This window comes from Rana temporaria, chromosome 1, assembly GCF_905171775.1.
Source record: "Rana temporaria chromosome 1, aRanTem1.1, whole genome shotgun sequence".
NCBI classification, from domain to species: domain Eukaryota; kingdom Metazoa; phylum Chordata; class Amphibia; order Anura; family Ranidae; genus Rana; species Rana temporaria.
The window spans coordinates 106376934-106521112 of NC_053489.1; the positions used below are offsets into that span (position 1 = coordinate 106376934).

General features: G+C 43.9%; 2 protein-coding genes across 2 annotated transcripts; both read right to left on the reverse strand.

The window, feature by feature from the left end:
- Positions 1–14492: 14492 nt before the first annotated feature.
- LOC120930318 (baculoviral IAP repeat-containing protein 1e-like) lies at positions 14493–102937 on the reverse strand. Its single transcript, XM_040341528.1, has 15 exons — positions 102752–102937; positions 96034–96620; positions 89118–89217; positions 82615–82696; positions 80118–80169; positions 66419–66538; positions 62821–62920; positions 58856–58943; positions 50043–50088; positions 47875–49953; positions 45757–45930; positions 40338–40496; positions 28604–28690; positions 25823–25990; positions 14493–15978 (listed from the first exon to the last, which is right to left on the reverse strand). The coding sequence occupies exons 2-15, from the start codon at positions 96611–96613 to the stop codon at positions 15614–15616; spliced, it is 4200 nt and encodes a 1399-aa protein (XP_040197462.1). The 5' UTR covers positions 96614–96620; positions 102752–102937; the 3' UTR covers positions 14493–15613.
- A 5609-nt stretch (positions 102938–108546) lies between these two features.
- On the reverse strand, positions 108547–122042 carry LOC120930330 (avidin-like). Its single transcript, XM_040341532.1, has 4 exons — positions 121931–122042; positions 121534–121732; positions 113438–113555; positions 108547–108765 (listed from the first exon to the last, which is right to left on the reverse strand). Exons 1-4 carry the CDS (start codon positions 121991–121993, stop codon positions 108732–108734), a joined length of 414 nt encoding a protein of 137 aa, XP_040197466.1. The 5' UTR covers positions 121994–122042; the 3' UTR covers positions 108547–108731.
- Positions 122043–144179: the final 22137 nt, after the last annotated feature.

Sequence of the window (144179 nt, forward strand, 5' to 3'; positions counted from 1 at the left end):
TGTTTTGCTTTTGCTCTCACTCTTTTCTCTCTTTTCAGACACCTCTCTCTCCTCCCCCGCGCAGGCAGCACCCGACAGCACACCTTGGTAGCCGTCGCCACGGCGGTCTCCCCACTCGCCCTCCCAGAACCGGATCCAGCTCGACCAACTCCAGATAAGTACAAACCGCGATCTCTCCACCCACAGTATGGCTAAGTTGCTATCCTTAAACGTACACGGGCTTAACTCCAACAGAAAACGTCACCTAGCGCTTAGGGAATTCAGGCAATCAGGGGCGGAGATTATAATGGTGCAGGAGTCGCACTTTCCTAAGGGCGATTCCTTCACGTTTGCATCCAGGTACTTCCCCTTAATATACCAGGCCTTTAGCCCGCGCAAACGGGCAGGGGTCGCAATCTTGATCAAACGGGGCACTCCCTTCACCTGCACAGAATCCTACATTGACCCCCTGGGCCACTTCATCATTCTGAGGGGGACATGGCACTCACGAGACATAACTTTATGCACCCTGTATGCCCCCAACGCACATCAGCACAGATTTCTAAGCCGGGTCCTCACCCGCCTAGCTAGATCCCCCCACGGCCTACTGGTAGTGGGGGGGGACTTTAACCTGCCCCATTCGGCGACCTGGGACCGCCTGGTGGTGAACCCCCGAGCCTCTCAAACGAAAGCCCTGCGGGACTCTAAACTTTTCCGTCAGCTGACGAGGAAACATGCTCTATTCGACGCATGGAGGGCGCTTCACCCAGGGGATCGCCAGTTCACCTTTTATTCATCCCCCCACCATACGCACTCACGTATAGATTACTTTTTAGTCAACAATACTACATTACGTGTCACTGACTCTGCACAGATCCTGCCCATCTCCTGGTCCGACCACGCCCCCATTACCCTGACCCTTGACCTCGACACTCCCACCCGCAGGCCCTATAACTGGCGCCTGAATGACTTTCTCCTGAAACACACCCCCTCCAAAATGGAAATAGACTCCGCCCTGCAACTTTACTTCAGCGAAAATGACACACAGGACGTCTCCACTACCACACTGTGGGCCGCCCATAAGGCGGTAATTAGGGGACGGTGTATGGCCATCTCCTCGGCCCTTAAGAGGAATGCCGAGGCGGCTAGAAAACAGGCGGAAGCGCAGCTCCGGGCCTTAGAGACTCGCCTACAGTCTTCCCCCTCCTTGACGTTACTTAAACGTATCGCCCTGGTACGGTCAACACTCCGGGACCTTGCGATGGGTCGAGTCGAGAAAGCTCTAGTACGCCTCCGCCAGGTATATTATGACAAAGGCAACAAGGCACAGGCGCTACTGGCGAGGAAACTAGCAGACCGTTCGCTCGCATCCACCCCACACCAGGTCCAGGATGGTTCGGGCAATATTATATCACACCCTCAGAGTATTGCGAATGCCTTCGCAGCATTCTACGCCGACCTGTATAACAAGCCAGAAATCCCCCATGACCCACCCCCCCCGACCTGTTAGACAAGATGACACAATACTTAACTCGGGCGGGCATTTCCCGGCTACAACCGGGCGACCTAGCCTCCCTTAACGCTCCCATTACAGGAGAGGAACTGACCGCAGCCATTAAGTCCCTACCCGCCCATAAATCCCCAGGCCCTGACGGGTTTCCATACGAATACTACAAGACCTTCCTCCCCACACTCCTCCCTCACATGACGAAGCTCTTCAACGCCTTCCTACAGCAGACCCCCATCCCGCAGGACATGCAGCGCTCTTACATCACCCTCATCCCCAAACCCGACAAGGACCCCTCACTGTGTGCAAGCTACAGGCCGATAGCCCTGCTGAACTCTGATCTCAAGATCTTCACAAAGGTCCTCTCCCTCCGCCTAAATGTAGTTTTACCATATCTGGTCCATAAAGACCAAGTGGGCTTTGTCCCCCTCCGCCAAGCGGGGGACAACACGAGAAAGGTAATCGACCTAATTGACGTGGCGAGCAGGGAGGGCCCGGAGTCTCTGCTCCTGAGTCTGGACGCAGAAAAGGCGTTTGACCGCCTTGGCTGGCCCTTCATGCTCGCCACGTTAAGGCATATGGGATTTAGGGGACCTTTCCTCCGGGCGGTCCGACACCTCTACACCAATCCGATCTCACAGGTGAAAACGCCCTTTGCCACTTCATCCACCTTCCCCGTTACTAATGGGACCCGTCAGGGGTGCCCCCTCTCCCCCCTCCTCTTTGCTCTCTGCGTCGAGCCCTTAGCAGCGACGATCCGAGGCAACCCGGATATCCGTGGAATCCCAGTAAGGGGGAGGGAATTTAAGATCTCCCTCTTCGCCGATGACATTATCCTGACACTAACGCGCCCCCGCATTTCTCTGCCCAACCTACACAGGGAATTAGAATGCTACGGGGCCCTCTCGGGATACAAGACTAATACGGCCAAGTCCATGGCCATGCCAATCAATATGCCCGAACCAGAGGCCCTACACTTGCAGTCCGTCTTCCCGTACCACTGGGAGCGAACCTCCCTGAAATACCTGGGGGTCCAACTGACCCCAAGCTTTACATCCCTGTACCAAGCCAACTTCCCCCCCCTATACAGTTCAATAAGGGCGCTGATCCACAAATGGAAGTCCCATCAGATATCCCTATTAGGCCGGATAGCGGCAATAAAGATGGTAGTCCTCCCAAAACTACTATACCTCTTCCAGACCCTCCCTATCCCGGTCCCCTGCGCACATCTGCGAGCCCTACAAGCCGACCTCCTCCGGTACGTGTGGAACTACAAACGCCACAGGATCCCACGCTCGGTTATGACGGCGTCACGAACCGAGGGAGGCCTGGCCTTCCCAGACCTGGTCAAATACTACCAGGCTTCGCAGCTCCGGGCAGTGACATCATGGTTCCCCCAGAAGTCTTACAATAGATGGACGGAGGTGGAAAAGATCTGGTTGGCGCCTATACACCCCAACAACCTCCTGTGGAACGCAAATGCGGCAGTGGAGCCCGGACGTTTACTGGGCTCCATGCGGCAGCTTCAAAGTACCTGGAGGAGGTTAGCCCAAGACGGTCGACTTAGGTCCGATAGCTCCCTACTGACCTCTTTCCTCTACAACCCTAAAATACCGACCAGTCTCACCCATCAGATGTCCTGGCCCTGGGCATCGCGAGGCCTATTTCACTTTGGTCATTTAGTAGACCCTAGATCCCGCACCCTACACTCCTTCACTGATCTCCAAGCCAAACATGACATTCCACGGCAAGCTTTTTTCAGCTACCTACAGATCAGGCACTACGCTCAAACAATCGCCCCTCGGCTCCTCTTCTCAAAACCGACCCCATTTGAGCGAATCATCCTCGAGGGCACTGCCCGAAGGGGTCTCATATCAGACATTTACCAAATCCTCAATGAATACCCCGCACAAACCAAAGGTAAACATACATATATGCTCCGATGGGAGAGGGAGCTGGGGGAGGTGCTCTCGGAGGACGAGTGGAGGGCAGTCTGGAGGCAGGCGGCCAAGAGTTCGATCTGCACCCTTTATAAGGAAAATATGTATAAAGTGCTGTTCTTCTGGTACCTGACCCCGGACGTCCTCCACAGGATTTACCCCTCCACTTCTGACCGATGCTGGCGCTGCAGCCAAGCCAAGGGCACACTGTTCCACATCTACTGGACGTGCCCCCTGATTGTCCCATTCTGGACTCAAACGCAAGAGCTCCTATCTCGCCTCCTGGAGGCGCCCATACCCCTCTCCCCGAAGCTGTTCTTGCTGGGCCTATCCCAACCTCGCATAGCTAAGCCCTACAAAAAACTGCTGAGACACATAACCACAGCTGCGAGGTGCTTGATAGCGCTTCATTGGAAGAAACCAATCCCCCCATCACAAGAAGCCCTCTATGCTAGGGTCAAAGATGTAGAACTCATGGAAAAAATGACGGCTAGGATCCAGGATAGGTTGGATGCCCATGATCTGGTCTGGGAGAGGTGGCACGTGGTGGAGGACCCGCCGTGAGTCGACAATAGGCCGCCAAGGTACACTGCTCACCCTGACAATCTTGCCTGCCCCCCCCCTATCCCCCCTGTCCCATCCCCTCTCCCTTTTCCTTCTCGCCTCCCCCCCCCCGCCCTGTCCCCCCCTCCTCACCCCATTCCCTCCTTCTATCCACCCCCCCTCTTTCCCTTTCTCTTCTCTTTCTTTACTCCTTCTTTTAGATCTCCAATTGTGTTACATGTCACTGATAGCAGAAATAGATATGGAGCCACTGTATAAGCCCAGCTAGCTGGAATTTTGTACCTCCTTTCATCTTTTGCACTTGAACTGCTGCTATATTCTGTACTGACATTTTATGAAAATAAACAAAAATTATTATTTGAAAAAAAAAGAAATTGTTCAATGATTAATTTAGCAGCATGACCCATTCCTCATCCCACTGGTAACCACAACTTCTCCAGGTGAATAAGAGAGCCCAAAGCTATGGCTGAGAGGGAATATATATTTTATTATACTTTAGAGGCCTTGGCCTTGACGATGCAGAACACATTTGGCTGGGTGCTGATCTTTGAGCCCCCGTTCACACCCGTGTGGATTTGCTATAACAGAAGTCTATGCAAGTTGCAATGAAATCAGCAAAAAGTATTGCAGAAACCTTTTTCAAAGTCGCTGCGACATGAGTCGCTATTTGAATGGTTCCATTGCCGACAATAGGGTACAACTTGTTATGTGCTTTGGAACTATCAGATCGCATGACAAATTACACTGGTACAAACTGGTGTGAATGGGGGCTATGGCCAGGTTGCAATTTGCTTTTATTCCTTTATGCAATTAATTGTAAATACATGACAAACACAAAGTAGACTCATGACAAATGCATTTCAAGTGCTCTTGTACATTAACCCCAAGGCTGATGTAATGTCTGTAATTCTGTTGCTGGTGAAAATTAACCATTAACTCCTGATAACTAACCATTAACTCGCTGTAAAAAAAATGCTCTGTCACTGGTTGGATGAGTGAGGCATCAATCTCTTGTTTATGGACACACTGCAGAATGTAATAGCCAGATTCAGGTAGATGGGCTCATCTTTGTGCCAGAATAACGCAACGTATATGCGCTACGCCGGCATAAGTCAGAGAGGTAACTACACGATTCACAAAGCACTTTCTCTCAACGTTGCGCCGGCGTAACGTAAATTTTAAGGCGTAAGTGTAAGTGGGTGTGACCTTATGCAAATGATGGCCTGAGCGTGGAGCAGTGGCTTATGCCCGGCGTATCATCAACGGAGCATGCGCAGTGATGTCGACGTATGATCGCTTCCTTGTGCGCATGCTCACAACTACACCGGCCCAACTTCCTGGTATACGCCGGCCTACCGGCTTACGCTGAGCGCATAAATACGCCCAGACATGCGCCCGCCTGATGCAAAATTACATCCTGCTTTTTCCCCCCTGAGCATGGTCATTTTGCTGTGCGATGGCTGCTACAGTAGAGAAGAACAAGAGGAAGAGGAATTTTTCTCCCCAGGAGAAGGCAGTCCTCATCACTGCCATGGAGAGATATGACACCTTCCTCCATGGTGCCCAGAGTCGGGATACTAGCTGCGCCAAGATACAGGTCATCCTGGAGACCATCGCGACTGAGGTTAGTGCCCTTGGCAATGCGACCCGGAGCACCAAGGACATAAATAAAAAGATCAATGATCTGAAGCTCCGTGTGCGGGAGAAGCCGGCCGCCATTAGGAAGCACCAGAGGGGCACGGGTGGCGGACCACCATGCAATGTCAGTTTGATCCCGGAGGAGGAGGTGGTCGCCTGGTGTCTGCAGAGGGAGCAGTTGGAGGGCGTTGAGGGCTATGATTCCCGTGATGATGCCTCGAGGACAGGTAAGTGTTTTATATCCCCTATCCGGTTCGTAGCATGTGAGGGGGTGGAAGGGAACATGTGACAAGTGTGTGGATCCCCCAACATGTGACTGCTTTGTGTCATCCACAGATGTGCAGGAGGGAGTGGGCCCATCTGCTGCCGGTGGCCGTCCCACGACATCGTCCCCGGAACAGCCTCAGCCAGACCCCCTAGATCCAGCGGTGGAGGGGGGTGGCCACACCTCTCCTCTCGAGGAGGTGGTGGAGGAGACGGTGGACCTTGGCCAGATTTGCCTCATTATAGAGGAGTCCACTGTTGGGCCCTCTCACAACTCCCCCCCCCCATCAGGGGAAGCCCCCCTGTCTTAGCCACCAGTAGGGGAACCCCCTCAAGGGGCTCACCCTACAGCCGCTCCCAAGCGTCTTCTGCCCCAAGGAAGGCGACACGGAAGACTAGGGGTGTTCCTCAAAGTGTGCAGGAACAAATTGCCAAGGACCAGGGCCGGCAGACCCGGCATATGGGGGAGATAGCCGTGCACCTGCACCGGGTGGCTGAAAACACAGCCCAGATTTTGGACGCAGTGCAGGATGGCAATGCTAATAGCGCAGCAGTGGTCATCTGCGTTGGGGAGCTGCAGGCCACCACAGCGAACCTAGTGGCAAAGGTTCAGACCCTTACTGGGGCGGTCCAGGCCAACACGGCTGCCATCCAGGAGGAGGGGAGGCAGCGCAACCAGCGGCATAACCTCACCTGCCAGCTGAGGATGCAGGCCCAGACCAACCATTTTCCGAGCCGCATTGCCGTGGCCTTGGAGGGCAGGCAGCCATCACCTGCCAGGAGTGGCACACCCGGGGATGAGCCACCTCCAGATGTACCACCCCCCCACCCCAGGCTCCCCCAGGCAGCTGAGGAGCCAGAGAGGTGCCACCAGGCGCAGCCCCCGTCAGGCCAAATGAGTGTCTTTTTTTGGGGGGGCTCAGGAGTTGAGGTTTTTTTTTGGTTATTTATGCTCAGGATTTGAGTTATTTTTTTTATGCTCAGGTCATGAGCCTTTTTTTTTATTTATGTAAGCACACGGTGAGGAGTGCTGGCTACAGTGTGACTGGTGTGTGAATGGGGGGGTGACACTCCTGCCAGTAAGGGGTGTCACCCTCGGTCGTTAGGGAGAAATTATCCCCACGACCGTGTGAATGTGGTATGAATGGACAGTGACATAATTGGGGCCTTGGCGCGGCGTTGCTGCTCCCAAGTCCTGCATGGTGGACTTGGGCTAATCCAATGTGACGTGGATGTGGTGTGTGTGAGCTAGGGATCACAGTGGTGTGCATGCGTGCATTCTCCTTGTGCCATGATGAATGTGTGTGTTTAACGTGCAAAGATGTCTTCTGTGAGGCATCTCCTGACTGCTGTTCCCTCAGCAGACGGGTAGCCTCATTTAGGGGGGGATTGTGTGGTTCGGGGGTCAGGTCATCACGTAGGTCAATCTCCAGGCTCTTTCTCATGGCGTAGTTGTGCAGCACGCAACATGCACCGATGATCTGGCACACGAAGTTTGGGGAATACAACAGGGTCCCCCCGGACTTATCCAGGCATCGGAAACGGGACTTCAGGAGGCCAAATGTGCGTTCCACCACTGCACGGGTACGTATGTGTGCAGCATTGTAGTTTATCTCTCCTCTGGTTTGGGGATTCCGGTATGGAGTCAGGAGATGGGGTCCAAGTGCATATGCAGAGTCACCTGGAAGGGAAAAGACAGGAGGATGTTAGTCGTGCAAGTGCCCCTCCTGATGTCTGCATCATAGGATCGGACAGTCATGCCTGACACCCATGTCACTCACCAACCAGCCAGCTGTCCCCATACACGTTCTGTTCAAAATCTGTTGGGATGTTGCTTTGACAGTATATGTAGCTGTCATGGCTGGACCCTGGGTGTTTGGCACGGACGTGCCATATGAGGCATTGGGCATCGGCTATCACCTGTACGTTGATGGAATGCCAGTGCTTCCGATTGCGGTATATGTGCTCTGTGGCACGGGGGGCCGTAATGCCACATGTGTGCAATCAATGGCCCCCACGGTGCGTGGGAATCCTGCAATCATGTAGAAATCCTGCATTGCCTTCTGCCGCAGATGCTCATGGGTGGGTCTGATGAAGTGGTGGGACATGCGTCTGAGGATTGCGGGGACAACCTGGTGCACGCATCTGCTCATGGTGGATTGTGACATCCCAGACACGACTCCACTTGTACGCTGAAAAGATCCACTGGCGAGGAAATGCAGTGTTGCCAGTACCTTGACCAGTGGCTGCACTGCATGTGCACGATGTGTCTTGATGGTGATGTCATCATGCAGGGTTGTGGCTAATTCTAGGATGGCATCAGGGCTGAATCTGAAGATGCGATACACCTCTGAATCACCCATGCCAAAGACGTCCATGCGCGTGCGGTATATCCTCTCCCGTGCCCTCCTACGAGTCGGTGGACCCATTAGTAGTGCTAGGACCACGGCTGCCCCTGGCATGTTGGCACACAGATGTGTTCTCCTGCAAGTGTGGTTGCTCAGCTTGCTCAGCTCGTCCGTAACGGTGCTGCTGTAGCTGCTCTCCAGCTGACCTGTTGAGCGTAAATATGCGCCCACGACACTCCGGCGTAGGAAAGTGTAGTTGGTCGGAGGAAGCCTATTTTCAGGCGTATTTCGTTCTGTGGGTACGGTACATAAATACGCCGGCGCATATTTACACTTACGCGGCGTATCTGTAGATACGCCGGCGTAAGTCTTTCTGAATCTGGCTATAAGTCTCCAATGAGAGCAACACCTTACTCATCCAGTCAGTAAGGGAATGACCTACAGAAATAGGTGAGTAATTTGCTTATCTGCAAAATCTTGCAAAGCGATTCTGTTGCTGGCAAGTTGTTGCCAGCATCAGGATCCTAAGTGTAACATGGGTCTTAGAAACCAAGGGGTGTCTTATATCATTTATACAGGGCTGTGGCTATTAGTACATCCATTAAAGTGGAGGTTCACCCGGAAATGTTATTTTTTAACCTTAGATTCATGCTCATTTTGTCTAGGGGAATCGGCTAGTTTTTTTAAAATCGAAGCTGTACTTACCGTTTTAGAGAGCAATCTTCTCTGCCGCTTCATGGGCTGCGGGACTGGGTGTTCCTATTTGATTGACAGTCTTCCGACAGGCTTCCAACAGTCGCATCCATCGCGTCACGATTTTCCGAAAGTAGCCGAACGTTGGTGCGCAGGCGCCGTATAGAGCCGCACCGACGTTCGGCTTCTTTCGGCTACTCGTGACGCGATGGATGCGACCGTCGGAAGCCTGTCGAAAGACTGTCAATCAAATAGGAACACCCAGTCCCGAAGACCATACCCGGAAGCGGCGGAGAAGATCGCTCTCTAAAACGGTAAGTACAGCTTTGATTTTAAAAAAACTAGCCGATTCCCCTAGACAAAATGAGCATCAATCTAAGGTTAACATTTCTTTTTAGGGTGAACTCCCGCTTTAAATACAGTGATGTTGAATTAGGTACCCTGACTAAGCACTTATGCTAAAGTCCATCCGAACCCTCTTAATTTATTACTGTAATGCAATCAGAGTGCGAAGATCTGCAGGATGGGTAAAAAACCCTGTGCTGCCACCTAATAGGAGAGTCAGACCTCGACTCCTCACAAACAAGCTCTCCTGCAATCCAACATGTCTCAGGCCTGGTTCACACCTATGCATTGTTTAGTGCATTTCCAGTTTTGCACACTACAGTCCATTTAACATGGTTTGCTATGGGTCATATTTACATCTGTGTATTTTATGGAACGGGTCAGGGACTGTTTTTGGGTTTTTGGTTCTATAGACTTCAATAGATCAAAACGTGTATTGAAAAATGCAAAATGCACCTGGAGTATGCAAACTGCAACCTGCATAGGTGTGAATCAGGCCTCAATGAACAAAGTCAAATCAATAACACTCACTCCCTGAGCACAGGGAATTGATTAGAGATATATTTAGGCAGAGTTTTAGAGAGCTGCTGGCCACTGCTTGTGTGTGAGAGGGCAGTCTAACTTTCTTAGTTAGACTGCCCTCTTCCGTCGTCTTTGCGGCGCTTTTTGGACACTTGTGGGGCACTTTTAACACTTTTAAATATCTACACACACAAAACATTTTTTTTTACCTTATTTATTCTGATAAATGAAATACTTTCTATTTACATTACTGTCCGGCAAGAAGAGCTGTAGTCTCACTTTCACATGCTTGCAAGGCTTACCTTAGACAATTTGCTGAAAGACTATTATTGTTTACAGAGCTGAATAGCTCAATCTCCAATTCAAGCACAACTGAGTCAGAGTAATGACTTATCCCTACACCATAACAATAACAATATAAAAAAATAAAATACATTTAAAACAAAATCATTAGAGTGCACCTTTAACTAGCTCTCATCCATTTGTATCCTAAAATCACTTTTATTCTTTTGATTAGATTGCTATTTTAAAATGACCCTTTCTATAAAGTGGTATTTTCCGTGTGCGTAATATCCCAATTTATAACATACAAAAAACAACTGTTACTGCCCCTACCTATGACTGATCTTCACAGCAAGGAGCATTGAAAGGGCGGACGTATGTCAACAAACATACAGAATAGCCAAGCTCAACTTACCAACCAATCAGCAACCAACCAAATTCACCTGTCTAACAATGCATTAAAAATAGGGGTTAAGTTGCATGCATTTGCAAATACATGCGTAAGCTGCAGGCCCCGTCAAGGCTCCCTGTGTACTGCAGTCCCAACTCTAAAATTTAAAGTCTCCTCAGTGGAAGCACATGTATGCTGATTGATAAAGGGCAGATGACTGGAGGGAGCCCAACCCTCCTTAAAGAAGCAGGAGCACACTAAACACCCAGCACATGGAAGCAAAGGTGCTAGTGCGTTGCCTGACCACAATGACAACAATACAAAAAACAACTGTCACTGCCCCTACCTATGACTGGTCTTCACAGCAAGAAAAAAAAACAAGGGTTTAGTTGCACGTATTTGCAAATACATGCGTAAGCTGCAGGCCCCGTCAAGGATCCCTGTGTACTGCAGTCCAATTTATAACATAACACAAGGAAGAACTGCACAGGCTACAACGGTTGGTAGGGAGTGACAGTGACACATTGGGGTTGATTTACTAAAACTGGAGAGTGCAAAATCTGGTGCAGCTCGGCATAGAAACCAATCAGCTTCCAGGTTCTTTTGGCAAAGCTTAATTGAACAAGCTGAAGTTAGAAGCTGATTGGCTACCATGCACAACTGCACCAGATTTTAGCACTTTCCAGTTTTTGTAAATCATCCCCATTGGCAGTGAGTGACTTGATTTCCTTTCTGCCTCATCATATACTGTATAGTAAAGATTGTACATCTCCTAATGGATTATTTTGAAAATAATAATGTCATGATTAGCCAATTTGGCACTGCAGAACACAAATCATGTTGTCAACAGTCATGTTGTCTACAGCCAGGGCCGTCTTTACCATAGGGAAAACGGGGGAAGCTGCCCAGGGCCCTGTCACTGTTGGGGGCCCAAAGCAGAGCCGCCCGTTAAGCCCCTGTGCTGCCCACAAATCAGCGCTGAAAATCACACTACTGCTTCCCTTCCCAGTGTTTTAAAATGTACAACACCCCTGGCTTCCCTTTAGGCGTGCACTTCTCCCTTCCTGACACTGGGTGCTGCTTGTATATAAAAGTGAATTAGAATGTGATTTTATAACATCCCCAGTTTGCTCTTCCCGAGGCTGACTTCTTCATGTCCTGCACCTCAAGGTATGTCACTGTTTGCTAATCTATATTGTAAATAGAAGTTTTCTGTAGAGTGTGCCCAAAGTCTTTATAATATTTGATGATTCACTGCAGGTCTGGTCAGTGTTTTAAAAAGTTCCTCTATTTTACACATGGCATGGCATGGGGTCGCTGCACCATCTGTCCATTCTGCTTTAGCACCATGGGACCCCATGCCATGCCATGTGTAAAATAGAGGAACTCTTTAAATCACAGACTAGACCTGCAGTCCAGGCTGAGTAAGACCTCAGAGCACATGGCATTACTGTCTGTATTTAACTGCTTGATGGGCTTATTTTGGGCCTGGCTGGTTCACATGTATGTGTTTTGGTGGCCCACATTTGCGCAGGCACAGCAGCCCATTCATTTGAATGGGCCGCCATGCCTGCGTTTCCTGCAAAGAAAAGCCCATGCCTCATGTAATAGGATGCGCATACGGCACACCTATGCCCATCAAGCACTGAAATACAGCACTGTCTGTCCATTCTGCTGTCTGCTGTGACTTATCTGCAGTTACCGCACTGTCAAACTTGCTGCATTTTTAGACGTTTAGGTCACGCTTTTAAAAACACAGTGCGTTTGTGTGTGCAAGAACTGCAGGTAAGAAGTATGGTGCAAAAGCAGAATGGGTTTCAAGGCAACTGTATTTTTAAAATGCTGAATGCACCTTTTTTCTGCAGGAAAGAAAGGCATGACAGCCCATTCAAATCAATGGGCTGCTGTGCCTGCACAAATGAGGGCCACCACATATGTGAACCAGCCAGGCCCAAAATAAGCTGGAGGGGGGCCCAAAAAAAATGGGTAGGAACACCCAGGCTTCACTAGTTCCACACGGTCTATGTAAATACCTATATTTACCTATACTAGAGGGTCCTACATAAGCAATGGCATCATGAACAGCTGTTGTTTACTACTGGTCACAGTGATCACATGGTACCAGGACTCTGTACCTTTATTGTGCTGCTGCATGCACCCAAGGGTACACACGAGGAGCACTTCTGGGAGGGCGTACTGGCCATTTACACTACTGTACAAAGTTTTAGGCAGGCATGTAAAAATGATAAATTAAGAATGCTTCCAGAAATAGAAGTGTTAGTAGTTAATTTGTTTTATCAATTAGCAAAATGGAAAGCAAATGAACAGAATAAAATGCTTTTAAAACAGCATCAATTACTCAAGGTACACTTGCAAACAGTTTTTGAAGGAACTTGGCAGGTAGGTTGTTCCAAACATCTTGGGAAACTAAGCAAATATCTTCTGTGGATGTAGGCTGCCTCAAATCCTCAACATTCTATCTTAATGTAATTCCCAACAGACTCAATGATGTTGAGGTCAGGGCTCTGTAGGGGCCAAACCATCACGTCCAGGACTCCTTGTTGTTCTTTATGCTGAAGATAGTTCTTAACCTCTTGACCACTGGGCACTTAAACCCCCTTCCTAACCAGACCAATTTTCAGCTTTCGGTGCTCTCACAATTTGAATGACAATAACTCAGTCATACAACATTGTACCCATTTGAAATTTTTGTCCTTTTTTTCACACAAATAGAGCTTTCTTTTGGTGGTTTTTGATCACCTCTGCGTTTTTTATTTTTTGCGCTATAAAAGAAAAACGACAGAAAATTCTGTAAAAAACAAACAAAAAAACTTGTTTCTGTCATATTCGCAGGTTATTTCTCACACACAGCATATGCTTACCACGAATTACACCCCAAAACACATTCTGCTATTCCTCCCGAGTATGGCGATACCCCATGTGTGCGACTTTTACACGGCGTGGCCACATAGAGAGGCCCAACATGCAGGGAGCGCCATCAGGCGTTCTGGAACACCCAGACCAATTCTTACAATTACATAGAACCCCAAAACATTATATATGCAGAGTATTGGGGTATTGCGGAGTATTGGGGTATTGCGGAGTATTGGGGTATTGCGGAGTATTGGGGTATTGCTGGGTATTGGAGTATTGCGGGGTATTGGAGTATTGCGGGGTATTGCAGAGTATTGGGGTATTGCAGAGTATTGGGGTATTGCAGAGTATTGGGGTATTGCAGGGTATTGCAGAGTATGGGGTATTGCAGAGTATGGGGGGTATTGCAGAGTATGGGGGGTATTGCCAGAGTATGGGGGTATTGCCAGAGTATGGGGGGTATTGCCAGAGTATGGGGGGTATTGCCAGAGTATGAGGGGTATTGCCAGAGTATGGGGGGTATTGCCAGAGTATGGGGGGTATTGCCAGAGCATGGGGTATTTGCAGAGTATTGCGCAGGGATAGCTGAGCTGGGATGGATTTGCAGTTGTCCAGCCACAGCAGTGCTGACACCCCGCGCTCCCCCCCCTCTCCTCTCGCACTGTACCGAACGGTACAGAGAGGGGAGGGAGGAACCGGCGTCATCAAATGACGCCGGTTTGTTGACAAGTGATCGCTCCGTCATTTGACGGAGCGATCACGTGGTAAACGGCCGCTATCAGCGGCAATTTACCGTGATCCGTGATGCGCCGGGTCTTCTAGACCCGGCGAGCACAGACACTTCCGCGAGCGCGCCCCAGGGGACGCGCAAACGCGGAAGTGCACGAGGACGTCCCAGGGACGTCCTGTCACAGTAACTCGACCGCGCTGTAGCAGTATTTTTGCTATAGCGCGGTCGGCAAGAGGTTAATGTAATTGGCTGTATGTTTGGGATCATTGTCCTACTGCAGAAGCCTCCCTGATGGCATGACATGATGGATAAATGCCTGCCTATATTTTTCAGCATTGAGGACACCAGAGGCGGCTCTAGGCTTTGTGAGGCCTTAGGCAAATCTGAGCCTTGAGGCGCATTCACATCCATAATGGAAAAAAAATAATTCAAGCGATAAAAATTAACTGTATAAATTGCATATATTAAGAGTTTTACATTTTATGAACTATGAATTCACCATTTATAGAATTTTCTCTAACCATTTCTTTGGGCAAATTAGGCGGCTGCGAGGGCGAGGCCTAAGGCGACCGCCTAATTTGCCTAATTAGAGAGCCGCCTCTGGAGGACACCATTGATCTGGACCAAATCTACAACTCTATTTGCAGAAATATAGGCCCAAACTTGCAAGGAACCTCCACCACGCTTTGCTGTTGTCTGCATACACTCATTATTGTATTCCTTTCCAGTCCTTCGATGAACAAACTTCCTCCTGCTACAGGAAAGTATTTCACATTTTGACTCATCAGTCCAGAGTACCAGCTGCCATTTTTCAAGGTAAGTATAACATGTTTATTTTTTTAAAACTAACCTTTGCAACCCTTTTAAAGGAAATCTAAAGTATTTTTTTTTTTTTTTTTTAGATATGCACGATCAGCTTAATGTATACTGCTATATCAACACATGCATATGATTTTCCAAAAATGTAATTTCTGGTACACTTTTTCATTATATGTGTACCCAGAGAAACCATATTTGTTTGCTCCATATAAACCTTTTATTTCTGTTTACTAAGGCTATACAGAAATTATGATTTGCTCATTTTTCTTTCTCAATGCATTCTGTCTAATTTAACAGAAGAAAAAGACCACATACAGCTAATTGATTTTGTATCAACAGTCTATCATCATAAATGCTAAGCACATTACCTGATACGTAGATAACTGTTAGAGGGAGGATGCAAAGTAAAAGTCTGTATAAGAAAAATAATCAGCAAAATATTGGAAAGAAAGCAAATAAAATATGAAAGTATGTATTGTAAGCTCTAACAAGCAGGGCCCTCTGATTCTTCCTGTATTGAATTGTATTGTAATTTTACTGTCTACCCTACTGTTGTAAAGCGCCGCACAAACTGTCAGCGCTATTTAAATCCTGTATAATAATAATAATATACAAAATTGTATCAAGTTAACAATAATCACTCAAAATGATACTGTCTCACTAAAAATACACTAACATTTTTCCTTAGCTGTCAGCAATTACACAATAAAAGTGCATTTATTTCTCAATGATTGGATGGAATGGTAGCGTTGTTTGCCAAAACAGTGTTAGACTATTTCCATTTGGATGCTCTGACTTCATCTCATTAAGCAGTTCCAGATCTTTTTCATCCAACAGCCATCCAAACATGTCCAATTGTTTCAGGTTATGGAGTTTAGATACACATCGAATTAAGGCAATCAGAGTTATAGGTTCTGTTTTAAATTGTACTTGAATGGGTCTGGAAATGCCAAAATGTTGTAATTTTGGCACATTATCTATAATATTAAAGAAGTCTCCCCATCCAGACTGAGTGATGTCCTGGTTAAGGTTCAGATCCAAAGCTTGCAAATTTGTTACATAGCCATATGCACAGACTTTGCCTGTAAAGAAAGTAATATTATTATAATAGTATTAAAAAGGAATAAGACAAAAAATAGAATTTTTTAATACAGCTTACCTGTAAAATCCTTTTCTTGGGATTACATCACGAGACACAGAGCCTTAATTACTTAATGGGTTATGTAGTCACCACAGGTGATTGGACTCTGGCAAACCCAATTAAAATTGAGTTCCTCCCCTATATAACCCCTCCCAAATGGACAGTACCTCAGTTTTGTAGCAAAGCAATAAGTGGTCCACGTTTAACTCCGAAGAGGGGTGGGAGCTCTGTGTCCCGTGATGTATTCCCAAGAAAAGGATTTTACAGGTAAGCTGTATTAAAAAATCCTATTTTCTTGATCATACATCACGGGACACAGAGCCTTAATTACTTAATGGGATGTCCCATAGCAATACTAAAGTTTAAGGGGAGGGAGACACAGATCAGAATAAGACTGCCATCGAGCCAGAAGATATATACTGCTGCCTGAAGTACACTATGCCCGAAGGCGGCATCCTTGTAACCTCTCACATCTACCTGGTAGAATTTAGTAAATGTATGGACTGAAGACCAAGTAGCAGCCTTACAGATCTGAGCCATGGAGGCCTGGTGATGCACTGCCCATGAAGCATCAACTGCTCTAGTCGAGTGCGCTTTCACCTGAAAAGGAGGAATCACCTTGCAATAGTGGATTTTGACGCTGCCTGGCCCTTCTTTGGGCCTCGTGGCAGAATGAATAGACAATCAGTCTTCCTTTACAGGACCTTTGCAGACCTTTACCGCTCTAACAGAGTCTACAACATCTAGAGAGTGTAGACTCTCTTCCTCCGCAGACTGCTTGCTGAGGATATGGCTACAAGAAAAAACAGCTTCTGTGTCAACAGACTTAGAGAAACCTGGTGTAAAGGTTCAAAAGGTAGCTTCTTCAAACAGATAATACCAAATTCAAATCCCATGGGCACACGGGAGACTTAAGCGGTGGATTTAAACGCAGTGCTGTGACCTTGGTGGCTGATATCACAATGCTAGTTAATAAATGCCTTGCAATTGGCCTTATGCCTATTCAATTGAAACATGCCATCATTTCACCGCTGTTGAAGAAAGCAGGCTTAGATCCTGCCGACCTAAATAATTTTAGACCGATAACCTCGATACCATTCCTTGCCAAGATCCTCGGGCGTGTGGTCTTCGATCAGCTACAACATCATATGGAAATAAACAATCTTTTCCACGACACCCAATCGGGATTTAGGCCGGGTCGAGGCACAGACGTATGTGCGTTAGCCATGCGTGAAAGACTCCTTATGATTAAGGACGCTGGAGGATCAGCCGCATTGGTGTTACTAGACCTCTCGGCGGCGTTCAAAACGATCGACCACGACATCTTGACGAATCGCATGGAATTTCTGTTCGGAATAAAAGGCAAAGTGCTGAACTGGCTAAAGTCCTTTCTCTCAAAGCGCACACACGTAGTTCGCTTAAGAGATTATAGATCTCTCCCTCGCCATCTACATTGTGGAGTTCCTCAAGGCAGTGCCATCTCACCACTGGCCTTTAACTGTTACATGCGGCCATTGCCAGACATTATACTGAAATATGGCTTGGAGGCTCAAATATACGCAGATGACACACAAATACTGGTAGATATGGCTAGTGGTACTGATATGCAATTGAAACTCCAACTTTGTTTAGCTGAAATACATCAATGGATGCTTTCTAGTAGACTTGGTATTAACACTGCTAGGAACGAAGTTCTTTTAATTGGAAAAATTACACCTATATCACCAATCTCTAACTGGCCCATATCATTTGGCACTAATCCAACGCCTGCCAAAAAGATTAAGAACTTAGGGGTCTGGTTCGACTCGGAATTCATATTTATACCACATGTCTTAAATATTGTGAAAAATGCAAGCTACTATCTATATTTCCTTCGGAAGCTGAAAAATCTGTTTACCGAAGTGAATCGGAAAAAACTTGTACAAGCATTCATACTTTCTAGGTTGGATTACTCAAATGTTTTCTTATTAAATCTCCCAAAGAAATGGATTGCTAAGTTTAAGTTAGTTCAAAACCATGCCTCTCACCTGATCAAAGGACTAAATCACAGAGAACATGTTACAAGCTCCCTTCGAGAGCTTCACTGGCTACCCATTGCCAAAAGGGCTGAATTCAAGGCCCTCTGCCTTGTTTTTAAGGCGTATTGGAGTCAAGGTCCAATCTATTTATCGAGTATAGTTTCCCACTATACCCCAAAAAGATCTTTACGGTCAGCGAATCAAAACCGCCTTATGCCGAAACCATATAATTTTGCGACAGCTGGTGGAAAAACTCTCCAAGTCTTTGGTGTATTCCTATGGAAGAATCTTCCTGAGAGTATGCGGAAAATTAACTCGCCAACTCATTTTCGCAAGATACTGAAGACTCACTTACTTTCCAATGTATATGAATAAGGAACATGTGCTATTTACTACTAACCAGCTCATCAGCCTGCCCTAACTTGTTGCTGCCTATTTAAATGAGGACTGGTATTCTGCTTCTTCAACTTTTCTTTTTTTATTTCATTTTTTTCCCTCTGTTTAGATGATCCTCCTTATGTTATTTCAGTTGTTATTTATTACTAATCTATTCTGTATGTGATATCTGCTATGCTTATTTTTTTTCGATTATCAGTATATGTATTTGGTCTGTCTAGCGCTGAGGCACAGTTCTTGAACTGTATTTGGCGCTTAACAAATAATAAAAATCAATCAATCAATCAAGCAGTGCACCCTGAAAAAATAAGAGGCAAGCGAAAAAAATACAGACAAGGCCGAGATTTGTCCCTTGATAGTGCTCAAGGCCAACTTCATATTTAAGCCCAACTGAAGAAAGGCAAGAATCCTATTAATGGCAAACTTCCTAGGATGCCACTTTCTGGGTTCACACCAGGAAACATATGCCTTCCAGATTCTGTAGTAGATGAGCCTGGAGGCCGGCTTCCTAGCATTAACCAGAGTGGATAGGACTGGCCCTGAGAGCCCACGTTTCCTCAGAACTTGGGTCTCAATAGCCAAACCGTCAAATTTAGACTTTGTAAAGCAGGATGGAATATTGGACCCTACGATAGTAGGTCTGGGCATAATGGGAGAACCCAAGGTCTTCCTACTGCCATCCTTACAATTTCTGCGTACCAGGGTCTCCTGGGCCAAGCAGGGCAACCAAAATCACATGCTTTCCTTCCTTCTTGACTCTCTGAAGGAATCGTAGGAGGAGCGGAACTGGAGGGAACTCATAAATCAGGGAATACTGATCCCATGAGATTGTCAGGGCATCTGACCCTTGAGCACAGGGATCTCTTGTTCTTGACACAAAGCTGTCCAGCTTTGCGTTGAACCTGGAAGCAAACAGGTCCACATCTGGGGATCCCCATTTCTGACATATGATTTGAAACATGTCGGGGTGTAAAGACCATTCTCCTGGAAAAAAATCTGCTTGCTAATTTTCTACCCCTGGAATGAAGATAGGCGAGGAATATGCCTTTCTGCCCAGGCCAGGATGTGATTCACCTCTTTTTGGGCATCCAGACTTCTGGTGCCTCCTTGGTGATTGATATAGGCCACGGCCGTAGCATTGTCGGACTGAACTCGAACAGGCCAACCTTGCAGTCTGTAAGACCAAACTTTGAGGGCTAAATGAATTCCCCGAATCTCCAGAATGTTGATGGGTACTGGGTAGGAGCTTTTCGGCCCCAGACCACTTCCCCTGGGCAGATGCTTCTTTTAGAACTGCCCCACAGCCCAGAAGGCTGGTGTCTGTGGTCACCACTTTCCAGGTAACTGGAGTGAAGGATTTTTCTTCTGACAGATTTTGGGGGAGCAACCACCAATTGAGGCTCTGGCGAACCCCTGGAGATAAGATCATAGGAAGATCCAGGGCCTGAACATCTTCGTTCCAAGCTGACAGAATTCCGCCCTGTAACAGTCTTGAGTGGAACTGGGCGTAAGGGACAGCCTCAAATGAGGCTACCATCTTTCCCAATAATCTCATACATAGACGGATGGAAGGCCTTCTTTTTTCGCCTTTACTACTCGGACCAAGTCTCCTATGGCATTTGCCTTTGGCTTGGGAAGTAATACCTTGCTTAGGGATGTGTCTATAATCATGTCCAAGTACTCTAGCCTTTTTTTGAGACTGCAAGGAAGATTTCTCCAGATTGAGGACCCAGCCTAGGTACTATAAATACTGACATACACCAATGGCTGCAACTGCAGGTTGTACTACAGCCCCAGCCATGGAAGAGGAGGCTTTTAATAGGGACTCCAGCTTTTTATCAGTTGGATCCCTAAAACCCTGCGTGGTGTCTATAGGACAGGTCAGGTTTTTGTTTGCACAGGAAATAGCTGCATCAATAGCAGGTACCCCCATTTCTTAGTGAAACATTCCTCCATCGGATAAAGGAGGGAAAACTGCCTAGGAGGAGAAAACTGTTGATCTGGGTGAACACAGTCATCATACATCAGTTTATCCAGCTAAGGATTTACTGGGAAGGCGCATGCAGCCTGCAGGGATTTCCAAGATCCCAAAGAGGAAACAGAGTGCCTAGAAGCTTCACCAGGAGGCATCTCTGCATAATATTGCACCTGCATCTTTAACAACTGAGAGGTAGCAGGAAACCTCTCATCCTCTGAGTCCACAGACTGCACATGATCCTCATCTCCAGAGACAGACTTCTCACCCTCAGGCTCATCTCATAAGAGAGCCAGAGCAGATGAAGGGGATCTACCCCGTTTTTCTGCTATCTTTCAAGGAGGTTGCGACAATATTAGCAATCCTTCCTTCTAAGCCATCCAAAGCAACTTTTAAAGTGTCCTCAGTGACATATACAGGAGCTGCCATAGGAGAAGCTGCAAAACCAGACAGGGGCTCATCCTGTGAGGTTGCTATCAGGCTGACAGAGGGGTAAACTGCAGGCAAGCTCAGGATCCTTAGCCGTATGCAAGGATTTTCTGGTGCCCCTTTTACTAGCCCTTGACCCTCTTCTCGGGGACATAGTCCTTACTGCAATGCAAAGGTACTATCCACAAAATAAATGCAATCACTGTTGTGCTATGGTCTTGCAATACACAAAATATCAGCTCACTGCACAACCCAATGCCGAGTAGGAGTCTTAGGTTTGCCTGGTTCAATCCACAGGGATGTTTACAGCCCACAGCTCTGTGTCCATGCCGCTTACAGAAGGCTCTGGCGTGCTAGGCTTTTGAACCAGCCTCTTGGTGCCTGCAGGTGTCCCTCGTTGCTCACGGTGCACTAGCAACCACTTGGCCCTCCCCCTATCCATGTCTCATTTGGACAGCAAAAGCGCACTCCTGGTGCAAGCACGCACGCGCCGCTGTCATGGCGGCGCGCCAGGAGATGAGGAAGAGGGGGGAGAGATTGATGGGGGGCATCATTATGGACCCCTGTATGCGTATTATGGCAGAGCCTGCAGCGGAAGGAGATGAGTGGTGTTTAAATTTAACCGACTTCACTGAGCTTGTATCCTGGATGGCTATGTAAGAAAACACCAGGTTTGTACTTACTCCCGCCAGTGGTGAGAACCAGGAAAGATATCCTACTCATAGAAGATAATATACAAATAAAATGATCCTCTTCTTACGTTATCCACACCGCAGGAAAGCTACTAAAAGTAGTTCTAGCTTTCACCCATCACGGCGGGCAAGTTGTGCCAACCTTCAGGTTTATCAATGGTTCTATTAGAGAAAACCCAATACCTTGACATGTAGAAGACTCTGCCAGAAACTTTTTGTGCCACAGATGTATTAGTACACCAAAGTCTGGATCCCAGAGCCCAGACCTCCACAGAGAGACATTACAGGTAAACCTTGTTTCTTCTTTACACAAGGCCCGGTTACCAATCATCTTAGGCTTTTGATATTGGCCCGATGAAAGGAACCGGTTATAGCTCCTAGGTCTCCGCAGCCAGACCATTAAAAGAGCATTTTTCTTCTTAGCACATGTTGAACGTGACCAACCACCTTTAACACTGGTGAAAAAACAAACTGAGGTACTCTCCATTTGGGAGGGGTTATATAGGGGAGAAACTCCAATTTAATTGGGTTTACCAGTGTCCAATCACCTGTGGTGACTACATAACCCATTACAAATTAATGTCTGGTATGGATTTTAAGGAGAACCCGTGATGTATGATCAAGATATAAGAAAAGTGAATACAATGCACAAAGCAACATGTTTCAAGAGACATACATTTAATAGTGCTGGTTTCTTTATTTTAGTCACACAAGGTTCAGTCTTTTCTACAATCAATTTTACTTATTATTTTAGCATAAAATATACTTAGTATATTTAAAGTGATATTAAAGGCACATTTTTTTTATTTTTTAAATAACAAAAATGTCATACTTACCTTCTCTGTGCAATGAATTTACACAAAGCAACCCTAAACCTCCAATTCTAGGGTCCCCCGCTGGCGCTCCTGGCTCCTCCACCTGTTCAGTGCCCCCAATAGCAAGCAGATTGCTATTGGGCCACTCGTGCGTGCTCGCTCTCGGGTTCCGCTGGCTGTGTGAATGACAGTAGGAGGAGCTAGCAGTCCTGCTGGAGGGTACATCCAGGGAAAAATAGAGCAGGAAGGTGGCTGTTTGTATTGGAACACCAGGGGTTAAGACTTCACGACTAAAGAATGTCCTGAAAATCTGGGTAGAAGCTACTACCAATGCAGGAGGTCCCAGTCTGAAGTGCAGAGTGTCAGTTCTAGTTTAAAGACCCTAGTTTGTATTACCTTATAAGTAGAATTTGGAGTCTGCATTTTTGGTTGTTATTGGCTACCCTGTGCCCTTATCCCTAACTATCTGAGTTTATGGTCCTATTAAACTCTGTTAAACTTCCAAACATGTCTTCCAACCCACCAAGAGTCAATAATTCTGATCTGGTGGTCCCCAACTGCTTTTAGGAGATAAGGGGGTAGTATATGTGTATCAAAAGTAAAGTAATCAAAGCTGGTCATTAGGGACAAGCCGAACACCCCCCCCCCCCCCAGTTTGGTTTGCACCAGAACTTGCGAACACAAGTTAAGGGAAACCCCTCACCAAAATAAATAAATAAATTGTACGGGGGTCTCCCCAAAATCTATACCAGGCCACAGATCCCACCCCCCTATGTGAATGGGTATCAGGTACATTGTACCCCTACTCATTCACCAAAAAAAGTAAAAATGACAAGAGAAAGTCTGGTACAAATCCTTTATTAAAAAATACAAACATTTAAATGTCCCGCGATGTAACTCCATCGTCAATCACGCTGCCTGAAGGACCAAAGAAGAAAAGGGCAACACAGAGGGGACAGAGGAATGGCGGTGGATGTAGTATACTTGGATTTTGCAAAAGCGTTCGATACAGTTCCCCACACATGGCTCATGTGTAAGGTAAAGTCTACAGGCTTAAAAACATCAGTTTGTAAATGGATTGAAGAGGAGATTAAGGGGGGATATGATCAACATGAACAAATATATAAGGGGTTCATATAGTGAACTTGGCGTTGAGTTATTCACTTTACGGTCAACACTGGTGACAAGGGGGCACTCTTTACGTCTAGAGGAAAAGAGATTTCATCTCCAAATACAGAAAGGTTTCTTTACAGTAAGAGCAGTGAAAATGTGGAATAGACTCCCTCCAGGGGTGGTTCTGACCTTCTCAGTAGATTGCTTTAAGAAAGGTCTGGATTCTTTCCCAAATGTACATAATATAACTGGGTACTAATATTTATAGGTAAAGTTGATCCAGGGAATATCCGATTGCCTCTCAGGGGATCAGGAAGGATTTTTTTCCCCTGATGTAGCAAATTGGAGCATGCTCTGATGCGGTTTTTCGCCTTCGACCGCGTACACACGGTCGGTCCAAACCGATGAAAGCGGCCTGAAGTCCAGTTTCATCGGTCCAAACCGACCGTGTGCACGGCCCATCGGTCTGTTGTCCTTCGGACAAAAATGAGAGAACTTGCTTTAAAATCGAACCGATGGACGGCTGACCATCGGTCAAAATCGATGGTTAGTACACAAAAGCATCGGTTTAAAACCCGCGCACGCTCAGAATCAAGTCGACGCATGCTTGGAAGCATTGAACTTATTTTTTTTCAGCAAGTTGTGTGTTTTACATCACCGCATTCTGACCCGATCGGTTTTTGAACTGATGGTGTGTACGCACATCAGACCATCAGTCTGCTTCAGCGGTGAACCGATGAAAACGGTCCGTCTGACCATTCTAATCGGATGGATCGACCGTGTGTACGCGGCCATCCTCTGGATCAACTGTGGGTATAAAATTGGGTATATGGGATTGTATGATATTTTTTATTTTATTTACTTTATGATTGAACTAGATGGACTTGTGTCTTTTTTCAATCTGACTAACTATGTAATTATGTAACAACTCCGCCTGCATGGGAGGCTCCCGCCGATTGCAGGGTTTTCGCTTTGACAGCTGTTATATAACTAAGGGCGGGGCTACTCAGTGACATAAACAGGTGACCCCACCCCCTCTGATGCCACGCCCTCAGCTATATAACAGCTGTCAAAGCGAAAAGTCTGCAGTCGGGGGGAGCCTCCCATAGAAGCGGAGCTGTTGCTTTTTTTTTCTTTTTTCCGGTAAGTCGGGCGGCGTGATTGGCGATGGAGTTACATTGTGGGACATTTTTTTTTTCTTTTAATAAACGATTTGTCCCAAACTGTCTCATGTCATATTTACATTTTTGGAGACTTTTTTAGGTGAATTAGTAGGGGTACAATGTATCCGATACCCATTCACTTAGGGGGGGGCTGGGATCTGGGGGGCTGGGATCTTCCCTCAGGCCCCCCACAACAGGCAGGGGTTGTGGGGACGAGGCCCTTGTCCCCCTCAACATGGGGACAAGGTGCTTTGGGGGGAACTCAAAGCATCTCCCCATGTTGAGGGCATGTGGCCTGGTATGGTTCAGGAGGGGGTGCGCTCTCTCGCCCCCCCTTTTCCTGAGGCCTGCCAGGTTGCGTGCTCGGATAAGGGTCTAGTATAGATTATGGGGGGCCCTACGTCTTTTTTTATTTTGGCACGGGGTTCTCCTTACAATCCATACCAGACCTGAAGGGCCTGGTATTGATTTTAGGGGGGCTCCCACACCATAATTTTTACATTTTTGGTGAGGGGTTCCCCTTAATATTCATACCAGACCCAAAGGGCCTGGTAATGGATTGGGGTTTTTTCAATGAATTTTATGTATATTGTCGAAATCCAACAATACATTACAGCCGCAAACCGTTTTAAATGACATCTTTTCCTTTAGAAATGTCATTTTGCTGTGGTACTATTCTAAACATGGGAAAGATGCACTACTTTATAGGCAGACTAAGGACACCACACCCCCCCCCCCCATGAATGATATTTAAAGAAATATTTTATTTTTATTGTTTCACTTTAAGCATTATTAAAATCACTGCTCCTGAAAAAACTGCTCCTGAATAAACTTTTTTTTGCATTAATACATGATCCCTGGGGCAGGACCCAGGTCTACAAACACTTTTTATGGCAATTACATGCATATAAGCCTTAAAGATTAGCACTTTTTGTTTTTCATGTTAGTGTCCCAAAGACTTTAATGGCGTTCCGCGGCTTTCGAATTTCCTTCGAACGCTGCACAATGTTCGCTGTTCGCCGAACGGGCGAACACCCGATGTTCGAGTCAAACTTACGTTCAACTCAAACATCTGGCTCATCCTTCGGGCATATCTGTATGTACAAATACGTATGCATATGTATGAACAAATACAGTCATTTTGTTGTACGCTTCAAATAGTTATTTGTCAACTGTGCACCTACCAAGCTCTAGCAGGCTGCTGTCCGTCAGTGGTCTGTGGTTAATGCACAGCTTCCTGAGGTTGGGCATATGCTTCAGTTGCTGTATGAAACAGGACACTGTTTGTCTTGCTGCAGTTCCTCTTGGGAAAATGAATTCTTCAAGCTTCTCTAGAGATGCTAAAGCTTTGGCTGGGATAAAATATTTAGGAAAATGTAAATAATTCTTTGTATTCCCTTATTAAAGCCCATCTTCAGACAATACTTTAGTTTTGGGGTGGGGAAGGGGAACCTCTGTTTTCACTGCTTTCAGTTTCTCCTTCAGGGAGATCTTCTACTTCATCCAAACACACACACACACGAATAGGAAATTATGAGAACATTATCCAATACGATAAAAATAGTAGAACAGATAAAGGTTAGAACCTTGGCCACTGGGAAAACCCTCCCCTCACTTTCTGTCTTGGTGACATTGACCAAGAAGTAAAAGGAAAATGTCTATTTAGGGACACAGACAGCAAAAAATATCAGACAGATCTGCTATCCAAAACTAGCAAAAAAATGTGTCTGGAGTTAGTCTCTGACAAAATAAAATTCCACGGAAGAGTCTGTCCCACTGTGACAAAACATATAAGCCTAATTTTTACTACTACTTTTCCCAAAGCACAAAAGTCTATAGGGTACCATTATCTCTTAGGCCGCGTACACACGGTCGGTCCAAACCGATGAAAACGGCCTTAAGTCCAGTTTCATCGGTCAAATCCGACTGTGTATACGGCCCATCGGTCCGTTATCCTTCGGTCCAAAATTTTAAAACATGCTTTAAAATCGAACCAATAGACCGCTGCCCGATCGGTCCAAACCGATGGTTAGTACAGAAAGCATCGGTTCAAAACCCGCGCATGCTCAGAATCAAGTCGACGCATGCTTGGAAACATTAAACTTCGTTTTATTCAGCACGTCGTGTGTTTGACGTCACCGCGTTCTGACCCGATCGGTTTTTGGAACGATGGTGTGTACGCACATCAGACCATCAGGCCACTTCAGCGGTGAACCGATGGAAATGGCCCGTTGGACCATTCTCATCGGTTTGGAACGACCGTGTGTACGCGGCCTTAGAGTAGTGGTCTCCAAACTGCGGCCCTTTTCTTGTCTTTATCTAACCCTTGAGGCATGATTTCTGCCACTGACACCAACAATGGGGCATAATTTCTTGCCACTTAACCACTTCCAGCCCAGGCCTATTCTGGCATTCCTTTTCTTGCTAGAAAATCACTCAGAACCCCCAAACATTATACTGTATATATATTTTTTAGCAGAGACCCTAGGGAATTTTTTTAATTTTTTTGTGCCACATGGTATTTGTGTAGCAGTTTTTCAAACCTAATTTTTTTGGGGGAAAAAAAACACTTTCTTGAAAAAAAAAAAAGGTAACCCAATTTTATTGTATAATGTGAAAGATGATGTTACGTTTTAAAATTGCGCACACTTGCGGAATGGCGCCAAACTTTGGTACTTAAAAATCTACACTTAATTTATTTTTTTTGGTTACCAGTTTAGAATTACAGAAGAGGTCTTGTGCTAGAAATATTGGGCCAGATTCACGTAGAATCGCGGCGGCGTAACGTATCCTAGATACGTTACACCGCCGCAATTTTTCATCGCAAGTGCCTGATTCACCAAGCACTTGCGATGAAAACTACGCCGGCGGCCTCCGGCGCAAGGCGGGCCAATTTAAATGGGCATGTGCCATTTAAATTAGGCGCGCTCCCGCGCCGGACCTACTGCGCATGCTCAGTTTCTTAACTCCCGCCGCGCTTTGCGCGCCATGAAGTAATTTTTTTGAACGGCGACGCGCGTAGCGTACTTCCGTATTCCCGGACGGCTTACGCAAACAACGTTAATATTTGAATTTCGACGTGGGAGCGACGGCCATACTTTAAACAGCAATACGCTTGCTGACTAAAGTTAGGGCACCAAAAAAAACGACGAACTTTGCGACGGGAAACTAGACTAGCGGCAACGTAGCGAACACGAAAAACCGTTGTGGATCCGCCGTAACTCCTAATTTGCATACCCGACGCTGTTTTACGACGCAAACTCCCCCTAGCGGCGGCCGCGGTACTGCATCCTAACATCCGACAGTGTAAAACAATTACACCTGTCGGATCTTAGGGATATCTATGCGTAACTGATTCTATGAATCAGTCGCATAGATAGAAACAGAGATACGACGGCGTATCAGGAGAAACGCCGTCGTATCTCATTTGTGAATCTGGCCCATTGCTCTTGCTCTAACGTTTGTGGCGATATCTCACATATGGGCACTATTTCTTCCCCTAATACCATAGATGGGGCATTGTTTACTTCAGCCCGCCCCCCCTAAAGAAAACTGACCCTTTGTTTAGAAAATTTGGAGACCCCTGTCTTAGAGCACAGGAAGCAATCTAAAGTTTTAGAACAGAAAATCTTCCAGTGTTTTTTGTTTTTCTATGCAAAACCTAAAACAAAGTGATCATTCATTTTTTATCATCATAGGATCTTTGTTTTATTAATTTGTAAATGTGTATTATTAATTGCACAAAGGAACAGTGTAGTGAATGTATTCATGTGTATAAATAGGATAACAATCTTTAATCACTCATTAGAGACATCTGCAGAAAACCGTTCCAATTCTGCTCCAGTGGTAATAATCGTGTAATGCTAAATAATGTGATCCTGTACATGAGCACTATAGAAAGGGGAAAGGAATATCAATTATTATCTATTAAAAGTATAAATGAATTGTATGCATAATTGTAATACCAAATGTTTCTGATGCTTCAACGTCCACTGAATATTGATCGTCAACTTCCAGAATTTTCAGATTTTTAAGAGAGGGTAATACAGAAGCTGAAAAAATACAATAAAGACAGAAAGAAAAATGGAAGTTATATTGTGAAGTTAATGATCAATATATCATATCAGATGATACTCAGTGCCATGTTTACAAACGCAAATGGCTAGAGATATAAGATTAAAGTACACTTGGGTGAAATTCTGTGGAGTTTCTTAAGAATAAACTCGAGGAAAAGGAAATATCCTCCCTTTCTATGGGACTACCTGTAATGGCAAGGATTGACTGCTTGTTATTTCTAGCGGTCCAGGTAAAGCACTTTTACTTACCTGATCATCCACTCCTACAGGCTCCTCTGCCCAGCTAGGCCCATCCCTGCAGCCTCTTCTCCCCAATGGTTCAGCTCTCTAAGATCCAGAATGCAGAGACCATAGCCTTGAATTGGACATAAAGATGCAGAGGGACAGTTCACTGTTGGTGTATACTGAAGCACTGCTTGACAGGGGAGTGGATGATCAGGTAAGCAAAAAATTTTTTCATATACCCTAGACAGAAGCAGTTAACCCTTGCAGCAAGGACACAGCCCTGCTGCAAGGGAGGTCTTTAAGCTTTAAGTAGGGTGAAGTCTTTTTTTCAGTTGTTCTCATGTACTGCACTGTTGGAACTATTGCTGAAATACAGTATATAACTATATCATACTATTAAAGCTGGGAAGACCAATAATGGTCCTTCCTCTGTATTATTCATAACCAGCCCCCAATTAACACATATGGGCCTATAAAATAAAAGGGCATAATTATATATATATATATATATATATATATATATATATATATATATATATATATATATATATATATATATATATACAGTGCTTTGTGAAAGTATTCGGCCCCCTTGAACTTTGCGACCTTTTGCCACATTTCAGGCTTCAAACATGAAGATATAAAATTGTAATTTTTTTTGAATAATCAACTACAAGTGGGACACAATCATGAAGTGGAACGAAATTTATTGGATATTTCAAACTTTTTTAACAAATAAAAAACTGAAAAATTGGGTGTGCAAAATTATTCAGCCCCCTTAAGTTAATACTTTGTAGCGCCACCTTTTGCTGCGATTACAGCTGTAAGTCGCTTGGGGTATGTCTCTATCAGTTTTGCACATCGAGAGACTGAAATTTTTGCCCATTCCTCCTTGCAAAACCGCTCGAGCTCAGTGAGGTTGGATGGAGAGCGTTTGTGAACAGCTGTTTTCAGTTCTTTCCACAGATTCTCGATTGGATTTAGGTCTGGACTTTGACTTGGCCATTCTAACACCTGGATATGTTTATTTGTAAACCATTCCATTGTAGATTTTGCTTTATGTTTTGGATCATTGTCTTGTTGGAAGACAAATCTCCGTCCCAGTCTCAGGTCTTTTGCAGACTCCATCAGGTTTTCTTCCAGAATGGTCCTGTATTTGGCTCCATCCATCTTCCCTGTCCCTGCTGAAGAAAAGCAGGCCCAAACCATGATGCTGCCACCACCATGTTTGACAGTGGGGATGGTGTGTTCAGGGTGATGAGCTGTGTTGCTTTTACGCCAAACATAACGTTTTGCATTGTTGCCAAAAAGTTCGATTTTGGTTTCATCTGACCAGAGCACCTTCTTCCACATGTTTGGTGTGTCTCCCAGGTGGCTTGTGGCAAACTTTAAAGGACACTTTTTATGGATATCTTTAAGAAATGGCTTTCTTCTTGCCACTCTTCCATAAAGGCCAGTATACGACTGATTGTTGTCCTATGGACAGAGTCTCCCACCTCAGCTGTAGATCTCTGCAGTTCATCCAGAGTGATCATGGGCCTCTTGGCTGCATCTCTGATCAGTCTTCTCCTTGTATGAGCTGAAAGTTTAGAGGGACGGCCAGGTCTTTGTAGATTTGCAGTGGTCTGATACTCCTTCCATTTCAATATTATCGCTTGCACAGTGCTCCTTGGGATGTTTAAAGCTTGGGAAATCTTTTTGTATCCAAATCCAGCTTTAAACTTCTCCACAACAGTATCTCGGACCTGCCTGGTGTGTTCCTTGTTCTTCATGATGCTCTCTGCGCTTTAAGCGGACCTCTGAGACTATCACAGTGCATGTGCATTTATACAGAGACTTGGTGGATTCTATTGATCATCATTAGTCATTTAGGTCAACATTGGATCATTCAGAGATCCTCACTGAACTTCTGGAGTGAGTTTGCTGCACTGAAAGTAAAAGGGCTGAATCATTTTGCACGATCAATTTTTTAGTTTTTTATTTGTTAAAAAAGTTTGAAATATCCAATAAATTTCGTTCCACTTCATGATTGTGTCCCACTTGTTGTTGATTCTTCAAAAAAAATTATAGTTTTATATCTTTATGTTTGAAGCCTGAAATGTGGCAAAAGGTCACAAAGTTCAAGGGGGCTGAATACTTTCGCAAGGCACTGTATATATACACAGTCAGGTACATGAATATTGGGACATCAACACAATTCTAATCTTTTTAGCTCTATACACCTTCACAATGGATTTGAAATGAAACAAAGATGTGCTTTAACTGCAGACTTTCAGCTTTAATTTGAGGATATTTACATCCAAATCAGGTGAACGGTGTAGGAATTACATCAGTTTGTATATGTGCCTCCCACTTTTTAAGGGACCAAAAGTAATGGGACAGATTAACAATCATAAATCAAACTTTCACTTATTAATACTTGGTTGCAAATCCTTTGCAGTCAATTACAGCCTGAAGTCTGGAACGCATAGACATCACCAGGCGCTGGGTTTCATCCCTGGTGATGCTCTGCCAGGCCTCTACTGCAACTGTCTTCAGTTCCTGTTGTTCTTAAGGCATTTTCCCTTCAGTTTTGTCTTCAGCAAGTGAAATGCTGATTCAGGTCAGGTGATTGACTTGGCCATTGCATAACATTCCACTTATTTCCCTTAAATAACTCTTTGGTTGCTTTCGCAGTATGCTTCGGGTCATTGTCCATCTGCACTGTGAAGCGCCGTCCAATGAGTTCTGAAGCATTTGGCTGAATATGAGCAGATAATAATATTGCCCAAAACACTTCAGAATTCATCCTGCTGCTTTTGTCAGCAGTCACATCATCAATAAATACAAGAGAACCAGTTCCATTGGCAGCCATACATGCCCACACCATGACACTACCAACATCATGCTTCACTGATGAGGTGGTATGCTTTGGATTATGAGCAGTTCCTTTCCTTCTCCATACTCTTCTCTTCCATCACTCTCGTACAAGTTGATCTTGGTCTCATCTGTCCATAGGATGTTGTTCCAGAACTGTGAAGGCTTTTTTAGATGTTGTTTGGCAAACTCTAATCTGGCCTTTCTGTTTTTGAGGCTCACCAATGGTTTACATCTTGTGGAGAACCCTCTGTATTCACTCTGATGAAGTCTCCTCTTGATTGTTGACTTTGACACACATACACCTACCTCCTGGAGAGTGTTCTTGATCTGGCCAACTGTTTTTTCTTCACCAGAAAAATAATTCTTCGGTCATCCACCACAGTTGTTTTCCGGGCCTTTTGGTGTTGCTGAGCTCACTGATGCGTTTTTTTCTTTTTAAGGATGTTCCAAACAGTTGATTTGGCTACATCTAATGTTTTTGCTATCTCTTTGATGGGTTTGTTTTGTTTTTTCAGCCTAATGATGGCTTGCTTCACTGATAGTGACAGCTCTTTGGATCTCATATTGAGAGTTGACAGCAACAGATTCAAAATGCAAATAGCACACTTGAAATGAACTCTGGACCTTTTATCTGCTCCTTGTAAATGGGATAATGAGGGAATAACACACATCTGGTCATGAAACACCCGAGCAGCCAATTGTCCCATTAATTTGGTCCCTTAAAATGTGGGAGGCACATATACAAACTGTTGTAATTCCTACACCGTTCACCTGATTTGGATGTACCGTATTTATCGGCGTATACCGCGCACTATTTTGCCCTGAAAACCAGGGCAAAATCGTGGGTGCGCGGTATACGCCGATACCCGCTTTCCCGCGCTGAATTTGAATACTGCGCCGGCATATACCGAGCGCAGTACACTCTTGTATCTTCGGGCAGTTTCGGCGCCTCTCACGTTGACGTCCTGGATGTACAGGACGTCGCCACGAGAGTAGCCGAGCCTGCCCGACGATACACGAGTGTACTGTGCTCGGTATATGTCGGCGCAGTATTCAAACTCAGCGCGGGAAATGAGCGGGGAGGACGCCACAGAAGGACGCCGGACCCAACGAAGAGGACACCCGAAGCCGCAGACGGACGCCGGACCCGACAAGGCCACCAATGGATGCCGCGGAAGACACCAAAACTGTAAGTACAAAAAATCTCAAGTTTAGGGGTGCGCGCTATACGCGGGAGCGCGCTATACCCCGGTAAATACCCTAAAATTAAAGCTGAAAGTCTGCAGTTAAAGCACATCTTGTTCGTTTCATTTCAAATCCATTGTGGTGGTGTATAGAGCCAAAAAGATTAGAATTGTGTAGATGTCCCAATTTTTATGGACCTGACTGTATATACAGTGTTACAGTGTGTATATATATATATATATATACACACACACACACACACACACAGTGCTCAGCATAAATGAGTACATCCCAACAGATTTGTCAGAAAACCTTTACTTTTTTTTCAGAATCAACATTTTCTATGGGACACTACACTACAAAATACTCCCACAAATGCGGGCCATTGATTGCAACCAAGATTTGTTAATTTGCACACACAAGAAAGTATTTTTCCTGACAAAAAAAATAACTACACTCCGATGAAAGTCTTAGAAGCAAAGCTAAATTTAGACAACAAAATCCTAATTAACCACTTGACAACTGGGCACTTAAACACCCTTAATAACCAGACCAATTTTCAGCTTTTGGTGCTCTCACGTTTTGAATGACAATAACTCAGTCATACAACATTGTAACCAAATGAAATTTTTGTCCTTTTTTTCCCACAAATAGAGCTTTCTTTTGGTGGTATTTGATCACCTCTGCGGTTTTTATTTTTTTCGCTATTAATGAAAAAAGAACGAAAATTTTGTAAAAAAATGAATTTTTCTTCATTTCTATCATATCATTTTGTAAAAAAGTAATTTTTCCTCATACATTTGGCCTAAAATGCATACTGCTACATATTTTTGGTAAAAAAAAAAAAAAAATTGGATATTATTTAGTCTGGGTGAAAGTTATAGGGTCTACAAGCTATGGTACCAATTTCTGAAAATTGAACAATTTGATCACACCTGAAGTACTGACAGCTTCTCTCATTTCTTGAGACCCTAACAAGCCAATAAAGTACAAATACCCCCCAAATGACCCCTTTTTGGAAAGTAGACATTCCAAGGTAGTTAGTAAGAGTCATAGTTAGTTTTTTGAAGTTGTCATTTGTTCCCACAATTCTTTGCAAAATTAAGATTTTTTTTTTTTTTTTTTTTTCATACCAATATTGTCATTATAACAGGTTATTTCTCTCACATGGCATGTATATTCCACAAATGACACCCCAAAATATATTCTGCTGCTCCTCCTGAGTATGGCGATACCACATGCGTGAGACTTTTACACAGCGTGGCCACATACAGAGGCCCAACACCGAAGTAGCAACTTCAAGCATTCTAGGAGCATAAATTACACATCTAATCTCTCACCCACCTATTACACTTTTGAAGGCCCTGGAGCACCAGGACAATGGAAACGCCCACAAAGTGACCCCATTTTGGAAAGCTAACACCCCAACGTATAATCTATGAGGCATAATGAGTCTTTTGAACAGTTCATTTTTTTCCAGATGTTCTTGGAAAATGTGGAAAAAAATAAAAACGCATTTTTTTTTACAGAAAGTTGTCCATTTATAGGATATTTCCAACACATAGCATGTACATAGAAAAAATTACACCCCAAAATATATTCTGCTGCTCCTCCTGAGTATGGCGATACCACATGTGTGAGACTTTTACACAGCGTGGCCACATACAGAGGCCCAACACCGAAGTAGCAACTTCAAGCATTCTAGGAGCATAAATTACACATCTAATCTCTCAACCACCTATTACAATTTTGAAGGCCCTGGAGCACCAGGACAATAGAAACGCCCACAAAGTGACCCCATTTTGGAAAGCTAACACCCCAACGTATAATCTATGAGGCATAATGAGTCTTTTGAACAGTTCATTTTTTTCCAGATGTTCTTGGAAAATGTGGAAAAAAATAAAAACGCATTTTTTTTTACAGAAAGTTGTCCATTTATAGGATATTTCCAACACATAGCATGTACATAGAAAAAATTACACCCCAAAATATATTCTGCTGCTCCTCCTGAGTATGGCGATACCACATGTGTGAGACTTTTACACAGCGTGGCCACATACAGAGGCCCAACATCCAAGAAGCACCATCAGGTGTTCTAGGGACATAAATTACACATCCAATTTCCTTACAATCTATCACATTTTTGAAGGGCCTTCATATTTCTAACACAGCATGTACATACCAAGAATTACACCCTAAAATACATTCTGCTGAGTAATGGGTAAAAAAAAAAGAAGATTACCTGTGGTTTTAGTAGTGCAATTGTCCACAGAAGGAGAGCCCCGATCCAGGCAGCAGGCAGGGACGTGGTCACTGGTCAGCGACAGTGAATGGAATTGTCCAGGCAGCAGGCAGCAGGCAGGAATATTGTCCATAGTCAGTACAGTGCCAGCAGTGGCAAAATATTTGTCCTGGTAGGAACATGGTCCAAGTAGCGGGCCATGGGTAGGGGAATGGGGACAGGGGTAGAGGCTTCTCCCACCCAAATCTCTTTGAAGCCTCCGGGCAACCAGACCCTAATCCGGGAATGAGAAAACTAAAAAATTAGTTTTTTCATCCAGAAAAACAATTCTGGAGCCCCTCACATATGTGAGACCCCTGTGTTCCCACTAGTATAGCAGGGTAAAAGATCAATCCAAGGGGCAGGCAAAAAACGTGGTCAAACAGTCCAGGGTCAGTTCCAGAGCAGGCAGAGGTAGGTACAGTTTAGGGTTAGGCAAAAGAGTGGTCGTATAACAAGCCAGGGTCAGTTCCAGAGAAGGCAGAGGTATGTTTAGGGTTAGGCAAAAGAGTGGTCGTATAACAGGCCATGGTCGGTTCCGGAGAAGGCAGAAGTATGTTTAGGGTTAGGCAAAAGAGTGGTTGTATAACAGGCCATGGTCGGTTCCGGAGAAGGCAGAGGTATGAGTGCAGTGGCATAAGGGGTGTGGGGGGGAAATTACAGGAAATTAGAATTGCGTTTACCATACGTCCCTAATAATGAAGAAACGTATGGTAACGGCGGAAACATGTTCCAATACAGAGGCCTGGTTGGGAAGGACAATCGGGACAGTAATATGTGGTGTCTTTTCGAATTCCTCTTCTGGAGCACACCCGGCACCTCTTCTGATGTCTGTTGCCTCCTGTTTCACGGGAGGGGGTTTGCTCAGGAAAGTGACGCTCGTGCAGTCTGCTCACAGAATCAGAGCGAATATTTTCCGGTGGGTTTTCAGGGTACAAAAGGGCGGTGATGACTTCTTCATGATAGTCCAGATATGATACGGGGTTCTCGGATGATTTTTTGTAAATTACATAGGAATTGTAGAAGGCCAAACTAAAAAAATAAATGGACACTTTCTTATACCAGTGGCGGGATTTTCTTGTGGGCAGGTAGGGTTCTAACATCTGGTCATTGAAGTCCACTCCCCCCATGAACAAATTATAGTCATATATGCATTTTGGTTTTTGGATTGGGCCGGTTCTTTTGGGGACTTCCACGTAGGTGTCATTGTGGATTGATGAAAGCATGTGGACGTTCCGTTTGTCCCTCCACCTGACAGCCAATATCTCCTGGTTCCTCAATGCTGCAGACTCCCCTCGTCTGAGCTTTTGATCCACCAGTTTTTGCGGGAAGCCTTTCCTGTTGGGTCTTATTGTGCCACATGCTGGGGTATTCTGAAGGTAAAGACAGCGAAACAGGGGCAAGCTGGTGTAGAAATTATCCACATAAAGGTGGTATCCCTTTCCAAAGAGTGGATACATCAGATCCCAGACCACTTTTCCGCTGACTCCCATATACTCTGGACATTCAGGGGGATGCAGTTGGGAGTCCTTTCCTTCATACACCATGAATGAGTAGAGGTACCCTGTGGCTCTGTCGCAAAGCTTGTACATTTTGACCCCATATCGGGCCCTTTTGCTGGGGATGAACTGCTTGATGCCCAGCCTGCCTGAGAATTTGACAAGGGACTCGTCCACAGATATGTTCTGGTCAGGGGTATATAATTGGGGAAATTGTTGAGCGAAAAAATTTAGAAGTGGCCGAATTTTATATAGCTTGTCAAAAGCAGGGTCATTTCGGGGAGGGCACTGGGCGTTGTCGTTAAAGTGGAGGAACCGCATAATTATTAAATATCGGGATCTTGGCATAAGGGAGGAGAAGAGTGGCATGTGGTGAATGGGTTTGGTGGACCAGTAGGAGTACAATTGTTTTTTTTTTGAAAGTGCCATAGTAAAGGTTAGGCCTAAGAACATTTTAAATTCGTCCACGGTTAGCTCTCTCCACTCAAAGGGGCGGGCATATCTGGAACCAGGGTTACTTCTTACGTACTGTTGTGCGTAGAGATTGCACTGGGCCACAATGGAGGAAAGGAAATCTTCGGTGAAAACTAAATTAAAAAAATTTATCATAGAAAAGTTTTCTGTGTTCACCTGGACACCTGGCTGGGCAGTGAAGGGGGGGATATTTGCTGCTCCGGAATTGGGGGGAAGCCACAGGGGGTTTTGAAGGCCATAGGGAAGGCTGGCATGGCCCCTATCCCTTTGGGGCTGAGATGACACCCTACTGGTGCCTGGGCTTTGTTGCAGTGGCACATCGCTTGAGGTGGACCGCACAGCTCTTGAGGTGGACGGCACAGCTCTTGAGGTGGACGGCACAGCTCTTGAGGTGGACGGCACAGCTCTTGGGGTGGACGGCACAGCGCTTGGGGTTGACGGCACAGCGCTTGGGGTGGACGGCACATCGCTTGGGGTGGTAGGCACAGCGCTTGAGGTGGACGGCCCTGCGCGTCTGGGAGTAGGCCGCTTCTCCACGCCAGCACCCCTTTTTTTCCTGGGCACATGTTCTTCTTCAGACTCTGAATCGGACCCACTGTCTATAACGGGTTCATAGGCCGAATCAGAATCGGACAGAGACTCCTCGCTGCTCTCATCGCTCATGGCAAGTAGAAGATGTACGGCCTGCTCGCCGGTAAAGAATTTTTTTGCCATACTGGTGGCTGGTGAGGCTGTACTGCAGAGTACTGTGGTGGCACTGGTGGAGACAGGTGGCACAGGCGGCACTTATGTGCACTGTAGTGGCACGGGTGTGGCTCTGGTGGGCACAGGCGGCACAGGTGGCTCTGGTGGGCACAGGTGGCTCTGGTGTGCACCGATTAGCAGCACTGGTGGACACAGGCAGCACCGGTGGGCACAGGCAGCACTGGTGGGCACAGGCGGCACTGGAGGGCACAGGTGGCCGTGGTGGCACAGGCGGCACAGGCGGCACTGGTGGGCGCAGACGGCACTGGTGGGCGCAGACGGCACTGGCGGGCGCAGACGGCACTGGCGGGCGCAGGCGGCACTGGTGGGCGCAGGCGGCACTGGTGGGCACAGGTGGCACTGGTGGGCACAGGCGGCACTGGTACGGCACTGTTGTGGCAATATTATAGGACTCTGGTGACTGGTGCGGCTCTGGTGACACTGGTGCGGCTCTGGTGACACTGGTGCGGCACAGATGTGGCACTACTGGGCACAGATGTGGCACTGTTAGGCACAGATGTGGCACTGTTGGGCACAGATTGGGCACTTTAGGCACAGATTGGGCACTTTAGGGCACAGATTGGGCACTTTAGGGCACAGATTGGGCACTTTAGGGCACTTTAGGGCACAGATTGGGCACTGATGTGACACTATGGGCAATAGAAAACTCACAGTTTATCTCCTCTTCTCTCCCGCTGATACTGTGTGAGGAGAGAGGAGAGGAGGTAAACTTTCCCTGACCTCCTGTGTTTACATTGTGATCGCGCCATCATTGGACGGCGCGATCACAAGGTAAATGACCGTTGTTGCTGGTCATTTACTTGGATCTGTGTAGCGCCGGGTCTCATAGAAATTTCTTTGTGCACGCCCGAGGCGGCGCGCATTGCTGCTTCTGCGGGGCGCCGTTTCAGAACGGCGACCCCCAGTTAAGCAACCACCTTGCCGCCGTTTCCAGACGGCGGCTGGTGGCGAAGTGGTTAAGAAGAATTCAACTACAGGTGAGTCTAATTATTCATTAAGCAGACAGTTGATTATAAAAGGGCGTTACTTAACAAATAAAACCCCTCCCATAAAAGCCTGTAGCAGGATAAAAGTGCCAGTAAAAAAAGTCTCAGATCGGCTCAGGTCAACACTGTGCATGCGCAATTCTGGAAATCCCTTAGCCGATCCAATCCTGCATTAACCCTGCATTCGGCAGGCAGCAGGCCAGGCACACTGGCAGTACCACTGTGACAGTCAGAGGCAGAGCTCAAGGCCGGCCCAGGCAGAGCCCCCTCGCCCCTGCCCCCTGCCCTACAACTACCCCCCAGCCCCACCTGTGAATGCTTGCTAATGCTATGTAAAGTTTTGGTTGCTGGCTGGGGCAGATTAGGACACTACTGAAGTGAGAGGGAGGTGGGGTCATGATAAGAAGGGGGGAAAAGAAGGACACTACTGGGTGGGGCAGTTAATTTACGGGCAACTTTTAAAAAAAATTACATCCATTTTAATAGGGACAGAGCCTCACTCTGCTACAATATATATATATATATATATATATATATATATATATATATATATATATATATATATATATATATATATATATATATATATATATATATACATATATATATATATAAACACATATACAAATTACAAAATTATACTTTAGAGAGACAATGATATGGGACATGGAAAATAAACATTATAACATATCAGAACCAATCCTCAGTGAATATGATTTTGGTAAAGAGTGATTGGCTGATCTGGGTTACTGCAAAACATTATTACTCTTCGCAGCAGTGGTGGCCCATCCATTAGTGGTGCATGGACGCCGCCCCCCACATCCATGCATCCGGCTCCCTAATCTACATTCGGGGTGCCAGATGCATGGATTCCAATAGGGGAGCAGTGTTTTTTTTTAAGCACGTGATTAGAGCCAGAGGCTCTAATAGGCTTCAAAATAGGGTGGGCTCGGAGCGCAGAGCACTGCGCTCCGAGCACACCCAGTTGTGTGAGAATAGCGAATGAATATTCGCTATTCTCACACTGATCCTCCTCCTGGCCAATCAGGAAGCGGGTTGTGAGACTGGTCACTTGATTGGCTGAAAGGACAGGCAATCCTATTGGACGCTTAGGCAGAGGAGAAGCCTTATTGCAGAGGAAGAGGAGATGCCCCCCCATCGCCCATCGCAGCGCTGCCTGCCAGGAACCTAGATGTGGTAAGTGCTGGATGACCGAGCACGAGACCCCCGGGGGGTGATTACTTGCTGCCCCCCCCCCCAAAAAAACACCAGCCACCACTGTGTTTTATGAAATGTATGCACATAAAAATTATACAATATTACTACTAGACAATAAATCATTGACTCACCCAAATGGATTAGTTCCCCGCTTAACATTGGTTTCTTAATACAGAGAGTTTCCATTTTTGTATTCTGACATAAAGAAGTGATAACCTTCTTAAACTCAGGACAATGATTACATTGTATTGTGAAAGAGTTCAGATTGGGAAAGTGGTCAATCATCTTTGCTGCAAAGTAAGGTATACACTCATTGTGATTAAAATTACAGCAATGACACATACCAATGCATACATATACTGTACCAACAAATACACTAGGGGCCAGATTCACGTACAGCGGCTTATCTTTGAGCGGGCGTAGCACATCTCATATGCGATACGCCGGCGTAACATAGAGAGGCAAGACCAGTATTCACAATGCACTTGCTCCCTAAGTTACGGCGGCGTAGCATAAATGGGCTGGCGCAAGTCCGCCTAATTCAAATTAGGAAGGTAGTGGGCGTGTTGTATTAAAATTAACCGTGACCCCATGTAAATGAATGGCCGAACGAATGGCACATGCGCGCGCATGCTCAGAATCACTTTACATATACTCCCTAAGATACGATGGCTCAATGCGTACGACGTGAACGTAACCTACGCCCAGCCCCATTCACGTACGACTTACGTAAACGACGTAAAATACGACGGCTGTTCCGACGTCCATACCCTAACATGACTTACCCCTGCTTTAGGTGGGATAACTTTACGCCGGATGTACGCCTTACGTAAACGGTGTTGCTTACTGTGACGGGCCCAAGTACGTTCGTGAATCGGCGTATCTAGGTCATTTACATATTCGACGCGTAAATCAATGGAAGCGCCCCTAGCGGCCAGCGTAAATATGCACCCAAGATACGACGGCGTAGGAGACTTACGTCGGTCGGATCAAGCCAAAATTCAAGCGTATCTTGTTTCAAGAATAAGGCGTATAGATACGACGGCGCATCCTAGAACCTACGCGGCGTATCAGAAGATACGTCGGCATAAGTCGTACGTGAATCTGGCCCATACTTTTTAGTAAAATGTATGTGGGGAAAAAGGGCCCATCCATTTATTGAATTTCAATGTTTAGTTCTCGCCTACTCCTACTCCTGATCTTGAAGTTTGGAAAAAATACTTTTTGAAGAATCCCACTTGCATATTCACCATGAAACAGTGGGGTTCTAATTGTGTGGGTAAATGACAGAACCAATTATAGCACCACATACCTTGAATGAATATTCAAACGAAATGGGATTTTTAAGGGTGCTGAGCTTTTTACACTCATACATTAAACGTCAACATTTTATTGATTCACAATGTTAAAAACCATATGAATAAAATATATACACATTTCATCTGGATTTATACCTACTATTGTAAATTGCAGCACACTATAACTGTTATGGCATAGACTTTGTGACAGATATTATGATATACAGTCTGTGTAAGGCTGGGTATTGTTCCCTGCTCTAGGGATTAGGTGCCCCCACATGACCATTCAGAATTTTACACATTGTGTAGTACTGAAATGAATGACATGTGCACTGCCAAAAAATTCGTTTTTTTCGTTTGTTTTTTTTTTTTTTTTTCGTAAATTCGTAAATTCAGGAAATTCGAAAAATTCGTTTTCCCCGTTTTTGTTTCATTAGTTTTTATAGTTTTTTCGTAAATTTCGGGAAAAAAATCGTTTTTTGCTTTTTTCGTAAATTCGGGAAATTTTCGGATTTCCGAAAAAGCAAAAAACGAATTAAATGAAAAAAAAAACGAATGAAATGAAAAAAGCGAATGAAACGCATTTCGAATTTTTCAATTTTCGAAATTTCGTATTTCGAATTTTTCAGTTTTCGAATTTTTGAATTTTCGAATTTTTCAGTTTTCGAATTTTTCAATTTTTGAATTTCGAATTTTTCAATTTTCGAATTTCTCAAATTTCGAAATTTCAAATTTCGAATTTTTCAATTTTCGAAATTTCGATTTTCGAATTTTTCAATTTTTCAATTGTTTAATTTTCCAATTTTCGTATTTTCTAAGTTTCGTATATCGAATTTTTCAGTTTTCGAATTTTCGAATTTTTCAATTTTTGAAATTTCGATTTTCAAATTTTTCAAATTTCGAAATACGAAAATTCTGAAATACGAAAATATTCGTAAATACGAAAATTCTGAAATACGAAAATATTCGTCAATACGAAAATTCTGAAATACGAAATTTCAAATTTTCGAAAATTGAAAAATTCGAAATTCGAAATTTCGAAAAATTCGAAAATTGAAAAATTCGAAATTTTTCAATTTTCGAAATTTTTCAACTTTCGAATGTTTCTATTTTCGAATTTTTCAATTTTCGAAATTTCGATTTTCGAATTTCGAACTTCGATTTTTTCAATTTTCATTGAAATTGAAAAATTCGAAAATTGAAAAAATCGAAGTTGGAAAATAATTTTTTTTTCAATTTTCTAATTTTTCAATTTTCGAATTTCGAATTTTTCAATTTTCGAATTTTCCCATTTCGAATTTTTGAAATTCGTAAATACGAAAAATCGAAAATTCGAAATTCGGAAATTGAAAAATTCGAAATTTGAAACATTTTTCAATTTTCGAAAATTCTAAATTTGAAAAATTCTAAATTTGAAAAATTCTAAATTTGAAAAATTCCAAATCTGAAAAATTCGAAAATTGAAAAATTCGAAACTTGAAAAATTCGAAACTTGAAAAATTGAAAAATTCGAAAATGGAAAAATTCGAAAATGGAAAAATTCAAAAATTCGGAATTTCGAAATTTTTTCGTATTTCCGAATTTCCGAAAATCCGAATTTCTGAAATTTGTAAAAAAAAACGGAAATACGTAAATTCGTAAATACGAATTTTCGTAAATTCGTAAATTCAAAATTTTAACGAATTTCCGAATTTTCGTAAAAAAACTAATTAGAAACAAAACGAATTGCACATGGCTAATTCCCAACCCCGGTTATTATTTATCAATTAATTTGATTTAAAATACTCACACAATAGGGGCCAGATTCTCGTCCAGCGGCGTATCTCTGCGGTGGCGTAACGTATCCGATTTACGTTACGCTCCCACAACTTAGACGGGCAAGTGCTGTATTCTCAAAGCACTTGCTCCGTAAGTTGCGGCGGCGTAGCATAAATCGGCTGGCGTAAGCCCGCCTAATTCAAATTTGGATCAGGGGGGCGTGTTTTATGTAAATGTACTGTGACCCGACGTGATTGATGTTTTTCCCGAACGGCGCATGCGCCGTCCGTGGAATTTGCCAGTGTGCATTGCTCCAAAGTACGCCGCAAGGACGTCATTGGTTTCGACGTGAACGTAAATGACATCCAGCCACATTCATGGACGACTTACGCAAACGACGTAACTTTTTCAAATTTCGACGCGGGAACGACGGCCATACTTAACATTGTTACGCGGCACTTATGCCACCATAAAGCAGGGGCAACTATACGCCGGGAAAAGCCTAACGTAAACGGCATAACTTTACTGCGTCGGCCGGGCGTACGTTCGGGAATTCGCGTATCTAGCTAATTTGCATACTCAACGCGGAATTCGACGAAAGCGCCACCTAGCGGCCAGAGTAAATATGCAGTTACGATCCGACGGTGTAACACAGTTACGCCAGTTGGATCTACGGGAAATCTATGCGTAACTGATTCTAAGAATCAGGCGCATAGATACGACCGCGCAACGCAGAGATACGACGGCGTATCTGGAGATACGCCATCGTATCTCTTCTGAGAATCTGGGCCTATATCTTTAACTATTATAGTTTGGTCCCGTTTTACCTCTTGTGGTCACACAGAACCCCACTCTGATACCGAACGGACAAGCCCATTTTTGATTAATGATAAGTGTAAAAGGTAAGCATGAAAATGGCCTAGCATAGAGGATAATTGAATATGTGAATGCATTACATGTCACTTTATGGTCACTATACCAGTTGATTGATATTTTATTTTCTGATATAGTCTTTAGATCATTAGCGGCTATCAGAAATCCCTGAGGAAGCCCCAGTGGGCGAAACATGTTTGGGGTCTACTCTACCATATCCCCGTACTAATGAGCATATCATCGACCATGTAACAAATGTGTGTAGGAAGGTACCATGGGATATATAGTTCTAAGGAAATTAAAAGTGAACGAAAGGAATGAGAGACGAGGAGAAGCTGCAAAGCATGCAGGGAATCCAGGAAGTTGTTAAAAAAGATTACTGACAGATAGGCAGCACTCTGTACATGAAAGACATTTTTTCAAGTTAACTTAGTAAGGATTATGAAAAATAACTACTGTTTGTGTTGCAAAATTAGAGGTCAATAAATACTCCTTACCTTAGAAATCAATTGAGAAATGCTGCCTATCATTGGTGGTAAGAGGAGAAGGGCTCCAACTAAAGCCCCTTTATTGTGGATCGGATGAGGTCCACCTCTCAGTTTTTACAGGTGGACATCATCAGATGATCCATGTATCCCTACGGACCAGCAGGTGTCCTTTTAAACCAGCCTAACTTCAATCCAATATGGTTCGCTTAAAAAAAAAAGAAAACAGACAGAGATTCGACCCTTGCATCTTGGCAGATCGAAGAAGAGGGCAAACAGGTGTAAACAGATAGCAGAGTCCATTTACACCCAGCGACTACCTATAGAGCAGAGTGGGTTCTGTCCATCTGCGCTCTGCAGAAACTGAGTGGACATGGACCTGTCATCCGCTTGCTCTGTTCTGATCAGCAGGGGATCAGCGGACAGATCCCATGCTGATCAAAACAGAGTCCACCCTGTGTGAAAGGGGCCTTACATTGGCAGTCAGTAGGAAGAATAATGCCTATTACATTGGCAATTTGTAATAGGCAGGAAGAATGTCCCTTACATTGGTGGTCTTTGGAAAGAATGTCTCTGAGGCCTCGTTCACAAGACCGAGAAACTCGACGGGAAACTCGACAAGCCAATTTTCTCCATTCCCGTCAAGGAAATAGAGAACTTGCTCTGTTTTTGGCTCGTCAAGTTTCCCGACAGTTTCCTCAACGAAAATGTACACACGACCGGTTTCCTTGGCAAAAAAATATCTCCCAGCAAGTTTCTTGCTGGTTTTTGCCGAGGAACTCGGTCGTGTGTACGAGGCCTTACATTGAGGGGCCAGTTGGAGGAATACCACTCTTACATACTGCTAAAAGATTATTGGTGTCAGTAGCTGTTTATATAAAAGATGAATGGAGAGGCTTCACTGGTGCCAGGCCCTGAGGCCTGGGACCTTCAGATGAGATGTGACTCTTCTGCAACTTTTGGAGCAATTTTAAGGTTCCAGGTAGCTGTGGTTGAGAAAGGTTGTTCAATGCATTTACTGGTACTTAATGCTGTCATTATTTGTATTCTTATTATCAGGCATCAGAAGCTATAATACATTTACTGTCAATAGGAGATATAGGAGAATAAAATACTAATCATGACATTTTACACACCCAGTTGTTCACACTGCGTTTCCATATTCTCATTCTTGAATACAAGTTTTTCAATTCTTTGAAGGCTTTTAAACTCATCTGGCAAAACCCCAATGATGTCCCATTTACCAGTTGGGCATTCCACCTCTAGTTCCTTCAGCTCTTTAAAATTGTGAATGTTTAAAAGGATGTACTCTGTAGAAGATAAAACCAAGAGCTACAGTGACCAAATCAAGAGCTACATCTAAGTGACTAAATCAACAGAGCTAAACACAGTTAAATTGTGTAAATTACTTTACTGCAAAGAATTTGTCACAACAGTTTCCTAGTTCAGACACCTAAGCCACACAATGCAGAATATACCATTCTAACCATCTGCTTCTCTCCACTGCTGTTATAGAGCATAGTCAAGATTATGATTTAAAGAATAACTAAAGGCACATTTTATTTTTTCATTTTGGATAGAGTGGAGAGTTATTAAAACCCTTGTCAGTTTTTATTGCCGCCTGCACTCCTGTTAAGGAGTAGGGTTGCCACATTTTTGTCAAGCCAAACCCAAACACTTTAGTGGCCTGGGACACCTTTGGGTGCCCCAAGGAGCGTAGTAATGCAGTGTGCATAGCCTACTGCAGCGAACAGTGGGTGCTGTCAAATTTCTCTTGCTGACATCATTGCCCTCCCCCCCCCCCCCAGTGATGCCGAACCTGCCCCCCCCCTAGTGATGCCAAACCTGCCCCCAGACAGCCACCCGCAGCCCCGGGAGAACAACAAATGTGTGTGACTGTCTTGTTTATACGGGGAGCCACAGCCCAGTCTGAATAATGTGTCTGCCTGAAACCCAGACACATGATTCAAAACCCAAATTGTCCGGGTGAATCCTGGACAGGTGGCAACCCTAGTCAGGAGATCCTATTGGATGCATAGCGCTTTGGTGGAAGAGGAGACACACGGCGGTCGAAGCCGCTGGAGGAGCGGACACCGAAGCTGCTGCTCTAGGAGAGGAGGAGAGGACATCGTAAGTGCTGGACCGCCCCGGGGGGGTGTGTTTTAGTGCCATGCCACACCGCCGGGGGAGTGTTCTTTGTTTGCCGCCCCCCCCCCCTAAAAGAAGAACCCACCAGCCGCCTAGAAGGAGCTTCACCCTCTCTATTTGTCCTGTTTACCATTATAATTGAAAATGAAAGTAAAAGAAAAATCCCAAATTTGGGGTTGCCCCAGAAAAGTAATATTGGGGAAATCTTAGGCCTCGTACACACCACCGGATCTATCCGCTGGGATTGATCCGCGGATCATTTCCAGCGGACAAATACGGTCGTCTGTACGACCTAGCGGATATTTATCCGCGGAGATTTCTCGGCCGGATCGATTTCAAGCGGATATAAATTTCTTAGCATGCTAAGAATTTTATCCGCTTGAATCGGGTCCAGCGGATTGATCCGGTGGTCTGTACAGACTCACCGGATCAATCTGTCCGCTCCCCTCCCTCGCATGCGTCGTAATGATTCGACGCATGTGTGGAAGTACTTACATTACGGCGTCGCGCACGTCGCCGCGTCATCATCGCGGCGACGGTGCGACACGTCACCGCGGATGAATTCCACGCGGATTTTGATCCGATGGTGAGTACAAGCCCCTCGTGTGTACGGGGCCTTACAAGGGGGGGCACTAGTTCTGGTGACCTGGGGGTCCCCATAAATCCCCTTAATTTGCAGGGATTTCCTCTCACTTCCTGTTTGGCTATGAGACAGGAAGTGAAGGGAATTCTCTGCAATGGGACACAGATAGTGAAAAAAAAACTGACTGGAGTTATAACCCTCCATTGATCTATCCAAAATTAAAAGAAAATGTTTTATTTATAGTCCTGCTTTAATATTGAAGAGGTTTGAAGAACTAAAGGTAAAAGGTTTTACACACAGTTTCCTTACTGGTGCTAGTGATCTGTAGAGACCACATTGTGACTTTAAGAAGAAAGCCAACCTTACTTTGTTTATAGTTAGATGTGGCCAAGCTATCTTATATCATATTTATTACTATTAATATTATGATTATTATTTTGACATTAGTTTAGCATTAAAGGCTTTTATAATGTTGAATTGCTTACTTTATATCCGTCATCTAAGTATGTACTTTGCTGTTTACCTGGTGGTGGCATTTCATTTATTTGCAGGATTTCCAGTGAAGTCAAATGTATAAATAGTTCTTCTTCCTCTCTGGAAAACTCGGTAGCCTTTAGACTTAATTTCATAATGGAAGCCTTGTACAGGTCAATAACAGGCCAGATAAAATTCAGAAATCCTGTGAAGTTAGATAAGTCTAATTCAATGCGATTAGCTAGATTGCAGAAGACCATGATGTTACCTAGGATGTTTTCATCCTCCATGGCACCACCCATAGCTTTAATTCTTAGCACAGAAATTTTGTGTTGATCAGGGTCAAAACCAAGTTTGGACAGATCCGGAACCTTTAAACTATTAATATATTTAAACTCTGGCTTAGTCAGAATATCTGAAGTATAGCGGAATGCATTGGAATAGTCTTCCTCAACTGTCGGCACAGTCCAAATAGATTTAAATCCTTCGGAATTCCAGAACGCAGGGATTGCATTGTTCATACCATGAGGTAAATGTATCTCCAGACTCTTCATTAACATCAGTCCTTCAGGATATTTGTGCAGGAATTTCAGCAGCCAAAGGTCTGCTTGTTTCAAAATTGCAATGTCTTTGTCTTTGATAAAATGCAAAATAATGGGAGCACAGTCATCCAAATATTTGCTTTTATTGGCTATGTCAATAGCAAACTCAAGCAACATCCTGACTACAAAATGCTGGGAAAGCTCTGGCTTGATGCTGAGAATAGAATCCACGATGCCCACATCTAGAAAATAATGGAAATTTGTAGCCCTTTCATGTGCAAATGCTTTTGGATTACTCATCAAGCTGAAAAGATGAGAGATGATTGATGTAGCTGTTTTAGGAGAATACATGCATGAGTACTTCAAGAAAGAATGATAGCGATTCTGAACACCTAAGAAAGTGTTAATTTTCTGCAGATAAAATAAGCCCCTTTTATTTTCTGCAACATCTTCTGACTGCAGAAGTTCGTTCATCTTCCTACCAGCTAAGTACTCCTGGAATAAGGGATGGAAGAATTTGAAGATGGGCTTAAGTCTTTGTGACGTGAACCTACTCAATAGGCCAAACCTAAGTGCATCCTCGCTTTGTACACCAGCTTTATCTAGATTCTCCTGAGTGAATTCAAAGCGTGATTGGAAGATACCGTCAAGTGCAAGCTGTCCACAAGACAACACCGCAGCTTCTATTTTGTCTTTTTCTGTGCTGTATTTTAAGATTTTGTGCATCAAGTAAGTTGTACAAATAAAAAAGTCCTGTGATTTGTTTTCAGCAACGTTTTGTACCCAAAAAACACAAAGAGCAAAAGCAAATAGAGGAGTTGTTAAAGCTGCCTGGAGCATAGCAGATTCAGGTTGCAGCAAGTAAAAGCCAAAGGTTTCCAAAAATGTTGTATTATGGGAGAAAAGCTGTTTCAAAATGTATGATGAACTAAAGAGAGGGAAGTCCTGAATACTTAGTATGTTCTTTGCATATTGTCGCACCTTGCATGAAGCACTGGTACTCACTGTGACTGCTAGAGTCGTTCTGTTCCAGGGGTTGTTTGTTATAAGTTCTTCTATGGCTCTAGACGCAGAGTCAACTAAGCTATAATCATCCAGCAGGAACAGCACCTTTTCTTTTAACTGCTGTATAATTTCTCCCAGAGACTCCTCCGTAAGAGATGCAGCGGATCCCTTCAGTTGCTGGCAGATGATGTCACACAGGGATTGATGCTCCTGAGTGGAGGATACAGAAATATAAAACACAAGGTTGAACCTGTTGAGTATAGGACACTTTCCTGAGGCCCAAAGTATGGCAATCTTCTTAAGCAGTGCCGTTTTCCCACTGCCAGCTTCTCCTTCTATCATAGTGATTTCCCCCAGCTCTGACAGGACATCTGGTAATGTAAGCTGCCTCAATGGGCGATTTCTAGTGTCCTTCAACAGTACGGAGATATCAGCAAAGAGTGACCTAAGATCTACTGAAATATGAGAGAATTCTGGAAATGGTAACATGTTGCTGAAGGTAGAATTATTATAGACATCGGTCAGACACCGCCTTAATTCCCTTTTTTTGTCAGGACAATGTACATTGGGGGTTTTTACACCTGGCAATACAAAAAGGTATAAATATAATATAGATCATTTGTACAAACCCATTACAGTTCAACAGCTTAATACTAAAATACAGACTTACAGCTCTCTATGTTGTGAAGCTCTTTCTTGTCCACATCCCGATGTGGCTGGAGAGGAAAGATAATCATGAACCAATTTTAAATAAGTTGTCACGTGGCTCAGTCTGTGTAATACAAATGGTACTGAGCACTGGTGTTGTATAGCAAAAGTAATATATGAATGTGAGTGTGTAAAAGCAAGGAGAAAACTGATTAGACATTTTTGAAAGAGTAACATTTTAGTCTACTTTTATGGAGTAAGAGGGTGTTCTTTCAAAGTATCTATATATATAAAACTCAACGTGTGTGTGTGTGTATGTATGTATGTATGTTCCAGCATCACGTCCAAGCGGCTAAAGATATTAACATGAAACTTGGCAAACATGTTACTTATATGTCAGCAACAAACATAGGACAGGTGGTTTAACCCTTAACCACCCCCATTTGCCATGGTCGGGGTTTTTCTTTAAAGTCCCATTCAACTCTATGGGAAATACATGTTACTTCATGTTCCAGCATCACGTCCAAACGGCTAAAGATATTAACATGAAACTTGGCACACATGTTACTTATATGTCAGCAACAAACATAGGATAGGTGGTTTAACCCTTACCCACCCCCATTTGCCATGGTCGGGGTTTTCCTTTAAAGTCCCATTCAACTCTATGGGAAATACATGTTACTTCATAACTTCCAAACGGCTGTAGATATTTCGATAACACTTGGTCACATGTTACTTATATGTCCACTTAAACTATAGGATAGTTAATTTATCCCTTAACTACCCCCATTTGTGAGGGTCGGGGTTTTTGTTTAAAGTCCCATGCAAATCAATGGGAAATGTATGTTCCCACATAACTTCTGTACGCCTGGAGATATTTCAATAATACCTGGTACACATATTACTTATATGCCAAATAAAAATATATGACAGTTAAATTAACCCTTACCTACACCCTTATATAAAAGATGGGTATATTTATATTACTATGATTTTCCTCCCCAAAAGGTTAAGATAGGAAGACCGGGCAACGCCGGGTATTCAGCTAGTTGTAATATAAATATGCAGAGTGATCAATTGTGCCCTGTACACACAAGCGGAATTTCGACAGAATTCCGCTCAAGCTAGGCTTGCATACACATGGTCACACAAAAGTTTTCTGAACGTTCGAGCGTTAAGAACGTGGTGATGTACAACAATACGACGAGGCAAGAAAAAGAAGTTCAATGCTTCCGAGCATGCGTCAAATTGTTTCCTGAAAATGCGTGGTTTTTTTCCCGTCAGAATTCCATACAGACGAATGGATTTTCCGATAGGATTTTTTTTTCGATGTAAAAATTGAGAACCTGCTCTCTATCTAAGTCCGTCAGAAATTACAATGGAAAAGGTCCGATGGGGCATATACACGGTCGGAATATCCGATGAAAAGCTCCCATCTTCCTTTTTCCATCAGAAATTCGGACCGTGTGTACGCGGCATTAGTATCTATGTGTGAATTAGTTGTTCAGATTTCCATATAAAGAGTCTAATACAGGACAATTGGAGAGTATTTATTGGGCCAGCTTAATCAAGACTTTTATTTCAGATAGGGGTAGAATCTGATAGCTTCTTATGTAGTATGGGAATTCCAGAGGTGAGATCTCATCACCTGAGTTCCTGACTCTTCTCTCTCTGTGATGGTGGCCAGCATAAGTTTAAAAGTGTATCTAAACCCAAAAATGAAAATGTATAGCAGCTTACCAGTCCTTAAAGTGGTTGTAAACTTAGTTATTGATTTGATTTGTTTTTTGAGCTTAGTTAGGTGCCAAATGCCCACTGTAAAGTGAGCGTCTACCACTTGTACCTACAGGTAAGACTATAATAAGGCATACCAGTAGGTACTGTAATTATCTCCTAAACCTGCACGGTTTAGGAGATATTTACCATATACGCTTGTGCCAACGTCATCGAGTGGCTCGTTTCTTCAGCAGCAGTGCCGTGACCAGTGGCTCCTGCACGTTAGTGCGGGAGTAACATCTTTGCAGAGCCAATCACAGTTGACTGAGCCCGCGAACCTGGAAATTACTCCAGGAGACATGTCGCCGGTTACAGCGGTGTGTGGGGTCACTGCAATAGCTTTGATCTAAGATAAGTACCGTATTTTTCGGACCATAAGACGCACTCCCCCCCCCCCAAATGTATGGGGAAAAAAGTCCCTGCGTCTTCTAGTCCGAATATTGAATGGACAGCCCCCCCCCTTTAACATACCGGGGATAGCAGACATGCAGGCATCCAGCCGTCACCATCAGCGGGCGCACGGCGGCATAGTCGGGTTGTTTAACGGCGGCATGTCGGCATGGGAAGCGGGCTACGGAGAAGAAGCCCCAGGCAGCATTGCGCCATGTCCAGTGCACAGAGCTACGCCAACACGACGTCACTACGTATTGCTCCGTGCACTTAGTGCTCTCCTGAGTCAGCTGACCCCTGAGTCAGCTGACCATAATAGTGTAACATCATTGGTTGCTCCCTCACAAGCGTCTGGACAGCATCTGGACAGCATGTAGCATACAGAATACAGCATACGATACAGTACAATAGTAGTGCCATTTAAAAAAAAAGGAATTTACAGTAACTGAATACTGGTACACCATTTGGGTCAGAATCTTTTTTTTCTAATTTTTCTCCTCTAAAATCTAGGAGCGTCTTATGGTCAGGTGCCTCTTATGGTCCGAAAAATACGATATTTCATAATGAGCTAGTATGTAATGCATGCTAGCTCATTATGCCTTTGTCTTACAGGGTGTTTTTTTGTTGTTTTTTTCAGGTTTACAACCACTTTAAATGTGGTGACCGCTTTATTTTTTCAGTCTTTTTTTTGCTTTATATCACCTGTTTATCCTGCCAGTAACACACTTCCTATCCTAAGGGTAACAATGCTTAGTCAAAGTATCTACGGAGAAGCAATGTTGTTCGCCTAAGCTGTTCATGCATAACATTGTTTGATAATTCCGTTCAATGCTGTTTAACCACTTGTCGACCGGGCCATATGATGGCTACACCACGGTCGGATAACTCTGGGAGGGCATACTATGACGTCCTCCAAGTTTTGCCCTCCCACGCGAGAATGACCTGGCGGGTCATGGAACGGGGTAAAGGGCCAATGACAGCGGCCCTTTACCACGTGATAGCCCTGTCCAATGACAAAGCGATTGCATGTAAACAGACCGGAGCATTTCCAGTTCAGCTCCTCTCCTTGCACCGGTCCGTGCCCAGCCATGCTCATTCGTGCCCAGCCATGCTCATCCGTGTCCAGTCATGCTCATCTGTCCCCAGCCATGCTCATCCGTTTCCAGTCATGCTCATCTGTCCCCAGCCATGCTCATCCGTGCTCAGCCATGCTCATCCATACCAATCCATGCCCATCCATGCTCATCCATGCCCATCCATGCCCAGCCATGCTCAGCAATGCTCATCCATGCCCAGCTATTCCCAGTCATGCTCATTTATCCCCATCCATGCCCAGCCATGATCATTCGTGCCAATCCATGCCCATCTATGCTCAGTCATGGCTAATATATGCCCATCCATTCCTCATTACTGCTCATCCATGCCACATCAGTGCTCATTTGTGCCACACCCATGCCACATCAGTGCTCATCCATGCAACATCAGTGCTCATCTGTGCCACATTCATGCCACATCCGTACTCATCCATGCCACTACAGTGCGCATCAGTGCCATTACAGTGCCCATCAGTTTCTCACAAAAGTGTAATAGGTAGTCAAATTAGATGTGTAATTTATGCTCCTAGAACACCTTATGGTGCTCCCTACATATTGGACCCCTGTATGTGGCCAGGCTCTGTAAAAGTCTCACACATGTGGTATCGCCATACTCAGGACGAGTAGCAGAATATATTTTGGGGTGTAATTTTTTCTATGTACGTGCTATGTGTTAGAAATATCTTATAGATGGACCACTTTGTGTTAAAATAAATGCGTTTTCATTTTCTTTCCACATTTTCCAAAAACTTGTGGGAAAAAATGACATGTTCAAAAGACTCATTATGCCTCGTAGATTATGTGTTGGGGTGTTTGTTTTACAAAATGGGATACTTTTTTGGGTGTTTCCATTGTCCTGGTGCTCCAGGGCTTTCAAAAGTGTAAGAAGAAGTTAGGAAATTATATATGTCATTTATGTCCATAAAACGCCTGACGGTGCACCCTGTATGTTGGACCTCTGTAGGTGGCCAGGCTGTGAAAAATTCTCACACATGTGGTATCGCTCTACTCAGGAGGAGTAGCAGAATGTATTTCAGGGTGTAATTTGTGGTATGCATATGCTATGTGTGAGAAATAACTTCTTGTTATGAAAATTTTGTGAAAAAAAGAAAATAAAATCTTAATTTTGCAAAGATTTTTGGGGAAAAAATTACAACTTAAAAAAACTCACCATGCCTCTTACTAAAGACATTGGCCCAGATTCAGGTAGCAATTGCGCCTGCGTAACCATAGGGCTCTTATGCCACGCAGATTTTAGGCTGCATTCTTGCGATGACCGCTAGGCAGCGCTCCCATTGTGGTCAGCATATAGTATGCAAATTGCATACTTACGCCGATTTACAATGTTGCGCGCCCCCTGCGTACGCAAGTTACGTCGGTTGCGTACGGCATCTTTAGCGTAAGGCTGCCCATGCTAAAAGCAGGGGCAGCCAATGCTAAAGGATACCCGGCGTTCCCGCGTCGCGACGTTCGAATTTTACGTCGTTTGCGTAAGTGAATCGTGAATGGCGCTGGACGCCATTCACGTTCACTTTGAAGCAAATGACGTCCTTGCGACGTCATTTGCCGCAATGCACGTCGGGAAAGTTTCCCGACGGAGCATGCGCTGTACGCTCGGCGCGGGAGCGCTCCTAATTTAAATGATTCCCGCCCCCGGCGGGATCATTTACATTGCGCGCGCTTACGCCGGGCAATTTTTCCGGCGCGCCCTCACAATTTACGGAGATACTGCTCCGTGAATCGAGGGCAGCGCAAATTATTTGCGGGGGCGTAGGGCAAAATCGTTGCCCTGTGCCTCCGCAAATAATGCGCAAATCGTACCTGAATCTGGGCCATTGGAATGTCTACTTTCCAAAAATGTGTCTTTTGGGGGGGATTTGTACTTTCCTGGCTTGTTAGGGTCTCAAGAAATGAGATAGACCGTCGGTACATCAGGTGTGATCAGGTGTGATTAATTTTCAGTGATTTTCAACCATAGTCAGCAGAATAGGATTTTCTTCCGTCCGCAAATGTGGATCTTTGCGGAGGCGGACAATTACGGGTGTCAGCGGATGGTCATCCGCTGACACCCGCAATCACATAGGGACCAATGTATGTCCCGTTTTCATCCGCAACGGATGGATGAAAATGCAGACATACGGTCCGTACGTGTGAAAGGCACCTAAAACTTTGACAAAGACCAAATAATATCCACTGATTTTGGTTATTTTTACCAAAGATATGTAGCAGTATAAATTTCGGCCAAAATGTATGAAGAAAAATTACTAATTTGCAAAATTTTATAACTGAAATGAAGAAAAATTTCTTTTTTTATTTACAAAATTTGCAGGGATGATAAATGGAAAAATGGAAAGGAACTGCGCTAAAATTCCATAAAAAAAAGAGAGAGTGAAAAAAAGGGAAAAGGACCTACGACCCAATGACAGCCTATTCACTCTGAGAGCTGCGATTAACAAGTAAACAAGAAATACAAGAAAAAAGGTGTGAGAAAAATATAAATTGCGCTAAATCTAGATATAAGAACCTTTGAAAGCACAAAACAGTGCAACAATTCACAGGCGATTTTTAATTGCATTTCTGTAAGTGCATTACTAATTTTAAAATAAATTTGTTTACTCATTTAATACACTATGTGGAGCCTTTATCATTGTTTTTACATGGTGGACATTGTTGTCGGTGAAATCACTTGTAAATGAGACCCAATTGGATCAAATACGTCTGAACTACGGGACTAGGAGTGATTGACCTTTATATGCTGTTCATGATCCCCTGTAATAAGGGATCATGGAGATCTGGTAAGGAGCCAGTCCATAGCCTGGTGGAGGATTTATCACTGTTTCCTTTGGACACGTTTTACTACATGACATTTGGCACAATCCACGGGTGTTTTGATAAGACTTTCGTTAATAACTTATGGACTTTTATTGTCACAGTTTATAATTTTCCATATAACTTATATTAATTTATATTTTATATTTTTTATTTGATTTCCAGCTTTTGTTTATATGTTTTTTTTTTTTGATTGAAATGTATATATTACTTTTGCTGGTATCATTATAGCGCGGTTTATTAACACTGAGGGGTGTTGAGATGGCCACATAGCGCCCTCTAGTGGCTACCAATCCCCATTATTTTTGTAGCAGTGAGCTATATATAACATTATATATCACTTGCTTTTAGTGATGATAAATACCACCAAAATAAAGCTTTATTTGTGTGAAAAAAGGACAACATTTTTATATGGGTACAATGTAGCATGACTGAGTAATTGTCATTCAAAGTGTGAGGGCACTGAAAGCTGAAAATTGGCCTGCTTAGGAAGGGGGTTTGAGTGCCCATTGGGAAAGTGGTTAAAGCACACTGAATTTTTGGCATGATCAGCATTAGATATACTTTAAGAGGCAGTGGCTGGAGCAGTTGGTTCCTTCCAGGAGGGCATAACGTGGGGGCACCATTTTGTGCGAGATTTGCAATTATGTGTCCTGCTGCAGGGGGAAATGGATGGTTCCACACACCTAGTATATGGGATTTTCTATATGGCCAATACTGCACTTATATTATTGGGGGTAGACTGAACTATATTTTTGATTGCTTATATACATTTTTTGATCCTAGCTGGCTTATGCATGATCTAAAAGGGGCACATATCTCATATCACTATTTGGATTAAAAACAAAAATAATTTGAACATTCCTTCCTCTTTGGGCAGGAGGTTTGGTTGGACCTCACACACCTCAATTTTCCATGGCGATGAGTCCTTTTATTGATTGACATTACAAATTATATACATTTTTGATTGTCAATATACATTTTTTAGTGTCTTTTAAGCATCTTTTTTGAATATATAACTCATATTTGTATAGGTGTTGTGCCATTTGAGACCATTGAGGCCTTTCTAAGGACTTTGTTCATGTAGTAACTGCAGTGTACACCGCATGGCCCCCGCATGGTTAGTACCTTAGTCATACAGTAACAACCAGCACAAATGCATCTATCGCCCATGTTGATTTTTTCCTATTATTGCTTTGAATTTCCCTTAGGGTGGTACAGATGTGTGGCCTCCTGTAAGCCCCAGATTGCTCACGCCTTCTAATTTGTGGACGGAGTGACCACCATCCACATACTGTAAGGTAATTGCATTTTGCATAAAGATATACATTCAGTTATTTGGTACTATTGCTATTGTTTGTTGCTTTACATTCAGTGAAGCCTTATATTATACTTAAAATGTTATATATCTAACAAGGTACTGTGTAATATTCTAACGCTATGATCCCCTGATGAAGACTGTAATCTCTGTAATTGAAACGCGTTGGTGTTTCTTCTGGCAGAAGTATTGTTTAGAAATTCATTTGTATAGTGTGGTTACACGCCTGCATTCCCCTGCTTTCCTACTGAAAAAAAGCCCTTCTTATACTGTATGTGGTAGCTGCCTTTGTTTTATTTTTCATTTTTTTTCTTTATTTTCCCCTTGTAAACCTGTGATAACACGCTTCCTTCCTAAGGTAGCTATGCTCACTCTGAACTGTATCTATAGAGGGAACTTTCTCCTGATTTGGACTACAAATAGGTCTTCTATTTATCTCTATTATGCAGAGGTGGATTAATAGTTTACAGAAGACAGAAAGGTAAGAATGTGTGCTTTCAGTTAAAGGAGTTGTAAATAAAAAAAAAATGTTTTCTGAAATGACTGTTTACAGGGTATAGAGACATAATAGTTAACTGATTCCTTTTAAAAACTATTAAAAATAGATACAAATCAATCATATAATGTACCTGTAGTTTCTAGTTTCGTTTTTGCATGTTGTTTCCTGCTTCTCTGCTGTACAGAGCCACAGAGCTAATACAGGGCAGTGATGGTTTGGAAAACAAAACTAGAAACTAGACACACAGTAATCACACCTCCTTGAAGTTAGTGACCACAGAGAGAAAGCTCCCGGCACTGTGGTAATCAGGAAGCAGACAACCAGGAAGTGTGGAGATCAGAGAAGATTTACAGCAACTTGAGAGCAAAAACGGACAATGAGGACATGAAAACAGCACTGCATTAAGGTAAAGGAAGCTATTAAGATAAAAAAAAAATCCTTTACAAACCCTTTAAGCTTACAGGAAGTGAAAAAGACACTGCTTATTTGTCAAGATCAAAATTTAATTTGTACTTGATGAAAATGCTTTTAGCCTGAAAAAATAAAAATAATGCAGCTACCACCTCTAAGGACTGATAAATTGCAGTATATTACATTTCTGTTCTTGGGTTTAGATATTGTTTAATTCTTCTTCATCCTCTCTACAAAACTGTGCTGTGGTGTATGCACCACAGATATCACCCTTCTTCTGAAAAATATTGTCAACTTCACATACCCATCAATTAACAAACTGTATATTAAATCACAACAAACTACTTTTGTTTAAAGATACAGATTATCTAAAAAAAAAAAAAAAAAAGGTTAATGAGGAATAAAAAAAAAAAAGAAGAAGCATCATGCATAGGTGTCAAATGTTTATTTGGATATAATTGATAATGTAAAAAAATCGTATAATAATAATGTAAAATAACAAAAAATATAATATTTACCTGATCTACTAGTAGTTGGTTCTCTTTAAGACTGATATTCTCTGTATTTTCAACTCTTATTTCCAACATTCTCTTCAAAAATGTGCAACTTAAAGAAAAAGAAAAAAAAAAAAGATTAACAGCTAATGAGATAATTAAAAAAAATAAGGGCATACTCACACCAAATGCAGTGGGGTTGGATTGGGCGGCTATTCCAGCACAGTCCCCCTGCCTGGACAAGGCAAAATGCCTTGTCTCCTATTTGCTCGGGTCACACCAATGTGTTGCAGTGATTTGCAGACACAGTGCACTGACAGATGTACTGCATGCACTACTTTTTATCAGCACAGCGTGGTGAGAAGCAACATATTGTGGTATTCAAGTGAGTGGTCCTACAAGATTTGAAGGACCTCAAGGTTAAGCAAGAGGAAGAACCAAAATATATAAAGAGTGTCATTCGCAAATTGAATAAGAGGAAAGATCTGGTCATCCGACCAGCAGACAAAGATGGCGGTATTGTGGTTCTTGCCAAAGCACAATATAATGAAAGTATAATGAAAGTATGAATCAACTGCTACATGATGAAAGTACATATAATCGACTACTGGGCAACCCAATGTTCAAATGTAGGAAAGCACTTGAACAAATAGTCCACCTGGGCTTGAAAAGGAATATACTCAACAGAAAGAAGCAAAATTCCTAACACCAGAATCATGTCGCACACCAATTTTATATTCGCTACCGAAGATGCTCAAAAATAAAGTTAACCCTCTCCCAGGCTAATAGTTATTGGAATAGATTCCATTACAGCCAGAATGGGACAGTATATTAATAATTATCTACAGCCAGCAGTACAAAAAAACCACATGCGTACTTGAGGGGTACCAAGCACATACTACAGATTATAGAAGATTTACCAAAAGAAGAAGGACCTTGGATTATTGCCACGGCTGACGTTTCCTCATTGTATACTATAATTTCCCACCACCAAGCACGCAAAGCTGTGAAATGGGGATTAAGAAAAAATACAGAAACTGGCTTTACAATATCCCAAAGGGCCAACTGGTGCGCCTGAGGTGGCCCAGGCCTTTGCAGTGGGGAAGCACGGAAAGAGTCCCCGCCAGCTTGCGCTACACTGTTAGTGTAACGCAAGCTGCTTTTAATTTTGACTGTCCTATTTCTGGACCGCAAACCTTCCTCACTGTGCTATATGTTTTCTGCTGCACCATTGGCATGGTTATATCTTCTTAGCCCGCTCCATAAAATTACCAGAAATTTGTGCTTAAAGTAGAATTAGAACTTTTTTTCCATTTTGCATAGAGTAAGGGAGGGTTATAGCCCCTGTCAGTTTATTTTTTACCACCCCCGTCCATTGCAGAGATTTCCCTTCACTACCTGCCCCATAGCCAAACAGGAAGTGAGAGAAAATCGATACAAATGAAGGGAATCCATTGCCCCCCCCCCCCCCCAGGCCCTAAGAACTAGTGTCCCCACTCAAAAATGTCAGGGCGGGTCGTAAACAGAAAGGTGTGTGGCCTTGACAGGAAGGGGTGGGTCATATTTAAATTAGGAGGTGCACGAGTTTAGTCAGGCCTAGGGCAGCACAACATCTAAATACACTACTGACTGTACCCATAAAGATGTGTTTATGGCTTAAGCTGAGAATATGGGACAGACATTCACCAAGAAAGGCTATGAGAACCAGTATATTAAAGAAAAAATATCAGAAGTAGCAGAAATGAACTGTAACAAACTAATCAAAGACAAGAAAAAACAAGAGTCATTAACAGATACAACACCAACTATTCTGGATTACAGTATTCAACATAAAAGAATAGAGAAAATCATAAAGCTACATTTGTGTATATTACTGGCTGATAGATATCTGCAAGGAGTATTCCCTAATCTCCCCAAATTCATGTACAGAAGAGCCCCCACAATCTGCGATAAAATTGTGAAGAGCATTCCAGATCCACCAAGTAGAGGTCTCACATTTTTCACAGGAACAGGTTTCTTTCTGTGTACACGGTGCTTTGCGTGCACTAAAACAAAACGCCCAAATAAGAAGAAACTGAGTTTTACCTCCACTAGTACAGGAAACACCTACGAAGTAAAAGACTTCATATGCTGCAACACGGAAGGGGCAGTGTATGCTTTAAAATGCAGCCGTGAACTGCAATACATAGGGCAAACCAAAAGACCTATAAAGATTTGCATTAAAGAACATGTACAGAACATTAAAAAAAGATTTGATATGCATAGTGTACAGTATCTAAACACTTCACCACAACACTGCAGTGTTAGCACAGTGGTATAGTGGTTAGCACTTTCACCTAACAGCAAAAGTGTTGCTGGTTCAAATCCCAACCATGACACTACCTGCATGGAGTTTGCATATTCTCCCTGTCCCTGCATGGGTTTCTCTGGTTTCCTCCCACACTCCAAAGACATGCTGGTAGAGTAATTGGCTGTATGAATGTAAGTTCAATTGTAAACAGGCTCCTTGGGAGCAGGGACTGATGTGAATTACAATGTATATGTAAAGCACTGCATAAATTGATGGTGCTATGCAAGTACCTGAAATATATACCAGTAAGTTAATGTATGTGTTCCGAACTTAAACCTATGGTGTATAAACTGGAAAACTGTTGTTGGCTTTACATGAACTTATGGTCTATAAACTGGAAAACTGTTGTTGGCTTTACTTGAACCTATGGTCTATAAACTGGAAAACTGTTGTTGGCTTTACTTGAACCTATGGTATATAAACTGGAAAACTGTTGCTGGCTTTACTTGAACCTATGGTATATAAACTGGAAAACTGCTGTTGGCTTTACATGAACTTATGCTCTATAAACTGAAAACAATTTAGTTTGCTTTACATAAAACGGAAAAGTTGAAAACATGAAAAGTCTAATGAGTCGGACAATTCAGCACAATATTTTTTACAGTGTAGAAGTTCGATTTTTAGATTACATTTATGCAAACTTGGCTGTTGTAATGCTAGATACTAAGTAAAACATGGAATGACAATTTGCAGCTACCGTGTTTCCCCAAAAATAAGACCTACCCCGAAAAAAGACCTACCCCGATTTTCAGGAAGGGCTGCAATATAAGCCCTACCCCGAAAATAAGCCCTAGTTTAGAGTGCTGGGGAAATACTAGAGTCCACTATATTACACTATTTTATAGTGTAGTTGTGCCAAATACCTTTTGGTATAGCGCTGACCTCCCTGTGCTCTCAGCTGTACTCGTGCTGCTCTCCTCTTCCCCTCTCCTCCCAGCGGGGGATCTCGGGCCCCCCTCTCTCTGCATTCCTTAGAGCTGGGAAGAGGCTTTTGGTGGGAAACGGAATCACCGAGCAGCGCTCAGCTGATGTCATGCTGATCTGCTCTTCTGAAAGCTGTCAGGGGGAATCTCGGGCCCCACTCACTCTGCATTCCTTGGAGCTGGGATAAGGGCTCCGGTGGGCAACGAAATTGCCAAGCAGCGCTCAGCTGATGTTACGCCCATCTGCTCTTCTGAAAGCTGTCAGGGGGAATCTCGGACCCCCCTCCCTCTGCATTCCTTAGAGCTCTGGTGGGGAACAGAATCGCTGAACAGCGATCAGCTGATGTCGGGCTGCTCTGCCCTTCTGCAAGCTGTCAGCGAGGGATCTCGGGCCCCCCTCCCTCTGCAGTGCTTGAAGAGGGGAAGAGAGCTTCAAAGGGTTACAGATGCGCCCAGCACTAGAAGAAGGTATGTGGCACAATTGAATTTCAGACATACACATTATGCAATATGCGGTGCTGTAAATTTTAGGAATTTCCACAGGGGATTTCTGACAGGCAGGGGGGAGAGAAGACAGCATATAAGACCTACCCTGAAAATAAGCCCTAGTGTGTTTTTGGCTGGCAAAATTAATATAAGACCCGGGCTCATTTTCGGGGAAACACGGTAGGTATTTTTTAATGAATAATTCAGGTTTCATAACACTTTATACTTACTCAGAGCTATGTTTTACATGTTCAGTCATTGGGTCTTCCCCAGGTTGAAATGAATGAATGCAGATACCACATGTGTAGCACCTCACTGCATCTCCTTTTCCTAAAATAATATAGATAGATCGCTTGGGTTTATAATTTATTTCACAATTATTTATGATGTACTTGATTTGAATATTATTATTTTTATTCTATTTTTCCTTCTATTAACCACTTAAGGACCGCCTCCTGCAGATATACGTCGGCAAAATGGCACGGCTGGGCACAAGCACATACCTGTATGTCCTTTTTAAGTGCCCAGCCGTGACCCGGTCCGAAGCTCCGTGACCGCGGCCGCGTGCCCAGTTGCCGCCGGAGTCCCGCGATCGGTCCCCAGAGCTGAAGAACGGGGAGAGGTGGGTGTAAACACAGCTTCCCTGTTCTTCACAGTGGCAGCTTCATTGATCGTGTGTTCCCTAATATAGGGAAACACGATCAATGACGTCACACGTTCAGCCCCGCCCCCTACAGTTAGAAAAACATATGAGGTCACACATAACCCCTACAGTGCCCCCTAGTGGTTAACTCCCAAACTGCAATTGTCATTTTCACAGTAAACAATACATTTTTATATAATTGTTTGCTGTGAAAATGACATGATGGTCCCAAAAATGTGTCAAAATTGTCCGATGTGTCCGCCATAATATCGCAGTCATGAAGAAAATTGCTGATGATGCTCTGGGACAATTCACCATTTTATAGAAAGATGAAAAGGATATACACTTTTCCTTTTGCCAGACTCCCCTTATTAAACATCATGGTACTTCACTGCTATGCTATGCAGCATCACTGTTTTGCCAGACCACCCTCGCATTTTATTAATATTCTTCCTCACAATTAGGCTTCATTTCCACTGGCGTTTTTACAGCCACTGTTGTTAGCCTTTTTACAGCTTAAAAACGCCTGTCCATGTTTATTTTGTGAGCTGGAGCTCAAAAACGCCGCGGTAGCGTTTTTGAGCGTTTGTGCGCGTTTTTGAGCGTTTTTTTAATGTCTGGCGTTTTTACAGCTCTATTGCTGGAGCCACAGAACGCCCTGGTCCCGCGTTTTTTTTACAGCTCAAAAACGCCTATGCCATTTGTAGCTCAAAAACGCCTATGTGGGCATGATGCCATAGAATAACATGGACAGGCGTTTTTAAGCTGTAAAAAACGCTCAGAAAAGTGGCTGTAAAAACGCCAGTGGAAATGAAGCCTAAAGTGCAACTACCTAAGGATATCAATAAAATCCTAGATCAATTTTGCCAGCCTTTATACCTTGGAGGAACTGTTTAAATGAATTTAAGGGCCTCAAACCTTTAGGCTTGGTTCACACTAGCCGACTCCACAGTCATGTGATTTTCTGTGCAACTTTGGAGTCCGACTTTGATTTGACTTTGAAAGGACTTTTACTAAAGTCACATCAAAGTCATGTCAAAGTAGTCCAGGAACCATTTCTGAAGTCACAGAAACTTCAGTAGCATCAATTGGAACTTCTCTCATAAAGATACATGGCATTATACATGTCCTGCAACTTTGGGTCTCACAAGTCGGATCCTAAGTTGCAGGAGTGTGAACCGAGCCTCATCTATAGTTCATATAGTAGTGTATTTGACACCTAAATTTGATTCTTTTAAGCACACCCCCCCCCCCCCCTACTACACAAAAAACTTTCAGGATTAATCATTAAATTGAACAAATATTCATAATATCCACAAAGGAAATGCAGACAGTGAAAGTTGCTGTATTCCTTTACAGCAGTGGTCAGTGGTAAAATGGCACATTACATTGGTGGTTACTAGTATAAAAGTGTGCTTTTACATTGGATAGCATAGAAAAAATACCTTTACAATAGTGGTCAGTAGGATAGGTGCCCCCTTACATTGGTGGTTAGTGGGAGAGACGACTATAGACTATTATGGTAAGTAGAGGGTATGCCTTGTTATCCTGCTCAAGGAACCCCTAGCAACCACTGCAGGAACCCCAGGGTTCCAGAGAACCCTGGATGAGAAAGACTTTAGCTATTAAGCTATTGGATGGCAATCTTTGCTGGTACCTTTAATGCAGCAATTGTATAGAAATACTTCTAAAGCCTCGTACACACGATCGGATATCTGATGGAATCTAATCCGATGGATTTTTTCGTTGGATATCCGATGAAGCTGACTTTCATCAGTCTTGCCTACACACTATCAGTCAAAAATCCGACCGTGCCAAAACGTGGTGACGTAAAACACTACGACGTGCTGAGAAAAACGAAGTTCAATGCTTCCAAGCATGCGTCGACTTGATTCTGAGCATGCGTGGATTTTTGACCGATTGACTTCCACACAAACAATCGTTTTTTTCTATCGGTTTTTTATCCATAGGAAAAATTTAAAACATGTTCTATTTTTTTTCACTGATGGAAAACAAACCGATGGGGCCCACACACGATCGGTTTGTCCAATGAAAACAGTCCATCGGTCTGAGAGAAATAAAGCCTAACAGGGGTTCTAACCCTTACCTCTACTCAAAATGACAAAAAAAATATTTTGTCTTATCCCACACGATTGTTTTTCGGCTTGTAAAAAAACGACGTTTTTAAAAATGTAATTTAAAATGATCGTGTGTGGGCTTCACAGCATTTTTCGGGTTCTGAAAAACAACAAAAAATTTTTTCCAACATGCTCCATTTTTTAACGATGTTTTAAACTATGTCGTTTTTCGGGTTGTAAAAAATTATCGTGTGTGGGTTTAAACGACATGAAAAACCCGCTCATGCTCAGAAGTAAGTTATGAGTCAGGAGCGCTCGTTCTGGTAAAACTAGCGTTCGGAATGGAGATAGCACATTCATCACGCTGTAACAGACTGAAAAGTGCAAATCGTCTTTTACTAACGCAAAATCAGCTAAAGCAGCACAAAGGGTGGCACCATCCGCATGGAACTTCCCCTTTATAGTGCCGTCGCATGTGTGTGGGCAACGTAGTTTTTAATGATGAAGTTGAAAAAAAATATGTTTTTTCTAGAGGCTGAAAAACGTCGTTTTTTACAAGCCGAAAAATGATCGTGTGTACGCAGCATTAGGGTTCATTTTAAGTTAAATTCCCCAAATGCTTGTAAGAACAGGTAGTATACTGTTAAATATATGCGGCCTGGCTTTGAAAAATAGCACACAAAAAAAAGAGTTCCTTAGCAACGTTTCCGCAACAGTTTAGGAGGGCAGAGATCCCCTGCTTTAGAAGGTGCGCAATATTGTGCCCATTAAAGACAAGTGAGACAAAGGCTCCATTTTGTGTTTGGCCCTGGCACATGGGGCTCTGCATTATGGGCATTTATTCCTGGATGTCCCAGGTTGCATACTGCCCTAAACAGAAGTACCACTAGATGCACCACCCAGGCCTGTCCAGCTACAGCAGCTGTCAGACTCTCATAGAATTTCACAGGATGCCAGCAGCAGGGCCAGACAACACATTTGTGCCCTCCACCTGTGGCTAAACGCTGGAGCCCCATGCAATGGGGGTAAATGCCCAGTGAGCATGGGGATTAACACATGAACTGACAAAGGAAGAAAAACAAAATGGCACTCAAAAATTAGCTTTACCTGTATAGAAAAATCCCCATCTGGCAAGTGAAGCAGGATCTACATTGGCATTTGCAGGCCACTTTTTAAACGACTCCAGACGAACATTCTCATTTTCAAAGACATTCAGGTTGGCAGCACCTGGCAAACAAATATTTACTGTTGTGATATTAATGTAATTACCATCTCTAACAAGTCACCAGCAAACATGGAATTTACCCAGCTCTGAAGGTTACAATTCAATATGCGTCGTATGCGTTTAGAGATGTATGACCCAAACTCAGAAATTCTATGTTCAGGGCACACATCTATGAACGCATACGACCTTAAACATATTTCAGCCTATCATTGATTTTGACAGAACTGTTGCTAGCAGGCTGTACACCTGTGCCTCCTGGGTGCTGAAATACACCGTTTTTTTTACACTATACGAGCAAAGGGGCCCGTGTGCATGAGCCCTAAACAGTAGCAGGCAGAAGTAGTTAATACCCTGAGCTTAGGAAAAACCTGGAGTATACAGAAAAAAAAATTGTATTCAGCCCCCCCCCCAATACTTTGTAGAACCACCTTTCAATGCCATTACAGCTGCAGGTCTTTTTGAGTATGTCTTTACCAGCTTTGCACATCTATAGAGTGACATTTTTGCCTATTTTTCTTTGCAAAATAGCTCAAGCTCTGTCAGATTAGATGGAGAGCATCTTAGAACAGCAATTTTCAAGTCTTGCCACAGATTCTCAATTGGATTTAGGTCTGGACTTTGACTGGGCCATTCTAACACATGAATATGCGTTGATCTAAACCATTCCATTGTAGCTCTGGCTGTATGTTTAGGGTTGTTGTCCTGATGGAAGGTGAACCCCATCCCCAGCCTCAAGTCTTTTGCAGACTCGAACATGTTTTCTTCTAAGATTGGCCTGTATTTGGCTTCATCCATCATTCCATGAACACTGACCAGCTTCCTGCTGGAGAAAAATCACCCCCACAACATGATGCTGCCACCACCATGTTTCACGGTGGGGATGGTGTGTTCAGGGTGATGTGCAGTGTTAGTTTTCTGCCACACAAATCGTTTTGCTTTTTTTTTTTTTTTTTTAATTTTCATTCTTTATTTGTCTTTTTTTACCTTATACATATTTGATTATTTAAACAAATCTTTCATATCAAAAAAGTTCCAAGAACCAACATCATTTCTTATTTGTTACTTAATCTTAGTGTACGATACAACTACTATAAAAGTTAAGAATATACATTAATTATCTTATTTGTATGAAGGGAAAGGGAAACACCATCCAGTAGAAAGGGAGAAAAAGAAAAGAAAAAAAAGAAAAAAAGAGAGAAAAAGATAAAATGCTCAGATCATCCCCATTACAGGGAACTGTTCTTATACCTGTTCACGGTGTGGTTGGTACCTAATATTTTGTTCTTAACTTTATATACCTGGGCCCTCCCCCCATTTTTCTCTCTCCTCTGGTGAGGTTTCAAAGCCGGCCCCACCTTTCCTAAATGACACATGTGTGGCTTTATTTTTAAGAGTTATTTTATTTCTACCTCCTCCCAGTTATAATTCTTACCCACTAGAGGGGCAGGTCTTTCTCTTCCAACCAAGGTCTCCACATCTCCTCAAACTCCTTAAGGTTACCTCTTTTTGTATAGACTGCTCTTTCTTTACATATCGTCTCATTTACTGCTCCCACCCATTCCCTTATTGTTGGAGGTGTTGTCGCCTGCCATCTTAACATTATTAATTTCCTTGCTTGGAACAGACATCTCAGTAATACCACTGTGGTGCTTTTCTTCTCGTTCCGTTCCCTTCTATATCCCAGTACACATAGTGTGGCCTCTGCCTCCAGAGGTACACCAAATGTCTCCCCTATGACATCTACTATTCCTTCCCAATAGCGAAACAATTTCGGGCATCGCCACACCATGTGTACTAGGTCTCCAGTCCCCTGGCATCTAGGGCATTTGTCATCAGTTCTTCTCCCAAAGTTGAACAGACGTTTAGGTGTATAGTAGGCTCGATTCACCAGCATCAAATGGGAGACCTTCTGTGGGGGTGAGACCGAAACTTTTGGCCCCATCTCCAAAACCCTCCGCCATTGATCCTGTGTCAATTCCCCCAGATCCTCCTCCCATTTCTCTTTTGTTTTTAGGAGATGCCGGCCCATATTAGCCTTTTTACTCATCTGTTTGTATAATTCCGAGATGAGTCCCTTAGTTGGTCCTACCTTGCCTAGTTCTTGGAGAAGGGGCATTTCACACCACACTAGCGTTTGTGTCCTAAACTGGGCCTCAAGGGCATGCCCCACCTGTATATAAGTGAAAAATGAATATTGAGGTATCTTGAATTCCTCTCTTAAATCCTGAAATTTCCTATATTTATCCTCTTTATATAGTTGTTTCAACCTTTTAATACCGTTTATTTCCCATGCTCTGACCTTTCCTATCTGGAGGACTTCCTTCAGTTTGTTGTTATTCCACAGTGGGGAGAGTTCAGAAAACCCGGTATAGCCCATTAATTTTTTAACCGATTTCCATATTTTGGTTATCATTTTTGTTGTTGGATTCCTATATCTAAAGGAGTCAGCCTCTAGTGCTTCAAAGATAGTGTCGTGAGAGACCCCATTCATCATTATCATCCCGTTAGGGGTACCTCCTCCTGGGATATTACCTCCCCCTATTTGTTGCAGTTGTGCAGAAAAATAATAGATCTCGGGTTGGGGCACTGCAAGTCCTCCCTCCCCCACCGGGAGCTGCAGTGTGCGAAGACGTATCCTAGCCTGTCCCCCTTTCCAAATTAACTCCCTAAAGAGAGATTCAATTTTATTGAACCATTTTTTACCAATCCATATTGGGGAATTGTGCATTATGTATAAAAGTTGTGGTTGCCAAATCATTTTGATTAAACTACACCTACCTGCCACTGATAGATGGAGACGTTTCCAAATATAAATTTTTTGTTTGAACTTAGCAAGTAGGGGGATGAGATTTTTATAAATGTATTGATTAGGGTTTTTCGTCACCAATATCCCCAGGTATCTCATTGTATCCACCACTGTTAACTGTGGCAGTCCTCGTATCGCCGTTTCTCCACGTGGATCTATCGGCAGTAGCTCGGACTTCCCCCAGTTTATTTCTAGTCCCGAAAAACTCCCAAACTCCTCCACCAAGCTCATTGCTTTTGTCAGAGATTGTTCCGTGTCTCCCAGGAAGAGCAGGATATCGTCGGCATAAAGCGCAATTTTTTCTTCTCCCGTCATTCTCTGGAATCCGGATATCTCAATATTTGACCTAATAGCGATTGCCAGAGGTTCCATCGCAAGGGCGAAGAGCAGGGGTGACAAAGGGCACCCCTGTCTCGTCCCCCTCTCGAGGACAATTTTTTTTGAGATTTCATTATTTATTTTTAACTTAGCACTAGGATTATCATAAAGCATTTTTATCCACCCTGAAAAAATCGGTCCGAACCCAAATTTATCCAGCACCTTCCACATATACCCCCATTCTACGCTGTCGAAGGCTTTGGTCACATCCAGTGACAATACGGCCCTTGCTCCCTCATTCTGTGTTGGGGTTTGTAAGTTTAGAAATGTCCTCCTGATGTTCATACTGGTAGATCTATTAGCTATAAACCCCGTCTGGTCTGGGTGAATTAATTTTGAAATAACCCTGTTAAGCCTTGCTGCCAAGACCTTTGCTATAATTTTAGCGTCAGAGCACAGAAGGGATATAGGTCTATATGCCACAGGGTCCAGTGGATCTTTCCCATCTTTTGGTATAATTATAACCGTTGCTTCCAGCATTGAAGCAGGGAGTTTACCTTCTACCACCGCTCCATTTAATGTTTTTATAAGCTCGGGTAACAATATATCTCCATAATATTTATACATTTCTGCTGGGAGCCCATCTGGTCCTGGCGACTTTTGGTTCGCCATACCTGCTACTGCCAACTGTAACTCCCCCAGTGTTATTGGGTTTTCTAGTTCTTCCCTTTCTAATTGGGTTATAAGCGGGATTTCTAGTCTCTCCAGGAAGTCCTCCATTTCTTTCTCCATTCCCCTCTTTTGTGTAGTGTACAATTTTTGATAGTATGCCCAAAAAATCTGCACTATCTCTGAGGTGTCCGAAGTTATCGCGCCACTTGTTAATCTGATGGACCGGACGCCAGAGGAGGAAGAGTTAGATTTTACCACCTGCGCCAGCATCCTTCCAACACCTTCCCCTTCTGCAAATGAGGATTGTCGCAAAAATAGTCGTCTGGTCTCTACTTCCCTTGTAATTACGGATTTATACGCTTGTTGTTTTTCAAGCCATATTTTCTTTCCCTTCGGCGTTGGGTCCCCCACATAGTTATTTTCTGCCTCTAATACCTCTCTACGGGATTTTTCCTCCGCCTCTCTTGCTTTTTTATTAAATTTTGCTATCTGCTGAATCAGGACACCTCGAAGGTACGCCTTCAGGGTGTCCCATAATATCCCAGTGCCCGTGGTGCCTTCATTGATATCTACAAATTCCTTCAGTTTGGGCAGAACTTCATCCGACTTCTTTATTAACTCACACCAGTGTGCATTAATTTTCCAATCTCTCTGAATTTTTTGTCCACCTTGATTTAGGGTAAGAACCATAGGAGAATGATCAGACACTCCTCTTGGCAAATATATTACTTTTCCCACTATCTGTAGTGCTAAATAATTCCCCAGGGCCATATCAATCCTGGAGAGTGTAGAGTGCGTACTTGAGTAACAAGAATATTGTTGAATCCCCGGATTCCTCACTCTCCACAAGTCTAACAGACCAACCTCTTCCAGAAATTGACCCAGGTGGCTATTTTTCATGAGGTCTAGGACCAACGGTATGGGAAACCTATCCACTCTTCGGTCCAAGACCTCATTGAAATCTCCTACCACCAACACCGGTATCTCTTCCTTCCCCATTATAAATTCATTTAATCTGAGCATAATATCAATCCTAAAGGGCGGGGGGACATATATATTTGCTATTATATACATTTTGTTATTTATTATACAATGCAGAAAAATAAATCGACCATATTCGTCTATGCTGACTTGTCTGCAGGAAAATCCCACTCCAGCTCTCACCAGAATACTCACTCCTCTAGAATATGTAGAGTGCACTGAGTGGTACTGGGTAGGGTATTTTTTACTCTGTAGTAGGTAACTTGTATTTTTCATTAGATGGGTTTCCTGCAGACACATCAGCCCTATTCCATGTTTTTCCAGCGTGGCAAAGACTGCAGCCCTTTTTGCTGCAGTTCCCAAGCCTCTAACATTCCATGAGCTTAAGTTTAACATTTTACTTTACATATAGCAACCGAGGATATACCACAGGAGAACAGAGGCATCCATCCCAAAACATAATTTATATAGCTATTCATTACCCTAATTATCTTTGTGTATAAATAGTCCTTACTAATTTTACCGTGTCTATTAGAACTTGTGAACTAACATCCCCCAAAAATGTATGTGCTATTTTAGTGTTGTTTCCATGTAGGTTTTCAAACTTTATTTTCCCATACAAAAATTTATACCCCTTGTGAAATGCTTTGCCATTTTCCCCTTTTCTCATTCCTTTGTGCATTATCATTACCTTCTATACTTTTCTTTGGTTCGTGTTTTATATATATTTTACTTATTGCAGTGAACATTTTTTCCCTGTGTATCATGTACTTATCTTCCCTTCCCCTCCCACCCTTCCTCCCTCCCCTCCCCCTCCCTCCCTTCCCTCCCTCCCCCCCCCCCTCCGCACCTACCCAGGTGTTCCCCTAAGGGGTTTCCTATGGCCGTTTCCCATATCATCCTTTCCTCTCTTAACCCACCTTCATTCACTCCCCCCTTCCCCCCCCCCTCCCCACTTCTCCCACCCCTCCTCATTCACAATCCTCCCTTCTCTATTCAACTCTTGACCAATTCCTCTCATTCGTTTAAGTGTGCACCCTTCCTCCCACCTCCCCCCCCCCCTATCCGTGCGAGTTACAAATTAAACCCCTTACTCCTAGCTTCCCCCTCCCTCCTTTAATTGCGTTTCCATCCATAGTGCTGCATCTTCAGGTTTATCAAAAAATAATGTCATTCCCAGCGCAACCACCCGTAGCCGCGCTGGGTATAATAAAGCATATGGAAGTTTAACCCTCTGCATTTTCCGTTTAACCTCCAGAAACCCCGCCCTCCTCTTCTGTAACTGGGGAGAAAAATCAGGGTAAAATGAAACTTTAGAGCCTTCAAAAAAAACCTCTCCCATTTCTCTACTCTTTCTCAATAGGGACTCTTTATCTCGGTAATTCAAAAATTTTAGTAGCATTGATCTTGGACGCCCCCCGGTGGGGGAGGCTTAAAGGGGACTCTATGTGCTCTTTCTATTGTAAAAGCTTGTGAGAAGCTTTCTCTACCAAATAGTTTTACAAACCAGTTTTCCAAAAATTCTATTGGTCTAGCCCCCTCACATTTCTCCGGTAGCCCCACCAGCCTAACATTGTCCCTCCGGAGTCTATTTTCTATTTCATCCATTTTTTCTTCTAATGTCTCCACTTGGGACTTCATGTTCTTAACATCTTGTTTGAGAGGGTGCATTTCATCTTCCATTTGTGAGATCCTCCCCTCTGCTTCTGATATCCTTTCATTAGTTTTCCTTAATTCCTGTCCCACTGAGACCAGTTCTTCCTTGACACTTTTCATTTGGTCACACAGTTCTCCCAGTGCCTTTTTACATTCATTCACCACTAGGAATACGTCTTTTATTGTGGGAGTATCTTCTGACCTGGGGGTTACTTTTGGATCCATAACTATGGGCGCTGCGCTCTTATTAACTGAAGTTTTACTTGCCACTGCCGCTGTTTGGCCTTGGCTTCGTCTCTCTGTGTTTATTTTGGCAGAGGCCTGGGATATTGAGCCATTTTTAATGGGGGTCTGCTCTGATGAAAGAACATATTTTTCTAATTTGGCTGCTGCTACAGCAGCTACCCCCACCTTGTCTTTTGCTGACCTTAATGCTTGCGGCCCAGACATTATAGAGAGAAAAAAACTTCTGTTTTTTCCCTTTCTTCCCTTTCCTTTAAAGAAGAGAAAGAACAAACAAAAAAGAAAAACAAAATGAATTGACCATTAATGGTCAATCTCCAGCTGATCCTAATCCTGATGAGCAATATATAGTCACATTGAGACCAGTGGTAGATAATAGATCAATAACTCTGTATTTCAAATGTGTAATGAAGAAGTCCCTTTTATCCTCGATACAATATGCAGTATGCGTGCTCTCACTTTACTACACTTTACTTCCTTGTGCAGCTGAATTCGTTTAAATTTAGGATTATAATCTGTCCATACATCAATGCACATCACCGCATAGTACAGCACCATTAATTCATTTAAAGCCAGCGAAAGTCCAGCAACTCATGTAGAGCCTCCATAGATAGCAGTAGAGCTAATTAATGGCGCAGTATTTAATTGTTTGGAAGTGCTAGACAACAAGTCCAAAAGCAGGATGTCACACCAACTGTGTGCCAGGGGTCATAAGTAGTAAGTGATCAATAGCCCTGCTTCACGAGTGTAAAGTGGAAAAGTCTCAGTTTTCCTCAATGCAGTGTACAATGTATATACTCTCACTTCACTTTACTTCATTTTACTTCACTGAGCAGTTACTTCATTAGGCGTATAGCCCAACCATGTCTCAATGCACAGTACAGCACAGCACTATTGGTACATTTGGCATATATCCAGTCCAGACAGCATGCGACAGTACAGGTCCATTCAAGGCACAATGTAATCCATACGTCACTGTTTGTGCAAGATTTTACTCACTTTTATGCTGTTTTTGCAGGGTTTCCCCACTGCTTCTCCTCCTTTAAACAGGGCTGTGAGGCTTTTAATGTAGCGATACAGGGGGGGGAGTGAGTCCTCCTTATTAACCCGTTTCAGCACTGCAGTGTAAGGCAGACCCAATGCACATCACAGCACAGTACAGCACCATTAATTCATTTAAAACCAGCGAAAGTCCAGCAACTCATGTAGAGCCTCCATAGATAGCAGTAAAGCTGATCAATGGCGCAGTATTTAATTGTTTGGAAGTGCTAGACAGCAAGTCCAAAAACAGGATGTCACACCGGCTGTGTGCCAGGGGCCATAAATAGTAAATGATCAATAGCCCTGCTTCACGAGTGTAAAGTGGAGAAGTCTCAGTTTTCCTCAATGCAGTGTAAAATGTATATACTCTCCCTTCACTTTACTTCATTTTACTTCACTGAGCAGTTACTTCATTAGGCATATAGCCAAACCATGTCTCAATGCACAGCACAGCACAGCACTATTGGTACATTTGGCATATATCCAGTCCAGACAGCATACCACAGTACAGGTCCGTTCAAAGCACAATGTAATCCATACGTCACTGTTTGTGCAAGATTTTACTCACTTTTATGCTGTTTTTGCAGAATTTCCCCGCTGCTTCTCCTCCTTTAAACAGGGCTGTGAGGCTTTTAATGTAACAATACAGGGGGGGAGTAAGTCCTCCTTATTAACCCGGTTAGCACTGCAGAGTAAGGCAGACCCCCTGGCTATCTCCCGTGTCTCCCCGAGCCTCCAGCAGCCAGGAAACGCCGATCCACGCTGGGACTGACACGGCCGATCACATGGGCTGGTCAGCTGACCACCGTCGTCCAATCACGCGACCGGCTCATCTGCTGCAGTTACGTCTCCACCCCGGGTCTCCTCCGCTCTCTCCCCGGCTCCAGAGGCTCCCCAGACGGGACGAGTGAAGCAAGCGGGTAAGCAAAAGCCCCCCCCGCAGGGCACAGGACTTCAAAAGCTCCCGACCAGCTGTGCAGGTAAACCGCCTCTGTCAAAAAGGCTATGGTGTAGATACAACGTTGTAGCAAAAAAAAAAAAAATAAGTTCAGCAGGTAAAGGGACCAGACTCCAGCTATTCAGGCAATTTAAGCAGCGCTTCCAGCATGGCCATTTCATATGCCTGTAGGGGGGGAGAGATACATGGGAGGTTTAGGCACACACCTCTCCGCTTCTCACATCTCTGCCTCGCTCACTCTCCACACTCCTCGCTCCACACACCTACATCCGGCCACACCCCTCCCAATCGTTTTGCTTTTAAGCCAAAATTTTCAATTTTGGTCTCATTTGACCACCTGCTTCCATATGTTTGCTGTATCCCCCACATAGATTCTTGCAAACTGCAAATGAGCCTTCTTATGGCTTTCTTTCAACAATGGCTTTCTTTTTGCAACTCTTCGATAAAGGCCAGATTTGTGGAGTGCGCTACTAATAGTTGTCCTGTGGACAGATACTCCCACCTAAGCTGTGGATCTCTGCAGCTACTTCAGCACTACCATGGGCCTCTTGACTGCTTGTCTGATTAATGCTCTGTCAATGCTTGTCACTTTAGGTGGATGGCCATGTCTTGGTAGGTTTGCAGTTGCACCATACTCTTTCCATTTTCCGATGATGGTTTGCACAGAGCTCCATGAGATGTTTAAAGCTTGAGATATTTTTTTTTTATACCCTAGCCCTGCTTTAAACTTCTCCACAACTTTATCCCAGACCTGTCTGGTGTGTTCCCTGGACTTCATGATGCTGTTTGTTCACAATGGTTCCCCAACAGACCTCTGAGGGATTCACAGAACAGCTGTGTTTATACTGAGATTAAATTGCACACAGGTGGACTCTATTTACTAATTAGGTGACTTCTGAAAGCAATTGGTTCCACTAGATTTTATTTTGGATATCAGAGTAAAGGGGGCTGAATATAAATGCACATCACACTTTTCAGATATTTATTTGTAAAAATGTTGAAAACCATTAACCTCCCTGGCGGTATGATTCTGTCTGAAAAAACATGCTGAAAGCGGTACAATTATTTGCAAGGAAATTTGGTGTTTTATACTGTAGGCCTGTGATTTTTAGGAATAACTCACTTAAATCTGACCAAACAAGAATCTAATAGGCATCCCGGGTATGGCCCCATACACACGAGAGGATTTATCCGCAGATACGGTCCAGCGGACCGTATCCGCGGATAAATCCTCTCAAAGATTTCAGAGGATTTCTATGCGATGGCGTGTACACACCATCGCATTGAAATCCGCGCTGAAATCCTCTGCCGATGACGTGTCGCGCCGTCGCCGCTATTATGACGCGGCGACGGGCGCGACGCTGTCATATAAGGAATTCCACGCATGCGTCAAGTCATTACGACGCGTGCGGGGAATCCCTTTAGACGGATGGATCCGGTAAGTCTGTACAGACGAGCGGATCCATCCGTTGGAATGGATTCCAGCAGATGGATTTGTTGAGCATGTCAGCAAATATCCATCTGCTGGAAATCCATCCCAGGGGAGATTTATCTGCGGATAAATATCCCACGGAGTGTACACACCATAGAATCTATCCGCTGAAACCCGTTTGCACGGATTTATCTGCGGATAGATTCTATGGTGTGTATGGGGCCTATGACATTTTTTTTAAAACAACATTTTAAATTATAATATAATAAATAATTATAAATAATTATAGCAAGTAATAATATAATTAAAATAAAAATTATTCAATAATGTAATCAACTCAAAATCACTGAAATTTGCTCAGTTGCAGAATTGTCGCTGTCATTATTTTTTTTTTTTATGACGAATTTCCCCGCAAATCGCTATCGCACAATTCTGCAAATGATTATAATTTATTATCGCTGTTTTCTAGCTGATCTAAAACCATTTTTGACATAAAAAGACACTTTTGGTTGCTATGGACAATCTACAGTTTTCAGGCAGAAAAAAAAATGACATGCATGACACTGGGCAGACCACTAGGGACAAGGGGGTGTGTTTTTTTTACATACAGTACTGTAATCTATAAGATTACAGTATACTGTATGTATAGTGTTTGTTTACTTTTTTGAATTTGGTGCCGATCTCCGCTCCCGTGCGTCGTAACGTCGCAGGGAACGGAGATCGGCGGCACAGGAGGACGCTGTGTGAATCGAGCGAGGTCCCGCTCGCTCACACAGCGTGGTGACATCGCTGGATCCAGGAGAAGGTAAGTCAGCGCACGCTGCAGGCTCTGCATGTCTACCCCGAGCGTGACTCGGGGTTACCGATTTTGGTAGAAAAAAATCAACCCCGAGTCACGCTCGGGGATACCGCCAGGGGGGTTAATCATTTTCCTTCCACTTCACAATTATGTGCCACTTTGTGTTGGCCTATGACATATAATTTCCATTTTTGGTTGTTACATGACAAAATGTGGAAAATTTAAAAGGGGTGTGAATACTTTTTCAAGGCATTGTATATATTAGAAATCAAATCAGCCGATGCAGAATATTGACAATTCTAAAGGAAGAATGGCAAATAGTTGATGTATCAGTTGTCTAAGTGCCAACTTTATTTTGTAAAAACACACAGGTCTACAGCCAAGGTGTTGACACATTTTATAACAGCCACTTGGCTGCAAGGTTCCCTTTCTGTTGATACCCACAATTATCATTGGTGCCACCTTTAAAAAAAAATATTTTTTCAACTTAGATAGATTCTATGGCCTCAAATTAAATCCTGACCTTTATAAATGTGCTCTACAGAGCAATGCAATCATCTTTGTCAGCACACAGACATATCCCTGGTAGTTCACTGCTGATTCACCACTAATCATTAGTTAATGTGCAGTGCCCTGCCCTAGGCTGGATACATTTAGGGCCATATTCTTAAACGAGATACGACGGCGTATCTCCAGATACGTATCTAAGTTGCGCGGTCGTATCTATGCGCCTGATTCTTAGAATCAGTTACGCATAGATTTCCCATAGATCCGACTGGCGTAACTGTGTTACACTGTCGTATCGTAAATGCATATTTACGCTGGCCAATAGGTGGCGCTTCAGTCGAATTCCGTGTCGAGTATGCAAATTAGCTAGATACGCGAATTCCCGAACGTACGCCCGGCCGACGCAGTAAAGTTACGCCGTTTGCGTTAGGCTTTTCCCGGCGTATAGTTACCCCTGCTATATGGTGGCATAAGTGCGGCGTACCAATGTTAAGTATGGCCGTCGTTCCCGCGTTGAATTTTGAAAAAGTTACGTCGTTTGCGTAAGTCGTCTGTGAATGGGGCTGGACGTCATTTACGTTCACGTCGAAACCAATGACGTCCTTGCGGCGTACTTTGGAGCAATGCACACTGGGAAATTCCACGGACGGCGCATGCGCCGTTCGGGAAAAACGTCAATCACGTCGGGTCACAGTACATTTACATAAAACACGTCCCCCCTGATCCAAATTTGAATTAGGCGGGCTTACGCCGGCCGATTTACGCTACGCTGCCGCAACTTACGGAGCAAGTGCTTTGAGAATACAGCACTTGCCCGTCTAAGTTGCGGAGGCGTAACGTAAATCAGGTACGTTACGCCGCCGCAAAGATACGCGTTTCTATGTGAATCTAGCCCTTAGTTTTTGACTCTGCTGTACTCAGTGGAGCAGCAATGTATTTTTCAGGTCTGGTCAGGTCTATCCCTAAACCTGGAAGTCGATTGCTTTTATAAATAGAGCAGAAGGAGAGATCTCTGGGCTATGAAAATGTATCTGACCTCAGCCAATCCCTGGGAGGAGGTGCCCAGAATATGGCTGAGGAGAAGATAAATGTTTGGAGCTGCCTTGTACTGGGGCCTCTGGCCTAGGAGGCAGCCTATGTTACTGAAGTGCTGTTGGTGCTAGACCCCAGCATGTGCTGGAGAAACCTGAGTTGAAAGGCATTTTCTGGAGGACACTACCTTGAAAGCTGGCCTGGAGAAGGACCCCTTTTAACTGAAGAGCTCCAGGTGTGCTTGTGCCTTGAGGGTTGGATGCCATGGGTAGCTACAAGAACTGTGACTGCTTTTGCACAGTCTCAGACAGACTGGCTGTCCACTCTACCTACAGAAATACTTAAAGGGGTTGTAAAGGTACAATTTTTTCCCCCCTAAATAGCTTCCTTTACCTCAGTGCAGTCCTCCTTCACTTACCTCATGCTTCGATTTTGCTTTTAAATGTCCTTATTTCTTCTGAGAAATCCTCACTTCCTGTTCTTCTGTCTGTAACTCCACACAGTAATGCGAGGCTTTCTCCCTGGTGTGGAGTGTCATTCTCGCCCCTTCCCTTGGACTACAGGAGAGTCAGGACGCTCTCTACGTTGCAGATAGAGAAAGGAGCTGTGTGTTATTGGGCGTCCTGACTCTAGTAGTCCAAGGCAGGGGGCGAGCATGACACTCCACACCAGGGAGAAAGCCTTTCATTACTGTGTGGAGTTACAGACAGAAGAACAGGAAGTAAGGATTTCTCAGATGAAATAAGGACATTTAAAAGCAAAATCGAAGGATGAGGTAAGTAAAGGAGGACTGCACTAAGGTAAAGGAAGCTATTTAGGGAAAAAAAAATTGTACCCTTACAACCCCTTTAATGGCTGCTGCTGAAAGATTTTTGCTTGCAAATCTGTCCTCCTGTATCTGCTTTTTTTTGTATCCTGCACACTCGCCACTCTCTTCTGTTCAAGTACTGCAAACAAAACTAGACTGAGCTTTTGTTTGTCGGTGTGATCTGGAGCTGGTATCTAAGCCTTGCAGCCTCTGGACAGGTAAGCGATCCCTAAGTTATTACCAGCAGCCCCTCTGGGGGTGAGCATTACAAATACATATCAAAATTCCATATAAAAACAGTCTGTTTAAAATGTATACAGTGACTTACATGGTTGGATGGGCAGAGTCCAATCAATGTTATTGGAAATAAAATCTTTTCCCTGTAATGAAAAAACAAATGGTTTGAACAACAACAATTAACTAGTAAGCTTTACAGACAAAAATGTATATACTGTATATTTACTAGACTGCAAACATAAAACCACAGCCCTTAAAGTGTTACTAAACAGAACTTGGAAATGCAGTGCTGATTGGCTCTGTGCTGATCACATGCACCCCCCCCCCCCCAAAAAAAAACACACAAAACTGAGCATGTAAAGAGTGCCTCCTAGGGCTCTGTACTATCAGCAGATGGATTGCGGACTGTGAAGGAAGGGGAGGATCAGAGAAAACAGGATAGAACAGCCTTTTTACACAATGCAGAGAATTAACCAATTAGGTTCCACAGTGAGAATAACAAGCATGCTTTACTGCATATACACACTGATTTTACTGTTGTGAGTTTAGTAACACTTTAAACGGTTAGCTTACATTTACAAAAACAAACTGCCTATACAGGTAATTGGTGCCTGTAGATAAAAACAAACTGTGCAGCTTTGACTAAGGATAATTGGATAATACACTTGCTATAGGCGTAGGACATTTCTGTACCTTCTAAAGCCTGACTGAAGAACTCCCAGAGATGGCATCATCCCATCCTGCCTTGTTGCTAAGAAATTTCTAAGATACGCTCAGCCATTACTGCTTATTCCCACCATCACAGGAGTAAGCTCTCTATCCCCCACATGTGTGGTTCACTATTTCCTTAATCGCAGAATCGCTGAGCCAAAGACGCAACTAGAATTTTCATCCATCCCAGGGCCCTTTCCATCAATCCCAGGGCACTTCCCCCCGAGCCCAAGGCCCTTCATACTGATCCTGGGGCCCTTTGTTATGGTTCTGCAGTGGGACCCTTTTACATGTTCTACAGCTGGCGCCCTTTCTGCTGTCTTGGGGCCCCCTTATGGTGGCGGAATTCCAGGGCTCAGTCACAAATGCAACCTTTGCGACCCTGGTAGTTCCATCACGGACCCTACTATTACTAGGGGGGGATTTTGAAGGATGAAAGGAGCTACTCAGGAAGATGTAAGGGGGCACACTGCAACATATAAGGCATATACTAAAATAGTACCTTCAGCGTGCACCCCTACATCCTCTTCCAGAGTGCCCCCTTAGTGCCTTTAGATTGCCCCTATAGTGCCTCCAGAGAGCTCCCTTACATCCTTCAAGGTGCCCCCCTTAGTGCCTCCTTACATCCTCCAGAGTGCCCCCCTAGTGCCCTTTACAGTGCTCTCTGGAACTACTATCTCAGTACCCCTTTACATCCTCCAGTAGTGCCTGTCAAGCCCCATACACACTATCAGTTTTCCTGCAGGATTTTCTCTTCAGGTTTACCAAAACCATGTAGTGCAAGGGCCTGCCTGATTGCATACAAATTGAAACTCTTGAGGTTTTACCTCATATTAGATGGTTTTGGTAAACCTGAAGAGAAAACTGTCAGGAAAACTGATAGTGTGTATGGGGCTTTACAGTGCACTCTAGTACTACTATGTTAATACCCCTTTAGATCCTTTAGTGCTCCTTTAAATCCTCTTCCAGAGCTCAAAAAGAGAATCTGGAATTTGTGCTGTCAGTAATGTTAGTGGCTATATAGGCACTCACCAGTCACCTCCTTTTCCCAGTTTCATTGTAGGCTTTGGGTGTAAGGGAGGCAAGCAAGTGGAGAGTCTGAGTACAGCGGACCACCCACAACCCGCAAGAGGCTGGGCTGGCGGTAAAACACTTTAAAATATGTCCTTGACAGTGTTTTGGAGCTTGGCATGTGCAGGTCTGAATTTAGCCGATTAGTGTACTGCTGAGCTTCGTCTCATTCGGTATGGAGTGTAAAAGGCACTAAACTAAGGCCAAGCCCGGCTGTTCTCTAATCGTCTGCTTCAGGAACTGTGCATGAGCAGTTCAAAGCTGCTGACACAGACGTTTTTACAGGTACCTTACTCCTGTCTACGGATAGGATAAAAGTGCCTGTTAACACTGCCCTAGACACATGGGCATCTTGGGCCTCCCTCCACAGTAGCAGAAAGCTGGGGCCCAGTCACAAGTGCAGCCTTTGCAACTCTGGTAGTTCTGCCACTGCGCTGAGCACAGAGCTACTGTGATGGGGGAAAGACTGCATGCAAGGGTCTTTGAATCAGCTCGGAATGTCGCAATGTTCTAGCACCAAGGCACAATGGGATGATGCCATCTCTGGGAATTTTTTGACCAGTCTTTGGGAGATATGTAAATAGCCTACACCAATAGCGTGGCAATTTTTTACTTTGATCAAGCTGCACATCTTACCTGCCTAGGCAGTTTTATGGTTAAGGTGAACCCTTTTGCAGCTTTTCCTCTATTCATCACTACGAAAGAAATCTCATTTGACAGCAATAACTATTTTACACCGGTACATGAATATACAGCCATATTAGAGTTCAAGATCTGACTCATTAACCAAAACCATATCTACTTACTCTAATTCCTTTAAATCCACTGTAGGAATCAATGTATTCTGTAATTTCTTTGTGAGTTTTCATTCTTTTTAGAAAAGCACACCTGTGACAGTAACCAAAATATAATGTAAGTACAAAAATATTCTTTCAGCATTGTACTGACAAGGTCAAACTTATTTTCCCCTAGAAAAAGATATATTGTATATGCAAAAGGGAGGGGCTTGATGTGTAGATATATTCCAACTTTTTTATGTTTTGGATATAGTAAGGAGGGGTTACTATGCGTTAGGGCCCCTAATCTGCACGCGGGGATTCTAATAGGGTTTTTTTTTTTTTTAAGCACAGGATTAGAGCCAGAGGCTCTAATAGGCTTCAAAAAAGGGGTGGGCTTGGGGCGCAGAGCACTGCAACGGAGCCCACCCAGTTGTGTGACACTAGCGAATATCAGTCAGTCCTCCCGGTCAATCAGGAAGCGGGTCCTGTGACCCATTTCCCGATTGGCCAAAAGTTGAAGCAATCCCATTGGCCTAGGAGGAGGAGGAAGGAGACGCACAGCTGTCTTGATGCACAGAAGATGAAGGGAAAGCCTAACCAACCCACCAGCCACCACTGGATCCATCCATAGTTGGGAATGGCAGCCCCTGATGACAGCTCACTGCACACAACACGATAATTGGTGACAGCCCGGCTCCCTTCAACGGACGGAGGGAGAATACGGAAGCTGGGACACAAAGGAGACAGAGAGAGGAAGCCACGGCCGGTGGGTGCAATCCAACATGTCAGTCTGGGGGCAGCACAGGGTAAGTGAGCCGAAGACCAGGGGGGCTGGCGTGTAGTTTTGGCACACGGTGCGGGCTGGAGGGCTGGAGTGACCCCACGACTGATGGAGCACCAGCCACCAATGGTTAGAATGTATCAGGGTGCTATTTGTCCTGATGATTGTAGTCACTAAGGCCCAGATTCTCGTATCTCGGCATAAAACTGCGGCGGCGTAACGTATGTCATTTACGTTACGCCGCCGCAAGTTTTACAGGCAAGTGCTTTATTCACAAAGAACTTGCCTGTAAAGTTGCGGCGGCATAGCGTAAATCCCCCGGCGCAAGCCCGCCTAATTCAAATGAGCCGGGTAGGGGGCGTGGATCATTTAAATTAGGCGTGTTCCCGCGCCGAACGTACTGCGCATGCGCCGTCCCTAAAATTTCCCTACGTGCATTGCGCTAAATGACGTCGCAAGGACGTCATTGGTTTCGACGTGAACGTAAATGGCGTCCAGCCCCATTTACGGACGACTTACGCAAACAACATACATTTTTAAATTTCGACGCGGGAACGACGGCCATACTTAATTGGTTGCCCCTCATATAGCAGGGGCAACTTTACGCGTCGCAAATCTAACGTAAACGTCGTACCTTCACTGCGTTTACCGCGCGTACGTTCGGGAATTCGCGTATTTTGCTAATTTGCATACTCGACCGGGAAAACGACGGAGGCGACTCCTGGCGGCGGAAAAAAAAAATTGCATTTAAGATCCGACAGCGTAAGAGCCTTACGCCTGTCGGATCTAATGGTTATCAATGCGTAACTGATTCTAAGAATCAGTCGCATAGATACGACGGCCCAGATTAGGACTTACGACGGCGCACATTGCGTTGCGCCGTGGTAAGCCCTTTGAGAATCTGAGCCTAAGAGTGAAAGTATATACATAATTTTCCAGTTGCAGAACAGAAACAGAGGTGACATCTTTTAATAGGGAGACCTGTCCCAGTGCCAATTGTCTAAGAAGGGAATTCCCCTAATTTTGCAGAGATTTCGTCCCACTTCTTGTAGCGTCTCTGGGAGAAGAAGTAATGGGAAATCCCAATAGGACACAAACAGAAAAAAATTAGAGAGTGCTTTTTACCATTTCCACTTCCTACTCCAAAACAGAGAAAAGTGTGGCTAACTATGCACTTAAAGCGGGGGTTCACCCTATATAAAAAAAAAATTATTTTTTTTTCCTCTAGCATTAAATTCGGCATAGTAGCGCGAGCTACAGTATGCCTGTCTGTATTTTTTTATCCCGGTACTCACTGTGCTATTGTACATTGAGGATTGGGCGTTCCTATGGAGAGAGAAGGTGATTGACGGCTGGCCCTGGCACGTCACGCTTCTCAGGAAATAGCCGAAATAGGCTTGGCTCTTCACGGCGCCTGCGCATAGCCTGTGCGCAGGCGCCGTGAAGAGCCGAGACCTACTCCGGCTGTCTTCGGGGAGCGTGACGTGCCAGAGCCGGCCGTCAATCATCCTCCCTCTCCATAGGCACGCCCATTCCCCGCGGGAGTCGGAATCTTGAATGTACAATAGCACTGTGAGTATGGACATAAAAAAATACAGACAGGCATACTGTAGCTCGCGCTACTATGCCGAATGTAATGCTGCACTGTTGTTAAGGAGGGTGAACCACCGCTTTAAAGCGGTATTAAACCCAAAAGCAAACATTTATTATGTTACAGCTTACCAATTCTTAGATGTGATGGTCTGTTGTTTTTCACAGCACAAACTCTCCAGCAGAATGTATGTTAACATGGATAAGACAAACCACTTAAAGTAAAAGTAAAGTTGATTTGTAAACAAATGGCTGACAGGCAGGGTATTTATAACAGAAGAGACCCTATTGGTCTCTTTTGCTATAAATGCATCCTTCTGCCTGTCAGCTGTCATGTTCACTGAGCTGCGAATGTGCAACTTAGCAAACATTAACGACCCGATCCATAACGATGTAACTCGCAGGAATGCGCAGGAGTGATGTCATCGTGGCTTGGAAGACCCGGCAAAGATGAAAGCACCGGGGGCGCACCAGATTGATCCCGCCGCATCGCTGGAGGACACCAAATGACAGGTAGGTATGCCATAATGTACTAATATGCTGTGCATACTAGCACATTATGGCATAACCGACCTGGGGGGGCCCTGAAAAGACAAATTTTATAGCCGACTTTACTTTTGCTTTAACAATAGCAGGGGTGATTAAAATGATCAGCTTTTATGTATTCATTCAAAACCTTTATCCTAGAAAGAAAAAAGTTAGTTAATTTGAAAATTTCGGAAATTCGAAAATTTCGGAAATTTGAACATTTCGGAAATTCGAACATTTCGGAAATCAGTAATTCAGAATTTCGAAAAATCGGAAGTTCCAAAATCGGAAAATTTGGATTATTGCATTTACGAATCTACGAATTCTCGAATTTCCAAATTTCCAAATTTTTAATTTCCGAATTCCGGATTTCGAATTTCCCAAATTTTCGAAAAAAGGTAAAAAACAAATGAAATGAAAACAAACTAATTTTTCGCCAGTGCACGTGTCTACTGATTATAAAGGGGTGAGCTGGAGTTTGGCTTCAATTTGTTAGTGGCTCTAAATCTACTACCTTTAAAACCCCCAATGACAATGCTGCTGTTTGCTGTGCTTCCTGTTCTCATTCCTCCAGAGTTGTATTTCACTAATACAGAAGATGTGGTACAGGGCAGATCACCAGGTGAAAACAGAGGGGAAAAAGCCAAAGAAAAGAAAACTGCAGCCACCATATCTAAGGATTGGTAAGCTAAAATATATAACATTTTTGGTTTTGGGTTTAATACCGCTTTAAAGTAGAACTAAAGGCAAAACTTTTTTTTGTAAATTATTATTTTTTTATATGAAAATTACATTGCATAAATAAGTACAACTGGCATAAATTCATATTATGGACACAAATATAGTGTGTTGGTGAGATAAACTTGTATAACCAATAAGTTGAGTGCAATGAAATATCAACTAAAGAGGCATTCAATCGGCTGTTTTAGGGTGTCAATACTTGCAACAATCATATTTGTTTTCTAAACATGTACCCTTGTATCTTTATATCCCTAGGCGTAAAAGTGGGAACAAATAATAGTGGATGAGAAAAAGAGGAAAACAATTAGATAACAGGTGTTGTGATATACTGTATACAGAATGACAAGAAAGGGAATAGAAAAGTGGGAACAGAAAGGAAAACTAGGACAGGAAGGGGTGGAGAAAGGGAGAGTAGGATTGATGAAGAACAGTTACCAATTCAACCACCTGTCTAATAATTCTGATTGAAGATCAATAGTACCACGTTTTTTGATATTTTTTGTCTCAACCATATAACAGGTCTCTGAGATTTTAGATAGCCATAGTTGAATGGGATGGGGTGACTCCTGTCTCCAGAGAAATGGAGCACACACTCTGGAAGTATTTACCAGGTGAATCAATAAAGACTGGCCTAGCCAATGCACCTGCACTTTTTTATTTTTAGCTATTTATTTTCTCTCCACGTGTGCTACCTGCAATGCATGTATTTTCCTTCTTCACTTAGATTGTAGGGTGTGGGTTTTTAGGTCTACTCTGAAGTCTAGGGGGAGGATGTGTGGCCATTAGCTTCCTTCCTCCTCTGCCTTGGTAGGGTCTCTTTTTGGGAGAGCCCTTCACGTAGTACTCGCTGCGTTGGTCGGCTTCAAATGATAATTTTTCTAGATGGACCTGAATGTACCTTACCTCTGTCATGTGCCTTTTCCACCCTGTGTAGGTTTTGACTCAACCAGGCCTGCAACCTGTTGTTCCTCTCCTGGAGACTTTGCCTAGCCGTGCTCTCCCACTGTCCTCTCTTGCTCACATGCCACCTGTCCAGGACACCTCCGTGTGTCATGAGAAGGGTCCTATCCGCACCTGAGACCCAGGCAAAAAGTCATCACCCCCCCCCCCGCAGATTGGGGAGCTGTCAGGGACGTACTGTTCGCTCCACTCGGCGCGCGCCTACGCGCATGCGCCAACCACGGACCTTGCACGCAGCTATGCAGCCGTTGCGCGCTCCTTCGCGCATGCGTCAAAACGTACCTAACCAGCCCAGCAAGCCTATAAAAGACACTGTGGTGATGCTGCACCTCGCGGTGTGATCTGCATCTGTTCCCTGAGCTCCTGTTGCTGTTTGAAAGCATTCTGTTCCAAGTGTATGACCCGGCTTCCTGACTCTGCTTCCTGCTCCAATCCTGACTCCGGCTTGTTGACCTTGCTCTGTTCCCTGCTTAAATACCCGTTGCCAAGACCCGGCCTGTACTCTGACTACTCTTCTGCCTATTGCTTCTGCTATGACTCCAAGTGTATGACCCGGCCTGCCTGACTCCGCTCACCTGCACCTGTTACGCTGCTAACCTGCATCCACGCCTCTGCCAACCTGCATCCACGCCTCTGCCAACCTGCATCCACGCCTCTGCTAACTTGCATCCACGACTCTGCTGACCTGCAACCACCAAGTCTGCAAACCTGCATCATCTGCTTCCTGTCTCTCGGTTCCCATCTCACCAGCAGCAACAACCAGAACAGGCACCTGTACCCCACCGCGCTCCTACCATCACTGTCCCCATTCCAGTGGTCTCCGAGCCGGGGTTGTACGGGAGGTCTCCCTCCACGCGTCAGGCTCACACCCAGGTACGTAACAGGAGCTCTCTCTAAGGCCTGACAGCCTAGCACTCTATATCCTGCTTCTTCACACTCCTCCCACAGCTGGACTGACCCCAGGTATTTAAGGAGGCCTGCCCCCTGCCAATCAAAGTTGGGGATTGGTCAGGCCTCCCTAGAATACCCCAGACAGCTCCACCTCTATTCTCCTCCTTCCTTTCTAGAAGGCACTAGAATATTCTAAAAAGATGTGGGAAGTCCCAGTGATACTGCCTGTGAGTCACTAGCTCTACCCTGACTCACTCTCAACTCAGATAAAAAAAAACAGGCCTAGCTATTAGCTAGGCCTGCCTAAATTTGCCTACTCTGCCAAAAAAAATATTTACATCATCTAGCAACCTAGAGGGTGCTACATTAGAGATTGATTAGAAAAGAATGTTCAGGTAAGGTTGAGCAATGAAGTGGACCCACAGCCCAAATGGTAAAGAGAATAGGAAGAAATCCCCCTTGATGGGACTTTAATGGGCCAACTTAGTTGTTAATAATACCAATATGGAAAATTGGAGTCAAAGAAGTATAGAAGTATATAAAATGAATACAATTTTTATTGGACAATGGGTAAAAAAGAACAGATGATATATGATACGAGTGATATCAGTTATCAGTATTGTTTTTTCTACATGTGTCTCCAATATTCAATATTGACATACAGATTTGCCTTTATACTTTTGCACCTTTATCTGCACTGTTTTTTAATATTTTTTTATTAGGTTTTTGTTATAGCACATGAATTTGTAGATAATAATCACCCAAATTTTAGGTGTACCCTTTTAAAAGGGTCCCGGTACATTAATTTTTACTAGATTAGCGTTGCACTTATTTTTAAATGCCAGTCACAGTGTCGGCATACACTGGCCAGTATACAGCATGGTGAAAAGACCTAGCATGGTCATGTGACCTCTTTTTTCTCTCTGGTGTTTAGGTAGAAAACATCAGAGAGATGTCAATTCTAAGGACAGAGAGTTGTAAAAAAAGACAGTTAAAATATAAAAATATAGATTGCTGCAAACTGGTGCTCCCAACTCACTCAGGGAACCACTTGGCATGTTCCTTCCAGGGATCATCATTTTCTTGCCAGTTGCCAAGACAGCCACCGCAACTGAAACACTGTACTGCGTCTCTTCTACCTGGAAGGCACAGCAAAGAAATTAATATTAACCATGATAATAACACACTATATTAATTACAGGTGGTTGTAGGTAAAACCATAATACAGACATAATGCAAAATCAGGTAGAATATATACAGTGTTTCCCTGAAAATAAGCCCGGGGCTTATATTAATTTTGGCAACAAAAGACACAGTAGGGCTTATTTTCGGGGTAGGTCTTACCATGTAATGTGCTGTCTTCTCTCCCCCTCTCTCTCCCTGCCTGACAGTAATCCCCAGTGTGAACCAAGTTAAAATGCTTGTAAAATCCTATAATCCACTCTATTACAATAGTTTATAATGTACAATGTGTGTTTCTGTAATATAATTGTGCTAAATACCTACGTTATAGAGCCGCTTTGCACTTCTGTGACCCACTGGAGCTCTCTTCCCCGCAATTATGTTACAGAAACAAACACATTAGACATTATATATTACTGTAATAGAGTGGATTATAGGTTTTTACAAGCATTTTAAACTAGAGCTCATTTTTGGGGTAGGGCTTATATTGCAGCCCTCCTGGAAAATAACGATAGGTCTTATTTTCGGGATAGGTCTTATTTTCGTGGAAACACGGTAAGTACATATAACGGAGTTCAGAGAAAGTACATTTGAACCTCACAAGACTCCTCTATATGTATCACATAAAAAATCATTCATCTAAGAAATATTTCTTCTACAGACAAATAGCCGGATTCATAGAGACTTAAGACGGCGTATCAGTAGATACGCCGTCGTAAGTCCGAATGAGCGCCGTCGTATCTTTAAGCGTATTCTCAAACTGAGATACGCTTCACTGTTGCTAAGATACGACCGACGTAAGTCTCCTACGCCGTCGTATCTTAGCTGCATATTTACGATGGCCGCTAGGGCCAGCGTAAATAGAATATGTAAATGAGCAAGATACACCTATTCATGAACATACGTACGCCCGTCGCAGTAAGCTACGCCGTTTACGTAAGGCGTTTTTCAGGCGTAAAGACAACCGCCAAAAAGATGGCACAGCCCATGCAAGGTATGGACGTCGGAAGTGCCGTAGAATTTTATGCGTTTGCTTAAGCCGTACGTGAATGGGGCTGAGCGTAGGTGACGTTCACGTCAAAAGCATTGAGTATTTCCGACGTGATTCTGAGCATGCGCGCGCATGCGCCGTACAAACAGCCTTCATTTACATGGGGTCACGGTTAATTTAAATGTAGCCCGCCCACTACATACCTACTTTGAATTAGGCGGGGTACGCCGACCCATTTGCGCTACGCCAACGTAACTTAGAGAGCAAGTGCTTTGTAAATACAGTACTTGCCTCACTATGTTACGTCAGCCTAGTGCAAATGGGATGCGCTACGCCGGCCAAAAGATACGCCGCGATACGTGAATCTGGCTAATAGTAGTTTCCAAGATTAGATCTGCAGTATATTACCTAAATATTTGATATATATATATTAGGGCTGCGGAAATTAACGATTAATTGTTCGATTAATCGTTAATTTATTTGATCGACTAAAATAATTTTGATCGACGATCCGCGGAGTGAGCTCCGCGGTCTCGCCCATAGGAAAGACCGCGGCTTCGGCCTAGCTCCGGAGCCGTGGCCATCTTGGTCCACCCGGCGGCAGCCAAGCAGCGGCGCGTTGACGTCATCATCACCCGCCCGCCTGCTTGTATTATCTTCCCTTGCGCACGTGTCCATCAGCTACTCTGCGGACGGGTCTGTAGGTAAGAGAGGACAACAACCATCCTTTATATTAAAGCATGGGGGCATATGTGTATGTAAAGCATGGGGGCATATGTGTATGTAAAGCATGGGGGCATATGTGTATGTAAAGCATGGGGGCAAATGTGTATGTAAAGCATGGGGGCAAATGTGTATGTAAAGCATGGGGGCAAATGTGTATGTAAAGCACGGGGGCAGATGTGTATATTCTTGCAGTATGGGGGCAGATGTGTATATTAAAGCATGGGGGCAGATGTGTATATTAAAGCATGGGGGCAGATGTGTATATTAAAGCATGGGGGCAGATGTGTATATTAAAGCATGCTTGAATATACACATCTGCCCCCATGCTACTGTAATGTACACATCTGCCCCCATGCTGCTGTAATGTACACATCTGCCCCCATGCTGCTGTAATGTACACATCTGCCCCCATGCTGCTGTAATGTACACATCTGCCCCCATGCTGCTGTAATGTACACATGGGGGCAGATGTGTATATTCTTGCAGTATGGGGGCAGATGTGTATATTACAGCATGGGGCAAATGTGTATAATCTTACAGCATTGGGGCAAATGTGTATATTCTTGCGTTAATTAATCGAAATTAGTCGATTAATCGATTAAAAAAAAACGATTAATCGAACACAAAAATTTTAATCAGTAACAGCCCTAATATATATTTTTGAGCCCAATCTTAAAAATGACATTAAATGATTTATCAATTATTACTGATCTGCATTATTTCATGAAGAGAACTTTGGAGGTAATTAGCTCTCCAGGAAAACAAATTCCCAATTTCACAAAATCCGCTCAAAGGGGGGAAAAAAAAAAAAAAACACAAAACAGGGAACATCACATTGCCTTCAAACTATAATGGTGACACTATCCTACTCTGCATTATTTTTTGTCTTTAATATCTGCCTTGATTTTAGATTTAACAGTCATTCAGATTTGTCAAAACAATTACTGTGAAGATGCCTTTCTTATTTTGCCTTCTCTGGTTCTTCCTTTTCTTCAGCACCAATTTGTTAGTCACATTTAAACTCTTCCATCTAATATACCCTATTTCAGACCCAGTGGTCTTATCACTGGATCCCTGTGGATCTTTATACAACGCAGGCAGATCATAGCTTATGGGCAGGGCCAGCCAGGTGCGGTACATAACTTAAATTGTCACTGCAGCCTGCCTTAGTACTACACTCAAGAGCCCTCCGCCCGGATGGAAGCAGACAGTGGCCTGGCTCTTGGGAGAGGATATGCAGATATTACCATGAGCCAGAGAAGATCAGGTGGGAGAGTAAGGAGTTTGATGATGCTGGATGTCCTCCGAAAAAATGCCCTGGGCTGGAGCATACACACGATCGTTTTTCACGACCCTTTTTAAAAATAGAATTTTCTCGTCATGAAAACCGTTGTGTGTACGCGGCATAAGGCTGGAGTCCAGCTTTAAATCAAAAAAGCTAACTGCGAATTTGAAAATGTGAATGATTAAAAATAGTATGTTAGTTTTATATTTGTATCATTATATAAATGCGTCTGTCATACATTTAATACATTACACAATATTATATATAATTACTTATTATGTTGATCATTTTCACTTTTTTGTATTAAAATGCATTTAACAAAAGAATTTTTGAAAATAAAATGTTTGCCAGCTAGGATTTCTCATTGTGGTTAGCCAATCTTGAGGTTAACATTTCCCACACTGTGCAGCCAGACAGGAGACACGTAGTTCTGGATTAAGCAACTCATCTTCCTCTTTCATTTTGATGCTTTCAGCTTCCTCATTGGGCAGATAATCTTCACTTCTGCCAGAGAGACAGAAAGGTATCCAGCAACAACACTCTTCCTTGCTAACACCATGGTAAAGTTATATTACACCCTCAGCATATTTTAGCTTAATGCATTGAGCATAATAAAATGAACACTCCTCAGTAAACTGCTTGTTAAAAAAAAAATCAGTTCTGCTAGCTCCTGATGTCTCAGTGCTGCTTCCCTTTACTTCTGGTCTTTACAAGAAAGAGATAACACCCATCCCCCCACCTCTTACATTTGGAAACTACTGGTCAATAATAGTTCGCCCCTTTACAAGGATACCTATGTCAACAGAGACTGCCCCCCAAAAAATATGACAAGATCTGGTCCAAATGGTTAGCGGAGCCATCAACGGCTTCTAACACGACCACAGTTTGATGTGCCTTGTTTTAATGCTATTGTCTGGATAACTGCTACCTTAGTACCAATTCAGTTTTAACTGTTTTATGAACGGGTGTTGATGATTATATTACCTATCGGCTCAAGGGAGCCATGCCTTATTTTCCATTGATGTGAATCTCCTAAGTTGCCAACGTTTACATTTCATCATATAGCATATTTTACATCCCCTGCGAGGGTCACATGCAGTGGTGGCTGGTGCTCAATTTTTTTTGGGGGGCGCAAACAAAAAAAAAAAACAATTGCAGCCTTTCTGTGCCCATCAAACACAGCTACGGTGCCAATCAATTGCAACCATTGTGCCCATCAAAGGCAGCCACTGTGCCCATCAAATGCAGCACTGTGCCCATCAAATGCAGCCACTGTGCCCATCAAATGCAGCCACTGTGCCATCAATTGATGCCACTGTGCCATCAATTGTCACCACTGTGCCATCAATTGTCACCACTGTGCCATTCCATCAAATGCAGCCACTGTGCCATGCCATCAAACGCAGCCACTGTGCCATCAATTGTTACCACTGTGCCATCAATCGTTACCACTGTGCCATCAATTGTCACCACTGTGCCTAGCAATTGTCACCACTATGCCATGGCATCAAACGCAGCCACTGTGCCATCAATTGTCACCACTGTGCCATCAATTGTCGCCACTGTGCCCAGCAATTGTAGTCACTGTGCCCATCAATTGTCGCCACTGTGCCCATCAATTGTCGCCACTGTGCCCATTAATAAAATGCCCCCCCGGCACTTACCTTTCTGGGGTCAGCCATCCTGCTTCTACCGTCCCTCGATGTCTTCTCCTGCCCTTGATGACACTTCAGCCATTCAGGTTACTGGTAACCAGATCCGGTGAACCTGATTGGCTGAGACGCCTGTCAGTCTTATCCAAGGAACGCACCCCCCGTGCGTCCCTTGGATAAGCATCTGGAAGCTGGAGGGCTGTAATCGGAAAGCCTATCAGAGCCGCTGCCACTTCCACAGCCAACCAGCTGCCGTTATTCAGATGGCCGGCGCTCGCCAGGGGGCCGGCCATCTGAATAGTCGGCGGCAGAGGCAATACATAGATTCATGCAATGCATGAATCTATGTATTGTATACAGTGGTAGTGCGAGAGCGAGAGGGGGCGGCGCTCCGGCGCCCTCTATGGACGCACCGCCACTGGTCACATGGCTACTAATGATTTGTTTGTGACTTTAAAACCATTGAACAGATTTAAAAAAAGAGTTAACAGTGGACAGTGCAATCTCCAGTCACTCTGTTAGCTTGGAGAAAGCAGGTGGGGAAGAGGGAGTAGCAGGGGAGCAGCTTGACATCCTAGGTTACAGGTGTGTAGGTTTCTATTAATGCACACAGTGTAGGGAGACTCAACTCTAGTCCTTACATGCGAGGATGGCTCAATATAGAACTTGGATGAAAGGTTTAGCACTGGGAAACTCTTTTTGAAAGATAAAAACTATATAGTTCAGAGCAAAATGAGGGACAAATGAGGCGGAAAGAGGGATATTGCCCCAAAACAGGGACAGTCCCTCAAAATCAAGGACAGTTGGGAGCTATGTGTGCCCGCGGGTCAGGCGAACATGATATTTACTGGCCACCCGTGATTTCCTAGTTCAGAGGCAGAACAGGGATCTGCCAGTGTAAACAAGCAGATCCCCGTTCTGACAGGAGACATGACAGAGATCTTCTGTTCCCAGTGATCGGGATCAGTGATCTCTATCATGTTCCAGTAAGCCCACCGCCCCCTACAGTTAGAACACACCTAGGAAACACACTTAACCCTTTGATCGCCCCCTAGTGTTAACCCCTTCCCTAACAGTGTAATTTTAACATTGACCAGTGCATTTTTATAGCACGGATCAATGTAATAATGTCACTGGTCTCCAAAAAGTATGAAGACAAAGATTTTTGGGACTTTATACGAGACCATGACTATACAGTGCACATCCCTAAATAGTTGCAGAAAAATGGCAAAGGGGGCAGGGAAGGGGCAAGGAAAGGGAAGTGGGACTTTATATGAAACAATACACTGGGGCAGGATGAGTCAATCAATAAGGTAAACACAACATTTAATAGTAGCATCATTGGGTATAATACATAAAATTACATTCATAGTGCATCCATAAATCAATACCAGGTATGGTATAAAATGATTGGTAAATCATATCAAACATGGTAAAAACTAGTTGCATAAAGTGCATAGTAGCCCATGATTCTCATAGATGTCAGTAGTGTACCCAAATGTTGAACATATTAAGATAATACATTGGAATAACATTGATTAATGCTATTGATTAACATGTTAACATTGATTAACTCCAAAAAGTGTCATTTGGGTCAGATTTTGTCCACCGCAATGTCACAGTCCCACCATTACTAGGAAAACAATAAAAAAAATATATCCCATAGTGCAAACCAATCATGGGCCGCAGTGGCAATGAATAGATTCATGCTATGCATGAATCTATCCATTACCATATAGGGGGGTGGCATGAGAGAGGGGGTGGCACCTGGGCGCCCCTAATAAACGGGCTGCCCCGGACTTTTTTCGCCTTTCTCTGAATAATCTGTGGGTATAGGATTGGGTATATGGGATTGTATGATTTTTTTTTCTCTTTAATTGATTGAACTAGATGGACTAGTGTCTGTTTTCAACCTGAATAACTATTTAACTATGTATATATGAAACCCTGTTAAATGGAATGTAGTGCATTTCAAAAACTGAAAACGCAGTGAAAAACACATAGGTGTGAACCAGGCCTAAGTGATTAAATTAGCTGCTGAAAGTGCTTAAAAAAATTAGGGTTTAATATTACTTTAATATTTTAACAAACACTTGTCATTAGTGCATCATTTACTTACCAGTAAAGATGAATCCAGCACTAACAAGCTGATCTGGTTGAATCGTGGCATAGGAAGGCCAATTTGTGAAGGACTTGTGTCGGGCTTCCTCGGTTGCGTATGCTCCTGGAGACACATGATCAAGATCTGGGGGTTGAACACGGACCTCGAACATAGAAATATTACCCACATCGTCTCCTTTCATGAAAGGACAAGTTGGGCTTTCTATAACATGCAGTCTCTTTGGTGGATATGTCAAAGGTCTTTTGTTGATAACAACCCCACAGCAAAAGCACTGAAGACTATTACTGACTCCAGTATGATATAATCCAGCATTGGCCATTTCTGATGGTGACCACCATGAAAACTTCTCAAAATTGGAATCTCTAAAAGCTTGGAATGATTTTAATCTCCTGGCTTCACTCCTCATTTCTGTTTTTTTACTTGTTCCCAGCTGCTTACGTATGGCAGCATTTTGTTCTGCGAAATCACTGGTAAATTTTTCCCAGTCAAAATTAAAAACTGAATTCAATATAGACTTTATTGGGTGAGGCTGATTTTCTTTCTCCTTTTTGCCATCGTTATGGTCTTCAGAAGCCATTTCCTTCCTAAAATTCAATTTTACAAAAGAAAGTTAAGTAACATCCATAAATTTTGAAGGTTTTTGAATCAGAATTTTCTTTCATTGAAGCCTAATGCCTCGTACACGCGATCAGTTTTTCCGACAGGAAAACCGTGTTTTTTTTTTCAGTAGGAAAACGTCTCAAAATTGTCTTGCATACACACGGCCACTGAAATCTTGGCTGAAATTCCAAACGTCAAGAACGCGGTGATGTACAACACGTACGACGAACCAAGATCAATGAAGTTCAATAGGCAGTTTGGCTCTTCTGCTTGATTCTGAGCATGCGTGTTTTTTTTTGCGCAACGTAATTAAATACAGACGAATGCGATTTGCGATAGGAATTTTTCCTGTCACGAAAATTGAGATCCTGCTCTCAATCTTTTCTTGGCAGGAAAACTGACAGAAAGGTGTGATGGAGCATACACACAGTCGGTTTTCCTGACAAAAACCTCACATCGCACTTTTCCTATCAGGAAAACTGATCGTGTGTACGAGGCATTAGGTTAGCCATTTAAATTAAGATCTCTTTAATTCAAGAAAGAGAAAACACTTGATTCCCTGTCTATTCTAAACAGCATAGATGGAGGAATTTCCCTTGTCAGCTACTGTATTCAGACTGTCTAAATACCAGGAAAGTGACCACATATGATTAGATGCAATCGCTGTTCAACCAACACAACTTTACAACCGTCGCCTTCGATATTTTAATCAAAGCTTATCAATCTTATTTGTGCCGAGTCTGACAGGGCCACTAACAGCTTGAGATTCAAGCCCTGTATGCCCAGTTTGTATATAGCATGGAAGAGTTTTTAATTCTCTGCGTGATTCCATTAGGAAGATTTGCACTTAATTCCTGTCTCTAATGCCGCATACACACGATCATTTTTCGGCATGAAAAAAACCCGAAGTTTTTCGGCATGTAAAAAAAACTTCTTCTACATTAAAACGACGTTGCCCACACACCATTGTTTTTAAAAAATGCTCTAGCAAAGCGCGGTGACGTACGACACGTACAACGGCACTTTAAAGGGGAAGTTCCATGCGGATGATGCCACCCTTGGGGCTTTAGCTGATTCCGTGTTAGTAAAAGACGATTTGCGTTTTTCTGTCTGTTACAGCGTGATGAATGTGCTTACTCCATTATGAACGGTAGTTTTACCAGAACGAGCGTTCCCGTCTCATAACTTGTGAGCTTCTGAGCATGCGCAGGTTTTTAACGTTGTTTTAGCCCACACACGATAATTTTTTACAGCCCGAAAAACGACATGGTTTAAAACGTCGTTAAAAAATGCAGCATGTTCGAAAAAAAAATTGTCGTTTTTCAGAAGCGGAAAAATGATGTGAAGCTCACACACCATCATTTTAAATGACATTTTTTTAAAACAACGTTTTTTTCATGCCGAAAAATTATCGTGTGTACGCCGCATTAGACACCAGGACAAGAAATGGGGAAAGTAGTTGTCGCCAGGACAGAAAGGCACAGATGGCAATAATAATAAAAATGTGTTCTTATCTGTGTCCCTGTTAAAAAAAAAAAAAAAATCTTATGCTTCTTGCTCTGTTCTTAATAGCTAGAAATAGCAGTTCCTAATCATTCCCCACTCAATCCAAAACAAAATAAGAGGTTTTGGCTGGAGCTGGGCTTTAGTTGCACGCTGTGACCAACTTAAAAAATTGCAGGTAAAAGTTATTTCAAATGCGTATTATTTGTTTCCATAAAGGATTTTTACTTTATTTGGGCCTTTGAATTTTTTTTTACATTTTGACCACTACAGAAAAATTAAATTCCCTAGCTTAGCCTCCCTTCCTCCTCGCATATCCTAGCCCACTCCTCTCCTGGGAGTGTCCAATTACAGCCTGTACTGGCCTGTGGAACTGTCCCAGGGCCAAGCACCAGCACACTAATCCCAGCACCTGGATCCAGCCCTTTCACAAGGTGTCTAGTGGAGTAATCTCCTTCCTGGCAGTAGGTTAGGGTTGCCACCCATCCAGGACAGTTCGGGTTTGAATTATGTGTGCGGGTTTCAGTCAGCCTGAATTATTCCAATTATTATTACTCAATTATTTAGACCGACTGTGGCTCCCCAAGTAACTGAGATAGTCACACACAAATCTGTTGCCATCCGGGAGCTGCGGGCAGCTGTCTGGTGGAAGGTTCAGCATCACTGGGAGGCCAGACGAAGATGTCAGCAAGTGGCCACACCCACTGTTTACCACCACGTGCTATACGCGCTGCATTCTTCTTTCCTTGGCGCACCCAAGGATGTTCCGGGTCTTTTATAACTCTTTAGTGTATAGGGATCTCCAAACTATGGTCCTCCAGCTGTTGTGGAACTACACTTCCCATGAGGTATTGTAAAACTCTGACATTCACAGACATGACTAGGCATGATGAGAATTGTAGTTCCTAAACAACTGGAGGGCCATAGTTTGGAGACCCCCCCTTGCCCTATGCCGCTAAAGTGTTTGGGTTTGGCTTGAAGAAAAGGTGGCAACCCTACAGTTGATGCATAGTCCCAGCAAACGGAGGAGGTGGAGCTAGAACAGTGGAGCAGGACGTTTACTACAGTGCACATTAATCAGCAGGTTTTTACCCCCCCACTGACAACCAATGTCTTCCTCTCAACCCACACTGACTGACACCCAATCTCTCAGCCCCCCCAAACAAACCAACACAAGCAATTGATCTTTCCCACTGGCTGTGAATGCCAAGCATTTTCTTCCTCCAAGTGATTAAATATTTTTTTCCCCATTTACCACGGAAACTGTACAGTGCATCCTGAAAGTATTCACAGCGCTTTACTTTTTCCTAATTTTGTTATGTTACAGCCCTATTGCAAAATTGATTAAACTCATTATTTTCCTCAAAATTCTACAAACAATACCCCATAATGACAACGGGAAAAAAGATTGTTTGAAATCTTTGCAAATTTATTCAAAATAAAAAATGAAAACAATCACATGTACATAATTATTCACAGCATTTGCAGGCACAGATCTGGGGAAGGGTAAAGAAACATTTTTGTAGCATTGAAGATTCCATCATCCATAAGTGCAAGAAGTTTGGAACCACCAGGACTCTTCTTAGAGCTGGCCGTCTGGCCAAACTGAGCTATCAGGGGAGAAGGGCCTTAGTCAGGAAGGTGACCAAGAACCCAATGGACAGAGCTCCAGCATTTCTCTGTGGAGAGAGGAGAACCTTTCAGAAGAACAACCATCTCTGCAGCACTCCACCAATGTGGCCTGTATAGTATTGGGGCCAGATGAAAGAAACTTCTCAGTAAACATTGACAGCCCACCTGGGGTTTGCCAAAAAGGCACCTGAAGGTCTCTCAGACAACAAGAAACAAATTTCTCTGTTCTGATGAAACAAAGATTGAACTCTATGACCTGAATGGCAAGCATCTTATCTGGAGGAAACCAGGCACCGCTCATCATCTGGCCAATACCATCCCTACAGTGAAGCATGGTGGTGGCAGCATCATGCTGTTGGAATGTTTTTCACTGGCAGGAACTGAGAGACTAGTCAGGATCGAGGGAAAGATGAATGCACCAATGTACAGAGACATCTTGATGAAAACCTGCTCCAGAGCAATTGCTCCAATTACTCTAAGCACAGCCAAGATCACAAAGGAGTGGCTACGGCACAACTCTGTGACTGTTCCTGAGTGGCCCAGCCAGAACTTGATTGTACATCTCTGAAAAGATCTGAAAATGTCTGTGCACCGACACTCCCCATCCAACCTGATGGAGCTTGAGAGGTCCTGCAAAGAAGAATGGGAGAAACTGCTCAAAAATAGGTGTGCCAACCTTGTAGCATCATACTCAAAAAGACTTGGGGCTGTAATTGGTGCCAAAGGTGCTTCAACAAAGTTTTGAGCAAAGGTTGTGAATACTTATGTACATGTTATTTTTTTTTTTTTATAAATTTGCAAAGATTTCAAACAAACTTCTTTCACGTTGCCATTATGGGGTATTGTTTTTAGAATTTTGAGGAAATAAATAAAATGTATCAATTTTGGAATAAGGCTGTAAAAAAAAAAAAATGTGAATAAAGTGAAGCGCTGTGAATACTTTATGAATGCACTGTACAATTATGCTCTCCACTGACACAGGACATTCTCTTATGGACATTGGAGGCAGGCAATTTCCCCCCACTGACTGCATTTATTCTATTGACCACCAACACTATTATATAGTCCTTACCAAAGTGTTATCTCAAAAGTTGCTTGTTAACCTCCCTGGCGGTATGATTCTGTCTGAAATTACGTACCAAAAGCGGTACAATTATTTTGCATGGAAATTTCTCGTTTTATACTGTAGGCCTCTAATTTTTAGGAATAACTCACTTAAATCTGACCAAACAAGAGTCTTGTAGGCATCCCGAGTATGATTTTTTTTTAAAAACAAAATTATAAATTATAATATAATAAATAATTATAAATAATTATAAAAAATAATAATATAATTGTAATAAAAATTATTCAATAATGTAATCAACTCAAAATCACTGAAATTTGCTCAGTTGCAGAATTGTCGCTGTCATTACTTTTATTTTTTTATGACGAATTTCCCCACAAATCGCTATCGCACAATTCTGCAAGTGATTATAATATATTATCACTGTTTTCTAGCTGATCTAAAACCATTTTTGACATAAAGGGACACTTTTGGACAATCTACAGTTTTCAGGCAGAAAGAACAGTTTTTATTATATAAAAGTACATGTAGGACACTGGGCAGACCACTAGGGACAGGGGGGGGGTGTATTTTTTACATACAGTACTGTAATCTATAAGATTACAGTATACTGTGTGTATTGTGTTTGTTTACTTTTTTGAATTTGGCGCCGTTCTCCGCCCCCGTGCGTCGTAACGTCGCAGGGAACGGAGATCTGCGGCACACAGGGTGACTGTGAATCGAGCGAGGAGGACCCGCTCGCTCACACAGTGGGGTGGCATCGCAGGATCCAGGGACAAGGTGAGTAACTTGTCTGTGGATGCTGCGAGGTAAGCCGCTCCGCTGCACACTCTGCACATCCACCCCGAGCGTGACTCGGGGATACCGTTATTAGCATAAACAATCCACCCCGAGTCACGCTCGGGTTTACCGCTAAGGGGGTTAATGTATATTTTACAACTATTTAATTAAGATCTTCTTCAAAGTGGTTGTAAACCCTTTACAACAACTTTTTGCTACAGGTAAGCCTATGTGGCAGAACTCGATGTCACTATCTGTTTTGGAAGGGACTGTGGGCTGATCTCCTGCCCACAGACTATGGCACAGACTGAAAGACTTGGGGACAAGCTGACATTGAGATAATGTAATGCTACATCCCTTCTTCCCCATCCCCCCCCTCTTGTTGCTGTGTTTAAATGTGTTGGTTCATGGCACATAGACAATGGTCTGGATCCTGCCAGTCCCCCTGCTTTCTTATTTCAAACTGACTATGCTAGGCATGAGAGCACATTCATCTCAACGTGGTCAGTTTTCTGCCTGCTTGTCCTCCAAATAGTTAGACTTGTGCTGCCACACCCACCTGTCCAAGCCCCTTATTCAGCTGAGAACAGAGGTCATGTGATCACATATAAAAATAAAAAAAAAAGAAAGAAAAGTATTTATAATTTTTTTTTAATATATATACACACAGACAAATTGTAATCTATTTTAAACTGAATGGCTTTTTTGCTTAGTTATATGTGTGTCTGTGCATAAGCACTACTCTTATGGCAGAGCCAGTAAGAGGGAGATTTTTCCTATCTTCCCACTGGCAAACAAAGCGATAGCGCTAATGTACATGGGTTGATTAGGGTGTGCCCAGACACACCCAGCACACGACGTGCGCACGCCTATGGGTACAGTCTTGTCTGGTTACAATAGTAGAATCAAAGTGGGGAAAACCACTGCTCAACAACCTGTTTGTACTGCCCTCTGGCCACAGCCTGCTATAAGAGAACTGCCTTGATTCTGTGTACAAAGCAATCCCATAAAATACTGGAAGATTGAGAAAGTCACATTTAAATCAATGTCGAATTTAAATAATTGCCACATTTAAATCAATGTCACATTTCAATTATGAAAATGTAACAAAAAAATACTAAAATGTGTACTTACTGAAATGCACAATGGTGTTTGCTCTCTCAGGCTACAAATGTGGCTTTTATTGCAGGAAGAAAAGTCACTAATGACTTGTGTATATCACGTGAAGAAAAGTGAAATATAACCCACTGTGTGCTTCCTCAAAATATGCAGCATGATTTTTTTCTTCCGTAGACGCCCAACAAGAAAGGATGTAAACCTCCAGGGAGGAAACTAACGTAAAAATATGAATGCGTTAGCTACAAAGTTCATCCTTTATATTTACATTGGATTGTGAAAGAGTGGAATGTTTGTCTTGTTTGCAGACTTATAGGAAGGACAAAGTGAAAATGGTTCTCTTTGAAATCAGTAAGCCACGTGTACGGACATTCGGACAATATGTGCAAAGTTTACATAACTCACCAAGTAGAAGGATCCTTGTCAAAAAGTAACAACTATTTTCCCAGCCAAAGAGATCTGAAATCCACAGTCATATGGCTGCAAATCTCACCCTGACTTTAAAGGAGAAGTATGAGGAAAGTTTGTTTGGCTGTACTACGAGTATTTTGTCACATCCAGTTTCGCCAGGATGTAAACAAGCCATTATTGGCTTGGGAAGGCATTGGATCAAACAGTTCTTGGTTTGACCTGATGCTTTTAGGGGGAATGTGCAGATCTGGGTTCTAATAGACCCCATATATCTCATTAAAGAGTACCTGTCACTGCCAATGCTATCACAATGGATGTTGTTCATGCCTTTGCTATCATCAATTTAGCTGCAGTAAAGAGGTGCAGAGCCAGCTAGCGCTCTGAGCGCAACAGTTCTGCGATCGGGTTACAAAGAAGAGCTTCGTATGGGTCCTTTTTGAGGTCAGTATGGAGTATGTAATGCCCTGCTCCCAAATGACTGGGCGCTTTTTTAAATTTAGTGGGTGTCTGAGCCGATATTGTGGCTCAGACTGTATGATTTATTCTAAATTAGCCTCTGTCCTGGCTGTGCCTGATAGCATTTTTCCACTGTTGTCTGTAGGTGGCGATACCCCCACAGGCCGGTGTTGGAACAAGGGCAAGCCATAGGTCATTGAGTATCTTTCCTCGGGAACAGCCCAGTTGGAGTGGTGCCCCGCTGTGCATGCCGGCAAGGGATACTTAAGGGGCAGAAGCCATACTTTGGGGCCCTTCGCCTCGTGGCCCTCCTGGCACGAGGTATGTGTTGTGTGATTTCCAGCCACGGGACCACGTTGGCCCGAGGCTGCATCTCTACTAGTAGGCCCAGTTATGCTGACTGGGGCCTACGAATCCAGAGGGATCCCAAGCTGTCTATCTAAGTGAAGGAAGCTACACTTAATGAAGGAAACCAGGGGAGGACCTGCCCTGGAGGAGACCAAGCGGAAGGCCTATGTCTCGGGATAGGCCTGGTGACCTTATTAAGGAGGGATCCATGACTCAAGTTGTCCTACAGTTCGCCTGGTTGGCTTAAAGCTTCTTTAACTGTAAGGCTGGAAGTTCGGGTATTACATCCTGTGGCAGAGGATTCCGGACTGTTCAATTTGTTCTCAATCAGTCTGTGGCAGAGACTGTTATCGAACTGGTTCGTGTATCATTCCGGCTGCTAGGCCGGGTGAGAGGGGTCTATTCGGGTGAGCAATACCCACTCAAGAGTGGAGTGGTGAATGACATTGGAGTTTAGGGGTTTTTCCCCAGTGATCTGTACCGTGTACCTGAACCTTCCACTTCTCCCTTCATCCTTCTACCTTCTTCACAAGTTCAAGAGCAAAAGAATAACACCTGACAGTTTGAGGTTTTACATCTTGTGTGGACATTGGAGTTCTTTCAGACTTTCTTCCCCTAGATGACAAATGTTGAGGTAACGTGCAGGCCCAAAAACAAACCAGCAGCTTCTTCGGGGAGTGCTACAAGTGTATTATGGGCCAGATTCTCAAAAGAGATACGACGGCGTATCTCCGTGTCTGGCCGGTCGTATCTATGCGCCTGATTCTTAGAATCAGTTACGCATAGATTTCTATTAGATCCGACCGGCGTAAGTCTCTTACGCCGTCGAATCGTAACTGCATATTTACGCTGGCCGCTAGGGGCGTGTACACTGATTTACACGTCGAAATATGTAAATCAGCTAGATACGCGAATTCACGAACGTACGCCTGGCCGACGCAGTACAGATACGCTGTTTACGTTAGGCTTTTCCCGGCGTAAAGTTACCCCTGCTATATGGTGGTGCAAGTGCGGCATACCAATGTTAAGTATGGCCCTCGTTCCCCCGACGAAATTTGAAAATTTTACATCGTTTGCGTAACTCGTCCGTGAATGGGGCTGGACGTAATTTACGTTCACGTCTAAACCAATACGTCCTTGCGGTGTATTAGGAGCAATGCACACTGGGAGATTCACTCACGTCGGGTCGCAGAACATTTACATAAAACACGCCCCCCTGTTCCAAATTTGAATTAAGTGGGCTTACACCGGCCTATTTACGCTACGCCGCCGCAACTTACGGAGCAAGTGCTTTGAGAATACAGCACTTGCCCGTCTAAGTTGCAGAGGTGTAACGTAAATCGGATAAAGATAAAGATAAAGATACGCCGCTGTACGAGAATCTGGCCCTATATGAGTAACTGAAGCAAGTACCGGAGCAGTATTCTCACCGAACGTGCATGGTGGAGAATCTGGAAACTTCAGGCGGTGATCAAGTCAGGGACCCAATTGGCAGAGGTGGCACTTGCAGAGCAGCCGTGTGTGTCAAGCCAGGGAACGAGCTGGTTAGCTTGAAAAGTATCCAGAGTGCCAAGCTTGGGACCCAGCAGGGAAACGTGGGTGACGCTTCAGGGAGATACCACCGCAAAAGTCTGGGGGAGCTCACAGTATTCTGAGTCAGTGAATCAGAGTCCAGTGAGAGACTTGGAGGGGCTAAAGGACTACAAGTAGAAGCTGAGTGAACTGTTGAACTTTGTGTTAGGAACTGTTAAGTACGTGCAGGAGACAGCAATCCTGCACGTGCAGACGTGGCACCTTGCTGGGGCCTTTCCCTGTATGGCTGTCCTCCTATTGAAGTCTCGGAGTCTGCCAATTGAAATTGCCACTACTTAAGGGTGTCCTGGCCCTAGCCCCCTTTCCCTTCAAAATCTAAAAAGCACTGTTAAAAGAAATAAAACCTCTTTTGCATGCAAGAAGTATATGGCACTCAATGACTTTCACCATCTTTGCACCCACTATGCCTCAAAACCCACTACATATTGAAGCATGTCAGCTGTCTTTGACCTTGAAGGTCCTCATTAGGCTGGAAGAGGTTAAAGACAGAGGGGTGACTGTGGACGTGATATATTTGGATTTTGCAAAAGCGTTCGATACAGTTCCGCACACACGGCTCATGTGTAAGGTAAGGTCTACAGGATTGGATATATCAGTTTGTAAATGGATAGAAAACTGGCTGAAAGACAGAATTCAGAGAGTCGTGGTTAATGATTCTTACTCTGAATGGTCCAATGTTATCAGTGGTGTACCCCAAGGTTCAGTGCTGGGACCCTTACTTTTCAATATATTTATAAATGATATTGGGTCTGAGATCAAAAGTAACATTTCTGTGTTTGCAGATGACACCAAGCTATGCAGTGGAATAACGTCCTTGCAGGATGTCGCCAATTTACAAGCCGACCTCAATGCTCTGTCTAATTGGGCGACTGAGTGGCAGATGAGGTTTAATGTTGATAAATGTAAAGTTATGCACTTAGGGAATAAGAATATGCATGCATCATACATGCTAGGGGGAGTACAACTGGGGGGATCTGTAGTGGAGAAGGATCTGGGGGTTTTAGTTGATCATAAGCTCAATAATGGCATGCAATGCCAAGCTGCGGTTTCCAAAGCAAGCAAAGTCCTTTCTTGTATTAAGAGAGGTATGGACTCCAGAGACAGAGATATAATTTTGCCCCTGTACAAATCATTAGTAAGACCTCATCTGGAATATGCAGTTCAGTTTTGGGCACCAGTTCTCAAAAAGGATATCAGGGAACTGGAGAAAGTGCAGAGAAGGGCAACCAAACTGATAAGAGGCATGGAGGAGCTCAGCTATGAGGAAAGATTAGAAGAACTAAATCTATTCACTCTTGAGAAGAGGAGAATTAGGGGGGATATGATCAACATGTACAAATATATAAGAGGTCCATACAGTGTACTTGGTGTTGAGTTATTCACTTTACGGTCAACACTGAGGACAAGGGGGCACTCTTTACGTCTAGAGGAAAAGAGATTTCACCTCCAAATACGGAAAGGTTTTTTCACAGTAAGAGCTGTGAAAATGTGGAAGAGACTCCCTCCAGAGGTGGTTATGGCCAGCTCAGTAGATTGCTTTAAGAAAGGCCTGGATTCTTTCCTAAATGTACATAAAATAACTGAGCACTAAGATTTGTAGGTAAAGTTGATCCAGGGTAAATCCGATTGCCTCTCGGGGGATCAGGAGGGAATTTTTTCCCCTGCTGTAGCAAATTGGATCATGCTCTGCTGGGGTTTTTTGCCTTGCTCTGGATCAACTGTGGGTATGGAGTTGGGTGTATGGGATTGTACTGTGTTTTTTTTTTTTGTTTGTTTATTTTTTTGTGGTTGAACTGGATGAACTTGTGTCTTTTTTCAACCTGACTAACTATGTAACTATGTAACTTTGATATATATTGTATATATATAAAAATGTTAGCCTGTTTAATAATCGGCTTTCGCAAAAACAAGTTCATGCTTTTCTAACAACATTTCCAGGCTTGCAAACAAAGGCATTTTCTATAGTGGCAAACACTAATGTTATCCTTGTCATCTGGAGATTGGGATGATATTTTGATATTTCATTCGTCAGTATCTTCGGCTGTCAAAAACAAGCTCATTAAACTCTACATTATCCACCAAGCATATCTAAAACCAACTCCCCTACGCATAACGTATTGGTTATCCCATACAAACTGTGCATGCTGTCAACAACCCCAAATAGACTTTATCCATTGGATATGGTCCTGTAATCAATTTTTGGTCCCAAGTGATAGACTTACGGTAATATCCTCCCTGATCACCATGTCCATCCCCTGCTCCTCTAAAATGTGCCTGTTTGGTGTCCTAGGTTAGGAGCTTTTTATGACCTATAAGGTGAGAGCTTAAGGATGGATGCAACCAGCTTCCCCTAGTCTACATCAATGGATCCTTTTGGTTGACCAAATAATTCCAAATGAAAAATGTAATCTATACTAATAGAAACTGTTTGGACACATTTAAAAAAGTGTGGAATTTTTGGAGGGACTCAGACCTGACTTCTTTGGACAATGCTTCCTCTTGGCACATACAGGGTATATTGAAGCGGTTGTAAACCGATGGACTTTAGTTGTTTTTTTTACACCCTGCAAGGTAAAGGCGTAATGTGCTAGTATGCATTGCATACTAGCACATTATGTTAAACTTACCTTAAAACTAAGTCTTCCCGCACCGAGATCTCAGAGCTGCAGCATGCTCCCATCTTCGCATTTCTTGCTTCCAGGTTCGTGGACTCCGGCTCTGTGACTGGCCATAGCCGCGATGATGTCATTCCTGCGCATGCACGCGAGAGCCGCCGATTACGGCACAGGGCTCAGAAGGAATGACAGACCGTTCCTTCAGAGCGCATGCGCCAGTGGAGTTACTGGGTGCATGTAATATAAATATCTCCTAAACGGAGCACGTTTGGGAGATATTTATACTACCTACAGGTAAGTCTTATTATCGGCTTACCTATTGGTAAAAGTAATGTGTGGAACTCTACTTCCACATTAATAGTATTTGAATGACAACAAATGAGACGCTGGTTGTGTTACTGTTCATCATTTAATTATAATTACCATACAGATAATGTCTGTGTATGTATACATGTATTTTCCTGTGTGCTGTTACTTTGTCTGGAAAAAAGATTTTATTTCAATATTCGTTTTGAAGTCAAAAGCAGTAAATAGTTTGTTTATCTTCACCAACATCATTTGATCCAAGGCAGGCATTATGGTATCTGGTAAAAGACATTAAAGCCAACTCTAAAAGAGAAAAAAGGAGAAAATGTTTTGGTTACATGCAGCTATTTACTATGCACCAACATATTGTAGAGCCTATTTTAGAAGAATGGTGATGAAGTACAAAGTGGTAAACTTTCCACTTTTCCTCAGTGTAAGATGAATGCCGATTGGTTGCTGTTTCAAAATATTGTCAATTGCTTGCCATTTTCAGCTTCTCCTCATTAAATAAATAAACTTGTAAAACAGGGAAGAATTGAAGGATAAGTACACCTCTGGTTCCATGTTGCATGTTACTAATGTGTTACTATTAAGCAGCCCACCTCACCCCCACCCATGACAGCAGCGGGGGTTCCTCCGCCTGTAACCGCTGTCACTTTAAAAAAAATGGTGTGGCTGTGCAGGGCTCCGTCCCCAAGGCTGTGTCATTCATTCACAGGGATCTTTGAATGAGAAAAACTACAAGTCCCATCTGCCACTGTGGCAGATGGACTTGTAGTTTCAACGAACTGCAAGCGCACTGATCAGCATGCGCACAGTTCATTCATTCTTCCTCTAGCTTCGTGCCTGTATGGATATACGGGCACAAAGCTGGAGACAGACTGTGTTGGCTGGTGTATTGCCCTGCAGGCTGTGAAAAATAAATTCACTTTTTTTACCTGCAAAAACATGTGTATTTATGTGAACCTTTAAGCACATCTACAAATTTGGTTTACCATGAGTGGGACAAAAAAGTTCAATGATTTTGTTGCACTGTCCTTTTTTCTGTATTAAGCAACTCTGGGGCAGATCCACAAAGAAATTACGCCGGCGTACCTATTGATACGCCGGCGTAATTTGAAAATTCCCACGTCGTATCTTTGTTTTGAATCCTCAAAACAAGATACAACAGTATCTCGGCTAGATCCGACAGGCGTACGTCTTAGTACGCCGTCGGATCTAAGCTGCAATTTTTCGGCGGCCGCTAGGTGGCGTTTCCGTCGAATTCCGCGTCGAGTATGCAAATTAGCTATTTACGGCAATCCACGAACGTACGTCCGGCCGGCGCATTTTTTTACGTCGTTTGCGTTCGGCTTTTTCCGGCGTATAGTTAAAGCTGCTATTATGAGGCGTACTCAATGTTAAAGGGTCAGTAAAGGAAAAAATGTTTTTGCTGAAATGACTGTTTACAGGGTATACAGACATAAAAGTTAACTGATTCCTTTTAAAAATGATTAAAAATAGATAAAAATCAATCATATAATGTGCCTCTAGTTTCACTTTCGGTTTTAAACTGGTTTCATGTTTCTGTGAAGTAGAGAGAGACACAGAACAAAAACAAACAACTCCAGGGCAGTGTTTTGTTTTTAAAATTAATCTGATTGGTTCTGAGGAGTTTTAGACACACAGCTTAGACCACAGTGAGAAGCTCCCAGTACCATGGTTATAAGGAGCCAGACAACCAGGAAGTGTGGAGATCACAGCAGAATTACAGCTACTTCAAAGCAAAAACGAGCAATGAGGACATGAAACCAGTACTGCAGTAAGGTAAAGGAAGCTATTTAGCTAAAAAAAAAAATCCTTTAGTGACCCTTTAAGTATGGCCGCCGTTCCCGCGTACAATTTTGAATTTTTTACGTCGTTTGCGTAGGTCGTTCGCGAATAGGAATTTGCGTAGAATGAGGTCACCGTCGCAAGCATTGGCTGGTTCTGCTTTAATTTCGAGCATGCGCACTGGGATACCCCCACGGACGGCGCATGCACAGTACAAGAAGAAACGTTGTTTACATCGGGTCGCAACGTATTTACATAAAACACGCCCCCATTACTTCCATTTGAATTCCGCGCCCTTACGCCGCCAGAGATACACTACGCCGCCGTAACTTACGGCGCAAATTCTTTCAGGATTCGAAAAAAAAAAAAAGATACGTTACGGCGGCGTAGCGTATTTTAGATGCGCCCGGCACAAAGGTACGAGGATCTGCCCCTCTGTTTCGAAACCAGAAACCCCTGAAAAGCAGGGGGTTAATACTTCTCCTGCTGCCCACACTACTAAACACTATTCTGATGAAAATACATTGTCCCCTAATCTCTGCAGAAACCATCACTACCAGTAGTATCTCTCTCCTGTGCCCCCCTCTACACTTATTAGCTATTTTTGAGGACCCCTAAGTCACTACTGTGTCCTGTAGTGGAAAAATGTTCACGGGCAGTGGGAGAGGTATGTATCTACCCCTTCATTATAAGTGCTATGTTGTACGCTACATATTCCTGACCCCTGCACTGTTATGGCTAACCGGAGTGTTTATTGACGCAATAGATGCTGGTTGCTAAGTAGTACTGTACATACTCTGGGCCATTGCACCCGTTGAATGCTACATATGCTAGGCATGTTACAATCCTGACTTTTTTAAGGTAGACCTAGACAGTCACTCAAGCCAACTGTTATTTGACTAGATCAGGCAATGGTCTCGTGTCCTTGGAACCCACATATGATGACTTTTGGACGGAACAATCAATTGTTTAGCTCAGAAAATGTGCTACTTTCCCAATTATAAGCATTACCGATGGGTCCAGTGCTGCTACCCCTTCACTCTCCTTAGAAAAATTGATTTCTCTAGCGTTCAAAAGGTCAGTCACCAGTCATGGATAAGCGCACGGTCTATGTTATCTCAAGGACAATGCTTTAGCAGTGCAGCCCTCCTTAGACAGGGGAATGCAACTAAGAATTGCAAAATAACACACAGGGGGCACAACAAACGCCTACTGTGTTACCCGAGTTTTAATAAAGTAAACCAAACAGCCAAATAGAAATAAATACTCACAAACAACAGATTTTCATGTTTGGGAGACACATCCCCTTCCCTAAAGCTCAGAAGAAGGGGATGCGTCCCTGAAACGTGTCAGCCTGCCAACATCGCCAATTGCTCGGTCATCCGTTGCCACATTGATTTACCATCAGAGAGTGTCATGCGCTTTGCATCCGTTTGTGTTTATTTGGCTGTTTGGTTTCCTTTAATAAACCTTGGGTAATGCACTAGGCATTTGCACCCCCTGTGTGTTCTTTTGCACCTCCACTCTCTTTCCCTATGCACTCAACATAGCAACAAACATGAAGCTCAGCTGAGTCAAGCTGTCCTATTAGTGTGCCAAAAGCAGCATTTGAGGAAGGTCAGATCATACATGATGTCTATGGGCCCTTTCACTGTTCATGAGTCTATGGGGTAGATCCACAAAGAAAGTACGCCGGCGTATCTATTGATACGCCGGCGTAATTTCAAAATTCCCGCGTCGTATCTTTGTTTTGAATCCTCAAAACAAGATACAACGGCATCTGGGTTAGATCCGACATGCGTACGTCTTCGTACGCCTTCGGATCTTAGATGCAATTTTTCGACGTCCGCTAGGTGGCGTTCCCGTCGTAATCCGCGTTGAGTATGCAAATTAGCTATTTCCGACAATCCACGAACGTATGAGCGGCTGTCGCATTTTTTTACGTCGTTTCCGTTCGGCTTTTTCCAGCGTATAGTTAAAGCTGCTATCTGGTGGCGTACTCAATGTTAAGTATGGCCGTCGTTCCCGCGTATAATTTTGAAAATTTTACGTCGTTTGCGTAAGTCGTCCGTGAGTGGGACTGGACGCCATTTACGTACACGTCGAAAACAATGAAGTCCTTGCGACGTCATTTGGAGCAATGCACACTGGGAGTTTTGACGGACGGGGCATGCGCAGTTCGTTCGGCATGGGGATGCGCTTCATTTAAATGAAACACGCCCCCTACCTGCCCAATTTGAATTCCGCGCCCTTACGCCACGAGAGATACACTACGCCGCCGTAACTTACGGCGCAAATTCTTTCAGGATTCAAAGGAAAGAAAAGTAAGTTAGAGCGGCGTAGCGTATCTCACATACGCTGCGCCCACGCAGATGTATGTGGATCTGCCCCTATATGTTGAATTTTCCCAGGTGGCTATTGCTCACCTAAATTTCAGCTGGCATCATGGGTGTCTGCAGAGAGTATACATGTGTGTGCTACAAACGTGAATGTCTGGGTAGTTATTAGCCGGTAGAGACATAATCTTTGGCAGCCAATACATTATGCCTTTTTGTGATCAACCAGAAGGTTGCTGTGGTGTTGTATTGTGAGAACGGACAGAATACAATCATCACTATTGTCAGCTATAGCCAGCGGCATTGATCTTTCGAGAAAAACCCGATTGGGTGGTTGTACACATGTCGAGCGATAGATTGTCTTGTGTACAACCAGTCTGCCATATATGGATCAAAATTCAGCTGGTCCCTGCGGAACTAGACAATTTTTGATCCATGTATAGCTTGCTTTACAGTCCAATTGTCCCCTAACTTCATTCTGATGTTACTTGCTAGCTGAGCCCTATATTTGTTAATTCCAGAGCTCAGCTTTAAAGCCTAGGTTTAGGAAGTTTTTTTGTTGTTTAATCAGCACAAGGGATAGAACTTGCATTTAATCTGAGGTGTCCCTTATGTTGGCTATCATAGTTGAAATCCTCTGTCCTCTGCCCCCATTATACCCCTCAACTGTAATCTTCTGGTGCTGAGTTTCTGCAATACTGAGTGTTGTTGACATCCAAGATCTCCTCCCAAACAGTTGGTCAAAGGTAAAGTTTTGATAAAAAGGCAAAATCCCTTTAAATTGGTCTCTAATTTTCAACAGTGAGTCTTCTAGGTGTATACAGTACCTTGTTTGCATCCAGTTATGTTTAGCATCTGAGCTCTCTTCTCTAAGTAACCAGGTAGTTTGTAGAACCTGTCCTGTCTCATTTCTGAAACATTGGCCCGTGAATACTGTGATAACGTCTGTAAAAAAAAAAGCCATCTGGTTAATATCAGCGGCCTACACATTACCATATGCCCTAGTAGGGCCCTATTATCATTCTCTATTATTCTTTTACCTATTAGGAGTTATTAGCAGAATTATTCTATGACCCTTTAGGGGTTAATACTAGTGATCTATGAATTACTTTGTAACCTTATTCTAATACCCATCTGAGGTTCATATTAGTGGTTTATGAATTAATCTATGATGAAGTAGGGGTTCATATCAGAAAACTATAAATCACTCTGTAACCTTTTAGGGTTTAATATCGATCAATATTAATGGCTAATAATTCATAGGAGATCTATAAATTAGTATTTGACCTATTAGAAGCTTTATGTCAGAAGTCTATGACCTTTTTCGATTTAATATGAATTGCCATATAACCTATTAGGGTTATTATCAGATGTCTATGAATTACTCTAGGACCTATTGGAGTTAAACATGAGGAGGCAGATCCACAAAAGCACTAGGCCGGCGTATCTATTTATACGCCGGCGTAATTTTAAATTTTGCGCGTCGTATCCACAAAACAAGATACGACGGCATCTTGGGTCGATCTAAGTTCTAAGCTGCAATTTTTCGGCGGCCGCTAGGTGCCGTTTCCGTCGAAATCCGCATTGAGTATGCAAATTAGCTAGTTACGGCGATCCACGAACGTACGTCCGGCCGGCGCATTGTTTTTACGTCGTTTGCGTTCGGCTTTTTCCGGCGTATAGTTAAAGCTACTGTTATGAGGCGTACTCAATGTTAAGTATGACGTCACCGTCGTAAGCATTGGCTTGTTCCGGTTAAATTTCGAGCATGCGCACTGGGATTCCTCCAGGGACGGCTCATGCGCAGTTAAAAAAAAAACGTTGTTTACGTCGGGTCACAACGTATTTACATAAAACACGCCCCCATTACATCCATTTGAATCCTGCGCCCTTACGCCGCCAAAGATACACTACGTCGCCATAACTTACGGCGCAAATTCTTTGAGGATTTGAAATAAAAAAAAAGTTACGGCGGCGTAGTGTATCTTAGATACGCTGCGCCCGGCGTACAGATGCGCCACTGTTCGTGAATCTGCCCCGAGAAGTTTATGAATTACACTATTAGGTCTAAAATACACCATAGTATGATTGCAAAAGATTGTGTGTTTTGCTGTTCCCTTATAATGAAACCAGCAAGGGACAAGAATTTTTACACGTGAAAATGCCTGTGTAGGAAAAAAGAAAAACATTTCAAATCAGAACTTTGTTCAGCAGAACCGGGTGTATACCCACGTGTTTTTTTTTTCTTTTTTTCTTTTTTTACACCCACATGACAGCAAATATATGTATCTTGTTTTGATAGTTATAATTATTTTACAGAGGCTTCAAAATTGCCAGTTTGTCCAAGACATTCTGGCTTTGAGTGGAGTCATTTGATTGCCACACTGATTTCTTATATCTTTCAGGTACCCAAGAAGAGAGATTTCTGTACCCAAATTATTGACTTTGCCTACCTGTTATGGCCAAAAAGTCTCTTCCTTGGTCAGGCCCATACTGGGCCAAAAATAGGCTTGGGCATTTTAGGCCAATAGGCCAGAGAGCACAGAGAGGAAGTCATAGAGAATGGGGTGGATCGGAGAGCAACAGGGAGCAGGAGAATACAGCAGGGGAGGTGGACAGCACAGGGGAGAAGATGGAGCGCACAGGGCGAGAGAGCAAAGGAGAGGTGGATAATATGGGGGAAGCTGAGAACACGCAGTAGGGTGGAGAACACAAGGGAGGGGGAGGGCAGACAGCACAGGAGGTGGAGAGCACCGAGGGAAGGACAGCGCAGAGGAGAGGCAGAGAACACTTGGGGGGCAGAGAGCACAGGGGGAAAAGCGGAGAGCGCGGGGTAGGGCAAAAAGCATTGGGGGGGGGAGGTTGGAGAGTACTGGGAGGGTGGAGAGCACAGGGAAGAGGTGGAGAACACAGGGGGAAGCAGATAACCCTGAATGGGGCAGAAAGAACGGGGGGCCAGAGAGCAGAGGAGGAGGGCTGGAGAGCATAGGGGGATGTCAGAGAGCACTGGGGGGGTTGGAAAGCACTAGGGGGCTGGAGAGCACAGGCTGGAAGGCATATAGCACATGGGGAGGCGGAGAGCACTGGGTGGGCCAGAAGACATTGGGGGGCTGGAGAGCAAAGGGGTAGAGAGCACTGGAGGGGCTGGAGAGCACAGGAGATAGGCGGGAGAGCACGGGAGATGGGAGGCTGAAGAGCACAGGCAGATGGCGGAGAGCACGGGGGGTGGAGAGCACATGAGGGGGGTGGGAGGAGTCAGAGAGCACTGGGGAGAGGGCAGCAGAAAGAAGCTGGATAGGAGGAGCGGCTGCATATAGAAAAATCATCTCTTCGTTTAATTTTGTGGCTGTTTGACGAGGTAATTTTTTTATACTAATAAAGATTTTTAATTTTGTATTTTTCTGCACTAAATCAGTTTATAACCATGATCACTTTCTTATCATTGTGGTTTTGTCTCCACATGTAATAAATAAAAACCTTACAGGTTCTAATGGTACTCTACTCTAGGCAAAAGAAAGTTTAAGTACACTTTACATTGCTTAATTTGTTATAACTTAGTTTACATAAAAAGTGAGATTGCAGAGGTTATCACATAATTTCAGATTCTCAGAACAGAAAATATCCCATCTTGCTGTAAAGACCGGGACACTTTCACCTAAATACCTGACAATGTTATTAACTTTTTTAACTTTCTAACATTTTTGTTTTAAGTTTATTTAACATCAAAATAGATTTTTAGGGATTGTTCTAACCCTGTGTTTAGTAGAGACATATTTGACCTCTAATGTAATCACTTACTAAACTTGTAAGCTAAAATGATGTTAGAGAAGAATTATGTTGTGTTCAGTAATGGCATTTTGGTTACCTACTGTATATAGGCCACACAATGTTCAAGTTAATGCCTAAGTTTAGGAAAAATATGTTTTAAAAAAAAAACAGCACAAGGGACATTTCCTAAATTTTTCTTGCGTGTTTCCTGTGCTGTTGACGGCTGTAATAATGCAAATCCAAAATCCTCTACCCCCTTCCCATACCCAGAAGACATAATCTTCCAGTGCTGCACGGCTACCATCGCCACCAGACCTATGACAGGCACCAGGGCCGGAGTGGGACTCATTTTCAGCCCTGGAGTTTCATGCCTTAGACCAGCCCACTTTAGTTCACGACTATTAAAATAGTGTAATTAAAACCTCAAAATATAAGTTTGCAATGGCGCACTGTTCTCTACAGCCTGTAGAGACTGAGTACAGACCCCCACTCCCTCAGTCCAAACCCCTCTCCACCAAGTAAAAAAACCCTTCCCTCAGTACAGACGCCCCATTCCCTCAGTACAGAGCCCCCTTCCCTCAGTACAGAGCCCCCTTCCCTCAGTACAGACCCCCCTTCCCTCAGTACAGAGCCCCCATCCCTCAGTACAGAGCCCCATTCCCTCAGTACAGACACCCCATTCCCTCAGTACAGAGCCCCCTTTCCTCAGTACAGAGCCCCCTTCCCTCAGTACAGAGCCCCCATCCCTCAGTACAGAGCCCCCATTCCCTCAGTACAGAGCCCCCATTCCCTCAGTACAGAGCCCCCATTCCCTCAGTACAGAGCCCCCATTCCCTCAGTACAGAGCCCCCATTCCCTCAGTACAGAGCCCCCTTCCCTCAGTACAGACACCCCATTCCCTCAGTACAGAGCCCCCTTCCCTCAGTACAGACACCCCATTCCCTCAGTACAGAGCCCCCTTTCCTCAGTACAGAGCCCCCTTTCCTCAGTACAGAGCCCCCATCCCTCAGTACAGAGCCCCCTTTCCTCAGTACAGAGCCCCCATCCCTCAGTACAGTACAGTACAGACCCCATTCCTTCAGTACAGACCCCCATTCCCTCAGTACAGACCACACTCCCTCACTATAGACCCCCCTCTCCACTAAGTACAGTCACCCCCTTCAGTATAGACCCCCCCTCCCCCAGTCCATACTCCCCCTACACTAAGTACAGTCACCCCCTTCAGTATAGACCCCCCCTCCCCCAGTCTATACCCCCCCTTACACTAAGTACAGTCACCCCCTTCAGTATAGACCCCCCTCCCCCAGTCCATACCCCCCCTACACTAAGCACAGTCACCCCCTTCAGTATAGACCCCCCCTCCCCCAGTCTATACCCCCCCTTACACTAAGTACAGTCACCCCCTTCAGTATAGACCCCCCTCCCCCAGTCTATACCCCCCCTTACACCAAGTACAGTCACCCCCTTCCGTGTAGACCCCCCTCCCCCAGTCTATACCCCCCCTTACACTAAGTAAAGTCACCCCCTTCAGTATAGACCCCCCCTCCCCCAGTCTATACCCCCCCTTACACTAAGTACAGTCACCCCCTTCAGTATAGACCCCCTCCCCCAGTCCATACCCCCCCTTACACTAAGTACAGTCACCCCCTTCAGTATAGACCCCCCCTCCCCCAGTCCATACCCCCCTTACACTAAGTACAGTCACCCCCTTCAGTATAGACCCCCCTCCCCCTTACACTAAGTACAGTCTCCCCGGCCAGCCCAGAAACCCTACACTAAGTACAGTACAGACACCCCTCCTTCACTCAGTCCACACTTTGTGCCCCTCCTCCATCTAGGAAAGAGTACATTAAAGACCATATCTCGGCATACACAGCAGTGTATTACCTCTGTGTAAAAAGCCAAGGAGGGGAGGACCCACCTATTACACCACACCTCGGCTCGGCTCAGGCTGGCGATAGACACCACCTCGCAATCTGTCACCCTTCCCTTCCCTCCCCCTACCTGTTCCAGCACTCACATCCGTTCCGGGCGCCAGTCGGCAGCTGGAGGGGAGACGAGGGGAGCGTGCAGCCGCGCCGCCCGCGCGGGGACAGTGACATCATCATGTCTGTGAGCTGTGACTGGCTCAGCAGGGAGCCAATCACCAGCTGTTTAATGCGGGCGTCGGTCGCTCCCTCCCCCTGGCCAAGTACGCCCCGTATGTAGCGCAAGTCCCACGCTATAGTAGGCCGCCGCGCCGGGGGCTAAATTTATAAGGGAGCCAGAAGGCGGCCGCGGAAGCTAATATAAATAAAAGGACGGATCGAACCGGCCCATAACCCGACCAGCCCACCGGGAATTATCCCGGTTCTCCCGATTAGCCAATCCGGGCCTGACAGGCACTCATCAAGGATGCCGACTATGCCCGCTTTTTCCATTCCCCTTTTCCATTCATAGAAGGTGTACTAAATTTTTCATGAAAATCGCTCTATGAATGGAGGAGGTGAACTTCTCATTTATCAGCATGTCCTCCATTCTCATTCATGGAAGGTGTAATACGGCTTCTATGAATGAGGGGAAGAAAGGGCGGGCACAGTTTGCACTTGGCAGTCTTTATTAACCCCTGTAGCACCAGAAGATAACCACTGCGGGGTATGACAAAGGTGCAAAGGATTTAAGATTTTGACTATTACAGCCGGCACCAGCACAAGGGACACTTTAGATTAACCACTTACCCACCAGGCGAATTTCAGCACTCCTCTCCTACATGTAAAAATCATAATTTTTGCTAGAAAATTACTCAGAACCTCTAGAGAATAAAATGGTCGGTCATTGCAACTTTTTTAGTTACACAGTATTTGCACAACAATTTTTCGAACGCAATTTTTTTGGAAAAAAATATTTCATGAATAAAAAAAACAGTAAAGTTAGCCCAATTTGTTTTGTATAATGTGAAAGATGATGTTACGCCGAGTAAATAGACACCTCACATGTCACGCTTAAAAATTGCGCACACAGTTACAGAGGCGGTCTAGTGCTAGAATTGTTGCTCCTGCTTTAACATTCGCAGTGATGCCTTACATATGTGGTTTGAACGTTGTTTACATATGCAGGTGCGACCTACTTGTGCGTTCACTTCTGCGTGCGAGACTGCGGGGATGCTTTAATCTTTATTTCTTTTTTATTGTTTTATTTCTTTTTATTTTATGTTTAACACTTTCCCTTAAAAAAATAAAATAAAATTGGATCACCAGAATGTCATGACGGCCAGCAGTCGGCAAGTGGGTAAATGAAGGTAACATCCCTTGTGCTGATTTTTTTTTTTTTTTTACATTTTTTCTTAAAATTATACTTAAAGGGGTTGGAAAGGTTTGTTTTTTCTTTTCTAAATAGGTTCCTTTAAGCAAGTACATTGTTGGTTCACATACATTTTACTTCGATTTCCCTTCTAAAAAAAAAATTTCTTTGAATTTCTCACTTTCTGTTCCTCCTCAGTAAGCTTGCCCCCCATCATCCGACCTGTTCTGGCTGGGGGTTAGTCAGCGTGCTCGCCCCCTCCCTTGAGACTACATCCCTGCGGGGAGACGCTGTAAACGTTCACAGCGCCTCCCCTCGGATGATGGGGGCAAGCTTACTGAGGAGGAACAGGATGTGAGAATTTCAAACAAGGAAAAAAAACATTTAGAAGGGAAATGGAAGGAAAAGGTAAGTGAACCAACAATGCACTAGCTTAAAGGAACCTATTTAGAAAATAAAAAACAAACCTTTACAACCCCTTTAAGGGAGGCTAGTTCACACCACATTCCAGTGCTTTTTTTTTTCTGCATCTAAAACAGGTTACATGATTTCCATGGCATAGTTCACACCAGTGCTTTCAGTTCCAGTGTATTCCGGTTCCAGAAAAAAAAGCACTGGATCCCAGTACAGTGGGAAAAAAAATCATCTGGAATACATCCGGAAACTCATCAAAATACAACAACAACGCACTGGAACACATCAAAAATGTGTTAAGAACGCACATACAGAAACGCATCCGGTATGGATAAGGAGGACATTTTTGTGGTGTGAACTGCCAATAACACTGATAAAGCTAAAAAATTATGTTACTTTAGTAAATTATTGACATTACAGTATACAGTCTACAGAATTTAAAGCGGGAGTTCACCCGAATTCTTTTTTTTAACATTAGATTGATGCTCATTTTGTCAAGGGGAATCTGGTAGTTTTTTTAAAAATGAAGCAGTACTTACCGTTTTAGAGAGCGATCTTCTCTGCCGCTTCCGGGTATGGGTCTTCGGGACTGGGCGTTCCTATTTGATTGACAGGCTTCCGACGATCGCATACATCGCGTCACGAGAAGCCGAACGTCGGTGCGGCTCTATACGGCGCCTGCGTACCAACGTTCGGCTACTTTCGGAAAATCGTGACGTGATAGATTCGACCGTCGGAAGCCTGTCGGAAGCCTGTCAATCAAATAGGAACGCCCAGTCCCGAAGACCATACCCGGAAGTGGCGGAGAAGATCGCTCTCTAAGGCCCCGTACTCATGACCAAACATGTCTGCTGAAACTGGTCCGCGGACCAGTTTCAGCAGACATGTTTGGCCGTGTGTAGGCCCGAGCGGACCATTTTCGGGCGGATCGGACAGGTTTCCAGCGGACAACTGTTTCCTGGACTTGCTTTAAAACAGTCCGCTGGAAACCTCTCCGCCCGGACATGTACGGTCGTCTGTACAGACCTACCGTACATGTCCGGCCGCCCGCCATCCCTCGCATGCGTCGAATGACTTCGACGCATGCGTGGAAGCATTTTAAAGGCAGGCCGCCCACGTCGCCGCGTCATTGTCGCGGCGACACCGCGTCATCGACGCGGCGACACCGCGGACACGCCCCGCGTATTGTTTACGCGCGGACCTCTGTTCGATGGTGTGTACAGCCATCGAACAGAAGTCCCCGGGCAGACATGTCCGATGAAAACGGTCCGCGGACCGGTTTCATCGGACATGTCTGCTCGTGAGTACAAGGCCTCAAACGGTAAGTACTGCTTAGATTTAAAAAAAAACTACCCGATTCCCCTAGACAAAATGAGCATGAATCTAATGTTAAAAATTAACATTTCCGGGTGAACCTCCACTTTAAGCTAACAATGATAAAGTTGGAGAAGAAGTATATTACTTGTAAACTGCCACATGACGGTAAATCCAAATGTGGGGAGTCCTGATGACTGTTGATATCCAACCAGACGTGATTCCAGAATGGTTTTATTAGTGGTGGATACAGCCGTCTGGTATTTCCCTACTATAAGCCCATTCTTGTCAACATATACAGTCATATTGGAGCCAAGGTCATTCTGCCACTGACCAGTCAGGTCACACTGTGCAAGACATAGAATAAAAAAGAGAAAATACAGTAATCATACTATTGTTATGACTATATACTAATGTAATACATTTTTGTTGGAAAAATACCAGTGTTGAACCACAACCAATTATATTTAACTGGACAAAAAAAATGATATTTTGATTATAATAGAACTTTGATACCTAAATCCATTCCCATGCTGTTGCCTTACCTTTGCATGAATACAGAGACTTATGCTTAGCAGACCCAATGCTAAAACTAAATACATGTTCATCCACTTGTGCAGTCCAGTGCTGAGAGAGCTTAAGCTGCCTGTTCTGTCTAATATATAGTGACTTTGGGTGTGACTTTGCAACATTGTAGATACAACAATTTCCAAGTAAACAACATTACTTAGAAAAGTTACAGTTACTTCTAAATTTGGAAGCCTTCTTACCGTTTGCTCAGTTTCTATATGACTGGAATTGTTCAGCTTCAACCAAACATTTGTGCTGAGTGAATATGGTCCTTCTATTACATAATTATGGTAGATCTAGGACAGGGGTGTCAAACTCAATTTCATTGTGGGCCGCATCAGCATTATGATTGCCCTCAAAAGGGCCGGTTTCATCTGTAAGGTTAGATGTCCAGCGCATCCCTTCCCCTTACATTTGATGTCAAGAGCCACCCCACCATTAGAAGTTGAATCCCCCACTCTCCCTTACATCACAGTGTGCCCCTCTTACCTTATACTGCTGGGAAGAAGCTGGATGCATTGCTTGAAAGCAGAAAGTCAGAGTCTGGAGTAGGACCAGAGGAGGGCTGGAGCTCTACTGCAGCTGCAGGAGAGGTGCGAGGGCCACATTAAATGGCCTGGAGGGCCGGATTCGGCCCACGGGACTTGTGTTTGACACCTGTGATCTAGGAGATTGTACAAAGATTTCATGGTCATATTTTATAACCCATTTTTCCTGGATCTAATCAGAGTCCCTATTATGCGTACAATCTTATTTAAATCCAAGTTGCTAGATCTATTTTTTCATTTGAGACAGTTTTATAATGTATTTTGGACAGAAAAGTAATCCAGTTTAACAACCAGGTCTCAGTGCTCAAGTCAGAAAGCCAATAGGATGATGCTTTTATAGCAAGCATCACTAAATGGCGGACCGCGCTCCAGGCTGAGTTACAATCCAGACAGGCATAGGCGTCTGCAGGTAGGGGAAAGGGGGGTCAAGTGCCCCCCCTGGAATTAGGGATCGGATCAGCACTGTTAAATTTAGCCCAGTGGCGTTGCTATGGGGGTGCGGGTAGCAGGGTGCCACCCGCCAGTGTGGTGACACCATCAAGGTGCAGTCAAGCCCCCCATCAGTGTAGTGTGACTGCGGGCTCTTTTCCCTGCTCAATCCAGCTGAGAACTCGGCAGTGCTTTGATAGGAGAAAGGCGAGCTGTGGGCTGTCAGAGGTTTCTCCCACTCGAACCCCTTCTCCTGTCAAGGAGAAGAAATGGCGGCTCTCACTAGGTTCCCCGCCCAGCTTCCTGACGCTTTGTTCCTTCCCATTAGCCATAACTGAGGGCCCCGCTGCCCAGCGTCACCAGAGAGAGCCACGCTGCCCAGTGCCACCAGAGAGAGGAACACGCTGCCCAGTGCCACCAGAGAGAGGAACACGCTGCCCAGCGCCACCAACGAGAAAGCCACGCTGCCCAGTGCCACCAGAGAAAGACTGAGCCATTGCCAGGGTATAGACATGCTAGACTACTGATCAGAGTCGCTTCCGGGGAACCCAGAGTGAGTGATCGTCCAGCCGGAGAGATCACTGCTGTAGTTTTACTGTGTCTGGTAAGAGGGCCTGTCGGCCATTATCCATTACTTATTGTATGGACTGTAGTATATCTGCAGTCTCTGACCATGATAATGTGATACTGACATTGTTGAAAAGGGGCGGCACAATTGGGTGACCCTAAAATGATGCCCCCCCCTGAAAAAAGCAGGGAACCCCTGTTGACAGATGATGATTTATTGGTTGTTAAGGATACAGCGGGCCCACTCCTTAGCAACCAGCTATATACAGTTTGTTTAACCGCTTCCTGACCACCCGCCATCATTATAGTTGGCTGGATAGCACAAACCGCCGTAGGTGTACGTCGGTCCGTGCATGTGATATAGCGGGCGCATGCCTTGCGCCGGGGCAGCCCACCCGCGGGTCCAGCGGACTCTATGCCAGTTGGTGACCTGCGATCGCAGTATATCAGATATATATTTCATGGTGATCTGCTGTTCCTAGTGAACGGGAACATCGATCTCTGTGGTGTTCTGGGAAGCTCATCCCCCCTACAGTTAGAACACACCCAGGGAACACAGTTAACCTCTTGATTGCCCCTAGTGTTAACCCCTTCCCTGCCAGTGTAATTTATACATTGATCGGTGCATTTTTATAGCACCGATCAATATAATAATGTCACTGGTCCCCGAAAAGTGTCATTTGGGGTCAGATTTGTCCGCCGCAATGTCGCAGTCCTGCTAAAAATTGCAGATCGCCGCCATTACCAGTAAAAACAATAAACAAAAGTCCCTAAATCTATCCCATAGCTTTTAGATGTGATAACTGTTGTACAAACCAATCAATATATGCCAGTTGCGGGTTTTTTTTACCAAAAATATGTAGAAGAATATATACCAGCCTAAACTGATGAATACATTTTTTTTTTCCAGATTTTTTTCACTGGATATGTATTATAGCAGAAAGTAAAAAAATAAATATTTTTTCAAAATTGTCACTCTTTTTTTGTTTATAGCGCAAATAATAAAAACCGCAGAGGTGATCAAATACCACCCCTCCCGCCGCTCTCCCATGCCCTCCGCCACTTACCGGAGCTGTCGGTAGCAGCAGAGGCGATCAGGTCCTTCTGCTGGCTGGGTATGGAGACGAGTGAGGGGAAGATGGCCCCTACCCGTCTCTATAACATAGCAGGGTGGAAGCAGCGTCAAAACGTCACTTCCGCCCATAGCTCTTAAAAGGGGCATTTTCTTATTTTTTTCTTTCAAATGACAATTTTTTTTTATTGCATTTTAGTGTAAATATGAGATCTGATGTCTTTTTGACCCCAGATCTCATATTTCAGAGGTCCTGTCATGCTTTTTTTCTATTACAAGGGATGTTTACATTCCTTGAAATAGGAATAAAAGTGACACAATTTGTTTTTGTAAAAGAACAGTGTAAAAAATAAAAGGTAAAATAAATAAGAAAAAAAAATTTTTTTAAATGCGCCCCGTCCCGCCGAGCTCACGTGCAGAAGCGAACGTATATGTGAGCAGCGCCCACATATGAAAACGGTGTTCAAACCACACATGTGAGGTATCACCACGATCAGTAGAGCGAGAGCAATAATGTAATTCAAAACATGCAACCTGTAGGTTTTTTAACGTCGCCTATGGAGATTTTTAAGGGTAAAAGTTTGTCGCCATTCCACGAGCGGGCGCAATTTTGAAGCGTGACATGTTGGGTATCAATTTACTTGGCGTAACATTATCTTTCACAATATAAAAAAATGGGCTAACTTTACTGTTGTCTTATTTTATAATTCAAAAAAGTTTTTTTTCCCCCCCAAAAAAGTGCGCTTGTAAGACCGCTGCGCAAACACAATGTTACATAAAGTATTGCAACGACCGCCATTTTATTCTCTAGGGTGTTAGAAATATTTATAATGTTTGGGGGTTCTAAGTAATTTTCTAGCAAAAAAAAAATGTTTTTAACTTGTAAACAACAAATCTCAGAAAGAGGCTCGGTCCTTAAGTGGTTAAATTGACAGTGCCGTATCGCAAAAAATTGCCTGGTCAGGAAGTGGGTTAATCCTTCCAGGGCTGAAGTGGTTAAAAAGAAAAAAAAACTTGAAATGCATGAAAACTGCATGCAAAAACGCATCAAAAACACAGGTTTGAAAATTCAAAACGTGCCTTAAAATCGCATCAACTGCATATATGTGAACCTAGACTTGCTGTCTAGATCACCAGATGAAAATAGAAGAAAGAAAGCCTTATAAAGTAAACTAATGCGGCCACTAAGATTTGGTAAGCTGAAATATGACAAATGTTTGCTTTTGCGTTTAATACTGCTTTCAATTGTTTTGATGTTGGCCTCCTATAGAGGCCTGGGAGAGGAAGGGAGCAGCACTCTGGGCAGAACTGCTCTACTAGGAAGGGTAGAGCTGCTCAGAAAAAGATCCATGTGGTCATTTAGGCATATTTCTGATAAATGCGTAGCTCTTCTTTAACTGCCCATTTACACTGTTGAATTTTTTACACATAAAATTATGTGGTTTCCCACGTGGTAAGGGGCCCGGGACCGGCCCCTTACTCGGAACTGTGATCACCCGAGTCTCAGTGGAGCGTGCGAACCGGAGGACATCTATTGATGTCCTCCTGGCATTTGGGGTCTGCGCTGTAGCCGTCATTCGGCTATAGCGTGGGCGCCAAGTGGTTAAGGTACAACTAAAGGCAGCCTATCAACTTTTAGTGAATCATTACCATGGCTCATGAAAATAACACAAATTAACAAATGTAATAAAAAAAATGATGATGACTTCAGCATACACCTGTATTTACACATAAGAAAATATGACCTGACACACCCATACTGACAAGTCTCCATCCCTATGTATAACTACAGAAAAATGAGAAAGGAAAAGTGGGACTTTGAGTGAGGCTTGACATAGAAAATGATCAGTGGCGGCTGGTGCTCAAAATTTTTGGGGGGGCGCAAACAAAAAAAAATTGCAGCCTCACTGTGCCCATCAAATGCAGCCACTGTGCCATCAATTGTCACCACTGTGCCATGCCATCAAACGCAGCCACTGTACCATCAATTGTCACCACTGTGCCATGCCATCACATGCAGCCACTGTGCCATCAATTGCCACCACTGTGCCATGCCAAACGCAGCCACTGTGCCATCAATTATCACCACTGTGCCATGCCATCAAATGCAGTCACTATGCCATCAATTCGCACCACTGTGCCATGCCATCAAACGCAGCCACTGTGCCATCAATTGTCACCACTGTGCAATGCCAAACGCAGCCACTGTGCCCCTCAATTGTCGCCACTGTGCCAATTGTCACCACTGTGCCCTTTAATTGTCGCCACTGTGCCCATTGTTTCCACTGTGCATGTCACTGTGCCCTTTAATTGTTGCCACTGTGCCCATTGTCGCCGCTGTGCCCTGTAAAATGCACTTACCTTTCTGCTTCCATGTCCCTCGATGTCCTCTCCCACCCTCGATGACGCTTCAGCCAATCAGGTTACCGATAACTAGAACTGGTGAACCTGATTGGCTGAGACGGCCGTCAGTCTTATCCAAGGAACGCACCCCCGTACGTTCCGAGGATAAGACATCCGGGAGCCGAGGGCGGTACTCGGAAAGCCTATCAGAGCCACTGGCTCTGATAGGCACTTCCGCTATTCAGGTAGCCAGCGCCCAATGTCCGGCCATCTGAATAGACCAGCGGCAGCTGGCCACAATAACATACCTTCATGCAATGATTGAATGTATGTTATTAGACTCAGTGGCGGGCGAGAGCCAGAGGGGGCGGCGCTGCAGAACGACATTCTTAAAGTCTTAAAGGGCCCGTTTTTTTTTTAATGACTACAGGAGGGGGGGGGGGGGGGGGGCGGCGCCCGGGCCGCCACTGCCAATGATGATACGTGAAATATAAATAGGATTCATAAGATTTATTTTCATAATCATGTTGGACATACTATATTTATAAAAAAACAATTGTATCAATCAACAATAAATTAGTGGTCATTTGACTTGCACATAAAATATATAGGCTCATAACATATAGTACAAATGTTCAATAAACATGATTGGTAAATCGATTAAAAATCATCATACAAGCAAAATTTATAGGAAAAATTCATGGTTAACTCATACATCTAACATATAAATAATGCATAAATAAATGATTGTTTGGGACCAGGCTTGTCTTGACACCTTTAGATTGTAACTCGACGCATTTCGTAGCTTTTTGCTACTCATTAGGAGTTTTAAGGCAGGTTTGTACTAAAAAATTAAATTAACAATTAATACCCTCTAAGGGGAAAAAATCAAGGGATTGCAGCATAACTAATACTTACAGATCAACTCCCCAGCTCAGCTCAGCTTCTGGATGGGAAATTAAAGGAGTTGTAAAGGAAACATTTTTTTTTGCTGAAATGACTGTTTACAGGGTATAGAGACATAATAGTTAACTGATTCCTTTTAAAAATGATTAAAAATAGATAAAAATCAATCATATAATGTACCTACAGTTTCAGTTTCGTTTTTGCATGCTGTTTCCTGCTCTGTGATGTACAGAGCCACAGAGCCAATACAGGGCAGTGGTGGTTTGTAAAACGAAACTGATTGGTGTTGAGGGGTTTTAGACACACATAGGTAGATTCACAAAGAGTAATGCCGCGTACACATGGTCGTTTTATGTGATGAAAAAAAATGACGTTTTTAAAAACGTCACTTTAATTGACCGTGTGTGGGGGAAAACGTCGTTTTATGTCTTCTAAAAAACGACCAAAAAAAATTGAAGCATGCTTCAATTTTATGTGTCGTTTTTCAAAACGTCAACTTTTACTTCACGGAAACTGACCGTGTGTAGCAAAAACGTCGTTTAAAACGACGTTTTTTCATCCGCGCATGCCCAGAAGCTACTTATGAAGCGAGCTTCAATGGAAAAACGTGGTGGAACGTAACCTCGCTTTGCTAGAACATTGTGAGAAAAACGATGGTGTGTAGGCAACTTCGTCTTTGAAAATTGAAGTTTCAAAAACGTTGTTTTTTACTTCACAGAAAATGTCGTTTTTTTTCATCACATCAAGTGATGGTGTGTATGCGGCATTAGGCCGGCTTATCTACAGATAAGCCGACCTAACTCTGAATCTAAGCCGACCTATGTTTAAGTGTATTCTCTAACAGAGATACACTTAAACATATCTAAGATAGGACGGCTTGCGCCGTCCTATCTTAGATTGCAATGTTTTGGCTTACCGCTAGGTGGCGCTTCCATTGCGGCCGGCGTAGATTGTGTAAATAAGCATTTACGACGATTCCCGAATGAACGCGAGCCCGCCGAAGTCGATTAACGTCGTTTCCGTAAGCGATAGGCCGCCTAAAGTTATTCCACCTATGAGGTGGAATAACAATGTTAAGTATGGCCGCCGTTCCCGCCGCGAGGTTCAAATTTTTTACGTCGTTTGCGCAAGTCGTCCGCGAATCGTGATTTACGTCGTTTACGTACGCGTCTAAATCAATAGGCCCGTACGGCCTACTTAGCCGCAATGCGCACTGGGAAATGTAGTCGCCCAGCGCATGCGCAGTGTAAAAAAACGTCAAAAAACGTGAGGTCAAGCCTCATTTCCATACAACACGCCCCCCTCCAAGTCATTTGAATTAGGCGCGCTTACGCCCGCTAGTTTTAGGCTACGCCGCCGAAAATTAGCAGGTAAGTGGTTTGAGAATCACTACTAGCCTAACTAATTTACGGCGGTGTAGCCTAAAAAGACTAGGCTAGGCCGCCCTAAAGTTAGGCGCCCCTACGTGAATCTACCTATAACAGTAATCACATCTCCTTGATTAGTGACCACAGAGAGAAAGCTCCCGGGACTTTTTTCATCAGGAAACAGACAACCAGGAAGTGTTCAGAACAGAGAAGGATTAGAGCAAAAATTAAAAATGAGGACATGAAACCAGGACTGCAGTAAGGTAAAGGAAGCTATTTAGCTAAAAAAAAAAAAATCCTTTAGTGACCCTTTAAGGGGGGCCCTTGGATGAAATGTCTGCAATGGGGTTGAGGCGGGAAATGATGTTGATGCATGAGGAAAGTGCCCACCTAAAGTTATGAAAAACGCACAAGCATAGATTAAAATGGGCCCTATATACAGGTCATTCTCAAAAAATTAGCATATTGTGATAAAGTTCATTATTTTCTGTAATGTACTGATAAACATTAGACTTTCATATATTTTAGATTCATTACACACAACTGAAGTAGTTCAAGCCTTTTTATTGTTTTAATATTGATGATTTTGGCATACAGCTCATGAAAACCCAAAATTCCTATCTCAAAAAATTTGCATATTTCATCCGACCAATAAAAGAAAAGTGTTTTTAATAAAAAAAAAGTCAACCTTCAAATAATTATGTTCAGTTATGCAATCAATACTTGGTCGGGAATCCTTTTGCAGAAATGACTGCTTCAATGCGGCGTGGCATGGAGGCAATCAGCCTGTGGCACTGCTGAGGTGTTATGGAGGCCCAGGATGCTTCGGTAGCGGCCTTAAGCTCATCCAGGGTGTTGGGTCTTGCGTCTCTCAACTTTCTCTTCCCAATATCCCACAGATTCTCTATGGGGTTCAGGTCAGGAGAGTTGGCAGGCCAATTGAGCGCAGTAATACCATGGTCAGTAAACCATTTACCAGTGGTTTTGGCACTGTGAGCAGGTGCCAGGTCGTGCTGAAATATGAAATCTTCATCTCCATAAAGCTTTTCAGCAGATGGAAGCATGAAGTGATAGCTAGCTGCATTCACCCTGCCCTTGATAAAACACAGTGGACCAACACCAGCAGCTGACATGGCACCCCAGACCATCACTGACTGTGGGTACTTGACACTGGACTTCAGGCATTTTGGCATTTCCCTCTCCCCAGTCTTCCTCCAGACTCTGGCCCCTTGATTACCGAATGACATGCAAAATTTGCTTTCATTCGAAAAAAGTACTTTGGACCACTGAGCAACAGTCCAGTGTTGCTTCTCTGTAGCCCAGGTCAGGCGCTTCTGTCGCTGTTTCTGGTTCAAAAGTGGCTTGACCTGGGGAATGTGGCATCTGTAGCCCATTTCCTGCTCACGCCTGTACACGGTGGCTCTGGATGTTTCTACTCCAGACTCAGTCCACTGCTTCCGCAGGTCCCCCAAGGTCTGGAATCGGTCCTTCTCCACAATCTTCCTCAGGGTCCAGTCACCTCTTCTCGTTGTGCAGCGTTTTCTGCCACACTTTTTCCTTCCCACAGACTTCCCACTGAGGTGCCTTGATACAGCACTCTGGGAACAGCCTATTCGTTCAGAAATTTCTCTGTGTCTTACCCTCTTGCTTGAGGGTGTCAATGATGGCCTTCTGGACAGCAGGCAGGTCGGCAGTCTTACCCATGATTGCGGTTTGGAGTAATGAACCAGGCTGGGAGTTTTTAAAAGCCTCAGGAATCTTTTGCAGGTGTTTAGAGTTAATTAGTTGATTCAGATGATTAGGTTAAGAACTCGTTTAGAGAACCTTTTCATGATATGCTAATTTTTTGAGATACGAATTTGGGGTTTTCATGAGCTTTATGCCAAAATCATCAATATTAAAACAATAAAAGGCTTGAACTACTTCAGTTGTGTGTAATGAATCTAAAATATATGAAAGTCTAATGTTTATCAGTACATTACAGAAAATAATGAACTTTATCACAATATGCTAATTTTTTGAGAATGACCTGTATATGCCTTTTGCTAATATAACTGATTTTTATTCAGAAGAGTTTTGCCAGTCTTGTTTTATCTCGGAATTCTATTGTGGGAACACTATCAGTTTCTTTCTACTTCACGTTCCAAGAAAGGATTGTTTTACTTCCTTCTACTAAGTATTCTTCAGAACTGCATTCTGGTAACTAACAGAGAGTCTGAAAAACGAAATGGCTTTGTTGCCATTCCAAATTCAGGACTGTATTTCCAGGTAGATCAGTCACCCTGTCCAAGGAGAAAGCAGAAGTGGCCGGTCTTCATTACTAGAAGTTCCTGCATACAGGCAACATTGCACACTGGATTACTACACAAATTTGGGTAATATATACTAAGCATACAACAAAGTAAGAAAAAGCATGCCTCTTGTATTTACACAATATTTGCTTATCCAGAGTTCAGTTTGTAATAAGCGGGCCAGCTAGAAACCATTCAGTAATCTATTCATTTAAAAACTGGCATTCAACGTGGGCGAAGGGAGCTGGCAAGAACTCTGCAGGGACCGCCCTGTCAGATCTCCGCTCTCCCCTATGGGGGGATCGGATGAACACGGACCATCTGTGTTCACCCGATCCGATCCACAGACGGATTGAACAATTGAATTTCCTCCGTCTGCAGAATCGGAGCATTGTGGACCCAGAGGTGATCGGGTGTCAGCGAATATTCATCCGCTGACACCCGCTATCCTATAGGGATACATGTATGTCCCTTTTTCATCTGTAAACGGATGGATGAAAAAGTGGACATACGGTCGGCATGTGTGAAAGGGGCCTAAGACTTCTGCTTTATCCTTCCAAGAAAGCAGAACTTTACAAAAAAAAAAGAATTGAAAATTTGTGAACAAGCAGGCTTTTTATTGCAGAAAATATACTCTAGCCTGTACACATTATCGGTTTGTCCGATGAAAACAGACCGATGGACCATTTTTATCGGACAAACTGATCGTGTGTGGGCCCCATCGGTTTGTTTTCCATCAGTGAAAAAATATAGAGCATGTTTTAAATTTTTCCTATGGATAAAAAAACGATAGAAAAAAACGATCTTCTGTGTGGAAGTCCATCGGTCAAAAATCCACGCATGCTCAGAAGCATTGAACTTCATTTTTCTCAGCACGTCGTAGTGTTTTACGTCACCGCGTTTTGGCACGGTTGGATTTTTGACTGATGGTGTGTAGGCAAGACTGATGAAAGTCAGCTTCATCGGATATCTGATGAAAAAATCCATTGGAATAGATTCCATCAGATATCCGATCGTGTGTACGAGGCTTTAGGCTCTTATGCAATAAATGAAATTTATCTGCCTGTTTTCCATCTTCTTAAAGCGGAGGTTCACCCTTAGAGAGCACTTTTTAGCCTTAGATTCCTGCTCGTTTTGTCTAGGGGAATCGGCTATTTGTTTTAAAATATGAGCAGTACTTACCCGTTTACGAGATGCATCTTCTCCGTCGCTTCCGGGTATGGGCTGCGGGAATGGGCGTTCCTTCTTGATTGACAGTCTTCCGAGAGGCTTCCGACGGTCGCATCCATCGCGTCACGATTTTCCGAAAGAAGCCGAACGTCGGTGCGCAGGCGCAGTATAGAGCCGCACCGACGTTCGGCTTCTTTCGGCAACGAGTGACGCGATGGATGCGACCGTCGGAAGCCTCTCGGAAGACTGTCAATCAAGAAGGAACGCCCGCTCCCGAAGACCCATACCCGGAAGCGATGGAAGAAGATGCATCTCGAAAACGGTAAGTACTGCTTATATTTTAAAACAAATAGCCGATTCCCCTAGACCAAACGAGCAGGAATCTAAGGGGAAAAAAAAAAAAATTAATAAATGGGTGAACTCCCGCTTTAAGAATACATCCTGGCATTTGCTGGGATGAATGAACTTCTGTGCTTATGTGTGGGAATTGCGTCACATGGTGTGGCATATGAAGAAGGCCAAAGATCCCAAATCTGGAAGTATACCAGACAAAGATGGCCCTGGCGAGGAAGAGGGTGGGTAGCATAGTTCTGCTTTAACATACACTATACCAAAAGTATTGGGACACCTGCTGCTATAAGCACATGAACCTTAATGGCATCCCAGTCTTAGTCCGTAGGGTTCAATATTGAGTTAGCCCACCCTTTGCAGCTATAACAGCAGCTTTAGGAGTGTGTCAATGTTTGACCATTCTTCCAGAAGCGCATTTGTGAGGTCAGGCATTGATGTGGTGCCTGGCTTGCATTTTTTGTTTTAATTCATCCCAAAGATGTACTATTGGGTTGAGGTCAGTGCAAGAGAGTCAAGTTCCTTCACCCCAAACTCGCTCATCCATGTCTTTATGAACCTTGCTTGGTGTACAGTCATGTTGGAACAGGAAACCCCCAAATTGTTCCCACAAAGTTGGGAGCATGAAATTGTCCCAACTTTTGCTGATACCCTAAGGAGTTACCTCCACTGGAACTAAGGGGTCAAGCTCAACCCCTGAAAAACAACCATACCCATACCATAATCCCCCCTCCACCAAATGATTTGAACCAGTTACATAGTTACATAGTTAGTCAGGTTGAAAAAAGACACAAGTCCATCCAGTTCAACCACAAAAAATAAAAAAACAAAATAAAAAACACAGTAAAATCCTATACACCCAACTCCATACCCACAGTTGATCCAGAGGAAGGCAAAAAAACCCAGCAGAGCATGATCCAATTTGCTACAGCAGGGGAAAAAATTCCTTCCTGATCCCCCGAGAGGCAATCGGATTTACCCTGGATCAACTTTACCTACAAATCTTAGTACTCAGTTATATTCTGTACATTTAGGAAAGAATCCAGGCCTTTCTTAAAGCAATCTACTGAGCTGGCCAGAACCACCTCTGGAGGGATGTATTAGGTGAACTCCTGCGCTGTATGGGATAAAGGTGAGGGGGAGTGGGCCAGAGAAGGGACAGTGGGGTGGGTGGGCGTGAATACTGCAGCAAACAACAAGAATGTTGTCCTCTTAAGACAAAAGAATTGATAATGTGTAAAATGTAAAAGTGTCTGCGCTGTGAAAAAAACTGAAATGAGGGAGGGCAAATGGAAGAGGTGAGGGGGCAGAAAATCCGTGGACAGTGGGCCGTGAGATAGTAAGTATATTGACACAGTGGGAGTGGCCCACAATGGAAAATAAACTAAGTGTGGTCTAGCCTAAACCGTGTGTCAAAAAACACACATAAAAAATCTTCAAAATATCAATGGTATGTGAACAGTTCAAACAAAAAACCTCCTCAGGTGATTAATAGAAATAAACAAATATCCAATTGATAAAACTTGAAGGAAAGGTGAGGTCTTATAGGCAATATTGGAGTGCAGTCCAAAAGACAAACAAGTAGAAGGTGACTGGTAGGTAAATAAGTGATTGAGTGTAAAAAATGACAAACTCAGGTGAATAAAGGTGTGTGATCAGGTAGGTCCACACACCGTGCACCCTTCACCGATAGTGAATCAGATAGCTTACCTCTCAACTCACATACAAACCCTGAAACAATCACTGTACCAGCAGGCTGTTAGATGGATATCTGCTTGTCTCACTCGTGTTGCATACATATAAAGACAACGATGTAAAAGTTGTAGCTTTATCTTCTTACAGGCAATAAGGAGACAAAGTGCCCAAAATAAGGAGTGGCTGATTATCCACTTACACAACTTACAGCAGTGTATAAGGAGCGTGTGCCTATCTCCACGAGCGCCGAACTCGTATCCCAATCTTCTTCCTGCTGCCAATTTCTCTTTAGCATCAAAAGAGCCGTCCGCTCATGGCGAGATATATAGGCAGGGATGGAAGGAGAGAGGGGGGGCACATCGCATAAACCGTGCAGCAAATAAATTTATTAAAACAAAGAAAGGTAGGTAAAAGACTCACATGGGGCAGTCTAAGGGCGGTCTCGTAGCCACGAACGCCGCGCGTTCCCCTGATGAAGTCACGTGATGTGACGAATACGCGTCGGGAATACAGAGTACACACTAGGAGCAGCATCTGACGGACGGTGGACGAGCGCGGCGTTCGTGGCTACGAGACCGCCCTTAGACTGCCCCATGTGAGTCTTTTACCTACCTTTCTTTGTTTTAATAAATTTATTTGCTGCACGGTTTATGCGATGTGCCCCCCCTCTCTCCTTCCATCCCTGCCTATATATCTCGCCATGAGCGGACGGCTCTTTTGATGCTAAAGAGAAATTGGCAGCAGGAAGAAGATTGGGATACGAGTTCGGCGCTCGTGGAGATAGGCACACGCTCCTTATACACTGCTGTAAGTTGTGTAAGTGGATAATCAGCCACTCCTTATTTTGGGCACTTTGTCTCCTTATTGCCTGTAAGAAGATAAAGCTACAACTTTTACATCGTTGTCTTTATATGTATGCAACACGAGTGAGACAAGCAGATATCCATCTAACAGCCTGCTGGTACAGTGATTGTTTCAGGGTTTGTATGTGAGTTGAGAGGTAAGCTATCTGATTCACTATCGGTGAAGGGTGCACGGTGTGTGGACCTACCTGATCACACACCTTTATTCACCTGAGTTTGTCATTTTTTACACTCAATCACTTATTTACCTACCAGTCACCTTCTACTTGTTTGTCTTTTGGACTGCACTCCAATATTGCCTATAAGACCTCACCTTTCCTTCAAGTTTTATCAATTGGATATTTGTTTATTTCTATTAATCACCTGAGGAGGTTTTTTGTTTGAACTGTTCACATACCATTGATATTTTGAAGATTTTTTATGTGTGTTTTTTGACACACGGTTTAGGCTAGACCACACTTAGTTTATTTTCCATTGTGGGCCACTCCCACTGTGTCAATATACTTACTATCTCACGGCCCACTGTCCACGGATTTTCTGCCCCCTCACCTCTTCCATTTGCCCTCCCTCATTTCAGTTTTTTTCACAGCGCAGACACTTTTACATTTTACACACCTCTGGAGGGAGTCTGTTCCACATTTTCACAGCTCTTACTGTGAAAAAACCTTTCCGTATTTGGAGGTGAAATCTCTTTTCCTCTAGACGTAAAGAGTGCCCCCTTGTCCTCAGTGTTGACCGTAAAGTGAATAACTCAACACCAAGTTCACTGTATGGACCTCTTATATATTTGTACATGTTGATCATATCCCCCCTTATTCTCCCCTTCTCAAGAGTGAATAAATTCAGTTCCTCTAATCTTTCCTCATAGCTGAGCTCCTCCATGCCTCTTATCAGTTTGGTTGCCCTTCTCTGCACTTTCTCCAGTTCTCCGATATTCTTTTTGAGAACTGGGGCCCAAAACTGAACTGCATATTCCAGATGAGGTCTTACTAATGATTTGTACAGGGGCAAAAGTATATCTCTGTCTCTGGAGTCCATACCTCTCTTAATACAAGAAAGGACTTTGCTCGCTTTGGAAACCGCAGCTTGGCATTGCATGCCATTATTGAGCTTATGATCAACTAAAACCCCCAGATCCTTCTCCACTACAGATCCCCCCAGTTGTACTCCCCCTAGTATGTATGATGCATGCATATTCTTAGCCCCCAAGTGCATAACTTTACATTTATCTACATTAAACCTCATCTGCCACTCAGTCGCCCAATTAGACAGAGCATTGAGGTCGGCTTGTAAATTGGAGACATCCTGCAAGGACGTTATTCCACTGCATAGCTTGGTGTCATCTGCAAAGACAGAAATGTTACTTTTGATCTCAGACCCAATATCATTTATAAATATATTGAAAAGTAAGGGTCCCAGCACTGAACCTTGGGGTACACCACTGATAACATTGGACCATTCAGAGTAAGAATCATTAACCACGACTCTCTGAATTCTGTCTTTCAGCCAGTTTTCTATCCATTTACAAACTGATATATCCAATCCTGTAGACCTTACCTTACACATGAGCCGTGTGTGCGGAACTGTATCGAACGCTTTTGCAAAATCCAAATATATCACGTCCACAGCCACGCCTCTGTCCAGGGTTTTACTTACCCCTTCATAAAAGGAAATCAGGTTTGTCTGACAACTTCTGTCTTTCATGAATCCATGTTGTCTGCTGCTTAAATAGTTTTTTTCCAGCAAGAACTCATCCATGTGGTCTTTTATTAAACGTTCCAGTATCTTCCCAACTATAGAAGTTAAACTAACAGGTCTATAGTTACTTGGTAAAGACTTTGTTCCCTTTTTAAATATGGGCACCACATTGGCCCTGCGCCAATCCAGTGGTACTATGTCTGTCTTTAATGAGTCCCTAAATATTAGATACAGTGGCTTTCAAATGACAGAGCTCAACTCACCTAGGATCCGTGGATGGATGCCATCAGGTCCAGGTGCTTTATCCACCTTTATTCTGTCTAAATATTTCTGGACCATATCACTTTTGAGCCATTGTGGATTTGAGGCTGTGTCACTCCCACCCCCATTTTGGACATGAGCTCCCCCATGCTCCATTGTATACACAGAGCTGAAGAAAACATTTAATAAATTCGCCTTCTCTTTGTCCCCAGTCACCCACTCTAGATTATTTTGTAAGGGGCCTACATGCTCAGACTTCACCTTTTTACTATTAATATATTTAAAGAATTTTTTGGGGTTTGTCCTACTATCTTTTGCAATCTGTCGTTCGTTTTGAATTTTTGCATCCTTGATTTCCTTTTTGCATATCCTGTTATATTCTTTGTAACATTTAAACAACACTAGTGTTCCTTCATTTTTATATTTTTTAAAAGCTACTTTCTTATTGTTTATAGCTTTTTTAACTTTGACCGTGAGCCACATAGGTTTTATTTTTAGCCTTTTAAACTTATTGCCCATGGGAACATACTTTGCAGTGAGGTTCCACACAGTCTTTTTGAAGAATTCCCATTTCTGTTCTGTGTTCAGCTGTGCCAATAGTCCCTCCCAGTCCAAGTCCTGGAGAGCAGCCCTCATCCTTGGAAAATTTGCTCTCTTAAAATTTAGTGTTTTAATATTTCCTGTATGTATTTCTTGCTTATAGTTAATATTAAATGAAATCATGTTATGATCACTGCTACCCAGGTGTTCCTTTATCTGAACATTAGTAATAAGCTCTGCATGGTTTGAGATTATCAGGTCCAACAGGGCATCATTCCTAGTTGGGGCCTCAATAAACTGCACCATAAAATTGTCCTGCAATAGGTTTTTAAATTTGTGTCCTTTAACTGTCCCAGAAGTGCCATTAATCCAGTCAATTTCTGGGTAGTTAAAATCCCCCATTATTATCACCGTCCCAGACCTTGCAGCCCTTTCCATCTGTGCAAGGAGCTGAGTCTCCACCTCCTCATTAACATTGGGTGGTTTATAACAAACTCCAATGATTCATTTTGAACTACGCACATCTGTATGCAGTTCCACCCATAATGCTTCAGCCTCATCACACTCTCCATCAACCAGGTTCTCTTTCACGCTTGCTTTGAGGTCACTTCTCACATAGAGACAGACCCCTCCACCTTTCCTTTTTACCCTGTCTTTCCGAAAGAGAGCATAGCCAGGAATATTAATAGCCCAGTCATGTGAGGATTGAAGCCAAGTTTCAGCAATACCGATTACATCATAGCTCTCATCATGCACCAGAGCTTCCAGCTCACCTGTTTTGCTTGGCAGACTTCTGGCATTGGTGAACAAACACTTAAATGTATTGTTACATTTTTCTCTGGTGTTTTTCATATAATTTATAGTAGTACAAATGGCACTATTATTTCCAATGGCTGTTTGCAACATGGGAACTTTCTTGTCACCTGCCATAACCCTTCCCCCATCTATCCCCATTCCACTCTCCATTAATGTCTGACCACTAACTGACCTGTCTGCTCGATGTAATTCTAATTCACCCTCCCCCCTCAATCCTAGTTTAAATACTCCTCCAGCATTCCCATAAACCTCTCCCCCAGCACAGCAGACCCCCTTCCATTCAAGTGCAAACCGTCTTTAGCATATAGGTTGCACCCCAATGAAAAGTCAGCCCAGTGCTCTAGAAACCCAAATCCCTCCTTCCTACACCAGGTCTTTAGCCATGCATTCAGCTCTCTAATCTCCCCCTGCCTTTCCTGTGTTGCGCATGGCACAGGCAATATTTCAGAGAATATCACCTTGGAGGTCCTTCCCTTCATCTTGCAGCCTAGTTCTTTAAATTGATTCTTAAGGAGCCTCCACCTTCCATGTATACTGTCATTGGTTCCAACGTGGACCAAGACAGCTGGGTCATGCCCAGCCCCTCCCAGTAATTTATCCACCCGGTCCACCACATGCCGAACCCTGGCACCAGGGAGACAGCAAACCATTCGGTTGAAGCGATCCTGGCGACAAATTATTCTATCAGTCCTTCTGATTATAGAATCCCCTATTACCACCAACTGTCTAGGCCTACCTGCACTCCCCTCCCCACCTCTACTAGATGGGTTGCTCTCCCGGCTGTTAGGGGTAGCAGTAACATCTAGGGCTGCCACCTCTGTGTTTGCCACCTCCACATCATTACCCAACTTGGCAAATTTGTTTTGATGCACAAATACAGGACTGGCCTTCCCTTTCTTCACGCCCCTTCCACTCCCTCTAACTGCATTAACCCATCTCCCTATCTGATAATCCTGACTTGCCCCTCCACCCTCCACATCAACCTTACTGACCACTTGCTCAGCGAGCAGAGGACCCCTTTCAAGGTTGTCATTTCTACCCAGTGTTGCAACTTGCTCCTCCAGATCTCTAATACGAGCTTCCAGAAGGGCAACCTGCTCACATCTGTCACAGCGGTATCCATCTTGGAGCTGTTGCACCAATTTTGCATACATGTGACACGCTGTGCACTGAGCAAAACCTTCAACCCTGCTAGCACTCATTTCCCAGTTACAATATAATTACTTGTATGAAGATTAAGATGATACTTACAGTTTTAGAAGACTCCTGTCTTAACTCTTGTTTTAAACTCCTGGTTTTTAACTCTTCCACTTGTATTCAAAAAATTCCACTTCTGTTCACCAGTGTACAAAGCAAGGTACATAAAGACGTGTATCAGAGAGTTTGGGGTTAGGGAACTTGACTGGCTTGCACAGAGTCCTGACCTCAACTCCATAGAACACCTGCTCAATCCCAAAGGATGCTTAACCTGGTCTAGGTCAATGAGTATCATGTAGAAAGCATAATACGTATTACAGAGCAGTCTAAAACATCTTAAAGAAAAGTTGTTTTTCCAGCTTTAACTCAATGAAAACAATGAATCAGCCTAGACTCCACCCAAAAATTGGAACTTCTGCTTTTTGGAATCCTCCCCCCTCCAGTTTCACATTTGGCACCTTTCAGGGAGGAGGGGGAAGGAGATTCTTGTCTAATACAGGTATTTTTCTCCCACTTCCAGGCATAGATATCCGCAGTATCCGTGGATATCTGCGTCACGTCTGGCACCTCCTCCGTCGCCCCCCCCGCTGTCTTCTGGGAGACACACATGTCCCAGAAGACAGCAGGGACCAGTGGGATCGTGCAGCACGACTCGCATATGCGCAGTAGGGAACCAGGCTGTGAAGCTGCAAGGCTTCACTTCCTGATTCCCTTACTGAAGATGGTGGTGCCTCCACCCTAGAGCCGAGGGACAGAACTGCTTCGGGTGCCGACATCGCGGGTGCCCTGGACAGGTAGTTGTCCTTATTTTAAAAAGTCAGCAGCAGCAGTATTTGTAGCTGCTGACTTTAAAAAAAAAATCTGTGGAAAAACGAACTAAAGACAATTTTTTGTTTTAATTTTGGATAGACTATAGGGAGAGTTATACACCCCCCCCCCCATGTTTTATGCCATCTGTGCCCCATTAGGGAGATATTCCCTAAAGTGTTATTAAACGCCAAAACAAAAATGTAAAGCCTACGTTCACATAAAAAAAAAATCAGCACAAGGCACTTTACTTATCTTCAGTGAGATGTAACCCTTGTGCTGCTGTGTCCTCCTTTTGCAAAAATCTTTGTGCTGTTATGCCAACCCACCCACCACAGCCGCCATAATAGTGCAGTGCAGCAGGGGTTAATAAAACTAAGAGCTGTGACAGGCATTTATTAAGAGAGGTCAATTATGACCCCCACTTTCTTTCCCAGCCATTACTACAGCTTCCATGAATGAAACGCTATCTAAAAATGGAGGATATGCAGATGAGGTCTACTCCCGCCAATCATAAGTGACCTTTCAATTATAGAACCTGTAGTAACGGCTTCTGTGAATGGAGCAGATGGATGGAAAGGGCTGGCATAGTCAGGCACTCTTGATGAGTGCATGTGTGACAGGAGTCACTTTGGGTGGGGGGTTTGTGCAACTCAGCTTACCTTGGAGAGCTCTGGAAACATTGGCCGAGATTCACATACATTGGCGCATATTTCTGCCGGCGTAGCGCATCTCATATGCGCTACGCCAACGTAACACAGAGAGGCAAGCACAGTATTCACAAGCACTTGCTCCCAACGTTGAGCCGGCGTAACGTAAATTCATAGGCGTAAGCCGGCCTAATTCAAAGTAGGTGGAAGTGGGCGTGATCCATTTAAATGAAGCGTGACCCCATGCAACTGATGGGCCGAACGAACAGCGCATGCTCCGTCCCGTGGACGTATCCCAGTGCGCATGCTCAGAATCACGTCGAATATACTCCCTAAGATACGACGGCTCCCTGCGTACGACGTGAACGTAACCTACGCCCAGCCCTATTCACGTACTACTACGTAAACGACGTAAAATACGACGGCTGTTCCCTGGTCCATACCTTTGCATGAGTTGCGCCTCATAGATGGGGAATAACTATACGCCGGATGTAAGCCTTACGCTAACCGCGTATATTATGCGCCAGGCGCAACTACGTTCATGAATCGACGTATCTCCCTCATTTGCATATTTGCAATGAGGCAGCCAGCGTAAATATGCGCCCAAGATACGCCGGCGTAGGAAAGTTACGTCGGTCGGAGGAAGCCTATTTTCAGGCTTATCTAGTTCTATGGGCACGGCGCACATTTATACTTACGCGGCGTATCTCGAGATACGTCGGCGTAAGTGCTACGTGAATCCGGGCCATTGTGTCCAGCTTCCCCAGGCCCTCTTATGTGTAAATCACCCTGTGTCTCTAATAGGAAAACATGGTGACCGAGAAATCTAGTCTGATCTGTACTAATCGGACTCACGGTACAGCCACACTGGAATGTTGTGTGTGTGTGTGTGTATATATATATATTGTAAGGGGTTAGCTCGGTAGCGGGGTGTGTGACCCCTTGGATGGGTTCACCACACACTGAATTTATACAGACTGGCAGTCGAAGACGGTTGAAAACAAAGTTTTTGGTTTATTTTTCCATCTTGCTGGAAAACAACTGCAAGCATCCAAACAGCATAAACAAAATCAAACATAAAATAAATCCTAGCCACTCGGGGCGTCTACCTTCCACACAGGAACCTATCTATGAAGTCTAACACAGCCTACTGCTGGGTAGACAGTGCTGGTCATACAGCACAAAACAATAGTCTTGATTTTTATCACACAGAAAAATCAATCCTCTCCTCACCTCCACAGAAAACCTTCTGGCACTGCTCTCCTACTCACAAAGCCCTAGGAGTGATGCAGCCAATTAGTGGTAATCCTCTGGGCTACTTATAGAGGCCTTAATTTCCTCATTCTGAACAGCTGAAGTTTTTCAACGGCCTTTAGCCTTTCTCTGGCTACGTTTGTAGCCGACGCCCGATAACCATCTGTGTATCGTCTAAACCAGGCAGAAATGTATGTCCCATCAGTGACAACACCCACAGATTTACCTGACTTCCTGTCTCACAATATATATATATATATATATATATATATATATATATATATTGTATATTGTCTCATTTTGTTGTGTACTCTTTGCTGTGATCGTTTGGGGTGTGACTGTATTCTATTGTTCTAGCTGTCTGCCTCAAATATTATGTGATGTGTAAGTGTGTTTGCTGTGAGGAAAAAGGGAGGGCGACTCCTCCAGCAGCCCCCCTGCTTATAAGACTGTTTACTGATTAGAAGTGTCTCTCAGTTATTTATCTGTTGTAACATGTGCTGGAATAAAGTTAGTCTGCTGGTTTTTACCCTACACTGAAGTACGGCTGGTGACTGGGTGGGTTAAAGTGTCTGGGATAGTGCTGGTTCTGGACAAAGAAAGCATTTACGGCGGACATATTCCTGTTGAGGACAAGGGTTCGTCACAGCCTGTCACAGGTTTTTAGATCTATTAACCCCTGTCGTACTGAAAGATCACTGCAGATGGGTTGGGGGGAGGGTGCATCGGAGAGGAAGATTTTGGTGAAAGAAGGACACATCAGCACAAGTGATACATCTCACTGAAGTAATATACATGTAGAACCCTCTAGAGTGTGCTAGAAGTAGTGTAGGTTATGTTAGAGTAGGTACATTTCAGTTAGCTCAGGGCTAAGCTTGAGCTGTGTATCTGGGTCAGGGTTCAATGACTCATGGCCGCATGACTCATCCTGACAGCTCCTCTGGTGCCTCCCCCTGTCTCTGGGACATTGGAGATTTTTTAGAGATAGTAGGTGGAAGTAAGGAGGAGCTGCATGTAATACTTATGAGGCCTCAGCCAATCTCCAGTAGTGGGCTGGCAGGGGTCAGAGTTTACCTCATAAATAGGCATGAGCCATGCCAGCACAGGCAGTCAGGTGGAAGATGGAGATATAGTGCTGAAGAGACTGTCGGTGACCCCTCAAGGGTACTCCGTTGTCTGGGGGGGTGACCTTGGGCCAGGGCTTGGGTGCTGGAAGCATCCTGCCACAACACATGGAGGAAGCCCTTCCTGGAGGCATGGGAGAAAGAGAAAGTACAGCGTGAGTAGGTCAGCTTTACTGGGGACTTACAAGGGGGGAGTGCTTCATCCTTCCCTGGGAACTCTCCTAAGAGTTAGCCAGGTGGGTTGGTGAGAGTCAGTCTGGAGAACTGGTGTGGAGAAG

Excerpts from the sequence above, each read along its gene's own strand:
- LOC120930318 (XM_040341528.1), bottom strand. The coding sequence starts at position 96,613 with ATGGCTTCTGAAGACCATAACGATGGCAAAAAGGAGAAAGAAAATCAG. Across the intron at positions 80,170-82,614 it reads GTGGATTTAAAGGAATTAGA|GGAAAAGATTTTATTTCCAA; the intron begins GTAAGTAGATAT and ends TTTTCATTACAG. Across the intron at positions 15,979-25,822 it reads CAGCAGCCTGCTAGAGCTTG|GCAAAGTCTGTGCATATGGC; the intron begins GTAGGTGCACAG and ends CTTTCTTTACAG.
- LOC120930330 (XM_040341532.1), bottom strand. The coding sequence starts at position 121,993 with ATGAACATGTATTTAGTTTTAGCATTGGGTCTGCTAAGCATAAGTCTC. Across the intron at positions 113,556-121,533 it reads CGTCATGTGGCAGTTTACAA|ACGTTATCACAGTATTCACG; the intron begins GTAATATACTTC and ends TTTTTTTTACAG. Across the intron at positions 108,766-113,437 it reads CATAACTGGATGCAAACAAG|AGTTGGCTTTAATGTCTTTT; the intron begins GTACTGTATACA and ends TTTCTCTTTTAG.